At 37.1% G+C, this 144,179-nt stretch overlaps 1 protein-coding gene across 2 annotated transcripts; it reads left to right on the top strand.

Annotated features, from left to right (window-relative positions):
• Positions 1 to 25,356: 25,356 nt before the first annotated feature.
• RERG (RAS like estrogen regulated growth inhibitor) lies at positions 25,357 to 143,914 on the top strand. 2 transcript variants are annotated; one of them, XM_023226144.2, is made up of 5 exons: positions 25,357 to 25,578; positions 29,175 to 29,348; positions 130,315 to 130,371; positions 139,978 to 140,051; positions 142,191 to 143,914. In XM_023226144.2, the coding sequence occupies exons 2-5, from the start codon at positions 29,288 to 29,290 to the stop codon at positions 142,596 to 142,598; spliced, it is 600 nt and encodes a 199-aa protein (XP_023081912.1). In that variant the 5' UTR covers positions 25,357 to 25,578; positions 29,175 to 29,287; the 3' UTR covers positions 142,599 to 143,914. The 2 variants fall into 2 exon arrangements, with proteins under 2 accessions (XP_023081912.1, XP_023081914.1); XM_023226146.3 differs by lacking the exon at positions 130,315 to 130,371 and having other exon boundaries at positions 142,191 to 142,680.
• Positions 143,915 to 144,179: the final 265 nt, after the last annotated feature.

Below are 144,179 nucleotides of genomic sequence, written 5' to 3'. Positions count from 1 at the left end.
CACTCAAGATGCTTCCAAATTGGTTGGCAGGAATAGATCTACTGCCAAAAAACCCAAGGTGATGGGAAGCTGGTCATTCACCTACATCTCAGTTATTCCAGTGGAGAAGCTGTGAGTTCGGAGGAAAATTTTGCATGGTTGGTGCCAGGCAGACTGTGGGGAAAGGCATCATGGACATGGAAATTCTATCTGCTCAGAAGATTTTTATGTCTCTGAGGCCTCAGCAACCATCTTATCCTCATATTTGAGTTTTGGGATATCACAAATGATCATCTTGGCACTATGCATTTGCTTTTGGTTTTTTGTAAGATGAGGGGAGTGATGTCAGATTGCTTCTATGCCACCATTTTGGAACAGGAAGTCAGTATTTATACTTTTACTGTAATATATTTTTAAACACTTAACCTATTAAATAAAATACACTTTTTCTTAACTTGTAGAATTCCAGATACATTCTCCATTTTCTATGGTTTTGTTTTAGCAAACTATTTAACCGAGTGAAATATGTATAAGAACCCAATATTTCCCAATACTTCTTCATTTTGTTCTACTATCTCACAGATAGATAACATCTCTGGCGTATTTACTCCACATGGAAGAGAAAAATAACCTTGAACTAACATTGACACAAAGCCAAATGTGATTGAGGGAAAGGCAATCCTTCAGTTGATCCTTAACAAAATATTTTATTGTTGATAAATACTGAACCACAATAATCATACTGAGATAAACTCAACTGATATTGTTTATTTTTTAATTAGGAGAGTTTGGAACAGATTGCATTCAGAAAAATGTGTAATAACATCATTACATAAACATTTTTAATGTTCTTCTTAATACTTGCTTTTCCTAAAGCAAATTGATACATTAATCTCCCTAAACTTTTATTTTAAAGAAAGAGGTCTTATGTAAACTGTTAAATGTTTGACTCAAAAGAAGTGAACATTAAATTTTCTTGTAAATGCTAAGGAAATTTAGGCCGAAGTCAATAACATGGCGTGAAAAGTCATTGAAGATCATGACCCATTTTGGGTCACAAGACCATTTTCATTTAGGCACTATGATATTTGTTCATTTCATTTTAAACAATATTTCAAGCAATATCAAAATTGAAGAAAACTGTAGTGGTTGGCAGTATAGTGATGAGGAAATTGGCTGGGTAGGTGGGGAAATGAATAGGTGCATATAGTTGCATGGGGTGGGAAAAAGAACATCAGTGGGAGGGAGGGTAAATTATCATCGGCTCAGAGAACTAAAGTTGTGGAGTTGGGCGTTTATGTACTTATTTTTTTACTTACCACTTTTACAAGGAATCGTAGGCAGTTTACAGAGAATATGAAATATATTCGAGTGCAATAATACTTAAACTATTTGTGGTAAAGCACCAGCCTTTTCCCTTCCCTTCCCTCTCTTCTCTCCTCTCCTCTCCTTTGCTCTCCTCTTCTCTCCTCTCCTCTCCCCTCCCCTTCTCTCCTCTCCTCCCCTCCCCTTCTCTCCCCTCCCCTCCCTTCCTGTTCTCTCTCCTCCTCTCCTCTCCCCTCCCCTACCCTCTCATTCTTTCCTCCCCTCCTTTCTCCCCCTCTACCCGCTTTTCCTCCCTGCCTCTTCCCTTCCCTTTTTTCCGCTTCCTTTTCCCTTCCCCTCCCTTCCCTTTTCCCTCCCCTCCCCTCTCTTTCCCCTCCCCTCGCCTTCCCTTCCTATTCTCCTCTTCTCTCCTTTTCTTTTTCCCTCCTTCTCTCCTTCTTTCCTTCTCTTCCTTCTGCCCCTCTTCCCCCTTTTCTCCTTACTTTCCCACTTCATCACAGAATTCAACTTTTGACAAAACAGTAAGAATGGATTACTAGAAAATGAATTAGAAGAAAACACTCAAACCAGTCAATTTCTTTTTCAGCAAGATGAATACACCGATCACATACTTGGATGTCATGACAGTGCCAAATTGCTCTCAATTCTGTGTGCTTTCTCTGTTTATTCTTTCATGGACTGTGCTTTTAGTAGTACTGTCTTATTTAAACATGGATTCAAATAAAAGAAAGCAAAGCAACCAAACAAAAAGTCAGCCACAGATCCTGGAAAGCCATGACTTAGAATAGAAAATAGTCCTGCTCAATTTGCTCCAGTGCTTGGTCCTTGGCTCTGTTTGCATTGACATAAACCCCTGTGCTTTATCTGTTGTGGTAGTCACTATTTTTTGGTTTCTAAGTGATATAAATCTAACTAAACTGACAGAAGTTGAAATGTATTAGTTTACATACATTCTAGGAAGGACAGAGTTAGAACAAATTTCAGAGATCCTCGGGAACCTGGAAATGTGGTTATTACATAATCTTCATTTTCTTTTCCACATCATTTTTGAACAAGGCTTGGCGTTTATTCATGGAGGGGAGGCAGGTGCAAGAAAGGAGAGTTTTACAATTAAAGACTCGATTAGATGGGGACCTAATCTGAATCCTACCAGCCCCTGTGCAATAGTGTAAAGGTGTTGTCGGTTTTGGAGGATGACTTGTAGGCCTGTTGGTGACATGATGTTGAACAAAAAGTGCAGATGCCATAAAACTACAGCATGAGGCTGCCACGGCAAGGACTCAGCCAGAGACATTTCTGAATTTTACAAGGGGCAGCTAATGTCCAGGAGGGTGCTGCCACCTGTCCACTGCAGGTCAGGGACAATAAAGCTAGAGCAACAGTTCCCAAGCAAACAAGGGGAAGGCTACGGTCTTGCAAAGAAATCACAATGGATATCACTCTGTCACTCCGGCCTCTTCTGCTTCCCCAGATCTAGACAGGTCAGAGCCAATAAGAAACAGAGCCCTTCTGTTCAGGGCCACGTGAACTACAAGAGTCACCTGGGCAGAGCAGATGTGGAAAAGATCTGAAATGATAGGCCGGGAGCGGTGGCTCAAGCCTGTAATCCCAGCACTTTGGGAGGCCGAGATGGGCGCATCACGAGGTCAGGAGATCGAGACCATCCTGGCTAACATGGTGAAACCCCGTCTCTACTAAAAAAATACAAAAAACTAGCCGGGCGAGGTGACGGGCGCCTGTAGTCCCAGCTACTTGGGAGGCTGAGGCCGGAGAATGGCCTAAACCCGGGAGGCGGAGCTTTCAGTGAGCTGAGATCGGGCCACTACACTCCAGCCTGGGTGACAGAGCGAGACTCCGTCTCAAAAAAAAAAAAAAGATCTGAAATGGATACAGAGTTAAAGTGTTCAAGTAAACTGGTCTGTCTTAGAATCTGAATGAGACCAACTTGTGAGAACTGACTGAAAACTTAGGACATCAGGCTGAGATATTGCTCAGGAAGACATTCCCAGTGGGAAACAATGGCTTGGCAATAATTAGAAAAAGAAACCCCCTTATGTTTATACAAGTTGGAAGACCTTAATAAAATGGTTGCTTAATTAGTACTGTGTCTGCTATGTTAAAAGACTGAAAAAAAGGCTTAAAAGACTGAAAAAAAGGCAACCATAGATGTGGAGAGACCAGTTAGAGGACTTTCTGCTGTGTGGTTTGGGTGAAAGATGATTGTGCTCTGGATGAGAGCTAGAATAATGGCTATGGATAAATGTAGATGGATTTGCTGTGTATTTTGCAGAGAGAATAAACAGGACTTGTTAAAATACTAGACACATATGGTGGGTAGAGGGAGTAATCACTCTCTGTTTACTAGGCTGGGAGAGTGAGTGGGTGATAATGCCTTGTAAAGAGATGAGAAAGGCTGGAAGAAGGAAGAAGAATTGGATCATCATTGAAAGGGGCTGGAATCAAGTTTTGGACTTGCTAAGGTAGAGACGCCTACAAAGCATCTAAATATCGATATCAAGTGTTCAGTTACATATTTAATTTAGAGCTTGGAGGTTAAGTCTGCATGTGATATAAAATGGCAACCATTATTTGGAAGGACCTGTACACAGTAGGTTGCAAACAGAAAGCAGGTTTATATTTTCTCCAACTGGTCCTTTTAATTCCTTTCTGTTGAGTTGCTCTTTCCCTCCCCTTGAATGGCAAAATCGCATGGCTTTTAAGATAGTATCAGGCAACTTAAAAATCCACTGTAGTTTCCAAACTATAAAAATTCCAGATTCTCATCCAATTTGAAACTTTTCCTCTCCCCCAGGCTGTTTTGTATTTGGACTCTTGAGCCCCATAGTGGGACATGCCCTCATACTTCCAGTAGCTTATGATTGTTCTGAGCCTCTGCAGATTCCAAGGGGCTTGTAGGATAGAGGATAAATAACTGGTATGATTAAAATATGAAATTGGTGCCCTGTGGGCAGGGCAAAAATGATCAGCTAGTATACCCCTAGTCAATTCCCTGGCAGGAAACCTTCCTGAGCGGGACTATTTTCAAGGTAGTTCATAAGTCCATATCTGGCACCTGGAAAACATGTACTGTTGTCCTGAGTCTGTGAACTTGCAACACACCTCAACACAACCTTCTCTTCAAGTAAGTCTGGTACTATTTCCAGTGTTCTTCGAAACATGTGCGCTTTGGCCCCATGTGGTGGTTCACGTCTGCAATCCCAGCATTTTGGGAGGCCAAGGTGGAAGGATTGCTTGAATCCAGTTTATCACCATCTTGGGCAACATAGAGTGATCCTGTCTACACACACAAAAAATATTTTTAAAATAAACTAGCTGGGTGGGATGGCATATGTCTGTGGTCCCAGCTACTCAGAAGGTTGAGGTAGAAAGATTGCTTGAGCCCAGGAGGTTGACACTTCAGTGAGCCAAGATTGCACCACTGCCCTCCAGCCTGAGCAACAGCGTGAGACCTCATCTCAAAAAAAAAAAAAAAAAGTGTGTGCTAAACTCTAAATACTTCTCACAAACTCCAACTCACACGGTTGAAGGTGAGAGGGGAGTACCCCTCCCCTCCTTCATGGCTGTGTGGAACACATGGGGGAAAAAAATGGATAGCACAGTGACAATTCCTTTTAAAGAAATTCTTTTGAAAGTGGCTGCTTCAACCTCCTTTGGATCTGCTGCTTTCCTTCACAGATTCAGAAGGCAGGCAACAGACCAATGCTGGCGGTACCAGTTTTACAGTCCCTTAGCATGACCACCCCATCTGGTTTAGCATCTTCTCTAGGATGTAAGATACTTGCCTCATATTGTGTTGCCTTCAACGTTTGGGGCCTCTGCTCCAGACACAGGAAAGCTCACAGATATCATAGTGTTACATAAACCCAGAATTCATCTGCACAGAGATAGCATTTGAACTATAGGTCTGCCCAAGAACATTGAGGAAGAGAGAGAGAGAAGAAAAGGGATCTCATCTAAGGGATTCAAGGAACTCCGATATTTAGAGTTAAGGTACAGAAGGAACTTCACAAGGGAGTTTAGGAGAGATGAGGGGAAAAATACATGGTTGGTATCACAGCATTTTGAAAGGTAAAAGGCAAAGCAATATTGTGATAGGTTTTTTTTCTACCAGAGAAGAAGTTTGTTTCTGTTGCTGTTGACACTTGATAGATATAAGTCCATATGTTAACGTTGGAATGGGCTGTAACATTATGAGAAGATTGAAAGCATTGATGAACCAAAATATCAGCTGACTTTTAAAATACAAGTAAATTGCTTTTAATTCATTAAATCAGTAACAAAGTCTTACAGAAGAAAATTACCACATTTCAGTCTTCGAGTTTTGTGGGGCAAGGAGGAGAAGTGAAATTAAAAAGCAAAAAGGAAAACAAAAACAAAAGCAGAAAACGATTAAGAGGGCAGCCAGTATTCATTTTCACTCTGAGATCTAAATGTTAGAACATAATTGCTGGCTCTTCTATTTGGTTTTAAAAGTTGACATTTGAGCTGAGACAACCATTTCTAAGCTGAAGTAGAATTAAGCGTATTGTATACTGACATTTTTCACTGTCCAAATAGGCTTAAAATGAATAATCTTAGAAATGTTTGTTTGGCATCAGTGAATATATAAATGAATTAAGGAATGTGTGTAATATGTCCATATCTCAAACAACATGAAATATTTGAGAATGTACGAAAGGTCAAATTTATGTTTTTCATCCTGCATTTCAAGTAGAGCATCATATTCTAGTTAAGAAATATGGTATAACTTAGTCTAATATATCTTATGCCCTAAAATGTTTTCATTATAAATTTTGTTTTAACTTTGCAATTGTACAAATTATTTTAACTTCTAGTGGAGACAACTATTGTGTATACAGTTTTAAATAGAGATTTAACTATTATGATTAATGATCAATTTCTACATTTGTTTAGTTGCATTATGTTCCTTTAAAAAAATAAAGGCTTCGACATAAGACAAAAGTACTTGAGCAATACTTCGTGCATCACTAGAACAACAATTATTGTCTGTGAAGCCATTTTGGACCAAAAGACAGTTTTGGGCATTTTCTAAACTCTAGGGAAAAAAAAAGGTTGAACTTTGGAACCTAGGAATTTCGACTAAGGCATCAACACTGTTCTTGCAAGCAGTGGTAATTAGGGCTTTGCCAAGTAGGAACGGGGCTTTCTGCCACAAAGATATGCTTTCATGATAATATAAAGTGGTAATTATTTCCATTCAAGGCTATTTTTAAGTTTTTTCCACCTGCTTGCATGTTTATGAAAATCAGTTCTGGCCATGGTAAAGCTCGACCTAACTAGATAGCTGGCATAAACATCACTAATAATTTGGTCCGATAAACGTGAAGAGAAAAATGTGATTTCCATTTTCTTTCAAATCCTTAATTGTAGGAATTCACATTTGAAATGTTATTATCCTTTGTTCTCAAATCACTCATTCGCCAATCATATATCTTGGTTTATTTCTGCAGATTTCCTACATGTGTGCTGCATTGGGACCAGTCACGCAGAAAGACTGGCTAGACTTTCAGTCTCGGAAGAACACATCCAAGCATAAGTGGTAAATTTGAAGGGGACTTGGTTAATGCTAAGTCAACCTGGATAGTTTAATTGCCAGGAAATAGGGAGGTAAAACCGAGTCAAAGAGTTGCCTATTGACAATGGTACCAGGATCAACGACCCCTGAGATTTCCAGGAGCCAGTATAGTTTCACATCAACAGGAGTTAGGAATGGTATACTTGGAGGCTACGTGGTGCCAAAAGCGCAAAGGTGGGAAGTTCAGCGTTAAAGAGTTCTCTCCAGCCTGGAGAATGAGCAGCCGTTTCTAAAGGATTATGCTATCTTCTGATCAACTTTTGCCATTTGACTTAAAATTTTAAACTTGCATGAGTAATCGCATGCACACAATAAAATATCCAAAAGATTCAAACAGGTGCATAATGAAAGGGAAGTCCCTCTCCAAGCCCTCAGCTCTCTTCCCCAGAAGAAACCACTGTCCCAGCAGCTCTGAATCCCCCTTCCAGAGATATTCTCTGTGCCTGAGCACAGTGCGTGTGTAAAATTACAATTTTTTAATATACAAATTGTATCTTACTGGTTTGCTCTTTCTTTTCTATTTAACAGTGTGTCTTTGAGTTCATTTCTTATCCCCACATAAAAAGATCATTTATTCATTTGAAAGGCTTCTGCTACCTTTTTATCTGGTGGTTGGGGCTGTCAGTTTAATTCTATTTCATCTAACTCATTTCACTTAAAGAAACTTTACCTAACATTTAAATTAGATCATAAGTAGTAAGCATCTAAAACGTATCTGGTATGGATCAGGCTCTTCCCCTTCTATTTGTGTGATATTGAGGAAGTTACTCAGTTTTTCTAAGCCTCCATCTTCTCATGTATATAATGGGGATACTATTTGCCTGACTGACATGGCCAATATGACTGCTGTCTATCAAATGTGTGCTCTCTCTTTTACAGTAGAGAGTTATATCTGGGAAGAAATAGTACAGCTGGAGGCTCTATTTGCTGGTGCCCATTATGGTGTTAACATGTGACTAAGTTTTGCCGGTGGAAGATGAGAAGTAATGATATAGGTCAATTCAAGCCAAGGCAATTAAAACTGCAATTACACACTAAATTATATAATTGGGGTAAAGGGCAAATAAGACAAAATAAGGAAAACATTTAGGGCATAGTAATGCTAAGTAAGTGGTATCTATTATTAGGAGTATTATAATCCACAGTTGGCACTCCATATGAATAATCTTTAGTTTTTCCTGTATTAACTTTAATAAGAACACAATACTTGGTGACGTGCTTCAAGGTCAAATGCAAGTCACAATGCAGATTTTAATTGCAGAAATAAAAGAGCAAATTTACATTGCACACTTCGTAGCAAAGAACTTAGTAGCAATCTCCATTAGACCTTTTTTTCTCCCAAAGAGTAATTCTTCAGCTGCCAGCCTAAAGATTTTTTTTTTCTTGACGTTTCCTCCATAAATCTCTAAGTTATACTCTATTGTCCCAACAAATTTAGATTCCACTTAAAACTTAAATAATCTCACTTGAAGAGCTTCTGAGGTCAACTGGACTTGCCTTCCTTAAAAGGCAATTTGTCAATAAGCCATTGTTATTCAGCCTGATTTTTGATGGTCTCCATTCTTAGCTAATCATAATATCCAAATATTTACCCAACAATGTTAGGGCCTATACCTAGAAGGGGAGTTTTTCTAAGAAAAATATTCTCCCTCCCCACCGAATTTTCTTGGAATTTTAAATGAGTTTCTCATTTGATTCCTGGTTGCATTAAGGAAATGGACTGTATTAGGAGATTCTCTCCTCTTCCTGACTAAAGTAGCCCTAGAGAAGCCTATCAGCAAAGCCTTGAATTGCCTCATTGAAGATAGCATCTGCCCACTAAGCCACTTATTGGCCACAGCTATTTTTTTTAGAGTAACTCTGGCCTTTGCTTCTGTTTCGTCCATTCTTTATCCTCTTCAAAAAAATATAGCTTATGGACATTGCCCCTGCAGATGTTGAATTTGGTCTGAACAATGTACTCCTTCCTTTCCTGCCCTGGGAAATTCCTGTCTTTGTATTCTTGATGATGTTCACCTAAGTCTCTTCATTGAAATTCAGCCTCACAGTCTACCCATTTAAGTAAACCTCTGGAAGACATGATTTCTATTCCTGTCCCCTGAACAGCACTAACCCTCTTTATATATACTTAATGAGTCTTGGTTCTTTCAAAGGAGTTATCATCCAACTAACATCCGGTGTGGCTGAGTCTATCAGTCTGTTGCAGAAGAAAGATACCACACTAGACCTGAGAGTAACCGTGAGGCAAGTGTGGAAAACACTGACATTGTTTTATAATATTCATCCCTTGTTTAATAACTGTCCTCATCAATATACTGTAAATTATGCAGGGGATGAACTGTGTCTGAATACTTCAGATTCTTGAAGTATCCTCAGAATCTAGCACAGTACCTTGGGTATATTAGGGCCTCAGTAATGTCTGTTAAAGGAATAAGCAATATAGATAACCTGTAAGTGAAAGATTAAATGGTCAAATATATGTTTCTCAAAACAAAATCCATACTACATTTTAAAAAATCTAACTTGTACTTAATAATTATTACCCTTGTAAATTTAGACAAAATGCGCTTCAGCTCTCAGTGTCCTTTTCTCTAAAATGATGCGGTGAAAAGTAGAGTGAAAGAAATTAGCATATTACAAAAATGCTATCTCAGTGTTAGAGATTGTTGTTTTCATTCTTATTGACAGTAGGAAGCTGATAGATTAATTATTACACTCTAGGACATTAATCGCTTCCATTCATGTCTATTGCATTATGTGAGAAGTAACGTGTCTCAGAGACAACTTTGTGGGAGCTCATTGCCTAACTCATTGCCCCTGACTTGCTGGACACAGAGGAAAATCACATATTTCCATTCTTTATCTTTAAAATGAGAAAAATGCATGTCTGCTTCCCAGTTAGGTTACATATATCAAATCAAGTGCTCCTAATTTAGTGTTTATCAGTTTCTCCATCCTAAGATTTTCCTTGCCCAGTTTCCTCTGTAATTAAAAGAAACTGGCAATTATTTTAGTCTGATTTTAATCTATGTTTCAGAGTTTAAACCTGTTGTTTTTTATTAAAATGTAGAAACAAATAACTGTTAAAAAATTTATGGAATTAATCTAATGCAGGGGTAAAAATTCTGTTCTTGTTGTTAACAAATTCTTACTATTAAACTCCTAAATGAACTATTCCTTGAACCAAAAGTAACATAAGTATGTTGTCACAAAATATTAAAACCAAACTCCTGTAAAGCAGCCAGTGATTGGTTTCCATCCACATAGGGTAGACCTGAGGAAACTTCCGTCCTTTATTAAGTACCTATAAAGTGAGGGTCACTTCACTATAAAGTGGAGGTTTAGATACATAATAGGCAATGTTGCTGAGACCAGCTCAGTCGTGGAGACCCTAACCCAGCGGCGCTAGTGTAATTAAAGACACACACAGAAATATAGAGTGTGGAGTGGGAAATCAGGGGTCTCACAGCCTTCAGAGATGAGAGCCTTGAACAGAGATTTACCCACATATTTATTGACAATAAGCCAGTCATAAGATTTACTAAAAGTATTCCTTACGGGAAATAAAGGGATGGGCCGAAATAAAGGGATGGGCTCTGGCTAGTTTTCTGCAGCATGAACATGTCCTTAAGGCACAGATTGCTCATGCTATTGTTTGTGGTTTAGGAATGCCTTAAGTGGTTTTCTGCCTTGGGTGGGCCAGGTGTTCCTTGCCCTCATTCCAGTAAACCCACAATCTTCCAGCGTGGGCGTGGGCATCATGGCCATCATGAGCATGTCACGGTGCTCAAAGATTTTGTTTATGGCCAGTTTTGGGGCCAGTTTATGGCCAGATTTTGGGGCCTGTTCCCAACACAATGTCTTATAGGGAGTATCCAAATCTCAGACTCTTCTTTTCCTACCAAGGTTGCTAGAGAGTTGTACATCAGTAGAAAGCCTCCCTCACTGTAGCAAAAGAAGGGGCAATGGAAAACATCCCTCAAAACCACAGTGGGGCTGGGTGCAGTGACTCATGCCTGTAATCCCAGCACTTTGAGAGCCCAAGGCAGGCAGATCACTTGGGGCCAGGAGTTCTAGACCAGTCTGGCCAACAGACTGGTGAAACCCTGTCTCTACTAAAAATACAAAAATTAGCCAAGTGTGGTGGTGTGCACCTGTTGTCACAGCTACTCGAGAGGCTGAGGCAGGAGAATGACATGAACCCGGGAGTCAGAGCTTCCAGTGAGCTGAGATCGTGCCACTATACTCCAGCTTGGGTGACAGAGCAAGACTCTATCTCAAAAAGAAAAAAAAATTCACAGTAAACACTTTGTGGAAAGGAACACCTGGTCTCTTAAGACTAAAGGTAATTCCTAGTGGAATGCTTTAAGGTAATGGAGGTTGATGAAAGCTAAAACATCACGTGTGTTACTTGAAAGCTAGAGATCCAGGAGCACAGTTATGTGACAGCTGGAGACAGCAAGGTAGGCAGAACTCTGGACAGGAGCCAGAAGCACCAGAGTCCTTGACTCCAACATAGGGGAGCTGAAATGAATCAGTAAGAAAAAAACAAACAATCCCACCAAAAAGTGGGCTAATGACATGAATAGACAATTCTCAAAAGAAGATACACAAATGGCCAACAAACATAAGAAAAATGCTCAACATCACTGATGATCAGGAAAACGCAAATCAAAATCATAATGTAATGCCACCTTATTCCTGCAATTTGTTCCATAATTAAAAAATGTAAAAAAAAAAAAACAACAACAACAACAGTAGATGTTGATGTGGATGTGGTGAACAGGGAACACTTCACTGCTGGTGGGAATGTAAACTGCTACAGCCACTATGGAAAACAGTGTGGAGAGTCCCTAAAGAACTAAAAGTAGAACTACTGTTTGATCCAGCAATCCCAGTACTGGGTATCTACCCATAGGAAAATAAGTCATTATACAAAAAAGATACTTGCACACTCATATTTATAACAACACAATTCACAGCTGAAAAATCATGGAACCAACCCAAATGCTCATCAACTGAGTGGATAAAGCAACTGTGGTATATATATATACAATGGAATATTACTCAGCCATAAATAGGAATGAATTAACAGCATTTGCAGTGACCTGGGTGAGATTAGAGACTATTATTCTAAGTGAAGTAACTCAGGAATGGAAAACCAAACATAGTGTGTCCTCACTGATATGTGGAAGCTAAGCTATGAGGACGCAAAGGCTTAGAATGATACAATGGACTTTGGGGACTTGGAGGGAAGGGTGGAAGGGGGATGAGGGATAAAAGACCACAAATAGGGTGCAGTGTATACTGCTCAGGTGATAGGTGCACCAAAATCTCACAAATCACAACTAAAGAACTTACTCATGTAATCAAAGACCACCTGTACCTCAATAACTTATAGAAAAAATAAGAAGTTGGTAAGGGGAGAGTGAGTGGTCAGAAGCCAAGTGGGGCCTTTGAGTAAGTCTTATGGAAGGAAGGAACCTCGGTGATGGAACCTTGAAGAAGTGACCTAACTTCCTTGGGGACACACCTCAACAGAATTTAGAACTCTGGTAACTAGACACCCACATTCTAGGGATAGCTCCATATCCAGCCATTGGTGGGGATGCTCAAGGGAGCAAGATGTTCTCCTGCTGTATCTCAATTTGTCTATGTCCTTGTCTCGACAAAGGCCAAAGTGAGAATCTTTCCAAAGACTGCGGACATTAGCTGAACCCTCACCCTCAACGCCTCTGGTCATTTGGCAGAAGGCACCCACAGGTAACACAGGGCAGCCCAGGGGTAGGCCCTTCCAGGAAAGGCCTCAGCTGTGATCCAATCAGGGCTGTTCCATACCCCTCCCCATCACCACGTGTTTTAGGGAAGCAAGAGATGAGGGGCCCTCCCTGGACGGGAGCAGGTTGTCAGGGGTTGGGAGACAGGTGGGTCTGTCAGATTCATACTCTGGTCATGGCTGGCAGGATGGGAAAGGGAGGGTTGGGGACAAAGCTTTTCTTTTCACATGTTCATCCTGAGACTTCAATCTGTCATCTAGCTTGCTCTCTGACTGGAGATTCTCTGCAGATGCTCCTATGTGCCTGATCTTGGGAGGAAAGTTCTAATCTGGGTGACCGTCTGGGGAAACAGCAAGGCTGGTCATTGATGCCACATGGCCTGGCTTTTGGACACTCTCTTTTCAGAGTTCCATGCGACATATCAAGCGGGAGCTGTTGGATGGATTCACCTTCTCCATCTCCTTCAAAGAAGGGCAGGTGTACCATGCCACCAACCATGACCAGCAGTGCTCTAGGGTGAGAGTAGGCACCGAGTGGTCCCCAGAGACAGCCACCTGTCAGAAGATGGTGAACCCAGGACATATAAATGAATATGGAAACTCCCTGGGCTCTGTCCTAGGACTTTCCCAATTGAGTAACCCACTGTCCCCTCCCAAAGGAATCTGGCTGACATTATTCCCCAGTGGCAACCTGATTACATGCAAAATCCCTTTCACCTCCTTGTAGGAGGATCAGAGAAAACCCCATGAGTATCTCTGCATGTTGCCACAGTTTTGTTTTAACTTCCAACCCTAGATATCTCATATAGCATGCAGTTCCATGGCCCTGCTAGACGTCCTCCGAGACTCACAGTCCAACATTTACTGGGGAGGTTTTTACACAAAAGCAAGGGGGTTACACAAAAAAGGAGGTGAAGGTACTCCATGCATTTGTCTGTAAAGGGTCATCACACCGAACTCATCCCGCTAGCCCCATCAGGGAGGAGCCCCATGGGGAGGTGCCCTCACATGGCATCATACTATTCCTTAAGGGAAGTCATTTCCCATAGCAGGTCAGCCTCTCAATGCTGGTGGATACTGTCATGACAAGATTCCCTTTCCATGCAGCTGTTCTGCGGGGAGCATCCTATGTGTGTCCTAATAGGCTGGAATAGTTTTCCAGAGCTGCCATAATACAGCACACAGACTGAAGAGCTTGACCACAGAAGTTTAGTTTCTCACAATTTTGAAGGATAGAAGTCTAACATCAAGCTGTCGGTCTGGGGTGGTTTCTCTGAGCCCTCTCTTCTTAGCTTGGAGATGGCTGTCTTCTGTCTCTGTATTCAGAGGACCTTCTCTCGAGCTTTTTTGTGACCTAAACACCTTTCCTTATAAGACCTGTGGTCATATTAGATTAGGGTACACACCAATAAACTCACTTCACCTTAAAAAAGAAAAGAACCTATCTCACAGACACACAATTTAATAGAGGCAGAGTCTGGATTCCAACCTACGCTGTTCCTGACCTTATCCATGATGTTATTGCTCCAGTTAACATCTGGCAGGAATTAATTTATCAGACTGCTTCTGTCACCCAGCCAGAATCTAAGAGAATAAGACATCAGACAGGTTTATTTGATGGAGGTATAAAGGGAAGGAGGGAAAATGGAGATGTATAATACGGGTATGCTACAGAGAAAGTACAGACTCAGCTTAGAGCATGGTGGATTTGGGCATCTGGAAGTAAACAGAAAAGAGAATGGAATCCCTAGAATAGATCATTGTAAAATAGATTATTCATTTAGCTCCTATCAGTTTTTGCTTCTACTTGTCTCCTGGTCTCAGATTTTGACTTTGATAAACTTGCCTCTTCCTTTCTGCCCTTCTGCCATTTGACAGCTCCCTAAGCTTTCATATCTGCATATTTTAAACTTGGCTTGTCCTGTTGAGCCTGTGTAACCCAGTCCCTCCCAATGTTCTCTGGTTGGGGTGGCAGGTCAGCTAATATTAGGCAAATATTTCTATAGCTCTTTGTAGTGTGCTACAAGGGTAGATAGATGTGAGAGCTTCTTTTCAGGCATGCATTCTTCTTTTCTTCCATCAGCCAGGATCAACACACTTGAAAACCTCGAATTTTTCCTCTTCTGCTGTGCATTCACCACTCTATGTGATGCGCAACACGCACATTTTAAATGTTTTAAAAATTTTTAAATATAGTTTTGATGAGATCTGCTTAATTGATTTGCAAAATCTTAACAAGATGACTAGATGGGGTCTATCAAGGCTACATCTGAGGAGGTTCATTAACTGAAGACATTATGATAACAAAACTATAGAATCTGAGAATGGCTACATTATATTGTGGACTCAGGAATAATTATGTACATTTGCACGTGTTGCAGAGTAGTCTTTTGACGTCATTGTCCTTTGCTGTTCAATCCTGTTGAAGGATTAGTAAGAGCCCTAGAGGCAGCAGCTAAGACAACCATCTCTCTGCTTATTGGTTTCCAGATGTGTTTTCATACACAATCCAGATTCTGCTGATGTTCTTCTATTAGTCCTAGGTTATTATTTCATTCTCAGCTGTAACATTCCCTTCTTTTGTAGCAGTATTGAAAAAATCCTCAGTTCTTGTTTCAGTTAAAAGTTCACTTTAATTACAGATCTTTAAACTATTAACATAGAAAGGAAATTGCTTTCTTCCATTTTGGGAAACACCTAGATGCAGCTTTATATTTGTTTGTTTATTTTGCTCACCTCTGAAATTCTGAGCCATGGATACATTTAAAAAGTAAATTGTAAATTTTAGTTTTTGTGTTTCAATAAGCTCCAGCAACTCTATCCTTCAATACTATAATTCAGCTAAAGGTAAAGGGAAAAACATAAGGGCAAACCATATGCGCAATGGAGAAAAAGGCACTGATAGAAAGGCAACTGAAAAGTTGACTGCGCTGGAATCCAGCTTTTATAAAAGTGAGCCCCTGTGCAGCCAGCCCTGCAGGGACACTAATATGCAAAGGACCAGCATGATTGACAGTAGCGTGACTGTCATGCTCTGTCCCAGAGTTTGACATAAATGACAGCATCTTTTCATTGACTTCCATGCCTTTCTGTCATCATCCTTCATGAACAAGCTGGCTAAAATAACATTCACAGCCACCAGAGAAAAGTATATGAGGTATCATCTTGACAGTGATCATTTAAAAGATGTAACTGCAAAATCCAACCATTTTACATTTTTGCACTGATGATCTTGCTTCTGATGGACCAGTTTACCTTGACGAGCTTTTCCAACCATCTCTAGAATACATATATTCATTTTCCAGTTTATATACTTTTTAGTTTTAAAAATATGATATAATTTTTATTTTGCCAGCTAATGCAATACATGTATCTTCATTATAAGATAAGCTAAATAAAACAGACTAAAACATTACAGATAAGCCTAACACCCCCTTATCTACCCACACCAACCCCAGACACTTCTCCAAAGGGACTTTCATCTGTTAGCTTTCTATCCTTCATACATTTACTATGAAATCATGTATGTCTCCACATAAAAATTATGTAGACTTCTTTTTTCACATGAATGGCATCAGATTTTATGTATTGCCCCTTGTTTTGTGTTGGAGATATTTTATGTCAGTATATATGGATTTACCTCATTAAAATGATGAATAATATGTCTAATACAAAAATGTACTTTTAGATGGTTAAAAATTACATAAATGGTATTTGGTATATAGTTCCTTAGTACCATGACAACACAGTTGAAATCAGTGAGGTACATCTGTATATAGTGAAATGAAAAGATCTCTAAAGCATAGTGAATGAGAAAAAGAACAATTTGTACATTATGATTCAATATGTAAGAATTTTTTAAAATGCATATTTATGGGGGTGTATGTGTGTGTGTGTGTGTGAGTGAGTACACACACAAAGGAGGAAGAATATATCCTAAACTGTTAAAGTAGTTTGTTTTATTTGAGTGTTGGCTTTAGATTTTGGCATGCGTTTTCATCTTTATCAATGTCTTATTTGATGTATACTGGCAGCATTTTGGAAAGGCTTAGCTGGGGATAGCTAGCCAGATGAAATATTAAACCAGAAATTACTATGTATCTGTTTCATGCTCAATCATCCACAGATCATACATATTTTATTGTATTCATTTTATTCAACAACACTGAAAATGAATCAGGCTTTATCTCCATGCCAGCCACTATGTAAATAAGTAAAACTGTAATATTTTCCACCTTCTACAGTTTTCCCTGAGTTAGCTGCTTATTGGCATCAGTTGGTGGCTGTTATTAAACATCAGTATTTCTGTATCAACTGGATTCATTAAATGATGATTTCATTTAAGAAGAGTTTCTACTTTCAACCCTATATAAGAGACAGAATGGAGGGAAAACTATCCTAGCTCATGTGGCTTCTTGACCTTTTTTAACCATAGATGATAAGTTGGATTTTGTGAGGTTCAAAAAATGTTCCAGTTTGGAATTGTTTTTATTTATCATTAAGGTAAAGGTAGGAAGTACAAAACCATGTGGACTATCCTATATAAGTAAATGTAGTTTTTCACATTGACCCTGTGGTAAGCTAAATTTTGCTTTTATTATGTTATTCCGGGTCCCACAAATTGTCAGAACTTTGCAAATGTGTTGCTAATTCCCTGCGAGTTTATTAGGTAAAGATCCTCCGATAGCATCTGAGCAGCACTAACCTCCAATGGAATATATTATTCTATTTGAATTTATTAATTTCATCAAGATTATAACTTATATAACTATAATACTTATATAACTAGTGATAACTAAACTGCATTTACTGTTAGCAGATAGTCTCTCTCTCTTTCCCTTTTGCACAGTACTAACATGAAGACATATGCAACTAATCTTAGAACTGTTCTACTGTCCACTTAAAAGTCAGTAAAAGTGATAGCAATAAAAATTCAATAAGAAATCCAATTCTTTTAGGATAATCTAATCTTCAATAGTCTGGAAAAATAGTTTAAACAGAGATGAACTAATGAGAACTAAATTTGGTTCAGAGAGTATGGTTCAAAGATCTGCTAAGATACAGGCACTTACTGTCTTCTCCTTTTCCTCAACAAAGTGGGCTGTCATTCCAGCAATCCTGCCCACCATAGGGTATGACCAGATGAGCAGGAGGATTCAGAGTGAGAATCTGCAAAAGAGACACAGAATACTGAATACAGCTTACTTTTCTCTACACATACTCATTTCTAGTATTCCTGTTGTCGTGCTCAGAACAACACCAAATGAACTGAGAATGGGAAAGAAGAATGGAGGCAATCAACCTTGGCCAAGGCAAGGAAATATTACAAAGGGAGATGAACTTCGCTGCATTATAAAAGTAGTGAAGCATTATGATTCAGAACACAGGCTTTGGGCTAACTTTCACGTATGGAATGACATGGAACGAAGGTCGGTTGCAGAATTGGCCTTTCCCTTTGACTAATGTTTGCATGCAACATCTTTTTCCATTTTTTTTTCTTTTTACTTTCAGTCTATTTGCGCCTTTATATTTAATAAGTGATTTTTGTAAAAAGCATACAGTTGCATCAGTTTTAATCCAATCTGACATATTCTGTGTTTTAATTGGAGTGTTCAGTACATGTACATTGAATGTAATTTTTGGATAGTTGGATGTAAGTCTAGTATCTTCTTCTTTGTTGACAAATGTTTCCATCTGTTTGTTTCTTTATTTCTCCTTTCTTGCCTTCTTTTGTATTAATGGAATATTTACATTTTATTTTATCTTCTCTATTAGGTTTTTTTGGTTATACTTTGGGATACCTTTAGTGTTTTCCTAGAAATTGCAAGTGAATTCTTACATTATTAGTCTAAGTTAGTAATTTTGCCAAATCCCTCAATGTGTAAGAAATTTATAACAGCATAACTTAATTTATACCTCTTACTTTGTTTCCCACTGTCATATATTTAACCTCCAGAAATTATAAATCCACAAGACATTTTTATACTTGTGGTTTTCATTGGTTAATCTTCATTGATTTTTACCCATTTATTTACCCTATCAGGAGTTGCTGATACTACTACAATTTTTTGGTTTTTTTCATTGTTCTGCTAGCAACCAATAAACTATCTCAAATTTTGTCTGTGAATGACTTATTTCAACAAGTATAGAATTCTAGCTCAGCACTTTGAAGATGCCTTTTCCATTTGAAGATGTCCTAGGTTTTCCATAGCTTCTATTGAGAGGCTATAATCCATTTTTACTATATTTTTCCCTTAAAAACGGTGTGTCTTTTTTGTTTTTTTCTCTAGGTGTTTTTAGGATTTTCTCTGTATCTTGATGACCAGAAAGTTGACTGAAATGTATGTAGGTTTAGATTTCTTTTTATTTACCTTGCCTGGGGTTCGTGAAACATCTTGAATTGAGAGATTACTATCTTTCATTAGATTTGCAAAATTTTCAGCTATTATTTCTTCAACTATTTCTTTTATCTCATCCTTTCATTCTTCTCTTTCTAGAACTCCAATTACATGTATGTTATGACTTTTGATCATGTTCTACATTTTTCATTCTCTGTTTTCATCTTTCCATTGTCTATTTTTTCTGTGGTCCATTTTGGACATTTTCTAATGACAGATCTTTGAATTTACTAATTCTGTCTTCCAATCTTTCAATCTACTGTTAAACCCCTCAAATGCATTCTTAATTTTAAGTATTTATTTATAGTTCTAAAGTTTTTATTTGATCCTTTTCATAGTTTCTATTTCTCTGTGAAATACCCCCAAATGGATAAAAATATGATAAATACTTCATTTTTTTATCTGTTTTTGTCCATTATTTCCTCTATTGGTTTTAGCAAAATAATCCTAGCAATTTTGAAGTCTTCATCTAATTACTTCAATATATAGATCATCTATCATCTATTTTTATCTTTTGAGTATTGGTGAATTTTATGTGCTTCTTGCCTATCTGGAAATGTTTATTGTCTATGTTATGAACTAAATGTTTGTGTATCCTCAAAATGCTTATACTGAAGCCATACTCTTAGTGTGATTTTATTTGGAGATAGAACTTTTCCAAAAAGAATTGAGGTTAAATGAGGTCATAAGAGTGGTATCAGATCCAATAAGACCAATGTCCTTATAAAGAGAAACACTGGAAAGCTCTCTTTGTCTCTCCACACACTCAGACAGAGGAAGTCCTGTGAGCACATAAAGAGGGCCGCCTGCTGGCCAAAGAAGAGGCTTCATAATGAAACTTTCTTGGACTTCTTAACCTCCATACATGTAATAAATATACTTCTGTTGTGTAAGTTACCCATTCTGGGGTACTTTGTTATGGCAGCCTGAGCAGACTAATTCAGTAGGTTTGACATTGTAGATGATGGTTATACAGGCTCTGGATCCTGTTAACTTTTTCAAGAGTGTTGTATTTTGTTTCAGCAGGCTGTTAATTTGCTGGTGGATGAGATTGCTCCTGTAAAGGTCTCATTTCAGTCTTTGTTGTGGGGGGATGTCTTTCAGATCCACCCTTAGTTCTAGGTTACAGCTTTTCTGCCTAAGGCATTGTCCTCACTCCTACTTCACAAAGATTGCTGAATTCTGACTGGCTGAAACTCTGGTGCCTTCTCAGTACTCAGAGAACTCTGGAATTCAGATCTTGGGATTCAGGAGCTTTCAGACTTTAGGAAGCTGTTTTTTACCAGATGTCTCAGAGACTCACCACGCAATGTGCAGCCTTGAAATTAGCCAAGATCCTAGGGACATTTCCATTCAATTATCTGAGCTTCTCTCTCTGTGGCTGCTGCCCTTTCTGATAGCCTTCTGAACCTGGCTGCCTTAGTAGCTCTGAACCCTAACCTCTCACTGATGTTTGGGCTTCACTTTCATGGATATGGGCCCTTAAGATGACCCCACCAAGAAAATTTGTGTGCCTGTGGTGCTAAACTCTAGCACATTCCCTCTGTCAGATGTGCAGTCCTGCCTTGGTTGTTTGCCAATGCTTCCAAACAGCTATTTTGTATATTTTAGTTAGCCTTTATAGTTGTTCCCAGTAAACAGGAAAGTTCAATCTCAACTAAAATCAGTCTTGCCTTTGCCTAATATTTAACTAAATAAATGGTAACAGCAATAAAATGCCCATCCCAAAGTCAAAAGATAATCATTAGTAGCAAGGAAATAAGGAAAGGAGTATCATTTCTTGCCATGTAACTTCAAAATGAAATAAAGAAAATAAAAGATCATGATGTAGAAAGTCCTGGTTTTCCAGAAGCAGTACTGATGAGTGATCAAATCCTAAGTATTCTTTCTCACTAATTAAGAATATCTCCAAATTTGGAGTGAAATGAACTGAGCAACTACACTTTTCTGATGGGAGGAGAGGGCAGAGTGAGTAGTCATAGTGGAAATGGCTTGGGAGAGAGAGTAGAGGGCTCCAAGAATGAATGAAGAATGCCATCTCAGGCTTAAGGGAATCTTTCTGAAGCAGTATGTGATCCTGACTGCTGGCACTAAATCCTGAGACAGAGTCGTTAGTAAAACCTGAGAACAAAAGTACAGCATGTAACCTCTATCAGAGGCTGCACAGAGACTCAGAAGCCCTCTTCTCTTTCCTTTACCATCTTCTCATCTGGAGACAGTAGACAGAATACAATGCTCATCTTCAAACCATTGCTTTATAGAAAAAACAAACAGGCTTCAGATAAGGTAGGAATGAAGTCAAGCACAATTAACTGAATTTGTATCATAGCAAATATGAGTCCTGATCTTAAAATGAAACAAATAATAAATATAAAAACACTACGCAGAAAAAAAAAAAAAAAGGAGGGAAAGGCCATTGTAAGCAAAAGTAGGCTAATAACAAATTTAAAAACAACAAGAAAAGGAAGAAACAGGTATTCTCAATTATACAATACAGCACCTGCAAGACCTTCTTGAAAACCCTGCTTAATGAAGATATCAAGGGATGAATCAAAATAATCAATAATAGAAAAACCATGATAAAAGAATCAATTAAAGAAATTTATTCTATTTCAATATAGAACTAACTTTAAATAACTTTGGGAATGAGAGTTGTAAGTGGAATGTGAACGTTATAAATCTTGACAATGAACAAATAAAACCTATGTAAAAATATAGGAGAGAAGAAAATAAAAGACATAATAAAAGAGCTATTTTCTTCTTTTTAAATAGCAGTCAGTTGATATTGACTAAAACAAATATATGTTTAAGCATAATGAATTCAGATCTGGTTTTATGTAATAATTCAAACTGTAAAGGAATCTTTAGGGTGAATATCTCATGAAGTGAGTAAATATCTAAAGTTCAGCCACTTTTTAAAGTTCACTTTAATTTTGTTATCTTCTGCTTCATTAAGCGTACTTTTAAATGAAAAATAGCATCTACAGTATGATGACACTTAGCATATCTGTGCCATTTCACGTACCTGTTCATCACGATGTCTGTTTTCTACAATATCTGGAATGAAGATGGTCCCCGTATGTTAACAATGGTTATTATTTCTGGATAATGTGATTCTGGGAGTGATTGTCAAATCTTTGCATTTTTTCTTCTGTTTGAATTATTTATAACAAACATAATTAACAGCTACACACACACACGTCCGGAGCCGTGAGGCCCGGAAATTGCCGCGGCTTCTGTTGCTTAAGCTCCGCATCATCAGAGACAAGATGGCGTATTTCCGGGTTCTTCATTAACAACTTTTCCCGCGCGATGCCAAAACTTTTCCTGCGTGCGCCAACCTTTTTCGCGCCCACGAAGATATGCAGCCTACAGGGCAGGCGCAATTCCGTGCCCGGGGAAAAATACCAATTAATGGCGCATGCGCGATTGTAATTTGAGAAAACCCAGCCCCCCGTTACCGCCCTGGCCCAACCTCTTCCCCTGCCAGCCTATATAAGGCATTGCACTGCCACCATTAAGAGAGACTTGATCAGGCTATTTGTCCTGTCTCCATTTCTCGTGTTTTCTTGTCTCCTCCATTCCCACTCACTCTTTCAGGGTCCGTTCGACTGTCCTGCAGGTCCGGACACACACACACACACACACACAATTCCAGTTTCTACATGCTTTGTGGTTATACCAACTCTTCATCTACTTGTTTTGTGTTAGAGGTTTTAGCTGAAGCCTAAGGCCAGGCTAAGAGACTGGAATGTGACAAGGACTTCCCCTTTCCCCAGGAGAATTCTTGCCCAGCAGACATATATCATGGAACCATAAATACAAAGTGTCCACTGCCCTTCCTACTGATCCATGAGGCAGGCAGTACAAGAGAGGATGCTTCTTTCTGCTGCTTTCGAGACAACGGAAGCAGCCTACAGAATATAGGATACCTACAGAAAATATAACACAGTGGGTGTCAGGCTCCAAGATAGCTACTTCATCTCTCTTAGAGCAGTACATCAAGAACTGCAGGTGTGTGTGCAAACGCCTCCCTAGTTGAGGGAGGAGTGCTGTCGTATCGGGGCTAAGCAGGAAAATGGAGAGAATCAGGTTCCATAGGTAAGTTCCGAAAGAACTACTACAAATGGGACCTGTCTTGGGCCCGCTTCGAAAACTCTTTTTTTTTTTTTTTTTCTTTTCTTGAGACAGAGTCTGTCTTTGTCACCCAGGCTGGAGTGCAATGGTGCAATCTTGGCTTACTACAACCACCGCCTCTGGGGTTCAAGTGATTCTCCTGCCTCAGCCTCCGGAACAGCTCGGATTACAGGCTCCTTCTATCACGCCTGGCTAATTTTTATATTTTTAGTAGAGACAGGATTTCACCACATTGGCCAGGCTGGTTTCGAACTTCTGACCTCAGGTGATCTGCCCACCTCAGCCTCCCAAAGTGTTGGGATTACAGGCTCGTGCCACCATGCCTGGCTAATTTTTTGTATTTTTAGTAGAGACGATGTCTCTACCATGTTGGCCAGGCTGGTCAGTAACTCCTATTAAATAAGAGTGGCAAAGTGGGAATTCCAACTCAAGTCTCTGTAAATAGTATATTTATCGATATAGGGTCACAGATTTTTTTTAAATTAAATCTTGCCCTGAGTATAAGATTTAATGTGGGAAACAAGGTAACATGTAAAACCTGAACACCTTAATGCCACACAATTCCATGTAATTGGAATTCTGTAAGATTCTATATAATCAATCTAGGCAATTATTATCTCATCCTAGACTTCAAAGGTCTTCTGCATGCTAAGACACCAAAGTCTCTCTCTTTTCCAGGCCTCTTTCTTAAATGTCAGCCGCATACATTCAGTTTCTTACTGGATGGTGTATCCTAAATTCAGTATGTAAAAAAGCTCAAACATATCCTGTCACAACTTCTTCTTTATCTTAATTCCTTCAATTCAGTAGGTATTTTTAACTACCTACCATATGCCAGGCTGTAGGTATATACACTGTATGGATGATGCTGGGAATCCAGAGTCACACATGGTACATTCCTGGCTTCTGGGAGCTCACAGTTTAACGGAGAGGACTGAGGAGCAGAAATGAGTACGACACAAACACAATGATAAGATCACAGGGTCCTGTGAGATATAGAGGGAGGCATCTAATCCAGATGTGTGGGTGTGGAGGGAGGGATACATTAGGGATCAGGAAACTCATAAACCATACAGTGTCTGAGCTTTCTCAAAGAACTAGCAGGGCAACTTGTGCTCAGCTAAGGGAACTCCTCCTTTTGCCATAGATCTAGCTGTTCCATTCAGCCATTCACTCGTGGCTGCAGTGACTTTCCAGGTCAGCCTGGACTCTGGAAATTGCCCCCATGGTTACCTCCCTTCCCATTGATGACATTCTGCAGATCGTTCAGTTTGCCCTAGGCCCCTGTCTGTTCTATATAACACTGGTTTTCTGGAAGCCGCTTGGTAACTCGGTAAGAATACCCAGATTTGTAAGGGAAAAATAATAACGTAAGTGTTTCCTGCTCCTTTGCTCAGAAGTTTCAGTTTCTGGGAGATCATTTAACCTCTCTGAAGCTCACCTCCTCATCTGTGAAAGGCTGGTAATTATAATACTAGTTCTTACATGAAGAGAGGGTGTAAAAATCAAATCAGATGAGGGATATGAAAGCAGGTCCAGCACAGCTCGCATATTAATTGTCTTTATTACGGTCTGAGAATAATGGAGTATGACTCCAATGCAAATCCTATAAATGCTGATCTTGTGAGAAGGACGAGAAGCTTTTGGAACTTTCTCAAATATATGAGTAGAATTTCAATTGAATTCCGTGTTTGTTTTTCCTAGCATCTCTCAGTTTCCAATCCAGTCTGGATTTCATTCCAGCCATTTACTAACCTTGCATTACCTTCTCCTTCAGTTTCCTCTTGGTATCATGGAGAGATAATTAAAGATACTTCAAAGAGATATTGTGAGGATCACTTGAAGTAAGGAATAGAAAACACCACGTAGTGATGCTTTCTTAGGCAAGCTTTTAACCGAGGAAAGCTGCCCTTCGGTGAGAGCCTAGAGGCCTGGAAATGACCAATGAAAAAGGGAAGCCCGTCTTCGGTGCAGCAAGTTAAAGACCCAAGCTCGCAGGCCTGGGAGGCAGCGCGGCGGGAGGAGTCTACCCCTGAACCCAGTAGGGGGCGCCGAAGCGCCGCACTGCAGCATGCTGGCCGCGGAGCGCAGCGGCCTTGGCGCGGCTCAGCTCGCGTCCTGCCGCAGTCCCTCCGCCGCTAGTCGGAGCGAGCTAGAGTGAGGAGACCCCCGCCGGGCCAGTGGCACTTGCTTCTGCGGCTAGTCCCACCCACGACCGCAGCCCAGCAACTGGAAACGCAACCCGAAGCCGGGGCTGCGCAGCGTGGGAGGGCTTCGCGATCTTGGGGGACCCATTCCGAACTTGCAGAGGATCGTGGCTCTCCTGGCCTGGAGAGTGTGCACAGGTGAGTGTCACGCACGTGTCCAGGTGGCTCTTTCGGGACGACTTCCTGCAGACCCATTCCGAGCCCCTGAGCGCACTCGGCCTCTGAGTCAGTCCTCTTGGTCACCGGGTCCTCCTCCCAGGGTGGCTTTAGGGTTCGCTGAGAGGGAGACGTGAACACCGGCAGCCTGGCTTGACAGGGCTCTCCTAGCTGAGAAGAAAAATGCCCTTGTGACTTAAAGCTGCATTTTCTCCCTAGCCTGAAAGCAAGTGATTTGCAGTCCACAATGGGTTTGTTTATTATTGCGAGATACCTGTTGATTTCAGAGCAACATTAAATAGCCAAGGGGCTTATACAATTAATCCTGGTTTGCTGTGGGTACTGCGTAGTGATAAGAAGAGGGAGAATTCCTAGTAGTGAGACCAGGAAAACTTGATTTCAGAACCAGAGAAGGGGAGGCCAAAAAAGAAGAGAATCTCATTTCCAGGACTAGACTAGGGTCTTTGCTTCCCTAAATAGCTACAGTTGATTTTGATGAGCGCATGAAAACAGAAGTTCCAAGCATGATTACCTTATAAAGATGCTTGCTTGCCCCACCCCCAAGAGGAAGCAGAAAGCATGAACTTTGATAAATATAGCCTTGAGAATGATTTATTAGGAATGAAAACTTTCTTTAAATAAGTAAGTAAATAAGGTTACAGTGATCTAAATATCATAGGTCTAACAGAGTGTAAGCTCTTCGAAGGGAACTACTTTTATTTGTATGTGCATAGCTTAAGTGTGGAATAAATCAATGAATGCATCACTAATAATACAGGATTTGGAGGCTAGCGTTTTCCCTTTTTCCTTTAATTTATGTTTAGGAAAAAAAAAAACCCTACACCTTCAAACTAAATAGGTATGACTTTACCTCTAGGAGTGATAGGAGCTGAGATGTTTTTGTCCTAATAAAGCACCATCCACATAAAAAGTGAATGGCAAATTTCAGCCCTACTCAGAATATTCCAGCAGAACATTAGGACAAATGGATTTTCTTAGATCCACATATGGAAGCTCTCAGATTATGAATTATTGTGAACATCAGAAACTTGGCAACAGTTTACTTATTACAACAATTTACAAATTTATGTTTGTTTTCTATCTTGTCAAATGTAACTTTTCACATTTTCGTGTGAGAAATAAAATGTTGAAGAACTCATGTCAGTTTTGTGTCTTCCTTTAAGTGATTTTTCTAAACATAACACTAGGTTGACAATAACCAGCTGTATCTTTATTAGGTTATAAATGGAAGAAATAGCCCACACAATTTCTCTTTCTTAAGTGAAATTCCTATGCCTCTGAGGCCTTTTAGGAGTTACTAAAAAATGTGACTTGTCATTTTTTTTAAATCACATTTGATGGCTACTTTCATGAAATATTAATCAGAGAGATAATCACTTGCATTTTATATCCATGGATATTAACAGTTTTGCATGAAATTGAAAATTATTGTTTATACTAGCTCCAGACACTTGCATGTTCAGTGTTTCAAAGAAATACTTGCCGGTACCTCTTCTCGTTTATAATTTAAATAGTGAATATATCTCCATATATTATGTTTCTGTGATGAAGCACTAAACCTTGAAGACATAGGGGCCTTTTCTTAATGAATGCATCTAAAGTGACAAATAAGGAAATCTTTTTATCTTTAGCCAAAAATATAGAACTGGACAAATTGCAGATGTTTAAACTTCTGGTTTTTGTTATTAATGATTACTTAGACCCTTTTTCATTATTGAGGATGAAGAAAACAACAACTAATGTTAATCTTGATTTTTCCTTCCTTCAGAGGAAGCTCTGGCACTTTGAAAATCAGCAAATACAAAACCTTGTTAGGTACAGGATGATAGCTTAAATACGTAAGGAAGAAAACAAATTACATGTTAATGTCTTTGTAGAAATACTTTTTCAGAAGGGTTTCCACTTTTTTATTTCTCTCTCTTAAGAAGCTCTTTGTAAAAATTTATAGATGGAAAAAGTCTAGCAGGAACAGTTAACACATTTAGATAACATATTTGTGTTTAAAACGTCTTTCCAGACTTGAAAACTGAATGAATTATGAAGACTGATGTGATTAAGTTTAACACAGGTAAAAGTGCAGTGTTGTATTTAGGTTTAAGCCATTGATTGCAAAAGTTCAGAATGAGGGGGTCTGCAGTCCATGTAAAAGATGTGAGGCTTATTGTGATTGGCTGTGCTACAGTACAGCCATGGTGTGCAGATTAACCATAGTGAAAATCTCAGGGAATTTATACTGGGTCAGTTTGTCAGGTCATATCTCAAAGTGGAATGCAGTGGACACCACGTTTTTAAAGTGATTAAGATGTTGAGGAGGCAATGCACATGATGAAAAAGGGAGTAAAGGTCAAAAAAACATAAACGAGAGTGTACATTCCAGGAAGAACAAGTGGACAGGCTGGGCCTCAAGTTCCTAGAAAAAAGAAGCCTAGGATGGAGCAGTGTCCTACTAGATGCTAGGATCCTTGAACCGTTCTGAGTGAAATAAAAAGTTGACTTATTTTGAGTTATTTCATAGAGAAAAACCAGGACAAATGAGTAGAAGCCACAGGGAGACAGATTAGAGCTCAATATTAGAAAGATAGTTTCTCCTAATTGGAGAAATGAAGCAACTTTCAGAAGTAATGAGCCTACCTTTCATACCTGGAAGTGGTAAGTCAGGCATGGAATATGGAATGATTGTTATGTCCTAAGGAAAGATTCTTGCTAGAAGAATGGCTAGAAGATTCCTTCAGATGACCCCCACTCCAGCCCCCACCACCACCAAAGCTCTTTCCAAATTTACGTTTCCGTGGTCCTAAAGCACCAAACTAAATCAGATGTGCTTACTTTGTACGTAATGTTATTTCCCAAGTTTTAAGACAGCATTATAAACTAATTTACTTGAAGTCATCATAGAAAAGGAATAATAACTTGGAGCATGGCATTTATTGTTTGTGTACCAGGGCATGGTGCCCAGCAAAATATAAAAATATAATCTACATATTATATATTGATTCCTAGAACCTGTGTATCTGTATCTGTCACATGACTTCATCATGTGATCGAGAGTGAATTGAGATAAAATTTAACTTTGAGATGCAAAATTGAATTGTGTTGCATTGGAATTGACTAATATGAATGTATATTATTCAACCCAAAGAGACATGAAGAGGCCCAAAAGTGACTCTCTCCATTGCCCCACTGCATGTGTTTGTACACTGAATGTTTACAGATAGATGGTAAATGTGTGTATTCATATACTTTAAGTATTTACTTTCTATTACTACCAAGAATCAATACCTTCATTAAAAGATTTCTTGAGGAAGAACTTTAGAAATGCTATTGTGTGTGATAATGCATGTTTTAGTACCAACCAGATCAAAATCCAAGTCCTGAATCTACCATTTCTTAGTTAAATCATTTACAGTAAGTTACCGTAGACCTCTCACAGGATAGTGGTAAATATCAAACTAGAAAATGTTGATAAAGTGAATGGTGGCTGGCGTATACTAGATGCTTAATAAATATTAATTCATTTTTCCAGTCTCTTATGAGTTCCCAAATTTCTTTTGTTTAAGGATTGTGGACTCTTTCAAGATTTACAATGATATGGTGAATCCAAAGACTGGAACCGAAAATATTTGCTCAGTGTTTTAGTTTTAACAACAGAAATTGTCTACCAGCACCCATCATGGCTAAAAGTGCAGAGGTCAAACTGGCAATATTTGGGAGAGCAGGCGTAGGCAAGTCAGGTAAGATTTTCATTGTGGTGGTTGTAGTGTGTGTGTGTGGGTGAGTGTGTTTCTTTATTATCGTTTCTTGGGATTGGGCAGGTGGGTAGTTGGTATTTCTCCTATTCTCATTTGTTACTCTTTTAGATAAAGTCTCTTCATCTGGAACTTTTATTTTGTCTAATTGACTGTTATATATCCTTTTGCTTATTTATGTTGAAGTAGCTTTGCTGATAACATACAAGATAATGGAGATATCAGAGGTCTTGGCATTCTGATTTTTAACAACCTCCAAAGAAATCAGATCATGGAAATTATAAAATACATACTTGTGCTTTTCTCTATGTATGAGATCTTGAGGGACTGATTTTACATATCATTCATTTTTATATTCTCAGCAAACAGTCCAGTGTCAAGCATGTGTTAGGTGCTTTAAAAATGCTTAAGTGAATCTAGCTTTATCAGAAGCAGAATTGCATTATTGCCCAACACTCGAAAATCCTGAGGATTCCTGAAACTTTAGGAGTGCATGCCCTCAAGGAAGATAGCTATTGCGAATGCCTCTGCAGTGAATTTAAATTAGCAAGTTCTGGCTAACATCAGTAATTCAGAGACTTTGTTTCCCATCTGAGAAATCACTAGCAGACCTTTAAGATTAAGGGTGAAATGGTGGAAGTGAAAAATGTACCTAATGTCTAGTTTGAAAAATATATCTTCGATCTTACAATTAAAGAATTCCAAAGTCGAGGTTACTAAAATATTAGGGCAGCATGACCTTTCAGGGTAACCTCTTGCCTTAGTCTCTTACTGGAGGAAGGAACCATAATTAACTGTACACAGAGCTTTTGGTTCTCAGGGAAGGACTCAAACAGATATCTGGTAGGTGCATGTTTGCAGAGGGAAACCTGTTTGGAAATAAGCTGTATAATCCAATACATTAGGTAATCCACAAAATCTTAGACAAATACACATAATAGCTTTTTAATTCTGTGACCAACCTTTCTTTTGTAACCTGCTTCTGGTTTAATTTCAGCAGTAATCTTCCCTCTTCTAAGTCTTTGTCTCTTCTTTTTCTTTTAATTTTTTCAAGAGTACTCTTTCCTGCTACCACCCTTTTCTTCTGTTTGCTGTTTGCTCTTGCCTCTGGCAGAAACCACGCAAGGAAAATAGATAGTTGGCAAGGCTAAGAACCTGCCAGCCTTCACATGATTGAAGATAGTTAAACTCCTCCCTGTTAATCTCCTCAGTGTTTCCTAATGGCGTGAGAACCTAATTTCCGTAGCTGGTGGAAGGATCTGGAGAATGAGGAAATGATTCCTGTGAGTGGAGGATGGAGGGAAGGGAGTGTGGGAGAAGACGCGCACTGCCAGCAAGAGCTTGTCTAACTCCTTGTGAGTGCAGGGTCTAGGCTTGAGGCTGACCGTTTATTCCTTCATTCCAGACTTCCCATGGGCAATAAGGGAAGGAGATTTTAAAAAACCTTGTATCGTTTGTTGAGATAACCTACATGTGATTTAAGAAGTCAAACATAAAAAAACTCAGCTGAGAGAACCACGTAGCTGTACGTGTGTCCATCCGTTTCCCATCTTCATGATCTCGGAGCAAGCTGGGTGTCTCCTGTCAAGGCTTATGCATCAGCCTGAGCTGGGACACCTGTTTTCATTGCCTTTCTCCCACATGGTTTCAATTATTCCTCTCATTCTCACCTGACCATTTTTCCTTACGCATTTCTTTGTCCACTGCTTCATCTTTTTCTTTTCTTCAAGCTTATTGAATATGAGTTCTTCCCTTACTGTCTTACCTGTTTTTTTAATTCTCTCATTCATTGCTTAAAACATAGCCATCTTCTGTTATAACCACGCTCCTGAAATCGCTTTTGCTAACGTCACTACCAAACAATAACCAACACATCTAATGACCATTTTCCAGTTCTGATCTTCTTAGACTTCTTTCTATCATCACACCGATGCTTATTCTCTCCTGAAATTCCTTCCTTCCCAGGCTCCCATGACATCACACTCTTTGGCTTTGCTGCTGTCTCTCCATTGCTCCTAACTAGCTGTTCTCATGGGTTTGCTGTTCGTCTGCCCACTTCTCAAAGTTGAAGCTTCCAGGGTTCTAGATATCATCTTCTTGTGTCCTTACTCCATACACTGCCTCTAGAAGTGCGACTCACATCCAGAGCTGAAGATAACACCTGCACAGGGAGATCAGATTCTGCTGAACTTCATTTTATTTTATGTAACATGCACAGGTTGAAATTGCTCACTAAGTTTCTTTCCAACTCTAACAACATTCAAATCTTCTTTGGACTGTTTTCTCTATTTGCCTTAAATACATTCCACCATTTGTGTTTATTTTCATTTAGGTGAAAATGACAATGACAGACTGCATACCTTTAACAATTGCCTTTTTGTCTGTCATCTGTAAACAGACAGTGTTTTCCTATTTCAACATTAAATTATTTTTCTGAGACCTGTAACTGCACCTCACATTTTAAAAGTAGCACTTGTTTGATGCATGGGTGATAATTGTGAAGCCTTTTTCCACAGTTCAGTGAAAATGACCACAGACTACTTCATATCTACCAATTTCATTTTAAGACACTGGATCTCCCTCTGTCACTCAGGCTGGAGTGCAGTGGCATGATCATAGCTCTCTGCAGCCTCCAACTCCTGGACTCAAGGGATCCTCCCACCTCAGTCTCCCCAGTAAGTAGGACTACAAGTGTGTGCTACCACGCCTGGCTCATATGCAACCATTTTGAAAATAGACTACAACAATATTGAATTTATGTTGATTCTAATTCTTTGTGAATGTGGCTATTTGATGTCTCTGCCTCATCATTGTATCACGCATTTCTCTTTCTACTGCAGAGACTTTATCAATTTTATAGGTAACTTTTGCTTGTTTAAGTCTGCAAGAAATTATACCTGCTGGAATGTAATTCAGTAACTCTTCACTGAATTGTTTCAGAGGCTTCACGTCTTCCTTGTCCCCTCGACTTTGCTCACACTTAATACCAGTAGGAATTGAGGATAAACAAGACCTTATTGCCCATTTGCTAACAAGGAGTCGTATGGCTTGGAGTCAGGAGTGTGAGCTTTTGTTAGCCCTGTGAACTTGGCAACTTTGGCAAGTTACTTAACCTGTCAATTTCTTCAACTATGAAAAACATATAATAGCACCTCAGTTGTTACTAGGATTGAATGAGTTGTTACATGCAAGTGTTCCCGGCACATTGCAAATGCTCAAAATTAGCTTATATTATTATAATTTGTTAAGGTATGCTTTTTTAATTTGTAAGTTCCACAGTGAAAACATACAATTAAAGATATACTTACATTCAAGTGAGTATTTTGGTTTTCACTAAGTCAGACAGCTTATAAGGTAAAAACTCCATATCCCTGCTCAGCATACCCTGAACACACACACATACTTTCTCTCTTTTTCTCTTTCTTCAACCTAAAATCTGGTTAATGTCAACTATAGCTTGACTACAGATGATCATAACAATACTTCATATGGCTTATATTTAATCTTGTAAAAAGCCAGAAATATGTTAGTGTCACCAATAAATTAACACCTTTAAATGTGAAAGTGCTTCTGGTATGTGGCAGATGGCTTCCTAAGCCCAGGTGATAGATAGGCCCTCTGTATTTAAAACAGAATTTAACATTTACCAGAACTTTTTCATTGACAGTTTGACCACAGACATGTCAGCAGAGGCAAAATTTAATAAGGTACTAATTACTAAAGAGTACTGATAAAACATGTGAGGGATGCATGTATGTGCACTCACATGTGTGTAATATATAAGTATTTACATGGTCTGCTGTACTGGGGGAATTCTTGTTCCTTCTAATTGTATCTTGCAGTTCTGTCTTCAAGTGAGCTTGCTGGCATAGGGATAGTACGGTGAACTCTATGGGGACGCTGCAAAGTGTAGGGTCATGATTTCCCAGCCCTTTCTATCTTTTGTTGCCCCAGCCGGGTAAACATTTACTTTCATTGGCCAAGGGTGAAGCATTAATAATGTGGCGTGCAGGGCACAGATTTCCTTGCGTGCATCAGCCTATATTTTGACAAGTTCCAAGTAATTAAAGTGATAAGACTTGCCAATAAGCCTAGAATGCACACATTTTTATTTCAATGCTTCTTGTAGTTGTATTATTCAAATTCATAGTAAGTGTGGGAGGGGGCTGATAGAGAAACAACTGAAATTGTAAATTTAGTTTCACAGTTGACATTCTCATTTTAGAACTGAAATATTGTGTGCCACAGCTAACTATATTGCTTGAAAGGGCTAGTCTCAAAGTTAATTGAGTAATGCTATCCTGTAATTCAAAAGCCAATTGGTGCACTCATCCATGAAGGCTTAAGTTCATAGACTCAGATTGCTAGGCTATAAACTGGGTGCCAAAAACAAACAAGCTTGTGATATTTTTTTCTGTGGCACAAAGAGAAGTGATTTTTCGTCCTATTTTTTGTTCTTGCCTGCTTTATTCTCTGTCAATTATAAAAAGGTTTTTAAAAGCTTTTTTCATCTTATTTTTAAGTGGGACAGGGACTATTCTAATTTTAAATGTGACTTTTAAGATAACCACCAAAACCTGCTTTAAAATATATGTATACTTCAGACTGAGATATATTTATGAGATCTCATATATATAAAATAAAAAAAACAGAAACATCAGTCACATCTCGGATAGATCAATTTTCTTATGCTATAGAACTCCTTTTTGTGTTTTAGAACTTTTTCTCTACTGAAGTAGCTATATACCAATTTTTCGCCTTCTTCAGACTGAATGGCATAGTATGATGCTTTTTGAACATTGTTTTCAAAGTACTTCTAATAGGAGAAAGAAAGATCTAGGGGGTTTGGGATATGTAAGCATCTCAGAATCATGTAAGTATTTTGCATGTTTTATAGTTATATAAAATGTATGCAAAACTTACTATGAATTCCTAATATATCTGTTTGTTTAAACATAAAAACAATCTTCCCTAAAACTCAGTAACTAAAATGGACTTTTCAGAAAGATATAACAAGTTTATTCGTGGCTCTAATATCACATAGATTTCAGGTCCACTTGAGGACCACAGGTATAAGAAGTAGCCTTGGCTGTGCATACCACGTGAATGTGAACACAGACAACAACCCTGTATCTCAGTTTTTACCTCCTTGAGGACCCAACTAGCCATTAAACTTTTGGAGCATTATTTTCTAAGATTCTATATATTTTTCACCATCAATCACAGATTTTTGTTTTATTTTTAGTTGACAAATAGTAACCGTAAATATTTATGGGATATACTTTGATGTTTTGATACATACATGCATTATGGAATGATCAAAGCAGGTGAATTAGCATATCCATCTCCTCAATTGTCATTTCTTTGTGGTTAGAATATTTAAAATCCTCTCCGTTAGCAATTTTGAAGTGTACAGTACATTGTTATGAAGTAGGGTCACCATGCTGTGCAATAGATCACCAGAACTTCTTCCTCCTGTGTAACTGAAACTTTGTACCCTATGACCAATGCCCCCATTTGGCCCATTGATACCTCTCCCAGTGACGTTAACCACCATTCCACTCTCTGTGTCTATGAGTTCAACTTTATTTTAGATTCCACATATCAGTGAGATCATATGGTATTTGTTTCTCTGGGCCAGACTTATTTCACTTAGCATAATTTCCTCTGTGTTTATCCATATGGTTGGAAATTATAGAACTTTCTGCTTTGTTAAGGCTGAATAGCATTCCATAGTGTGTATGTGTGTGTGTATGAGTGTGTGTATATATATATATACACATATATATACACACATATCTATATAAATATAAAATGACATTTTAAAATCCATTCATCCATTAATGGGCATTAAGTTGTTTTCATATCTTGGCTGTTGTGAAAAATTCTGCAGTGAACATGGGAGTGTAGACATAAGATTATATAATCTTTATGGTAAATTTGCTAAAAACATTAATCAAGATAAGAAAAAGGGCAGATTATGCTTCCCTCTGCCCATGTGGATGCACAGCTTGCATGGCTCCTTAACACATGTGTGCATGTAAAGAAGCTTTTCCTAGTTGGTTTATGAAATTGAAAGATTACCGGAAATGAGGCCTATTGATTCCTTGCGTAGTCGGTGGTTAGAGGAATAATTGTTTTTTAAAGAATTGGACCAAAGGGAGGGAGGTGGTTTTGAGACAAGTTTGGGTGTGGTTAGAAAAAAGGAGCCTTTCTGTTGTCCTAAAATATAGTGCTCTGGTTACCTGTGGCTTTACAGCGTTTGTATCTTCCTTTACCTGCAAAGACAGAAAAGCAAAAAGAGGCAAACAGCCTAGATGAGTCCATTGTAATTTGTTTTTTCTACCCCAAGACCAATGAAGCCATGTTTTCAAACTGCAGGTGTATGCTCGTGTGTATGTATAAAAGGCAGACCTCTGTGCAATTTATAAGTCATTGCTGACCTTTCCTGTATGCCCAGGAAGAAAAAAGAGAAATGGTGCTTAAGATGGCATAGGAAAATAAAAGTAAACAAAAAACTAGAAAAAAATGAAAATTAATTGTTACTGGTAGGTGGCTAAGTACTTTGCAGGTTGACAATGACCATTTCTTAGTTAAGGCTTTTCTCTTAAGAAAAATATAATTGGGGGGAAAACAATACTGGAAAACAAAACAAAACAAAATCAAGAATTATTTTTCAAAGCCAAAAGGACGTATCTCTGTTCTTGCTTTTTTTATTGGAATATATTATTAAAATTGAATTGTCCTTTATTTTAAACTAATGGCTAATTTATTCATTGAAATGTTTCTGTAGTTAAATACCAGCTATCTATTAATTCCATTTTGATCTCGACTTGTTTTCTTGGCAACTTTAAAAGACTAACTTTAAGTGGAGGGAAGAAAATTTTAAATCATCCTTATAATTCCCCTTTTTATTTCTGGTATTTCTCCAAATTATGGGTTTGCGGAAATCAGCCAGATTTTCAAGGTGGTACTGGCCTTGAAGCCAAAATTCCAGTGCAAATGCATGTCTGTTGCTACAGCTGCCTTTGAAAATTGATGTGGTTTCAGAAAAACAGCCATAATTTCTTCCATCCCATGGAAAATGAGTTGCTATATTGTAAAGGCCAGGCAGTCTGAAATAGATAATTTCAGCATGAATAAACAAATATGTAAAGCTTATCCATACGTATGAGAGATACACGTGAGAGAGATCCTTGGCGAGATCACCCAGCTTGTTGGTGCTAGAGCCAAGTCTAGAATTCCAGTCTATGACTCAACACAAGGCTCTTGCAACTTTGCTATCAAAGGTTTTCATTTTGTATCATTCAGTTATTTTCCACATCTTCTCAGATATTTTATATTAGGAAATGAAATGACCATTAGAATTTTATCATACAAACTTTGTAAAACCTGATGGATCTTGTTTTTATAAAGAATTCACAGTAACCAATAGATAACCAATGCATGGCAAAGCCCTCTGGGAGTACCACGTGCGTTATTAACCAAAATAGCCAAAATTCTCAGCAACTTTTATATAAAAGAGCGTTCTCCTGCAATGCAGTATTCTATTTCTTTAGCCTCAGATCAAGTGTTAAAAAAAAAAAAAAAAAAAAAAAAAAACTGGTGAATCATCTTTTGCTAAAGAATGTGTTTCTCATTGTTATGTAAATAGCCTACATTACACTGTGTCCTGTCCTTACGATCTGATAGTAAAGAAGCACACAATTGACTGTAAAGATTGAGATTAAAACCTCATTTTAATTTCATCCTTATCTCCTTTTGTTCATCTGCCCAATGATGGATTCATTTGTTCTTTTTCAATTTTTACAGAATGCAGGTAAAATTTTTACAGAATGCATTTTACAAAATGAAATTATGGCATTGAAGGTATTTTGAAAAATTACAAGTCTGATACAAATGTGGGCTTAATACTAAGGTTCTGTTATTATTGATCTGCATTCATTTTTCCCCCTTATGTTTCTTAACATTTCTGTTTGGAGAAGCAGCATGGTGAACTCTTTGGCTGTCTGCTACTGAAGGCCAGATGAATACATTGAGTCCAGCAGTTGGCTCTTTGTGTTCCTCCATGGACTGCCCAACAGGGAGGAATGTGACAGCATATCCAGAGGTTGTAGTTTCAATGCCTTAGGAATTTTTGGTTTCAAATATGTCACATGAAGAGACATTGAGTTGATTTTTTTTTTTAAGTATCAGTATGTAAAGTGGGCAGTCAAAAAGGAGAGGAGGGTTTAGGACAATAACTTAGACTTATGCCTTATCGGATAAGGAAACATGGTGTGTTTATATAATGTTTTAATAATCAAATCTTATCGTTATATAAATTAAAACATTTTAATATTTTTGATAGATTTTTCAGTTAACATATATGTACATGTATGTGTATGTGTGTGTATTTATCTATTTCTCTACAGTCTTAAAATATATTTTTATCCATTCAGTTGTTCATTCAACAAGTATCTGTTAAGCACCAATTTTGTGTTCAAAAAGAGCTGGTCTGGTACCCGTGCATATTGTGCAGGATACATGTACCTTCCAAAAAGGCAAAGCAGTAGCTGTTTCTGTTCATTATACTTCTAGAGCCTCACACAGTATTTGACACATACTAGGACTTAATAAATAAATGAAAAATTTGAATTAGACTATGTCATCTAGTTTGGCACACGTGCTTTAAAATTGTATCAAGGGTCATATATTTTAAATAGCCTCCTTATTATGACCAAAGTGGTTTCCTTGCCTGAACTTGACTGTCTCCAGTGACAGGAATGCATCATGACCGGAAGTAGATCATTTGCACATCCGCCTTTGCACAACTGTATCAGTCAGGGTTCCCCAGGGAAACACAACCAATAGAATACACACACCCACTCACATTCATTCATTCAAAGGAATTGTCTCTTTTGATTGTGGCAGCTGGCAAGACTGAAATCTGTAAGGTTGGCAGGATGGAAACTCAGGCAGGAGATAATGTTGCAATCTTAAGGCAGGATTTCTTCTGCTCTAGGAAACCTCAGTTTTTTCGTTTAAGGCCTTCCAAGAATTGGGTGAGGCCCACCCATATTATCAGGGGTAGTCTCCTTTACTACTATCGGTCTACTGGTATTAACTACATAGACAAAACCCTTACATTAGTGTTTGATTGAATTCACGCATACAATTATTCCAACAGTTCTTCCTGTTTGTTGCTTTTCCTTCTTTGGAACCAAAGGTTTTTCTGTAGCTTGTAGGCATTGACTTTAACTTTATCCCCTCAGTGTCACGTAGAGCATGATAAATCCCTCTTCTTATGACAGCCCTTCACAAAATTGAATATAGCCAGCATGCCTTGACTCATGCCTGAGTCTCTTCTTCTATAGTCTAGCTACAAAGGGTCTCTTAGTTTACCCCTGTGACATCATCCTTTCTCTTTTGCTCTACAATACACTCCATGAAATGTGGACCTGAAATCGAAGACAGACATTTCAGATGTGGTGTACCCAGAACAGATCAGAGCATAACTGTGATTTTGCTTCTAGATCCTTTGTTTCTGCTGAGGCATCCTAAGGTCACTGTTGGTGTCAGGATGAGAGACAACATGATGTTGGCTCATGGGGAGTTTATTGCAAATGGAGACTGTTTTTTTGTTTGTTTGTTTGTTTTTAATGTATGTCATTGCTGAGCCAAACCTTCCCAAATCTGTACCTGAGCAATGTATGAAATGTATGTATGTTTCACCCAGGTATAGATGTTTATTTTCATCCTCTTAAGTATTATTTTGTTAGATTTAATCAATTATCCTGGTGCATCAGGAGCCTTTTGGATCCAGCATGTCTATTATCCCTCCCCACTTTCTATCATCTGGAAATGTTTGTTTTGGAACATTATAGACCCTTGTGACACTCTCATTGAATCATAGAATTTTCCACTTTGGTATTATTTAGCTCATTGAAACGATGAGAAATTCTAGTGAAATTATGTCACTTTTTGGATAACTTACAACTGGTTAACAAAAACATAGGTCTTTGGTTCTTGGTGTAAGCACATTAACACTATATCACATTACTTCTGTGGTCAGTAAATAACTTCTGTTTAGGAGATTTGCCATAACCAAGGTGAGCTGGGGAGAAGCCTCACAGTTATAATCTCCTGCTTAATATTATATTTTATGTCTCTTGTTTCTCTCTCCCATGCTTTTCTTAGGAATCAAGACACATTGCTACAGAAAGTGCATAACAATTATCAACCATTATTGGCCCAAATATCTATCCTATGCAGAAACTCATTTCCCAGGCATTTGTTCCAAGATATGTATGAATACTTTTGTACTAAAATGGCTGAATGCATGTGATTTAGCACTGCTGCTGCAAACCAAACCAGAGCTGAGTTTGGAAATGTATTTTTTTACTGGGTTATAACAGTTGATATCAAACTTTACCATGCCTCGGGATCACCAGCAGGGCTTGTTAAAATGTATGTTTCAGGACCCCACCTCCAGAGATTCTGATTCAGTAGGTCTGCACTGAGGCCAGAGAATTTGTATTTCTAACAAGTTCTTCAGTGACGCTGATGCTACTAGTCTGGGGCCCACACTTTGGGAATCATTGTGTTAAGTTTGCTGAGTACTCAATTTCCATTTGAGGCATGTGTTTTCAGCTTCAGAAAATCGTATCACTTTTTGTGAGCTGCACATTCAGTGCATTGAGTGCCAGGCCCTGTTGGGTGTATACTGACACTATAGTAATAAAACAAGGAGCTGTCTACCTTCATGGAGTTTACATTCTAGTGAGAGTAGACTACGTGAGTAAAAACATATTCTGTGGGCCAGAGCACATGGGAAACTTTCCTGCGGTTCCTTAAAACTAGAACTTTTTGTTTACATCATAGAAGGGTGAATTTTGTTTAAAAATAAAATGTAAGCCTCAACAATTGTGACAGGATGAACTTTGATTTTAAGATGATACTTTGTGCTATTTGGTAATAGTGGGAATGGATTGAGCTAGATTGCATGGTAAGTGTTTGGGGATTAAACATATAGTCTCTGTCCCTGTTACAAATTTTCTGCTGACACAAACTAAGTAGCCATATAGGAGTTGAACCCATAACCTTGAGCTTATTGACACCTTGCTCCATATAGTTACGTCTTAGATAAAACCAAATTAAAGTCAGATCGTTTTTCTTTCCCCAGTATTTGGAAAAATGATTTTGAATTGCTCTTTGATGGTGGCATTTATAAAACTTATGCAATGGTAAATAGAATGAACAGCAGTGTTGAGAAAAGTTCCTAAGTTTCCACTGTTTTAGGTACAAAGATAACATCTTTTCCTCAATGATGCATTTCCTGTTTTTTGAATCTTTAAAACATTTCTTTCTTGTTTTGTGCCATTGGACTAATTTAAGAGGTGAAGTCAGAAAGAAAAAGTACGAATAAAAAATGGTGACTATTTGTCTGAAAAGTAATTAAGTTATTTTTGCAGTAAGAACCCCATAAATTACAACTGAATCTAACAACTGAGCCAGCTTCCTAGTCATTTGGAAGCACATGTTGAGTTTGATGGTTTAATGGAAGACTCAACCGCACATGGTAGTATGAATAATAGTGAACTGTTCCAAAACCTGGGACTTTTTTTCCATTCAACTATTTCGTATCTTGAATCTACTTTTTAGCAGTGCTTCAAAAGGGGTAAAATCAAGAACACAGTACATTTGAATCTTCAGGTCCCAAAATGTAACCCACGATTTTTTATGTCTCTCACTTATCAGTTTATAAATATTTATTAAAATCCTACTGTGTTCCCAATTCTTCCACCCTTTCTTCAGTCCTCCCCCTATAAGCCCAATAAAATGCTAATATTTGTGGGAGAGGTTCAAAGAACTATGTAAAATTTTTCTTGTCCTCAGGGACCATAGTGTTTTCCTGAGTATGTATAACTTACAATTCAAAATCAGCCAGTGATAGTATGTGTTCAGCAGAATAAATGATTTTTACAACTTTTTATATTGAAATAATTTTACATAATTATACAGGGTTGCAAAAATAATAGAGAGTTCCTGTGTACCCTATACCTAATTCCCCTCAGTGATGATATCTGACGTGACCGCAATGCATTAGCAAAACAAGAAGATTGATGTAGATACGCAATTAAGCTACAGATTCTAGAATTACTGCTTTTTGACTCAATTCAGGCCCAAGGCCTATTTGAAAATACAACTAGGAAAGGATAGAGAAGGAGAAACTTTAATAAATGGTAGAGCTCATCATGAGTTTTTAAAAAGTGAAATTTGGTAAGCTATTTATTATCAGAAATGTACATCTTGTGTTATGTGCAACTTAGCTATTTAAATTGTATATAACCAAGTTTTAGCTATTTTGTTCTGGCCATAAATGCCATAGGAGTCAATAGGAAGAAGAAAAATCAATGAGAAATATTTGGGGAGGCCTTTAGGGAGGCAGTAAGTTGGAAATACTGTAAGTTCAGTGGGATTTTTATGAGAAGGAGTGGAAAAGCTTTTCCTCTTATTTATTGTATTTCAAAATTATATTATCTTCATAGCAATTCACATGTTATTAATGTTGGAATTAGAAGGAGAAAAAGACCAATGTCGTGAAACTTTTCCTCTATTTTGTCTCTAGGGGTTTTATAGTTCCAGGTTTTACATTTAAGTCTTTAATCCATTTTAGTTGATTTTTGTGTATGATATAAGATAGAGGTCCAGTTTCATCCTTTTGCACATGAATATTCAGTTTTCTCAACACCATTTGTTGCAGAGACTATCCTTTTTCTATTGTGTATTCTTGGTGCCTTTGTTGAAGATCATTTGACCGTATGTGTGGGTTTATTTCTGGGCTCTCTATTTTGTTCCATTGGTCTATGTGCCTGTTTTATGCCAATATGATACTGTTTTAATTACTATAGCATTATAATATAGTTTGAAATCAGGAAATGTGATGCCTCCAAGTTTGTTCTTACTTGAAATTGTGTTGGCTATTCTGGGTCTTTTATTGTTCCATATAAACTTTAGAATTATATTTTCTATTTCTGTAAGAAATAGAAACTTGTATTTTGGTGCGAATAGCAGTGAATATGTAGGTTTCTTTGTGTAGGATGAACATTTTAACATTATAAGTCTTCCAATTCATTAACACAAAATGTCTTTCTATTTATTTGTATCGTCTTTAATGTCTTTCATCAATGTATTATAGTTCTCAATTTATAAGTCTTCGCCTCCTTGGTTAAGTTTTTAAGTTTTCCCCAAGTTTTTTATTCTTTGATACTGTTTTAAATAGGATTGTTTCTTAATTTCTTTTTGAATAATTTGTTCAGTATATATGCAAGGGTTTTTTGTTTGTTGATTCTATAAATATTATTCTACAGCTTTACTGAATTCATTTATTAGTTCTAAGAGTGTTTTCAGTGGAGTCTTCAGGGTTTTCTATTTATAAGATCATGGATGCCTTTTATTCCTTTTTCTTGATTAATTACTCTGGCTAGGACTTCCAGTACTGTGTTGAATAGAAGTCATAAGCATGATCATCATTGTCTTGTTCCTAATTTTAGAAAAATAGCTTTGATTTTCAACATTGAGTATAATGTTAGCATTGGATTTGCCATATACAGTATTACATCGAGGCACATTCCTTCTATACCTAGTTTGTTGAGTGTTTAATGATTTCATGAATTTGCCACCAGAAGCACAGATGACAGAGCAAAAATAGACAAGTGGGACTACATCAAACTCAAAAGCTTCTTCAGCAAAGAAAACAATCAACAATGAAAAGGCAACCCAAAAATGGGAGAGAATATCTGCAAACCATATGTTTGATAAGGGGTTAATTTTAAAAATAGATAAGGCACTCCTACAACTTAACCTCAAAAACAAAAACAAAAGTCTCAATGAAAAAATTTAAAAATGAGAATAATGTTTAAATAGATATTTCTCCAAAGAAGACATAGATATGGCCAGCAGATATTTGAAAAGTTGCTCAACATCACTAATCATCATGGCAATGCAAATCAAAACTGCAATGAGATATCACCTCATAACTGTTAGAATGGCTATTATAAAAACAATAACAGCAACAGCAAAAAGACAAGAAGTATTGATGAGGATATGGAGAAATTAGAACCCTTGTATACTGTTGGTGAGAATAAAAAATGGTGCAACCACTATGGAAGACAGTATGGAGGTTCTTCAGAAATTTAAAATTAGAACTACAATATGATCCAGCAATTCCACTGCTGGATATATGCCCAAAAGAAGTGAAATCAGGGTCTCAAAGAGAAATCTATACTTCAATGTGCATTGCAACATTATTCAGAATAGCCAGGCTAAGGGAATGCTTCACATGTCCCCAGTGACATACAAATGAATAAAGAAAATGTGCAGTGGCTATGTATAATGAAACATTATTCATCCTTAAAAGGAATGAAATCCTACCATTTGCAACAACATGGATGGGCCTGGAAAACATTCTGCTAAGTGAAATAAGTCAGCAACTGAAGGACAAATACTTCATGATTCTACTTATATAAGGCAAATACAATAGCCAAACTTACAGAATCAGAAAATAGAATTGTGATTGGCAGGCATGACAGCAAGGGGAAAGAAGGAGTTGTTGTTCAATGTGCATAAAGTTACAGTTATTCATGATGAATAAGTTCCAGATATCTGCTTTACAACAAAGTGCCTTTAATTAACAATATGGTGTTGTGCATTTAAAAATTTGTTAAGAGGTTAGATCTCATGTCAAGTGTTCTTAACATACAACAGACATATAAAACAGACACAAAGGGGAAAGGAACACAAGGAAACTTTTGAAGGTGATGGATATTTTTATTACCCTTAATTGTGGTGATGGTATCATGGATATATGTATATGTCCAAACACATCAAATTATAAACATTAAATATATACAGTTTTTTCACCTATTAATTATATTCCAATGTTTAAAAGGACAACAAAGTAATGAAAGAAAGGGATAGGAACTAAATGATGATTAAGAAGGAAGAAGGACTTTTGAGATCTTACTGATTCTGTCATAGGAAAGGTCCTTTTAACACCTTATAGAGCTTACTCATTAGCCCTCACTTTCCTTCGTTGGCAGGACCATATGTTTGGAATAAGACAGACCATTTATTAACTGTGTGAGTGATCAGCTTCTTTAACTTTGGTGAACCCTAGTTTCCTCTGCTGTAACATGCTGATGAAAACAGCCATCTTATAGTAGGGCTTTTATGGACCCAAACCAAGTGAGATAAAACAATAGTAATAGTAATTAACAATCATAATAATTAGCAAATATTAATTATTAGCTAATTAGCTAATATTAATTAGCTAATGATATTAGCATATCATTTACCATAAGCCAACCATTGCCATGGTACTTCACACATATGAACTCATAAATTGATCAGAACTACTTTATGTATTCACCTTGTTCTTATAGATGAGAAGATTGAGGTCCAAAGTAAGTAAGTAAGTTGCCCACGATCTTACAGGCAGTGATGGGATTTCAGTTGAGCTACTATTCAACTCAGGCAATTTGGCTCCAGTGTCTGATTTGACTACAGTAGTCTAAAAATTTCTAACAAAATGCCAAGTATATTGTAGGCACTCAACGAATATTTTCTTCCCTTCTCCCTCCTTTGTCCTGTCTTCCATGTTACTTAGGAATACTCATTTAGATTAATCAGTATCCATGAAAAGTACTTAACCTGAACCATTGCTAGAAAAAAATGAAGAACCAGAATGGAGGAAACTGTGATTAAACTACTAAAATATCTTATGGCCTTACATTATATTGTTAGTCAACTCAGTTTTAAAAATAATATTTTTGTTCCAAATTCTGCCTATGATTTCATGTTAAAACCTCTTATTTGGCTTTCAGGACCCAGCAGTATGTGAAGGAAGTGTTAAGGGAGGAGGATGGAAATTGTAGAGGAAGATAGAAGAGCGTAATGTTTAATATGTAAAAAATGCGAAGCGTGTCAAATATCCTCAGTGGAAAGGGAGGGTACGTTAATAATTTGACCTGGCATAACCCCAGAAGCAAAACTCAGAAGCCTTTTAAAAACACAAGAGTACTAACATGTCAACATTAAGGAAAATATATAGTCAAGCCGGAATTTTTAAATGATGATATGTGTTCAAAATATTGGATTGCAGACATTTTCTTCATTATTCATTGCAATAGGAGGATGTTTTATTCTTCACTAAAATACAAGATGTTCTTGTGAACCAAATAACTGGAAGAATCAAGCCCCTACAAAGGGCAAAATGCCAGGAGGCTTCAAACATTTTGTGAGGGCAGATTGAGTAGAATTGGATCCCATCAGATAACTAGAGATCTTTTATCTGCTATGAATAATTCATGACTTCTAGGTCAATAAATATTGTTAAAAATGGTGATGCTTTTTATAAATGCAAGGGATCACTGTCACTTATGGTTGCTATGTTTTAATTCTGTAATTGATTATCCAGAATTACATGATGATGTTGCTTTTTGGATGACTGATTGGCACATGTAGCTTTGATGAAAAACTGGAAACTTTACTGTACAGTTTTCTCAGGCCATTTTTTCAGGCTCAGTAGAAAGGAAGTTTTGTTCACTACAAATTAAAAAATTCCTCAAGCCAAGCATCACTAAGAAAACATGAGCTCTTGTAAATGTGTCTTATTTAAAGTATGATGAAACAAGATTTTAAAAATTATCTTGAATTATGCAATGTAGTATTGCCATAGTTTTCAGTAAGTAAACATTTCTCTCTTGGTCATCTACAGAGTATTCATTATAGTCTCCCAAATACCTTTGTCTGTTCAGCCAAGTTTATTCTGTTTGTGCACTTTGTGTGGCATTACAATATTGTTCCCAGTAGTAATGTGTTTTATTTCTAACATGTATTGGTATGAATGGCCCAAAAATTACTGTAAAATAATTTTTTTTACAATGAAAGAGTTTCATTTTGTAGAGGAGCAAATGCAAACGTACTAAAAGAAAGGAATTGCCAAGAAATCTGAAATGTATTTTAATCTTAGAATGCTTTTTCTATAAAGGTGCATTGGTACAGGTAGAAATAAAAATAAACTTCTAAGGCACTAAAGACACTGCACTAACTGCTATATTAAATTACATAATTTTCAAATCCCCACTGCCATTTGATGAATGCGTATATATGAGTGAGTGTGTGTGTGTGTGTGTCTGTGTGTCTGTGTCTATATGTATGTTGGCTAAAACTACTGTCCTAGAAAATCAGAACCTAAACCATCTATGGATTTTGATGATTTTTAGACTTAAAACTTGGAAAATATTGAAATACCAAGGGGTTCAATATTCAGTCTTATGTTTAGCTTTTTCCTCCATTTGTGGTAAATACCAGTCTAGAATATAGGAATGTAAGGAAAACATGTGTCCATCTCCACCATAGACTCAGAGTTGGACCGAGAATAGGAAGATTGAAATGACATACAGTAGAAGTATGGCAACCTGTAGAAAACAAAAAACAAACAAAAAATAAAAGCCACTCATGGCCCTTTTGATAAAAATGCCTCAGAATGCCATAATCAAATGGAAACATTTGATAAAATGTGTAAACCCATAGAAACAATAGCAACTCAATTACTTCAGAACATTTACATTGAAGAAGAGTACCTCATGTTGCCACTTGGAGCTTCACCCATGCCTGATTTATACAAGGTAGATGATGAGATACGGGATTTTTGAGCTGATGAGATTTTGGACTTTGAGTAGACACTATTATGGGTTGAGAACATTGAGGACCTTGAGATGAATATATTTTGCATGTGAAACAGATGTGAATCCTTAGGGACCAGAGAGAAGACTGTGATAGGCAGAATAATGACCTCCAGAGATGTTCATGCTCTAATCTGTAGCACCTATAAATATGTTTCTTTACATGGCAAGAGGGCATTTGCAGATATGATTGAGGTAATGGGCCTTTAGACAGAGAAGTTACCCTAGATTATCGGATGAGCCCAACCTAATTGCATGATTCCCTAAAGGTGAAGAACCTTGCCAGGCTGAGGTCAGAGGCTGAAGTCAGGGGGAGATGTGACAAAGGAAGAATGATCACAGATATATAATGTTACTGGCTTTGAGGAGAGGGAAGGGGATCATTAGCCATGAAATGTAGGTGGCTTCTAGAAGGTGAAGGAGGCAGGAAAATGCCTCCAGAGCCTCCAGAGAGACCCTCATGACCTGTGTCATACTTCTAATCTACAGAACTCTACGATAGTAAATTTGATTGTTGTAGGCTACTAAGTTTGTGATAACTTGGATTCTTATACATAAAAATTGAATGTGGCTCCCAGAAGCCTTGATTTCATATGTATACTGAAATTACAACAAGAAGATACTGCTGAGTATCAACATATTCTATATCGAATGAAGTTTCTGAGCCTTTGCATACATATTCCCCCTCACTCTGAGGTTCAAAATAGCCTTTGGAAACTCAGGAATGGAGCCCTAATCAGATGGGAACACCAAATGGATGGAGATGACCAACATCCTGAAGAGTCATAGCTGGTTAATTTCTAAATTTAAAGGATCACATTGAGAGATCACTTGGGTTAGGCATGGCCTGAATGGAATTGAGTTCTGCACCCCTTTTGACCAAGAAGGGGGTGCATTGAGAGCTGTACACAAAACAGAGAAAGTCACTAACAGTAAATTGAACCATCTAGATTTATAAGTGAATGCCTCTTCACCAAGAGACAAGATAGGAAAAATGGAGAGGAAAGGAAATAGAGCCAGAGGTTGAGAACTTAAAAGAACCAATGCATCAAGTGTGGAGTGGCCAGGCCAGGCGATGTCCTTACAGACAAATCAGTTTGTGATTCTCAGGCATCTTTGCTTTCTATGAGTCCTGGATGACACAGTTATTCTGAGGGCAAGACCTACAGGAAGCAAAGCTGGTGACACAAGATGAAAGAGCCAGTCTCCTTGGGCAAAAAGGACTCAGCAACCAAGACAGGCTGAGCTGAATGGTGCTCCTGGGTAATACAGGCCCAGCCCGTCCTTTCTCTCTGCACTGCCCACCCCTGTGCACACACATACTGAAGACAGGTGGCTATAGACTACAGTTCTGCTTCCTTTCGTATAGTCAGGAATTTATAAAGTGCAAGGCTCACATTTCTAAAATGACTTAAATTAGGTTCTCATATTTTATTATCTAGGTTTAAAAGTCCATAAAGGCAAATAATAAAAATGGCTTACTTTATACAATATCAGGCACTCTATCGACTATTTTATTTGACCTATCTCCTTTAATAGCTCACCAACATGCAATGAATTAAATTCTGTTATTTTAGGTCCCCTCTTTTATTGATGAGGAAATTGAGGCTCACACAGGTTTAACAACTTGCCCAAAGCATATATCTACTAAGTGGCAGAGCCAGTACCTGAACTCATATGTTCTGGTGAACTCTGGCTCACTCCAAATGCCAGATCTTTTCAGTTTCTGGCCTTGCTCAGACTATTCCAATCAAGCATAGCTCAGTCTTAGGAATCCAGTAATATCAGGCCCAGGACACAAACATCTCCCAATTGTTTCACATTAAATTGTTTATGATTTATGAGATTCTTATTGATCTCCAAGAGAGACTGCATTTTATGGTGCCTGCTAACTACAATAGTTTTATAATCCAATAGCCCAACTTCTTGGATTCAAATCTTGGCTCCTCTGCTTCCTGGTTGCACTACAATCTAAGTTATAGAACACAGGCATTTTCGTGTGTTTGTCTGACATATTCTAGTTGCTCAGTAAATATTTGGAGAATAAAATACTGCTTCAGATTGTCATTGTAAGTATTAAGCAGAATAATTCATGAGAATGCTTGAGAACATTGCCTGACACCTAATAAATACTCAAAGTTAGCTGTCCTTATACATGAAATTAAAGCCCCAGGACCTGTGATTGAATAGACCTGTGGTCTCATGAGATGCTAACAATTAGGAGGTTTGGTTATTTTATGATTAGAATCCTCCCCTCATGTTCCTGGCCTTTCTCACTTCTCTTCTCATTCTCACCTAGGACTGTTTTGTTTCAGTGTCAGCAGTTAAGAAGGATTGCACAGCATTTGTAAAAATATAAACTGCTATGAATGCTCAAGAATAGCCTTCCCCCTCTAGTACAGCATAATTATGTACAAAATATCTACCTCAATGAATTACTGACAGTAATTGTGGAATCACCACTTCTAAAGTTCTTTAGAAATGATTTCTCATCCCAGAGAGGCAGTATGTGTTTCATTTTTAGTGTAAACTAAATGCTTACCAATCGCTGAAAGCTTTTCTCATTCATGTGTTTGAGTTGACCCTAAGCATATTTTTGGTGCAAGGCCTACAGTCTTGGGAGCTGAGGACCTGATTGACCTTTACACCAGGGCTTTGACCTTGAACACAGTTGTTAATATGAAGCCCTAGCTTGGAGTTGCATCTGTTCGAGAAATATTTCCTCAGGGGAAAAGAATGATTAAGACAAGGTGTCAATTTCTAGCATGTTTATGCCAGTCTTGTAATAAACTGACAGTGTTAATTATCTCAGTTCAGGAAGCTGAAGCCACAGTCATCTCTTCAGTCAGAGAACCTGTGCCTGGGTAAAATGAAATGATTTTTCTTTCTTTTTCCATAGATAAATGTAAGAGCTGCATCCGTACTATTAAACAGGGATGGGTAATGTGCTCACTCCTACATATCTATAGATATTAACTGACTGCTTTCTCATTTGACTTAACATGAATCCAGTTCAACAAATTGTTGACCAGATGGAGCTTACTCATGGAAACTTGAGGAGGAATAGAAATCCCTTTCTCAGATTTTAAATGGCCTGAAAGAGGGAGAGAAGTCATCGAATCATATTCTTTAGGCAGTCAAAGTTCCCACACCTAGCTTTGGGGTATCGTTTTGGATGGGGCACATACGCAAACCATTGAGCATTATGCTGGACACCTATGTCCCTTCCACATATGCTTGTCCATATGGCTTGAAAAACTTTCCCAAGACACACAAAACACAAAAGCAGCTGATGGATTGGCTTTTCACCTTCAGTTATTCATGCATTTGATTTAAGTCATAAATTGGAGATATTAATAGGGAGCAGGATGAGAACCAAAGCTGTGAGTCTTCCAGGAAGGTGGGTGGCATATTAGCAATGTAATTATTATTAGTGATGCAACTTCTAGGTATCTGCATGTCTCGGTTTGGTGCCATATGGCAGCAGTTACTGATTTCCTCCCATCCTTTGACTGCAGTTCAATGTGAGACAAATAGATGCTGATGGATTTGGGTAATTAACTAAATCAACAGAATACAACACACATGCATGCACGCACATGCACACACATACACACACACACACACACACAGCCAAGCTTGCTGTGCCTTAAGAAGATAAGTGGAAATTTTCCATGGGAAGTTATGGAACCAGAATACATAATTTTTCGTGGAATAGGGTGAAGGCCACCTACTTAGCAAGAGGAAAGTGAGTGGGCAAGAAAGACAAAGATTAACAATGGCCTCTCTGTTGCTCCAACTCTTCGTTCCCTAATCAGGCACCCTTGGCATTCTGAGCAGTGCCACTTGTGTGAGAGGTGGAAAGGGAAGGCAGGATGGTCTTATAGGGTTTGTATGTCATTCCATTTGTGACAGCTTGGGCTCATCCCAGTCATATTGGACCTTACCCAAGGCAGTATTCCTGGAGGCATTGTGGAAATCTCCTCCACTCTGCCATCATATCTCGGGGGCTATCTAGAATCTTCCCATGTCAGCATTATTTATTCATGACTATAATGATGTTCAGAAGGGCTTTATTCAGCCACTTTGCAAGCATTAATTTGTCAAGCTCTCTGGCTTTCTGGGTAGTAGGTTAAACCTTTCCACAAAGTGTTTGCTGGAAGGTAATATATATAGATATTTAGAAAACAAAACAAATGGAAAAATACTCTCAATATTTGATGGATATAAAGGACTGAATCCTTGGCATCAGTTACCATGTGCCATCTGGCAGCCTGGAAATTGGTCTTATAGAGATAGTGGATATGACGTGGTTGTGGAAATTGCACCTAGAGAACCCAGTGCCCCCTGTAAGATTTCCTCTGTGAATTTCATTAAGTTCTCAGTGGTCAGACACTTTCAGCCCAACATCCTGCAGCAACCAGAGGGTGAAAAATGAACACAGCAAGAGATCCTGCTGTTGTTAACCAATAAAGCAAAATAGAACTCCTTTCTTGGCATCTGAGAGCTGAACATCATGTTAAGCATTCTTGGAAGAGATGGGCTCCAAGATTTTAAGTGACACCAAGGCTCTATATACAGTGTATGACTCTGAGATGATGGAATGGCAGTAAGAGTGTGGCATTCATAATGGAGAGTTCACTGAACACCAAACTTTTTAGGGAGATCGGGCTCCTTCTTCCTCTTCTTCATTTTTTAAATTAAAAACATTCGGTCTAATAAAACTGATTTTCAAAAGCACATGTTCTGAGGGGAGAGTGTATACATTTTGAGAACCTAGGAGTGGCAGACAATATGTGAGAGAGTTCGAAGAGTGTTTCAAGGGACCATTCAGTGACTTCTGGATGATCATTCATGATTTTACTTAAATGTGTCTTGCCTTTGCTCCCTAACAGCAAGGCCTGGGATGTGCTGTTGAAGGAAACCAGTGTTTGTTATTTAGAGCCCAGCCTGAACCCTGCAAATGTATTTCATGCAAACATAGATGTCCCCCAGCTGCACGCACACTCTCTCCTTTTCACCTGTCGGCATATGATTTAGCATAATCCCCTAAAGGTTTTCAAAACAGGGAAATAATCTTAAATTCTTGCACAGAGTTTATGAGTCATTGTTTTGATTGTTCTTGTAAAGGTACTTACTTTTTTTTCCTGCTGTCAATATGAAATCTCACATTCAAATCCTTTTGGAGGGAGGGATGGGAAAGTAGAGAATAAAAAGAAGCAAGCCTCTTTTCACTGATTTGCTCCTTTCTATAGGATTAATAATAACCTGAATCATTTGCCTACCACTGAAAACTGAGGAACATAACACATCCAGGGGAAATGATAGCCAAAACGTTCTAAGGCTGATTTCTCTCATTTGCAATTATACTTGTACTTTCTCTTACTTAACAATATTTTTCCATCCAAACCGGACCCAGAGTGAAAATACCAGATGATCAGGAATATCTCCCAGCTCTAAGCATAGAACTCTTGCTCCTATATTATATGGTCATGTGTTCATTATTATATTATTATATTGTGGACCCATATGAGTTCCTCAAGCTGTCATTTTGAGTTTATCTTTCTTTGAGGGAACCAGAAGTGAGACAGAGAGTCCCAGTGTGGGCAGCATGGGATGAGTGTAGAGTTAAAGCCATCACAGTGTTCTGAGATGCAGATATAAATTCTCCAATGGAAGGCACATGGAGTTTTTGGAGAAGTGATTAGATTGAAGATTGGGGCATGGAATGAACATTAGTGTGGAACATCTTGTGGTGTCTGAAAGTAAGGAAGTGCTGAAAAATGAAAGGGTGGAGGCATGTCTACCAACCTCAAATAAAAACAGTTCCCCATGCCAGGAGTTATATAGTTTAAGCAAAATAAATAACAGCATAAAGCCAAAAATATTACTGAATATAACTCAAGGGATAAAATGGATATCCCTGAGGCTATACTGAAACAAATAACTGAATAAAGGCAGTAGAAACAGCAAGTCATCCTTAGAACACAATTCCAATTAATGAATTATAGAATGCATGAGTGGAATAGAATGTTAGAATACCAGAGGAATAATCACTAAAAGCAGCCATCAGTAGATTTAGTGGGTAGAAATTTAAGCAGAAACAGGATATTTGCATAGTCCCATAGTGTTTCCCCTTAAATAAATATTTATTCATTACAAAGAGAAAAGTGGAATTTATGGTGAAAAAAATCTGGCAGACACCATGTTAAGCAACACTGAAGGTTAGCATCATTAGGAATGAGACAGACTGACATGATTATATGATGCACTGAGAAGGGCACATCGCTTCTCTGGCATTATTTCCAATAATGTATATACTTATTATGGGTTAATATCAGACAAACCCCAAATCAATGACATTCTGCAGAATGGCTGGCCAGTACTCTTTAAAAGTGTTAAGGTCATGAAAGACAAGGAAAGACTGAGGAACTGTCACAGATTACAGAAGGCCAAGGAAACATGACAAGTAAATACAGTGTGGGGTGTTGAATCCTATACTAGAAAGATAAAAAAAAAAACAGCATTATTGGGGAAAAAAGTGATGAAATCCAGTTGAATCAGTTGTTTAGTTAATAGTATTGTACCAATATTAATTTCTTAGTTTTGATCATTGCATTTTGGTTAAGTGAAGTAATACATAATTCTCTGTTCTGTGCCATTTTCATAACTTTTATATGTCTAAAATTATCTCAAAGTAAAAGGTATTGCCTGGGCAATATTTAGGGTTTTTTAAAAATACATTTTAACCCTGTAGAAAAATAACTGTAAGCTGTTGTGTTAGGCTATTGTTGTATTGATATAAATACCTGAGACTGGGTAATTTATAAAGAGGTTTAATTGGCTCATGATTCTATAGGCTATACAAGAATTGTAGCAGCACCTGCTTCTGGGGAGACCTCAGGAAGCTTCCAATCATCGCAGAAGGCAGAGGGCAAGCAGGCACCTCACATAGCAGGAGCAGGAGCAAGAGAGAGACAGCGAAATGCCACACACTTTGAAACAGCCAGCTCTCATGAGAAGTCACCTACTATCGCGAGGCCAGCACCAAGGGGATGGTGCTAAACCATTCATGAGAAATCTGCCCCATGATCCAAACACCTCCCACCAGGCTCCACCTCTGATACTAGGGATTACAACTCAACATGAGATTTGGACGAGGACACAGATCTAAACTATATTAGGCGTCCAAGACAATGACAATGCAGTGCTCACCATAACACTTGGCATTTGTTCATTCAACAGCAGCTCAGCAGTCACTAGGTCAAGTCACTGTTAGCCTTAGGGATTGTGTGGCTGACAAGTCAGGCAGATCCTGATAAAGCAGTAAGTGCCAGGATAAGAGAAGTGCATGGATCTATGAGAACGTATAGAAGCAACACTGAATTTAGGCTTGTGAGGGTCAGAGGTCACAGAGCTGAAGATGAGTAGGAATGGGCCAAGTTGGAATTGACTGAGGAGAGAAGGGATAAATGATATGGATGTCTTTAGAGTGGAAGAAATAGCATAGCAGAAGTAGAGGCAAGAGAAAACAAGGAACCTTTGTAAAATGAAAAAGTTAACTTGACTGGATCATGGAGTTCAAGGGGAGGCTGGAGAGAGATGAAGCTGGAAAGGTAAGTAGAGTGCACATCATGTTAAGAAGTTTGTGATTTAACCTAAATATGATAGCAGTTAGTAAAGAGCTTGAATCAAGAGTGATGTTATTAAATTTATAATCTGGAAAAAAATTATCTGGCTTCCCTATGAGGAATAGATTATACTGGGAAGATGAGACCTTGATACTATTGTGAATGGCTTGGAGAGAAAGTGGACAGATTTCAGAGGTCTCAGAAAGGCATAATTAACAGAAGCTAATGCTTGATTGCATACAGATAATAAGGGAGAGAAAGGATTTACTGTTTAGAATGTTCAATTCTACATCTAGAATTAGTAAATCATTGTAGTCTACACATAAGTCCATGCTACCATGTATGGCAGCAGCCTGTGACTGCAATATGATTGTCTGAAGATCTATGATCCTTGTGTGGGTGTGACAGGCACCCCTGATGTGACCTCTAATGAGTCATGTCCTCACTCCTTGAGTGTGCATAGAATCCGTAACTGTCTTCTAACCTATAGGAAATAGCAAGGCTGATAGGATGCCACTTACATAATTAAAAGTTACATTCCATAAGACTGTCTTAGCAGACAAGTGAGAGAGACCTCCTTGCTGTCTTTGTAGAAGTAGCTGTCATGTTGTAGGAGGGCTATGTGGCAAGGAATTGTGGGTAACTGCTAGGAGCTGAGAGTGGTGCCAGCTGACAGCCAGCAAAATGGCAAAATGGTGAAACCTTAGTCTCACAACTTTGAGGAACTGAAGTCTACTGACAACCTGAGGAGGCTTGGAAGTAAATCTTTTCTAAGTCAAGCCTCTGATGAGGCTGCAATCCCAACTGAGACCTTGATTGTAGCCTGGCAAGATGCTGAGCAAAGGACTTCTGACCACAGAAACTATGGGATGACAAAGGGTTCTGTTCAGAGCCACTAAGCTTGTGGCAATTTGTTATGCAGCAACAGAAAATGAATATACTCACTCCAGATACTGAGTATACTCACTCCGGATACCGTGTTCTTCCTTCTTTTGTATTTCCCATCTTTGGCTCTGTCCATTATCAGGGTTTTAAACTGGGCTTTCTTCTTGTTTTTACCTATCATTTATGTTTTCACCTACTTAACCTGTATATTCTGAATGTTGAAAACTCTCTTTGGCTCTATCAGAACTGGGTTGACCTACAAATTAAGGAACATCTTTGCTCTCTTTGGTCAACCTAGAACTATGTTGTATGCTAAGCCATTACCAATGACATTTGCTTTCGGGTATCGGAGCACCCCAAGACATTCCCACTATTTACCAAACTTGTCCAACCTGTGGTCTGTGCACAGCATATAGCCCAGGACAGCTTTGAATGCAGCCCAGTACAAATTCGTAAACTTTCTTAAAATGTTATGAGATTCTTTTTTGATTTTTTAAAAGCTTATTAGCTATGACTAATGTTAGTGTATTTTATGTGTGGCCCAAGACAATTCTTCTTCCAATGTGGCCCAGGGAAGCCAAAAGATTGGACACCCCTGGAACCATGAGGACCTGTTGTAGACCCAAACTGACTTCCTGTGCTTTCTTATGCCCCTTACCACAGAAGCAGCAGGCCTAAGCTTCTTTAAGCCTTTAAGCTCTCCTCATCTACTTTAATTCTTATGGAATTGAACTCTCACACCTGTAATCTTATTCTTAAACTGGACTTCATATACCGTACCCTTCTCTCTTATCTTACTGTTACTGAGAAGTGTAACATTGTAAACTACTACCTAGAAATGGATAGAGAATTGTAAAAATGGCATATTTGGGAATGTGTAGAGTTTAAGAAATCATGCAGGTTTCTGAATGTCAAGCTCCTTGGTTTGTAACCTTGCTGACATAGGTGATAACCAGGAGGCCGTGGCCTTCTGCCTTTTCCATGAGTTTTCGAGAACAGATTCAGTAAGCCCTCCATTTCTTAGTCCTCATGTTTGGTTTAAGGTAATGCAAAGTCCTCTCCCAGAAGACCCTTCTTTCTAATCCTCTAGCTGTAAACCATCTATTCAGCAAATGTTTATTTACCACCTCCTATATGTAAGTCACTGTTTAAGGCTATGGGAATACGGCAATGAACAAAAGAGCTTTAAGAACGAAATTTGCCTTCTAAAGGGAAAGAGACATAATAAGAAAATTAATACTTCAATGCACAGTGTGTCAGTGATAGCTATAATGGTGAAAAATGATGAGACTAAAAATAATAAGAGTTGCAATTTTTAACAGAATAACCAGAATATTTCAGTGAGAGGATTGCATTTAAGCAAAGATCTGAAAGGAGTGAGAGAGTGAATCGTGTGGATATATGGACAAATAGTATTTTAGGCAAAGGAAACAGCAAGCGAAAGGGTCTATTTCTGCAAAAGGAAGGACAGTTTAGGTGGAGTAGAGTGGAATGGAAAAGAAGAAAGAGGTCAGGGAGATTACTGGGCAGGTGAAACTATGTAGCTTCTTGCAGGTCACTATGAAGACTTTGACTATTACTGGAATAAGATGAAAAACCATTGGAATATTTTAAGCAAAGAAATGACATGTGTCACATTTAACAGTCTATCATTTCTATGCTAAGAAAACAATATGGTGTGTGTTTACAGGAGAGAGGTTGAAAACAAGGGTAGGAACATAGAAACCAGTTAGGAAGCTACTGCAATAATCCAAGTGAGGCAGGGCAAACATAGAACGTTACCATCATTACACAGCTATATGCTGTGCACAGCATATAGCCCAGGACAGTTTTGAATGCAGCCTAGTGGACTCATGGGGATGAGAGACAATATGGGACACCTTGCGTTTTTTGGTGACTGATGAAGAAATCAAGAAATCTGATAGAAAGAACAAGTGATCTCTCACCTTACTCTGAGAGTGCATGGGCGTCTGAGGCATTCTCTTAACTACTGCCCATAGAGAACAGAAAGCTGTGGAAAGGACAGCTGATTTCATCCTTTCTCCAAGTAGCATATTTACTTATCTCTAAGGACTATAATTTCAGCTGAAAAACCTTTTAAGGAAGAGCAAATAATCTCATACTATTGAGCACCCATTACAGTCTAGATACAGTTTTAATATGTTATGGTATAAGCACACATCATGTCCACCTGTTATGTGCTGGATACACTTAATTTTTTAAAAAATTTTCATCTTTACATTAAATATGAGAAATGTATTATATCTTTATTTCTGGAGTTCATGAAAGATGAATGCCATGGCCAGGGCAGGAGTCAGAGTTGGAGCATGAAATAATCCACAAGATCATCGCTTTTTGTTGACATACTTGATGCTGCCTCCTCTTTGGGGATTTCTTCATGCATGACAATCCAAAGAGAATGTTAATAGATTAGAAAGCTTTGTGTGTTTGTGTAACTTTCTGAATATCTCTATAGAGACACTGTGACCTTCTCCAAGTAACAGTGGTTACCCAAGCTTGGGTCCCTGGACAAAGTGTTCTGTCTTGTCCTTTGTCAAAAACCTATTCTATTAGAGCATGTAAGATAAATATCTCTTCACCAAGGAGGCATTAAAGACAACCATGTGAGAAAAAAACAAAACAAAACAAAAAACAAAACTGCTGGAAATACATGAACATTGGATCGGTGGGCAAGGAACAGGAGTTATGGTCTTGGCTTTCTCGCTAATTAACCATGTGGCCTTGCAAACGTAGTAATTCATCTCTCTGGATATCTATTCCTCATCCGTAAGATACAAGTATTGCCTGTCTAGGACCCATTCTAGCTCTGGAACTCTATAACCCAGTTTGGTGTTCTCTATAATGTACTCTGGTGGGAAAACATTCTCCATGTCCTCATATGTTCAGTATTTATTTATTTCCTGATAATAAAAGGGAGAACAATATGTAGTCTCATAAAATTATAATAAAGTCTGTAATTCATCTAGTGTAACCCAAGAAAAGGTTCTTAGCCAGGTGCGGCGGTTCACACCTGTAATCCCAGCACTTTGGGAGGCCAAGGTGGGCAGATCATTTGAGGTCAGGAGTTCGAGACCAACCTGGCCAACATGGCAAAACCCTGTCTCTACTAAAATAGCTGGGTGTGGTGGCGGGTGCCTGTAATCCCAGCTACTCGGGAGGCTGAGGCAGGAGAATCACTTGAACGAGGCAGGAAGAGGTTGCAGTGAGCCAAGACTGTGCCATTGCACTCCAGCTTGGGCAACAAGAGCGAAACTTCATCTCAAAATAATAAAAAATAAATTCTCAGAGCATTTATTTTTGCTATTAAGAATAGCTAAATCGGCCGGGCGTGGTGGCTCAAGCCTGTAATCCCAGCACTTTGGGAGGCCGAGACGGGCGGATCATGAGGTCAGGAGATCGAGACCATCCTGGCTAACACGGTGAAACCCCGTCTCTACTAAAAAATACAAAAAACTAGCTGGGCGTGGTGGCGGGCGCCTGTAGTCCCAGCTACTCAGGAGGCTGAGGCAGGAGAATGGCGTGAACCTGGGAGGCGGAGCTTGCAGTGAGCTGAGATCCGGCCACTGCACTCCAGCCTGAGCGACAGAGCAAGACTCAGTCTCAAAAAAAAAAAAAAAAAAAAAAAAAAGAATAGCTAAATGACCAAGAAAATGTGGTAAATATGCATGGCCTTAATTCACATTTGTAGCTGACATTGTCAAACTTAAGACCCATCGGTGTTATGGCTGGTCACCGAATATAGTGTGAACAAGTAAGCAATTGTGCTAAGACCCCAGACTTAAGGAGTTTGCTGGCTTCCAGTCGAAGCACATTTAGTTTGTATTAATACAGTTAGACTTTGGATTTGCTAAGTACTGCATTTACTCTTCGGCACATTTTAAGCTTTACTTTGCAACAAGAGTAGTGTATTTTATTTATTAGCATTCAGCATTGTGTTTTATTCCTACTTGTTGCCTTGAGAGCTGGTTCTACCCCTCTGCTCTTAAAAGGTCAATTTTCAAAGTCTATTTCCTCCCACCATCTCCTCAAAGATTATGTTGATCATAACTTCCAGTTAAGATAGTTGCATAGTGAGTGAGATGAACTGGATGGTCTGATTATCTCTGTGGGGATCTTAATTGAAATCAAATTACCCCATGTTAATTTTTTTCTAATAAGAAGAAAAAGAGGAAAACAAGCCAAGCACCCAAGTTCTCCTCCATTTTCTGCTTAATAGTGAAGTTAACAAGAAGCTTTTCCTGAGTATTATTCATTGACTGGGATCATATTGGCTGTCCCCAGGGCCATTGACTCTTCCCAGCTGCTCCATTAATCTCTGGGAAATCCCCAGTGCTGCAACTGTCACTGTATAATTAAATGCTTTGTTATTTTCTGCGTGGTCCTGTACTTTGGCAGCTTATTTTCATTAAATAGCAAGGCCTGTTCTTTGTCATTTATCCCATATGGCTGTGAGGAAGTAGCCTCCATGTCTTTCTTGGTTTGATTCCTTCTTCTAAATTAATGTTTTCTCCTCCTCCTTTTTCTCTTCCTCCTTCTCTTCCTCCACCTTCTCTTCTTCTTCCTCCTCTTCTCTTCCTCTCCTCCTTGCTCTTCTTCTCTTCATCCTCATCTGTTTGACTCAAAGCCAGACTATCTAAATAATATATTAGATTGATATAAACTAATTTTTATCTTCATTTTAACACTCTTCTGAGTAGAGAAGATTTAAAACATTAGAATTAAATGTACATTTTTAATTTTTTTATATTTTTCCTACAAAGGTTAATCTTTGACTGGAGCACATGGCCCAGCAAACATCCAGACAAAATGAATTGCTATAAATGCTGAACAGGAAAAAAATAAGTAATTTCACTTCTTGATGTCATCATGCCACTGATTTTTATACAATCTAAAATATAATGCATTTTTGAATATAATTTATATAGCTATTTGAGTATCCTCTGAAATAATGTATATAAGAGAAAGCTTATCTATTCCTCTAAGATTTACTAAAACATTTTTCTAAGTCTTCTATGTTCAACTTTTTAATGGTCGTTGGTCATTGAAAACACAGTTTTCCAGGTTTTCTCAGTTCAATTTTTGATGTTATATTTTTCTAAAATATTGTCCATTTTTATATCTTAATATATGTTGGCATAATTTGCTTCATAGTATTCTCAATTGTATAAATATCTACTCTACCTGTAGTCATTCCTCAAATTCTTAAGTTTTTCTTCTGTTCTTTTTTCTAATCAGCCTTACTAGTGTTTTATCAAATTTATGTTTTGTATTAATTTTTTTTCTTTTCAACTTTTGTTTTTGTTTAGGGGGTACACGTGGAGGTTTGTTATATGGGTAAATTGCATGTCACTAAGGTTTGGTGTACAAATGGTCTCATCACCCAGGTAGTGAGCATAGTTTTTGACCCTTACCCTCCTCCTACCTTTCCCTCTCTAGTAGACCCTGGTGTCTAGGGCCATAACCTGATAATATGGGAAGGAGTTTAAAATAATTATTTTCCCCCAGAGAGCCCAACCTCAGAATTTTCCCTTAAAATACCCTATTGTTGCTAAAAAATGACACAATTACTTTCATAGAGGTTGGAGAATTTCTTGACACTAACTGAGGTGTCTTCACCTAGCGGGAGGTAGGGGTATTCCAGGAGATCCAGGGGAGTGAGCGATTCTCAGAGCAGATGGCCACTCTGCTCTGAATCACATTGCAGACTCCCTAAGGAGCTTCTCTGTGAGTTTCTGAGTCCCCTGTCCATGGATTCTCAGTTTTGGGGTGCACATTACAATTATGTGAGAGCTTTAAAAATCTTGATGTCTAGGCCACGGTTAAGAATATGTGAAAGAGGGTTGATATGAGATTGATATCACAGGAGCAAAGGAACTAAATATTTCGTATTCTATATTCTAGTTGTTGAAACATGGCAGAATTTGGGTCCAATTTATATGTATTCTGGCAATTGTGGCAATTAATCTAAGATTAAGTACTTCAGGGAGAATGAATATTATTTAATATAAACATAGCCATCAGAAAAAAAAATTGGGGGTCTGCACCTGTCCCTGAGATCTTGCCTGCGCAGGAATGAAGTGAATTCTGGCGGAACCATATTGAAGCTATTTATGCAGTTCTTAGTCTGCGTTTGACAAATCACTGGAGCTGTTTTTTTGTCACTTTCCGTTGGAGTGTTTTATTAGGTTAAGGGAAAATAAAATTACAGGAAAATAGAATGTCCTTCTCTATGCCTGCCCCCATTCTTTCTTGTGGTATTTCAAATTATGGAATCTATGAGAGACCTCCTAAGTACCTCAGTTCAGATTCTGAAAGGACTCCTAAAGGTTGACCTTCTTAAAACGTTAGAAATACAGGGAAAATCACATAATTTCCCACAAGCTGACTTGGCAATATTCATTTCTCACAATTCGTCTCTGACTGATTTTATGACACACCTTCTGTCATTATGATTTGCTGTGATCGGACGCTATTAAATTCATCACTTCAAACATACTGTGTTCGCAGGTTTACAGCCTGTAATAATGATCCAGATCTCAGTGAATTCCTGATAAATGAGACTCATCCTGATCACGTAGCATAAGTGGGGGGAAACTTTACTGGATTTAGAAATTTCAGACATTGTGGTTTATCACATATTCTCTAGGAAATTTTTCACTGGTTATATTTATTTATTTATTTATTTTCCTTAAGAAGCAAGCCAGTTTAGAAAAGCAGAATATATCCACTTGAATATAAAAAAAGCCCTTCTTCCTTGCAAGACTGCTCTCATCTGCAAAGGAATATTGAATATTTTCCCTCTTGTTTAAACCAGGTTCATTTGGATTTACTACCTGTCACTACTGTATTAATATATTATTCACATTATAAAAAATATAAAATGTAGACATTTTGGAAGAATGAGATTAAAATAACAAAAATAGAAGTTTGAATATTTTCTTCTTCTATATCTTTGGAGACTAGTGGTGTAAACGAGGAAATGGACATAAAGACATTAAGTATTTGATTTCTTCCCTTCTCTGATTTGTGTTCACCATCACATTCTGATTCATGAGTGTCACTGGGTTTGATGTGTCCTGGAGAGTGACAGCGATGTAGAATGAATTTCCATAAATTTGCATCACACGTTTTACTTTTAGAAAGATTATCTGGCTTCCTGCAAAACTTTGATGGGCCAACAGAGATATTAAGTGTTTATTTATAGGCTCCTCATTCTACTCTTTATGAAAGATGAAAAGATACGTAGTTCTGATAAGACTGGGGGCTACTCCCAGCTGGGTTCATGACAGGTTAACCCTGAAACAAGTAAGTTTAGGGTAAATCTGGAAGACCTTTGTTTTCCACACTTTTTATGGGCCTGTGTAAAAGCTGTGCTTTTTCTGGATTTGGGACAAAGTACAATAAAATTATTTTTCTAAAATGATATATGGAGATAATATATTTAAAGAAAATGCCCTAATACTTCCTAATATCTCAGAATGACAGATTGTAAAATAATATGTTGTAGACATAAAACTTTACATAACATGAGGGAAAATATTCGTCCTGGGTTAAAAATTGTACACCTGAACTAGAAGCTTCGATTGAATACTGCATTTCATGTCTCCATTGATTTTCTTTCACTAAAAATTGAGATAAATGCCTTTTTTATCTGAAAAAAAGAAATGCTTTTCTTTACTAATATATGTTTCAGGAAGATTACAAAGTTTTGAATTTATATACAAAATTATTTTAATTTTGCATTTACTTTTTAAAATTGAAACTAAATTGATTACTCAATTTCAATATTCTGGAGCTTTCTTGATTACAGATTATTATATGTTTGCCCACCTATCTTAGAGGTTTGTGTTAAAATTTAAATGATATAATGCATGGGAAGATATATTCTAAACCATTAAAGACAATATAATAATGAGTTATTATTATTACATCTCAAAGATTTATCACAATTTAGATCTTACATCCCCATATTTTCTACTCCAACTTTTTATAATATTTGCATAGAAATCTCTCATTAATACTTTCTTTTCTGTTTTTGTTTTTGTTTTTTGGACAAGTTCTCTGTTGCCCAGGCTGGAGCACAGTGGTGCAATCATGGCTGACTGCAGCCTCAAGCTCCTGGGCTTAATGGATTCTCTCACTTTTAGCCTTTCAGGAGCTGGGACCAATCACAAGCACACACCACCATGCCCAGCTAGTGTTTTAATTTTTTTTTTTTTTTTTGTAGAAACAAGGTCTACCTATTTTGCCCATGCTGGTTTCAAACTCCTGGCCTTAAGCCATCCAGCTGCCTCAGCCTCCCCAAGTGCTGGGATAATAGTCTTAAGCCACCATATGTGGCTTAATACCTTCTTAGTTAGATAATGTCTGTTAAGTATTTTGAGATCATCAGGGAGTAAAAATTATTATTGTTAAGTCAGAATGTAAAGATGAACAGTTTATATCACTTTATGTTGATGTCATTCTAGAATCAACATGAATATGTAGCAAGCATATGTTTTGCAATTTAACAATTGCTATTACATAACACTTGGCTCATCTTTTTTAGACTTATAGAAATTTTTAATTGTTTTAGATGAGAAAAAATAAGACCTGTACTTTATTTTTCTATTTTTTTATTTTTATTTTTGGTGATTCTGATAAGGTTTTTTTTCTTTTTTTTTTATTATTATTGTACTTTCAGTTCTAGGGTACATGTGCATAACGTGCAGGTTTGTTACATATGTGTACTGTGCCATGTTGATGTGCTGCACCCATCAACTCGTCGGCACCCATCAATTCATCATTTATATCAGGTATAACTCCCAATGCAATCACTCCCCTCTCCCCCCTCCCTATGATAGGCCCCGCTGTGTGATGTTCCCCTTCCCGAGTCCAAGTGATCTCCTTGTTCAGTTCCCACCTATGAGTGAGAACATGCGGTATTTGGTTTTCTGTTCTTGCGATAGTTTGCTGAGAATGACGGTTTCCAGCTGCATCCATGTCCCTACAAAGGACACAAACTCATCCTTTTTTATGGCTGCATAGTATTCCATGGTGTATATGTGCCACATTTTCTTAATCCAGTCTGTCACTGATGGACATTTGGGTTGATTCCAAGTCTTTGCTATTGTGAATAGTGCCGCAATAAACATACGTGTGCATGTGTCTTTATAGCAGCATGATTTATAATCCTTTGGGTATATACCCAGTAATGGGATGGCTGGGTCATATGGTACTTCTAGTTCTAGATCCTTGAGGAATCGCCATACTGTTTTCCATAATGGTTGAACTAGTTTACAGTCCCACCAACAGTGTAAAAGTGTTCCTATTTCTCCACATCCTCTCCAACACCTGTTGTTTCCTGACTTTTTAATGATTGCCATTCTAACTGGTGTGAGATGGTATCTCATTGTGGTTTTGATTTGCATTTCTCTGATGGCCAGTGATGATGAGCATTTTTTCATGCGTCTGTTGGCTGTATGAATGTCTTCTTTTGAGAAATGTCTGTTCATATCCTTTGCCACTTTTTGATGGGGTTGTTTGTTTTTTTCTTGTAAATTTGTTTGAGTTCTTTGTAGGTTCTGGATATTAGCCCTTTGTCTGATGAGCAGATTGCAAAAATTTTCTCCCATTCTGTAGGTTGTCTGTTCACTCTGATGGTAGTTTCTTTTGCTGTGCAGAAGCTCTTTAGTTTAGTTGGATTCCATTTGTCAATTTTGGCTTTTGTCGCCATTGCTTTTGGTGTTTTAGACATGAAGTCCTTGTCCATGCCTATGTCCTGAATGGTATTACCTAGGTTTTCTTCTAGGGCTTTTATGGTATTAGATCTAACATTTAAGTCTCTAATCCATCTTGAATTAATTTTCGTATAAGGAGTAAGGAAAGGATCCAGTTTTAGCTTTCTACTTATGGCTAGCCAATTTTCCCAGCACCATTTATTAAATAGGGAATCCTTTCCCCATTTCTTGTTTTTCTCAGGTTTGTCAAAGATCAGATGGCTGTAGATGTGTGGTATTATTTCTGAGGGCTCTGTTCTGTTCCATTGGTCTATATCTCTGTTTTGGTACCAGTACCACGCTGTTTTGGTTACTGTAGCCTTGTAGTATAGTTTGAAGTCAGGTAGTATGATGCCTCCAGCTTTGTCCTTTTGACTTAAGATTGTCTTGGCAATGCAGGCTCTTTTTTGGTTCCATATGAACTTTAGAGCAGTTTTTTCCAATTCTGTGAAGAAACTCATTGGTAGCTTGATGGGGATGGCATTGAATCTATCAATTACCTTGGACAGTATGGCCATTTTCACGATATTGATTCTTCCTATCCATGAGCATGGTATGTTCTTCCATTTGTTTGTGCCCTTGTTTATTTCACTGAGCCGTGGTTTATAGTTCTCCTTGAAGAGGTCCTTTACATCCCTTGTAAGTTGGATTCCTAGGTATTTTATTCTCTTTGAAGCAATTGTGAATGGAAGTTCATTCATGATTTCGCTCTCTGTTTGTCTGTTACTGGTGTATAAGAATGTTTGTGATTTTTGCACATTAATTTTGTATCCTGAGACTTTGCTGAAGTTGCTTATCAGCTTAAGGAGATTTTGGGCTGAGACAATGGGGTTTTCTAAATATACAATCATGTCATCTGCAAACAGGGACAATTTGACTTCTTCTTTTCCTAACTGAATACCCTTGATTTCTTTCTCTTGCCTGATTGCCCTAGCCAGAACTTCCAACACTATGTTGAATAGGAGTGGTGAGAGAGGGCATCCCTGTCTTGTGCCAGTTTTCAAAGGGAATTTTTCCACTTTTTGCCCATTCAGTATGATATTAGCTGTGGGTTTGTCATAAATAGCTCTTATTATTTTGAGGTACGTTCCATCAATACCGAATTTATTGAGCGTTTTTAGCATGAAGGGCTGTTGAATTTTGTCAAAAGCCTTTTCTGCATCTCTTGAGATAATCATGTGGTTCTTGTCTTTGGTTCTGTTATATGCTGGATTACGTTTATTGATTTGCGAATGTTGAACCAGCCTTGCATCCCAGGGATGAAGCCCACTTGATCATGGTGGATAAGCTTTTTGATGTGCTGCTGGATCCGGTTTGCCAGTATTTTATTGAGGATTTTTGCATCGATGTTCATCAGGGAGATTGGTCTAAAATTCTCTTTTTTTGTTGTGTCTCTGCCAGGCTTTGGTATCAGGATGATGTTGGCCTCATCAAATGAGTTAGGGAGGATTCCCTCTTTTTCTATTGATTGGAATAGTTTCAGAAGGAATGGTACCAGCTCCTCCTTGTACCTCTGGTAGAATTCAGTTGTGAATCCATCTGGCTCTGGACTTTTTTTGGTTGGTAGGCTATTAATTATTGCCTCAATTTCAGAGCCTGGTATTGGTCTATTCAGGGATTCAGCTTCTTCCTGGTTTAGTCTTGGGAGAGTGTAAGTGTCCAGGAAATTATCCATTTCTTCTAGATTTTCTAGTTTATTTGCATAGAGGTGTTTATAGTATTCTCTGATGGTAGTTTGTATTTCTGTGGGGTTGGTGGTGATATCCCCTTTATCATTTTTTATTGCATCTATTTGATTCTTCTCTCTTTTTTTCTTTATTAGTCTTGCTAGCGGTCTATCAATTTTGTTGATCTTTTCAAAAAACCAACTCCTGGATTCATTGATTTTTTGGAGGCTTTTTTGTGTCTATATCTCCTTCAGTTCTGCTCTGATCTTAGTTATTTCTTGCCTTCTGCTAGCTTTTGAATGTGTTTGCTCTTGCTTCTCTAGTTCTTTTAGTTGTGATGTTAGAGTGTCCATTTTAGATCTTTCCAGCTTTCTCTTGTGGGCATTTAGTGCTATAAATTTCCCTCTACACACTGCTTTAAATGTGTCCCAGAGATTCTGGTATGTTGTATCTTTGTTCTCATTGGTTTCAAAGAACATGTTTATTTCTGCCTTCATTTCGTTATGTACCCAGTAGTCATTCAGGAGCAAGTTATTCAGTTTCCGTGTAGTTGAGCAGTTTTGATTCAGTTTCTTAGTCCTGAGTTCTAGTTTGCATTGTGAAGACCTGTACTTTATAATGTGATAGTATGTCTTTGAGTCAATATTCAATTATTTTTAACCTTTGAAAGTCTTCCTAGCTAACAGTGGCCCCTTGGTCCCATTATGGCTAAGACCTGTGAGGAGGTATTTGGTGAGGATGGAGAGTTATTTTAGCAAGAATCCAGGAGATCTTTTAAAAGTTAATTAGAGGGCCGGGCGCGGTGGTTCACGCCTGTAATCCCAACATTTTAGGAGGCCGAGACAGGCGGATCACCGGAGGCCAGGAGTTTGAGACCAACCTGACCAACATGGAGAAACCCCGCCTCTACCAAAAATACAAAATTAGCCAGGCGTGGTGGCACATGCCTGTAATCCCAGCTACTTGGGAGGCTGAGGCAGGAGAATCGCTTGAACCCGGGAGGTGGAGGCACAGTGAACCAAGATCACGCCATTGCACTCCAGCGAAACTCCGTCTCAAAAAAAAAAAAAAAACACACACTTAATTCGTTTAGTATTACTTTCTTCTTCTTCTTCTGAGATACGATTGTCTCATGAACAGTGATTTAATTCTTCAAGGTCCGAGAGAGAGAAAATGACTGAATTTCCAAATGGCTCCTGCCAGTGGCCAGTGGTTGCAATGACATACTCCCAGAGTTTGCTCTATGAATAGCAAAGCCCTGCAGCCACCCTTTTGCAATGCCCTGCAGGTATTTTCCACTTGGTTCTATGTGTGACATCACTTCTCACTTTCTTTTCTCCACTCTTTACTCTCTCCTCATCAATATAAACGTCAACACCCCAGCAGACTTTAGTCGTTTGCTTTCTTCCTCTATAAATGGAGAGAAGATTCACCCAGACATAATAGTATCTCACATTTATTGAACTCCTATGATGTCCACAGATTATTCTAAACAATTTACATATAGTGATTAATTCTCATAGCAATCCTATGAAATAACCAACATTATCTCCACTTACAGACGGAGAAATGGAGGAGAGGGAGGTTAAGCATGATATCCAAGGTTACGTAACTAGTAAGTGGCAGGGCCAGGGTTTGAAACTTAGCAGCCCAGACTGCCAACACTGTCGTCTTACAATATCTCGTTTCTCACATTTTAAGTCTGCAAAGCCCAGCCATTAGCAATCTTGATGAATGGGGTATTTGTGAACACAAACAAAGAAAGAAATCCCATGCCAGTTTCTGAATTAGATATGGAATTTCATAAAAGTGCTCTAGCTTAATATTTCACATATTGTTTGGATTAGTAAGATTTTTCAAGATGAAGAAGACTAGCTTGCTGGCTGTTGGATTTCTGGGTTAAATCCACATGACTCAGTCATTATCAGTCTCTCCAAGGGCCTCCACTATCCAGGGCTGGTTGAGGACTTTCTTTGGACTGCTGCAATGTTGTATGCTGTGCTTACTCCAAATGAAACCAGAGTCTCAGCCCCAGAAGGTGAACCAAAAACAGAGTTTTAAAGCTATCAATGTCTGTGTTTGGTTTCTTAGTGGCTAAAATGACATTTCCATGGCGAGGGGAGGGGGGTGGGAAACAACTGGAAAAATGAATATCTGGATGCAATAGAATTGCTGCTATTAATCATTTGTACATGTGAGAAGAATTGAATCTGAGGGCATATGATATATCTTCACAACTCATGGGGATGCCAAGCTAGAAGCCACCTGGCTGTGTGGTCTTAATCCCCAGTATGGAGCAAGAGCATTCAAAAAATTCTGCTTCCTACTTACAAAGCTGGGAGATACAGACCCATGGAGTCAGGAGTGAGGCTTTTAGCCTATAAGTGGGGCAGACAGATCCACTTCAGAGATCTCTTTATCGGTAGTGCACGGGACAAATCAGCATTCAGGATCACATAGTTTCTAGCAGATAAAAGGGCTCTACTTCATCCCTATTGACTTCAGCCAGTGCACTTCCATCTCAAAGTCTACGCCTCCAGTTAGAGGGTGCTGTGGATGATGTATTAGATCTGCCTCATGGACTTGGGGTTTTGCTTTTGATCATTCTTGGCTATAGTACCCAGAGCTACTGCTTGCTGGAAGCTTGGCTGTGGGGCCTGTACGGAGAAATAGGGCTCGTTTTCATGTCAGAGCCATCCCAGAGCCATTTCAACTCAGGACCCCAGCTCTCCCCACCTCTCCAAGATGAGAAGGAAACTGTCCACTGGATTGTGGACAGTTCTGGGAGACCGAATGACCCAAGACAGGGACTCCCAGGTACATAGTGGATATGGCTTGTTAGCTCACTTCAGCGTGGAAATAGGGCTACATTTTTATTTTTTATTTTGTAATTCTGATCTTTGCTCGCTACATATGTCAGCCCTTTGCAGTAAAATTCCAAGGCCTTGCTTATGGAGTCATATTCTTCTCTGTTTAAATGGACACTATTCTATTGCATTCCTTGGTTTTCCTGGTTTAAAAAAGTTAAATTTCTAACTAGGAATGCTCTTGTTCCATGTTTTTTTTCTTTCATTTTCCTCCATCAAGTTTCTTCCAAATAGGTTCATAGGTGTGAATTTTATATCTCTTCTTCGTCCTTCTTCTGAAAACTACTAAACTTGTTGTAATGCTTTTCGTTACAACTTTGGCCTGGCCCCTGACCCGGATGATCTGGGACCCAGCTTGTGATATCCTGTAATATGTGCTTCATGCAAAGTCCAGCTGTGATCTTTTGAAGCGCCCACTGTGCAGTATACAAGCTGTGATAATGAATGACTATAACTAGAGCTGCCCACACTATATCCCTCAGTGTCTCCTTTTTCTTTCTCTGTTGATTGGTAATTTTCTCCATGAAAAGCAGTGAATCACTCTGTTGTGGCTTTCGGGGATGGCAATTGGAATACAAAAACCCGTAGGCATTTTCTCACATCTCTTAATGTCTTTATATTTTTAGATGTCACATGGCAGTAAGCAAATGTTGCCTAACAATTTTGGGGGGAAAGATACAACCTAAACATGGAAGATAATACAATCAGGGGCATAAGCCAGATACTTTAGAAAGCTTTGGTGGAAATTCACAAAATTTATACACTTGATTGCAGCACTGTGGGGTGGGAGATTGCTTTCCAGAAGGTACAGATCTTTTATCCTGGACTTGAACAGTGATTGATGGCAACAACCTTAATGCAGTTCTGCACTTCAATTTAGAAAGAGACAAGCAGTGCAGAGCCCTGGGTTTCAGACTTTCTCCAAACTGCACTGGCTTTTGACATCCTTTGGTTTTGAACTGCTTTTGAGATTGCAAAAAGTGACTCTGATAACATAAGGAAAGAAAAACACATTTGTCTTCAGAAGGAATTATGTGAAGTAAAAGACAATAGAGAGATTTAGTTTCCTCCTCAGATAGCTGAGAAGTAGCCACTCTTACCAGCACCTTCGCTACACACATATACACACATTGCTACTACCCATTTCTCTCCCTTACCCTCAAAACACACATTCTCTCTTGCGCTTCTCCTTCCCTTCCCTTCTTTCTTTAATTTCTGTATACCTGATGCCTGAAATCTTTAACTGGGGCATGGGGAAACAATCTTGTTCTAAGCAGCAGAACAGCTGGAGAAAGTAATAGGTTAGGATTTCAATACAAAGTATTGACAATTAAGAAACTTTTACTTTAAATGCTCACTTCCTACAACAGATAAAACAGTTGATGTAATTTTTAACACAGTTGTAACTACAGAAAATAAAATAATTTTATATTGATGGAGTAATCTCTTCAGGAAAACGTTTTTTCACATCTCTAATGAGATGGTCCTTTTATTGAATCTCCATATACATTGAGAAACTTGGAGGTTGTTGCTGTGCAATGAGTGTCTTAGAGGTTCGTAGGAGTCAAACTCTCCTTTCAATGCAGTCATTTAATTTATATTTATGATTTGGTTCTGCCAACAGGTTTTATTATCCATATTTTACAAATGAGGAAATTGAGACTCAGTATATTTTAGTACATGTAAGTAACTTGCATAAGTTCTCACAGTTAGTAAGAGATAAACCTGAAACTCAAATCTAGGCCACTCTGAATGCAAAGAATCTTCTCTCACCAAATAAAATAAGTCTATAAAATTAAGGAAGAAAACCAAATGGATATTATCTTGGACTTCTCCCTAGATAGTGTACTGATTATTTCTGATACCTTTTGCATAGTATAGATCAAGCTCATTCATTAGTGCCAAGGTTCCATATTCATATTTTTAACAGAGGCTCAGAGACATATATAATAATGAATATTGTAGAAAAACTCAATGCTGCCATTTTAAGTGAGAGTGAAGAGGTCACGTGTTTTACTTAGAAGAACGGTTGAAATGAATAAGAAGAATATAGTTAGCCATTCTGTAGAGAGCTTAGAGCTATTCTTGAAGTTATTCCATTATAGAATCAAGTTGTTAATGTATATTCACAATGAAAGAATTGCAAAGTATGCCTCCATTATAGCACATAGCTTTCTACTTTCTTACTCCCCTTTAGCAATAAAACTCCTATCTGTTCCATCAGTCATCCAGGGAAGGGTTTCAATCTATTTGAGAAAGAAGCTAAAAAGTAGAGATCTAGGGATTATAAAATTTAAATATGTAAATGTATGCCTCCAGCTCCCCGTTTCTGTGTGCTCTGTACCTCTGGTTAACACTACAAATAGAAAAGTATAGTATCCTTGTTATAAATGGCAACAATTATTTAGTAAGTCATACAGGTTAAAAAAAAAAGGAGAGGGAACCAGAGATATATCAATTTTAGTTTTTCATGTTTTATCTTGTCTCTTTATTCCTCATGTTCTTCTTAGACTCTGTCAAAACAATGCTTTGGTCTTTGCTGTAGATTTTTAGGTGGAGCCTAAATGTTTTGTAAGATAGAAGTCTGATAACAAGTGTTCCTTTAAACTGACAGTTTAGTTGTCTTCAGTTTTAAAATGTACTTGGATGATTTCTGCTGCTTTTCATGCTCAAATGTGGAGCTACTGAATTTATCAGAGAGACTTTGAGGTATTCTATTAAGCAATGGCATGAATTTCAGATGAACATCATAAATAACATGGCTAAATTATAGTGGGAAAATTGCTCTGTATGAATTGTAAAATTTTTTTTTTCTTTGAGGCAGAGTCTCATTCTGTCACCCAGACTGGAGTGCAATGGTGCGATCTCAGCTCACTGCAACCTCTACCTCCTGGGTTCAAGAGATATTCCTGCCTCAGCCTCCCATGGAGCTGGCACTACAGGCATGTACCACCACATTCAGTGAATTTTTGTAATTTTAGTAGAGACGGGGTTTTGCCATGTTGGTCAGGCTGGTCTCGAACTCTTGACCTCAGGTGACCTGACCGCCTTGGCCTCCCAAAGTGCTCAGATTACAGGTGTGAGCCACAGTGCTCGGCCATAAATTGTACAATTTTTAAGAAAGTAGAACTTACCATGCTAAAATATGGTCTTAAATTTATTTGAATGTTGACAAAGGATTATGCATACTGCATATCACTTAGATATAGATGAACTGAGTGAGGACATCTTCAATAAAATCAGTGATTTTCATGCCTTATGATAATATTTTAATAAGATGCCAGAAAGGTTTAATGGCCAAATAAGTGTATTTTCTCTTTTTGTATTCTTGATATTTAAAATATTTAAAAGGGTGTATGTGTGTGGCTAGTTAACAGGAAAGAATGAGCTCTTTTACCAAATGATCAAATATCAGAAAGATACTTGAAAGTAATGCATTTCACAGTGGAAGAAGAAATCTTTTGTTAATCTACTTTAAATAAATTTTATAACATAGTTTTAAAGAATAACAAAATAAAATACCAAGTAAATTTGTATGCTTTGGTATTTTGCTAGTCCTCTGGGTATTTTCAGATCTCACTGAACCCAAGTCCCCAAACTCCAGAAGATAAAAAACAACCTATTCAGCATTTATCTTACAATTTCTATTATCTTGTGTCTTGCTTCAAGTTGATTTGAATCTGGTTAGGTTTAAATACTCAGTCAAGTGTGTTCACTAACAAACAACAACAATAAAAACATAAAACCCTTAACAGGGGAAATGTGAAAGCCCTCCTATGGCCTGCAAAGATCTGATTACATAAAAAATAATATGTCTGGCTCTGGGTACCACATGTTAAGAAAAGCAAAACCAAATTAAGGGGAATAAAAAGGAGAGTTACTTGGGAGATTCAGCCCTCTATGAGGAAATACGTGATACGAAGAAGGTGCTGAAAGAAACTAGGAAACTGTAGGCTTCTGTCACACTCTGTAAATTAATATTGAATTTTGAACTACAATGTGCAATTGCCTAAATAAAATAGTTGAAAATAAAGATGAAGAATCATTTATAATGTATGAAAATCTTCAATTAAACTTTGTTTTCCTTTAACAGTAATATTAGTTAGAAACTTCTGGAATGGCAGAATGAGGACCTCTATAACTTGCCCCGCCGTAAAAACCATGAAAACACTGGCACACTAAGCCATGAAAACACAAATAACATTTTAGACTTCTAGAAATTAACAAAGTCTTGTAACAATCTGAAAAGTGCTTATTCAGGAAAAACTGCTAAACCTCATTAAGAATTGCAGAGTTTGTGGTACTTTAACTTGATCTGCTATTATCACTTTTTCCCCAGCTCTGCAGTAGCCTGGAAAATCAGCAGCCTCACAATCATAGTAGCTATAAGAAACCACAGCCATGCAGCCACTGGAGGGGCAAATGGGGTTTGTAACTCCACAGAATGTTCTATCTGCAGAGCACTGTCACTGTTTGACCTATATCATAGCCTCTGGAAAAGCCCACTCAAAAGGAGCAGTTGTTATTTGATCTTATTCACAACACATGTTAAAGGAAAAGCCCTATCCCCAGGGAATTTTTCAAAAACAGTTAGTGGTAATTACTTAACATGAGAGATAAACAAGAGCTTGGCCAGAAACTTAAAAAGTAGATAAGGGAAATGAGATGTCCCTGGGGCTTTTCAAAAGCTCGAAGATATTCCTGGGGATCTATATGGCTGCACTTACATGCAAGATTGTGTGTATGCCCAGGAGAGATCTGGAAAAGGTTAGATTGTGTGTATGCCCAGGAATGACCTGGAAAAAGCCCAGGAAATGTTAAGAGACCCAGTCTCTAACCTTTGGCTGATCTTGAAGCCCTGTGCAAGCAGGAAATGAAGTCTAGGATAGAGTTTGTAAACTGGCTGCCTGAACATGGAAAGCATGCCCCAACACACACACACACACACACACACACACACACACACACACACACACAGCCTGAGAGTAAAGGTTAAAAGATTTAATTTTTGGAAGCATTTAAGAAATCTCTGACCAAGCATTAGCTGATTAACAAGGTAACTGTACAGAGCTGTGGTTACACATTATGAAGAATATAGACTTTACAGGATTAGCTTAGGAAAGTTACAAAACAAACAAACAACAACAAATACAACAAAATGATAGCAACCACACACACACACACACGCACGCACACACACACAACTTGGTTGGGAGGGGTTGATCTGATTTCCAGAGTTGCCACATTATATTATTTAAAACATCCAATTTTCAACAAAAAAGTTATGAGACACATAAAAAAGCAAGAAAGAATTATCCATTCACAGGAAAATAGGACTCAATGGAAACTGTCCTTGAGGGATCCCAAATCTTAGAGTTATTAGACAAAGATTTTAAATCAGCTTTTATAAATGTGTTTAAAGAACTAATAGAAAAGTATGACAACAATATATCACCGAACAGAGAATATCAATAAAGAGATAAAATTATTAAAAAAAAATAGAAATTCTGGTATTGAAAAGTATTATAGCTAAAATGAAAAATGCACCAGAGGGGCCCAAGAGCAGATTTTAGCTGACAGGAGGAAAAAAATGATGAACTTTAATGTCGATCAATTGATATTATCCATTGTGAGAAACAGAAAGGAAAAATAAACAGAGCTTCAGAGATCTGTGAGACCATCAAGTATACGAATGTGTATGTGTAATTGGAATGTGAGAATAGAGGAAAGAAAGAAGCAGAATGACTACTTGAAAAAATTATGGCCTAAAGCTGCCTAAGTTTGATTAAATATATATGTGTGTGTGTGTGTGTGTATATATATATGAGCTCAACAAACTCCAAGTAGAATAAATTCAAGGACATTCATACCTATACATTATTATAGTCAAATTTTCAACAGACAAAGAATATTAAAAGCAACAAGGGAGAATGATCTGTCATGTGTAAAGAATCTTCATTAAGATTAATAATTAGCTTCTCGTCAGAAACTACATTGGCCAGAAGGCAGTGGATGACATATCTATTTTTTTTCTCCTCAAATTCCTTTTTACTGGGGCTGATGTATCTAAAGTGCTGAAAGAAAAAGACTATAATAGAAGAATTTCACATCCAGCAAAACTATGTCAAAAATGAAGGAAAAATTAAACACTACCAGACAAACAGAAACAGAGAATTTGTCTCTATCAAGACTACCTTACAAAACGTATTAAAAGGAATCTGTCATACGGAATTGAAAGGACAATAGGGAGTGCTTGACTCCATGTGAATAAATAAAGAGCACTAGTAAAGGTAACTGCATAGATAAATATAAAAGGCAGAATAAAAGTATTTTTAAATAAAAGGTATCCATATTACAAAGGAAAAAGTAAAACAACTATTTGCAGACAACATCATCATAAAAGGTATCCATATTACAAAGGAAAAAGTAAAACAACTATTTGCAGACAACATCATCATGTATATAGAAAATATTCAGGAATTCAATTAAAAATTGTAAATGAGTTTATCAGGGTTTCAAGATGCAAGATATTTACAAAACTCTATTATATTTCTATATACTAACAATGAAAAATTAAAAATGAAATTAAGAAAACAATTTTATTAACAATAGCATAAAAAGAATAAAATACTTAGGTATAAATTTAACAATGTCATACTTGTACAATGAAAAGTATAAAAAATTACTGAAATAAATTTTAAAGGACTGAAATAAGGGAAAAGCCCATATTTATTTATGAATTGGAGGAATTAATATTGTTAAGATGAAAAGATGGGAGTATTCCCCAAATTAATCTACAGATTCATTGCAATCCCTATAAAAATTTTTTTATCTGGAATTTTTGCTGAAATTCACAAGCTGATCTTAAAATTTATATGGAAATGCAATGGACCCAGAATAGGTAAACAATCTTGAAAAAGAGGAACAAACTTGAACACTCATATTCCCTGATTTCAAAACTCATTATAAAAGCTACATTAATCAAAACAGTATGGTACTGGCACAATGATAGGTATATAGATCAACAGAATAGAATTCACAGCCCAGAAATAAACCCATATATTTATGAAGAATTGATCCTTGACAGAGGTACCAACATGATTTAGTAGAGAAAGAATAGTACTTCCAACAAATGGTTCTGGAATAACTGCATGCAAAAGAATGAAGTTGGACCTGTACCTCACACAATCTGCAAAATTCAACTCAAAATGGATCATAGACCTAAAAATAAGAGCTACAATGATAAATTCTTAGAATAAAACCTAAGAGCGTTTGTGACTTTGGGTTAGGCAGTGGTTTTTATAGATATAACACAAAAAGCATAAGTGACAAAAGAAAAAAATTGATAAATTGAACTTTATGAAAATTGGAAACTTTTTATGCATTAAAGGACATTATCAAAGGAAGTAAAAGAAAATCTCACTGAATGGAAGAAAACACATTCAAATCAAATATATGAGAAGGGATTTGTAGCCAGAAGTTATGAAGAACCCTCACACTCATAATAAAAAGATGAATAACCCAATTAAAAATGGACAAGGGATTTGAATAGATATTTATCCACAGAAGATATACAATGAACAATAAGCACATAAAAAGATGTTCATATTGATTAGCCATTAGGGAAATGCAAGTCAAAACCACGATGTGATACCACCTGCACCCACTAGGATAGTTTTAGTTAAAAATAGTAACAAACATTGGCAAGGATGTGGTAAATTGCGACTCTCAAATACTGTTAATAGGAATGTAAAATAGTGTAGCTATTTTGGAAGACAGTTTGGCAGCTCCTAAACATATAAAACATGGAGTTACCAGATGACCAAGCAATTCTGCTTCTAGATATATATCCAATAGAAAGAAAAAATTTGCGTACATAAAATCTTGTGCATTTAAGTTTCTAAGAGAATTATTCATAATAGCCCAAAATAAAAACAACTCAAATGTCCATAAATGAATATATGGATAAAAAATAGCAATATTCATATAATGGAATATCATTCAGTATAAAAAGAAATACATACTCAAACATGCTATTACATGGATGAATCTTTAAAATATTATGCTAAGTGAAACAAATCAGTCATAAAAGACCACATATTGTATGATGCCATTTTAATGAAATGTCCAGCATAAGCAAATCTATAGACACAGAAAGACTAAGTTACCTAGGGCTGGGGATGGATGGGCGTAGAGGGAGAACTGACTGCTAATGCATATGGGTTTTCTTTTTGGTGATGAAAATATTCTAAAATCAGACTGTGTTGATGGTTGTACAACTCTGCAAATATACTAAAAACATTGAATTGTACACTTAAATGGCTGAATTTCTTGATATGTTAATTATATCTCTTTAATAAAGCTCTTTTTAAAAAGCTGTATGTAGCTTTAAAGAACAGGTAAAAATGTTAGGTCTTACACATGTTTAAATTATTTCAAGAAAGTCAGAGAACTACACATAAGCTTATTAATTATTAGTATGATTCCTGTTATTAATATGTTTAACCAGTAACCTCTATTATTTTAGGGAGCATGTAGTCAGAGTGTATGTCAATGTTCTTTTCCTTGGAAATACATCACTTATGAAATATTCTTTTGCATGAGCTCTGGGAAATGGAATGTTTTAATTTTATTGAAATTTTAAGACCTTTTCGGGTTAACTTAAAACCCATTTAAAAATAATTCATTAACAATACAAAAAATAAGAAGAGAAAATTGTTTTTTAGGTATGTTGCTCAGATATTTACTTTGACTCATGACTTCTAATCACAGTTGTACTAAAGCATGCTTTTATTGTGCTCTGGCCCCACTCAGAAACCTTTGGAGGCTCCTCTCCTCCCACCTCCTCAGCTGGGTATTCAGGATATCCTACACTCTATCTGCAATCCACAGTCCAGCCTTATCTGCTGTTCTTTCATAAACCTTGTAAATCATCCAAACTATTTGGTCCCCGAACTCACCTTGTGTTAATTAAGTCATTTATTCAATTAGTCATTCAGTTAAAATATTTGTTCAAAGTCTACTAATCGTACTGTAAATTCAAGGTACTGACATGTGGGGGAAAAAATCAGAAGACCACAAGATGGAGTAAAAATTAATGCTATTAATCAACTCATGCTTGTGCAGTAGGAAGGTCCAACACCAGCTCTGACCACCAGTTTTGATTACGACCTCCTAAACGGGTGGATGCACCCATCCCACAGCACGTGGGCACATCCTGAAGGAAGACAGTGGCATCGCGTTGCAGTGATCCTTGTAAGCCAGACAGAGACCTGAAAATTGTCATTCATGTTACTACAGTGATAAACACAATAAATGCACCAATTAAATTCTCCCTATTGGTAAATCAAAGAGAACAATAACCTATGTAGATACCTGGGATTTTCTAAAGCTCCCTTGAATTGTCTGCAGAGCTTTATTTATGCACACAGTCATGTAGTAGAAGAGGAAGTATTAGCAGTTGGTTTTATATTAACTGTGATTTTCATTTCCTCTGGTTTTTAGGAAAGTGATTTAGATTTTTAAAAGTGGTTGTTTAGGGTGATTTTACCTTTTGCGAACTTAAGTTGGAAGGAGATAGCGTATATGCAAGAGCTCTGGCATCTTCTGTGAAAACTGGAAATGCCATCTCTGCTCAGTGTGCCTTCACACTGCAGAATTCTGCAGCCTTCCTCAAGCTCGGCTGCCCATTGCATGTTCTGCAAAATATGTTCGTTCAGAACCAAAGTCTGGATCCAAAAGGTAAACAGAGTCTATTCTCCAGACCAACATAGTAATACTCAGAGATTGGAAGCCACTGGCCTCTGCATGTTTGCAAAATGCAGTTACTAGCAGTAACCCTGAAGATCACAACTCCAGAAAATGTGTTTTTAAAGAAATAATTTCTTTCTATTTTTTAAAAAAGAAAATACTCTATTTTTAGGACAGTTTTAGGTTCAGGGCTAAACTGAGCAGAAAGTAGAGAGTTCCCATATGCCCTCTGTCCCCCCACTCCCTGCGCCCTACACACAGCCAGACTACCCCACATCTGCCTCCTGTACCACAGTGGTAAATTTCTTACAGTTAATTATGAACCTACATTGCACATCATTATCACCCAAGTCCATAGTGTACATTTGGGTTCACTCTTCTAATATTTGTTTTAAAATAATTCAAAGCATTTGTTTTATTTAAATAAAGTTGCACTTTTATTTTAAAATAGTCTTAAGTTTGATTCACTTTGGAGTTGAATTCATTTATGAGTGCCATTTCTATATATGTATTTCCCACTTACTTTGAATCTGGCGGGTTTTATAACAATTAGAAATACAAAATACCTTGTAAGCTAGGTCTCATCATGTGGTCTTCCCAAACTCATGCATTGTTGATCCCTGATTTTACACACACACACACACACACACACACACACACACACATTTTTAGCAGATGACGTGTGCCCTTCTTATTTCATTGCTTGTGTGGTGTTTGGCTTCTGTTAATGTGTCCCCACATTGTGGTCTCCCTAAAGAGTGTGGGTTAATCATTAAGAGTCGAAGTTTAGTACTGGCCAAGAATTGGTGTCACATGAATGCCTGGCTAGAAACTTATAAAAATAAATTTCTATACACATCTGAGAGGGAATCCCTTGTATTAGGGTTCTCTAGGGAAACAGAACCAATAAGATACATACCTACATGTCAATAGATTTATTATGAGGAACTGGCTCATAGGATGACAGAGCCTGAACAGTTCCACAGATCCACTGATCGGATTTTGCAGACCTGCTGTCTGCAAACTGGAGGCCCAGGAAAGGTCCACAGATGCTGTAGATTCCAGTCTGTGTCTGAGGCCTGAGAACCCAAAGTGCCAAGAGGAGGAGAAGATCAATGTTTAGCTCAAGCAGTCAGGCAGAAGGGACAAATTCTCCCTTCCTCCTTCTTGACTTCTGGTCCGGGCCTCAAAGGATTAGATGATACCCAACTGCATTGGTCAGGGCAATCTTGACTCAGTCTGTCAATTCAAATGCCAATTTCTCTGGAAACAGCCTCACAGACACACCCAAACTAATGTTTAGATAAACATCTGGGCATCCTGTGATCCAGTTAAGTTAATGCATAAAATTAACCATCACTCCCCTGCATAGTTAGAAGGAACACTACCAATCTGTTTTTATAGGTTGGCTCTTATAGAACTTACTATTTAAACTTCATCTCTTCAATCTTGAAGGTTTAAGTTTGCGCTTATCATTCATTTCACTGGCAAACCAATGAGAACTTGTTTTATTTTCTGACCTTGGGATTCCCTTAGTTTGCAACCTTTCATCCCCAGAGTCATTAAAATAGAAAAACAAAAACAAACAAACAAACAAACCAAAAACAAAAAAAAACAAAAAAATCTTTAGTGTATCAGCAGACCATACCCTTGAGTTGCCTATCTACCTACTTGTTTAAATCTGGTTTTCCAGAAGAAAAGGTTCTGCTCCTCACTGTTTACTTGAGAAGACAATAAGAATCTGAATCTTTGTTTCCTCATCTGCAAATTGAGGGAAATAATATTAACTGCACAGGGTTATAAAGGTTGAGAGACATCATGTGCTTGAAAATGACTTTATTACCTTTACAGTGACAGAGAAATGTTAGCATTATCACAGAGAGTTGATGTGGAGTTGTCATCATTTCTCGTCAGTCTTCAAATAGGAACCAGCAGCACACATTTGAGAAACTGCTTGCTGGGAGCAGGAGTGAAACCTGCAGACACAGGCCAGGGCAAACTAACAATCCATCACAGAGAATACACTGTACCCATAGCATGACACCAGGAAGAAGGAGATCTTGACTCTTTTAAGACTTATGAGTTTCCAAAGTGCTCTCACTTGCGTTATCTCATTTTGATTTTAATCATCAAAACAACCCTCTGAAGTAGTCCAGGCACAGGTTATTGGCCCCATTTCAAAATTGAAAACCTCTGGGGAGTCAAAAGGTTTCCTCAAGGTCCTGGAACCAGTAAGCATTTGAGCTGGAATGGAAATTGAGTCTTTAGACTCAGTGCAGAACTCTCTCGCTGTTGTGTTGCTCTCCTGCTAATAAGGCAGACCTCAATGAAGAGGCTAAATGGTGCTTATACTTCACCTCATATTTGTGGGGAGTGATTAAAACTATAGGGGACCACATCCAAATCATTAATGCTGAACTTGAAAACAGCACATAAATCTCAGGAAATGCAATCTTCTTTGGAAAGTAGGGAATTGTACACATTTTTATGATGACAGAATGTCCTATTAAAACAGAGCCTTGGACATTTGAGTGTCACAACAAAAAGGTGAAAAGCTTAATTGGTTAATTAGATGAGAGGCAATCATAAGCCAGACTTGCAGGCATAATGAAAGGAAAAACTGAGGTGTACAGTTAACATTACCTTCTCTCAGGGCCATAGTTCCCAATTATTATTCAGCTTTCAAAGGGCAATTTGTGACTCTGTGTCGCCAATCTGAAAGCTTTTTGCCTCAATTTGAGCAAAGAACCAATTAAAACCGTTCACTTTTAATAGCCAGAGATGGGAAAAATGACTAATCCAAAAAAGTATGATTTTTTTTTTGTCTTTATTAGAAATGTTAAACAGGGAAGTCTATGCAAAACAAGGAATGCTTTATTTGGATGTAATTTATATAACTAGATTATCTATTTTTAAAGTTAACACCCACTACTACTATCTTTTTTAAAGTATCTCCATTCCAGCTTCCGTCAAAAACAGCTCACAAAACTGCCTGTCTTTTTGGCATATATAAAGGGTCAATTTAGATACCAAAATATATGATGGTTTCTCCCAAACATTGCTTCTCAACACGTGGTCCTAAGAGCAGCAGCATCAGCATCACCTTGGAAATGCAGTTTCTCATGCCCCACCCTAGACCGACTGAATCAAAAACCCTGGCCTAGGGCCCAGCAATCTGGGTGTTAACAAGTCCCTCCCCAGGTGATTCTGCTGATGCTGAACTTTGAGAGTCCCTTGTCCAGAAGAGGCAGGCATTGACTTAGAGCTGGGGTGGAGTTTTTCCGAGGCAGAACCTAAATCCTCTTTAAATTCACTACAGAACAAAGAGGAAGGGCCAGTCTAGAGCCTGGACTTCTCTCAGGGCAACCCAGCAGAGAGTCACATTCAACCCAGGCCAAGTCTAGTGTCTGGGACATTCTGGTTTGCTCAGGCCTCCAGGCAGGCTTAATTGGGAATGTCAAGTCAGATTAGCCCTCAATAATTTTTATACATGTCCTATACTTGGTAAGAAAATGTACCCTCTACACCAAGGCTTGCCTATGCATCGTCTCCTTAATAAGGCCTGCCTTGCTTGTAAGACATATTTTCATTGATGTTTTGACCTTAGAACATGAGAAAGCACATGAATATATAGCGAAACTGAATCTTAGGGTCAAGAAGGTTCTTAAAAGTGATCTAGTCCAGCCCTTTGTCAGGCAGTATAGTGGTTGACTACAACATTCTGAATAACAACAACAATGAATGCAACAACAATAATAAATACTTTCAAAGCACCACATCTTACCATAAAGTCATTTCATATATGCTGACATGAATTTCAAATAATGTATACGTTACGGAAGGTAAGCAGTCATAGTGGCATCACCCTACCACCACCACCACCACCACCACCATCATCACCACCACCACCACCACCATCACTACCATCCCCATCATCATCATCATCATCATCATCATCATCATCATCATCAATATTCACGAGACTGAAGCTCAGAGTGCCTTGATGACTTGTCCAGAGTCCCAAAGTTAAAAAGGAGACACTGAAATTCACATTTTCCCATTGCTTTTGTGTAACACCTTCATAGGATTAAGGAATTTGATTAAATTAGATTAATTGTATGAATATTATGTTCTAGTTCTAAAAAATCTTGCAAGCCCATGAGGATGGGCTATTTATTTTCAATACCTTTCAATCTAGAAGAAACCCTGGGCTTACTGTCTAGGCCTCCTTGCTACTCTGCCCTTGGCAGCCACATCCTGGCCAAGGCAGACAGCAGGGCTATCTCATGCTTTTAAGAAGTTGATAACAATAAAAATATCTTTGGAATTTCTTCTCAAATTAGAAATGAAGGTTCTCATGGAGTTAAGTCCTTTACCCTGTGCATATAGAAATGAGTGTTTTGAATTATCTCCAGTAGTGGTAATGATTTACATAACCTGCACAACCTCTCCCAGTCTCTTGTACTAGTCATCTACACCTAGGAAATGGTCAGGGGAGCTCACAGTCATGAAGCCAATTGTGATCCAAGCACATCCGTGGTTAGCCCATCTTCCATCTCTAAAAGGTTGACAGGGAGAGTTGGGGAGGATCAGATCCTAAGATTGGCAGGTTTCAGAGTTAAGAGTGAGACCCTTAGTTGATCTCAGAAAGTATTTAACTTTCAGGGAATTTAAAAATGTGCCATACTTGGAGTGTTACAGTTATTAATATGATTGTTTAACCTCTGGCTCTCCCTGGTACCTACTGCAGGGCACCATGACTCCCTTTTAAAACTTCATTCTGCTAACCTGCTAGGCTCATCTGGGGAGGATTGTTAGTTAAGGCTTTTCCAGTCCCTACATGCTATAAATGAAGGTAAATTGCACATGGTGAGTCTTAACACCACCCATACCACCTAAACAACTTACCCAAGGGTAGGCAGTACATGAAATGAAGGAGTTGAGAATCCCACATCACCCATTTGTGAGTTCCCTTAGGGAAGCGTAAAGTGTATATTTTCTGGAAGTACAATTTATTATGTTGTTTGAAAATGTTACTCTGAGCAACAGATGTTATTTTTGGAGCCAGAGCAACTTTATTTTAGTTAAAAAAAAAAAGTCTTGGCAGAAGTTAAAAGATTGTTGGCTAGAATAAGTGTTTGGTACATGAGTTCCAATCTAGTTTCCTTAGTTGTACGGAGACAGTTTACATGCAGAGGCAGAAATCCATAATTTGCTATCTTTGAGTGGTCACCACTCAAAGACATGCTGCTATGACTAATGCAGCCAGGGCTTAGCAGGAGTCCTTCCCTTAACCTTCAGCTTTAAAGTGCCACACAGACAAGGAACATGACTGAGAATCTGATTGTGTCCTCAGAATCAATTTGGGTTTTGGTACATTTTGTTCCTATTCTTCATGTAGCTCTGAGTCTGCTCTAGAGAAGCTGTTTGAGGCCTCCAAGAGAGAGCACAACCTTTAGTGCCAAGAGGATTATTGACAATTTTGCTCTTACATTAGAATGGCACCCTGGCTTAATGAAGAGAATGCTCCACTGGAAAACTTCAATAACACCCTTTTGGATTCTCTCCAGGTGCAAAAGGTCAAGTTCCCAAAGGAAATTTTGTTTCAACTATCTTATTCTCATACACCTTTGACTATTTTGTGCTAGTTTAACACCTTTTGTGGGTGGCAAATTACTGAGGGAGAGATAAAGAAGGAAAATTCAATGTGACTGCTTAGTGGACCATGGGTAATCCAAGCCCAGGAAACTAAACAGTGGTTCTGTTGGCCCCCTAAGACAAAGTCTACAGCTCAGGGTATGGCAACTCATAGAAAATTCTGCCGTTGACTATATCAAGGAGGTCCAATGGGTGGGTGGAAACATAGAGCCTGGAGAAACTTGCTAGTGGTGATACAGAACATCTAATAGGTGGCTGCACTGAGGCACCAGATGATTAATCCTTTTTGGATCAATATCCTAGCCCAAAGTTGGGGGTGCAGACCTTGTTCATGTCCCTTGGAAGAGGGAATTAATGAGCTTCAGAGGCTGTCAAAGTCTCAAAAGAAGATAGTAGATTCAGAAAAGGCTCATGTGGTAAACTGGACATTAGCTTTATGAATGTCCAAATACTTTGATTGTTTAGAAGTCTAAAGTTTGGTGAATAGGCAATGAGTTTTGAGCTTACTTCAGAAGCTCTAGAAAGGAGGATGGATGAATCCAGGTTCCACAAATGGTAACGGAGACCCTATGTAAAACTTGCTTCGGTCAGGACTGGCTTAGAGATCAGTGAGTCTTCTGGAGTCAGACTTTATTAACTGTGCCCTGTGCTGGTCAATTAACTGAGTAACCTCATCCATTCTTGCTCTTTCCCTGCTTTTTTTGCTCTCTTTTCAACAGAACTGCATTTTTTGTCTCTCTTCTCCTCTTCATTCCTAGTACGTTTGGCCAATGTGAGGTAGTAGCAGAAGACTGCAATATGGGAAGGAAAACCCACAATTTCTCTCTCTCTCTCTCTGTCTCTCTGTCTCTCTCCCCCCCCCTCTTCCCCTCCCTCTCTTTCTCTTCCACACCCCTTCCTGCAGTGTCTCCTGTGATGTTTCCATTCTTGTGGAGTAGTTGGGTCCCATCTAGAATTCTAATTACCTTAGGAAAGCTCCTCCTTCAATGATCCTCTCCCCCACTAGGCTGTCTTCACTGACTCCAGCTGCTTCTGGATGGCTCCAGATTCTGGGCTCTGGTTATCTATTTCCTCCTGTTGTTTCATCACCTGTAGTTGTGGTTACAGTTTTCTGCTGTTGCCTTCCATCTCCTAACTGGCTTCTCAGGCTTTTCGTCATTTTGGATAATAATTTCCCTCTATTAAATGCCATCAGTTTGAAAGACCTATAGTGGTTTCTGTTTTCCTGGCTAGGCCCTGTGGTAGACTCCCATTGAGCAGATCTGGAATTGCAGCAGAGACCATCTGACTATTAAATTACTTTCTTTCCTCTATTCCACATGTATGTCTTATCCCCTACTGGAAACACCTTCCCTGTGTAACCCAATTCTTCTTATTCATGTCGAACCTTAGTTCTTTTGGGTCATTGTTCCTTTGCTTTCAAATCTGTATATTCATTGGAAAATTAACAAGGGCAATGTTTGAAATATGATCCAGGAGAAATGACTCTATGAGTCACAACATGATGTTATCAACTTAAATTTTCATCTCTTCTTCTTCCCTGCTCCCTAAGTCATCCAATTTTTCTAGTACATTATTTCTTTCTCTTTTTTCAATATCAGGCCACCTGGCAGGGATAACGTCTGCTTGGCTTTTGTGTAGTGCTTCTGGCATTGTTGGCTCGCTGCAAAAGAAAGAGCTATAATCTCCACCTACATTCTGTGATGTTTCAACAAAAGGTTGAAACTAGGGATCCTCGTTAACACAACCAGGGGCTCAAGGGCAAGTAATACTCTTATTGCTTCAGCAAAGATCATAAAAATTCTTAGCAAAAATCTAGGCTTAACATGAACATCCCCATAAAAGCTATTGCTAATGGGAAGAATGGAAACTCTTCACAATATAAACGTATGTTATAGGACTCTAAGGTCTAGAGCAATATTGTAAGGAGGTCTAGGTTCCATTTTTCACAGTGGCAGGAATTAGCTGTGTGATGATAGGCAAGTTTATCTTTCTGAGATAATTTTCACATTTGTGAAATAAGGGAACTGGACCAGGTCATCTTTAAGAACGCAGAAACATAAAGCTGAAACCACATCGTAAATTTATTTGGTTGTGTTTTTAAAAAATTCTTCATGCCTTATTTTCCTTCCTTGAGAACAAAAGATCTCTTCATGTATACAGAAGAAAAGCTTCTCTGCTGTCTTTTCTCACTTCAGTACTCCCATCCATAGTATTACCATTTATGTTTTTGACCAATGAATGTATGATGCTTATGTATAATGGGACATGTATGATAATTAGGGATCTTAATCATTCCTTCATCATAAAAGCAATGCTATAGGACCTATCTCTAAGAATGAGAGAAAACTCTAATGGGGTTCTTAATTATGGATTTTAAGCCTGTATAGTTAATATTTATGTGCCCAAGCTCTCCCCAACCCTCTTAGCTGGAGGATTTATCTGATATATTGTAAGATTTGATCTCCTGATTTCTTTTTCTATTCTGACTGACCCAAACCATACTTTGTCCTGGCGGCAGTCCTTGGCCAGGGCTGTGCCTGGGCCTTGGTTCACTCAGTGTATAACCAGAGTAGCCTACCACTTCAGCAATGAGATTTGGGTCCTTTAGCCCTCAAACATTCCTCTTCCCATTGCTTTGCTCTTGTTCTGTGTAAGTATCTTGAAATTCATAAGAGATTCATTTTGATTAAGGTAGTAGTCTCATTTTTCAAGTCTTTCTTTAGACAACACTTCCTCAGAGAAACTTTCCATTCCTACCACTAGTCTAAGTTAGAGTATATTTCTACAATGCTCTCGAATCTCCTTACCCAAGGGTACAGGTACTGAAGATACTGGGTTTAAATTTTGCCTCCGCCTCTTGGTAACTGTATGAAAAGTATTTAAGCTTCACAAGACTTAATTTTTAAACCTGTGAAATGGGAATAATAACAGAATATACTTCGTATGTTTTGGGAAGAGGATTTTTAATGCAGAATACTTAGAACAGTGCTTGGCACATGGTAAATGGTCAATAATATGGTTTGTTGTTGTTATTATTAGTAGTATTGTTAGTATTAGTAGTATTGTTAGTATTGATTCTTTAATTATATATCCTTACCACCAGATAGTAACCTGCATGAAGGCAGAGACCATAGGTCTTGTGTGTGGTTCAAATCCAGGCTCCTAAGATAGGGTCTGATTCAGAATAGGTGCTTGATAAACAATCAATCAAGTGAATGACTGAGTCTCCAAAATCACTTTCTAAAATGCATGTGCTTCCGCGAGAATTAATTGAGTACATCAGCTATTCATGGTGAGTGAAGGGGATCTGGCTGGTTCCTGAACAGGCAAAATGTTAATGGGAAGAAGGAGGAAGGGTGGTCCAGAGTGTTTGGTGAACAGGTCTGTGCACCATACAAGGGGCTTTCAGGAAATAGTTTATTATTCCTGAGACAGGAGAGGACCTAAGGAGAAGATTAACATTCTCCAAAGAATACACTTGTTGACTGATGTTTTCCTTGGGTTGGTCCATACATAGAGATTATATTGTGTGACAGACACAGTGGCATACTTTATTTGTACTAGATAGAGCTCAACACTAAGTGATGCCCCTGTTTCTTTCTTTTTTTCTTTTTCTTTTTCTTTTTTTCTTTTTTCCTGAGATGGAGCCTCACTCTGCCTCCCAGGCAGCAGTACAATGGCACTCTCTCGGCTTACTACAGCCTCCACCTCCTGGGTTCAAGCAATTCCCCTTCCTCAGCCTCCCGGGTAGCTGTGACTACAAGCACGCGCCGCCACACCCGGGTAATTTTTGTATTTTTAGTGGAGATGGGGTTTCACCGTATTGGCCAGGATGGTCTTGATCTCCTAACCTGGTGATCTGCCTGCCTTGGCCTCCCAAAGTGCTGGGATTACAGGTGTGAGCCACCGTGCCCAGCCGATGCCCCTGTTTCTGAGTATTATTCCCTAAGGCTTTAATGCTTGCTGAGCAACCCCTGATATATTTTTCCAATTCAGTTCTTACATTTCCACCTCCACTATGCTGCCATCCAAGCTGTGGGGATGCATTGATTCTTGACTTCCAGCATTCTATGTAACGCCTTGAACAAAGCATGATCATAATTAATATAATTATTTTTCATATGCAAAGTATTTTATTGTGGCAGCATCTCTTTTGATCACTAAAATTACCCTGTGGGATAAATAATGTAAATATTACTGTCATTTCTATTTTAGACATGAAGAAATTGAGACTGAAAAGTTAACAAATCTAAGGCTACACTCCAAATTCTGCATACCTTCTGCTGTGTGATTTTTTTCTTGTTTCCTTTATAGATGGAGCCCTTAACAAAAGTTTTGAAAAACGCTTAGCAAAAGTTTTCTTAAAAGCCCTGTTTCAGCTGCACCTGAGATGCCTTGCCCCTGCTGCATTCCCTGCGTGCCTTATTTCAGCTGGTCAAGCGGCCAGTACCCACGCCTGGTTACCATGCTGCCCAGCGAGGGTCACAGTGCTTTGTACTTAGAATTCATGAAATACACCATCTAACACTACTCTTTTCAGTACAATATCAAGAGAAGGATTCAAAACAAAAAATGACCAAAATGTGTGCATATATATACGCACACATATAGACATGTACAAATAAAAACTGCTCAACTGTGGAGAACTGTACTTAACTATTATAATGAAACAGATTTGCTGTTTTATACAAGTAGAAATTTGGTATAGATACTAAATGGTTGTGTTCATTTTTCCCTCTATTTTCCAAAATGTATGATCATCTCTACTGCTCTCTTCCTTCTTATATTGACAATGGAATATCAAAATTTTCTCAATTGTCTTAGGACAAGATGCATTAAATCTCACCCTTTTCCATTGTTTGGAAGATAAATTTGGTTGGAATTTTTTGTTGTTGTTTGTTTTGTTTCCATTAAGATTTTTTAAATTGTATCAATAAATGTATATGTGTCCAAATCAAAAACTTCTATTTAAAAACTAAAAATCCTGGTAAGCCAAATATGAAGTTTAAAATATATAGTTAAATCAATAATAATTCTCCCTTCTGTAAAAGAAAAGAATCATCTTTATGTAAGAACTAAAATATATTTCTGTACTAGTAAGGCAAAAAAATAAGGCAAAAGCATGAAGTACTATTGTGGTTTTACACCACAAATGGTGGGGACTTGTCAAGAGGGCACAAGAGCCAGCTGGAAAGGGCTCTCACTGGCTTTACTTTGTCTCAGTAAGACAAAGTAAATAATGTCAGTAATGGATCACAATCCATTGAACAAAAAAAAGAATACATAGGTCCCTGTTGATATAAACAGTAAGTGTATAAAAAAATCAGTGGGGAGAAAGACAAGTTATTTCTTACAATAGAATATCAACCAATAAAGGTAGAAGAAATGACAAGTTTGAAAACTATCGTTCGGAAATTATCGAAATAATTGATTCAGGTAGGAGTCACCAGTGGAGGCCGAAACATTATAATGAGTGAAAGTGTGGTGAGGATCAGGATATTTACACAGTTTCAAACTATCTTTCACAAATTGCTTATTAATTACCAGATAGAAAAATAATAACTTTACAGTGGAAAATTCTAAAAAAAATGCCACCTTAATAAAATAAAGTTCATGTCACCGATGATGGGATAGGCCAACAACATATGCCTCCTGATATGAAGCACTAAGAAGGACACACATCACTCTAGCATTTTTGCTCCAAAATACCTAATCTGAATCTAATTATGAGGAAGTATTAGACAATTGAGGGACATTTTAGTCTGTCTCTCTTCAAAAACTGTGCACTCTTCAAAATTCCTTATACTCTCCAAAAATGGCAAAGTTGAAATATCCTTAAAAAAAAAAAAAATACTGAGACGCCAGGCACAGTGGTTCACACTTGTAATCCCAGCACTTTGGGAGGCTGAGGTAGGAGGATCACTTGAGCCCAGGCATTTGATCCCAGCCTGGGCAACACAGTGAGACCCCATCTCTTTAAAAAATGCAAAAATTAGCCAGGTGTGGTGGTGTGTGCCTGTAATCCTAGCTTCTTGGGAAGCTGAGGTGGGAAGATCACATGAGCCCAGGAGGTCGAGGTTGCAGTGAGCCAAGATCACAACACTGTGTTCCAGCCTGGATGACAGAGCGAGATTCCAACTCAAAAAAAAAAAACAACAACAACAACAACAACAAAACAAAACCAAAAACAAAACAAAACAAAAACTGAGGAACTATTCCAATTTAAAAGGGTTTAAAGAGTTGTAACAACTAAATGCTATGTTCAGTCCTACATTAGATCCTGGACCAAGGAGAGGAAAGTGACTAGAAAGGACATTATTGGAACAATTGAAGAAATTTAAATATAGACTGTGGATTAGATAATGTTATTGCATCATGTTAAATTTTCTGATGTTGATAACTATATTTTTGTTATCTTACAAAATATATTTATTATGAGGTATAGATATTGAAACACTTAACGGTAAGGAGGCAAAATGTCTCTAACTTATTCTCAGGTGGTGCAGAAAAATGTGAATATGTGTGTGTATATGTATTTATTTATACTATATATATGTATAGAGAGAAGAGAGAGTGAATGATAAAACAAATGGGAAAAATGTATAAACAGTTTGTGGATCTGGATAAACAGAACATGAGAGTTATGTAATCTTTCCTCATAGCTTTTTTCTACATTTGAAAATATATACAAAAGAGTGACAAAAAAAATATTGAAAAGCAAAATTTTCTCATCAGTAAAGGCAGCCATTTACATTTCACTGTGATGGAAAAGAAAAGCCTGGCTTATTCAAATAAGCAGCCAAAGCTCTTATTTCCTAGTCATCAGTTATCTTTGTGTGCTTTGAAGTTAGGGTTATCTTTCATGTTTGTATTGTTTTTATTTGTTTGTATCTGTAAGTATAATGTGGGAACCAAAAGGAGTAAAAATGGGACACTCTGGTAAGTTATCGCTACCACTTTAGGGGACAGGAAGCAACTGACAAGCTTTAACACCACATTTTCATGGTCGTTTCCCAAGAGTGGCCATAAATTACATCCTTCAAGTCAGTCCCAACTAGTGGGAATTCATATGAAAAATTACTTGCTAGTTCTCAAGCTTCTTGCATGTCCCTCTTGACATTCTGTCATAGGAAAACTGGGGGTGGATGGATTGTAAAATATTTCTCAACATTACAAAACATTTTAAAGATGATACCAGACCTACACTCATATCTGCTGATTACAAATAATTCTAAGCTATTCTGGTATGCCCTGAGCATCTGTCTTATATGCAAAATAAGTGGCCTCTTCTGTTTTCTCCTGTCTTCTGGAACTGTCTGTCTCTTTTCAAAAACTGTCTATTCTTCAAGTTTCATTCCTACAATGCAGAATGAAAAACAGAGGCCATCTACTAAAGTGGAAAATCTAGAGCAACTCCAAGAAAAGAGGCTGAAAGAAAACACAGGCTGAGAGATGTTTGACAGACTTGAAGATAGTTTCCATTTTCCCATTTTGCAACAAGGGCAATGGCTCCTCTAACAACAAAGCCTGAGTTAGCATTTTATCATGTATTACCTCATTTAATCCCCTCAGTATCTCTATGAGATAGGCACTATGTTTATCCCTATTTTGTAGCTCAGATATAGGTTTAGAGGTTTAGAGAAGTAAATAACTTGTCAAATGTGAGTAGTACGGTTGAGATTTGCATGAGTAGTAGGGTTGAGATGTGCACGAAAATGTGCCTGACTTCAGGGTCTGACTAAGCTTAAACTGCCTTGCTTTATTGATTATATTGATCACTCTACTTCTTTCTCCTGAGAACTCGCAAAGCAATGATAATACCATTCGGCTCTTGCACAATTTGTTGTACATTCTTGTTTAGAAAGAAAATACTAACAACTATTAGAGATTTTCTGAACCTAGAGATTTCATTAACAAGCATTCCTCAAGTCTACAGGTCAAATGTTTTGATACTCACAGTGTTACTTCTTGTGAAAATTTTGAAGTGATTTCTGTATCATCAGAGAGATAGAGATTAAATTGACACTATTTTAAAAGTTGGTAATTATACAATTGCATGAAAGCTGATGTGGTATTTATGGTAAACTTCCGTAGCAGGATGGGTAAGCCTCCATGGCAGGGTTCTTAACCTGAACTCCAGATCCAGCAAAGGGTCCACAGGTAGATTTCAGGGGGTCTGTGGACTTGTATGGGAAAACATTTCATCTTCATTTCCACGCACCCTTAAATGGCATTTGGCACTGCCTTCCATGGTAAATGTAGAAACAATTCTACAGTGTAGCCATACCTGTGACTTTGTCCCTAATAGAAATGATGGATATTTCCATTCGTATCAGTTGTTGCTGATATCTCAAAATGTTATTTTTAGTCATCATTAATGTGAAATCATAATTAATAAGCTCAACACCAGATTATACTGAACATATTAATAAAGAATATAATTACTATCACCTATTTATTTTTAAAAATGTTTTTGTAACAGTATATCAATATTTCTAAATATTTTTATAGAGATATTTCAACCTAGTTGATTTTATTTGTAATGACATATATTTTATATATATTTAAAAGTATTATTATGAGAAATAGTTCACAGGCTATGCACAAATGGTTCACAGCACAAAAAAAGTGTAGGATCCAGTTCTAGAATATAAACTTCATTGTAGCCCTAGTGGAGAATACCCTCGCTTAACAACTAGCTGCTTTCAGAGTCCCCTGGGGGCCCTGCAGTGACCCCAGGAGTAGAGATAGGCTGTAAATGCTAGAACAAGAGAATTGTCAGGTACTACCAAGCAGCCCTACCCAGCCTTCCCAATTAGAAGAGAGGAGTCCCCCAATCCCACCCACTTTCAGGTCCTAGTTTCTGCCCAACCACATTATCTGTTCTTCTTACTCAATTTTAATGAAAGCAGCTCTTCTGGCAACAACTTCATTGCGACCCCAGTGCTCTGGGGAGCTGGGCCTGTGTCAGCAGGCCACAGGGGTGGATGAGAGCCAAGACTTTTGTGATTGCCTCCACCCTCACTTTCCTGTGGAAACACAGCTCAGAAGGACTATGCTGGAGGGTTGATCAGCTTAGTTATATATTTGCTTTGCGGAAACCTTAAGTTGTCCTTTTAAGTGTCATTTTCTCTCATTTCATTTTTTTAATCCTTTATTTTCCAACAGACTGGTTCTGGTCACACCTACCCAGGTGGCACCAGGTGTGTGCATGTTTTTCCGAAAGTTACAATGCAGTATAGACACTGGAAAATGAAGATGAAAAAACACAGTGGTATTAGATTACTTCATATACTTCAACACTATGCCTGCTTTTTCCCTTCATTTTTAATTGCCTGTTTTATATTCATTATTTAGTTTTTTTTCCAGTCTGAATATCTCTTAGCTGAGTTTCTTATCCCAATTAATCATTTTATACATACCCTGGTTTCTTTTCCAAGTCTCTTTGTAAAGCAAGAATCAATGTGAGGTGTCAGTGTCTAAAGCCTTCACACTTAGCAGCTTAACATTTTAAAAACTGAAAATACATAATACTACAATTTCATTTAAATTAACTATTCTAAAGCTCCTCCATCAAATATTAGGAAAGACCCTTTTGAAGTTTCATGTATTTTAAAAATTCTAGTTATCAAAATTCTGTTTGCATAATAGTCTTTAAGTTGCTGTCTCACCTAAATAAGACACAGAGGCAATCTTTATGAATATGATTGCTGAGTGAGACTGAGACGGATTTCAGCCTACATTGATTGTCCTATTTGGCTGGAGACCAATGCGCTGCCACATAATGTACGCACCAGAAGACTGGCTATGTTCTTTGGCTATCAGTGGATGTCGATGGTTGCTGCTTGTAATTGCAGTGTTTTTCCCATTCTGCAAATTTCTCATTAATCGGGTTACTTTAGCTATTTGGCCAAATATTCCTCAAAGAAAATGAAATACAATCAATCCCTGATTCTTTTTCTGATTATTGGAGACACTGCTCTCCTTCAAAAGGAACAATAATCAAAGTAGAATTTATATTTGGCTTCATAATGCCATATGTGAGTTTTTCCACCAGATTTGCCCTCTTAATTGCTTTGGTCTGGCAAACTTTAAAAGGAACTTGCCTTATGTGGACGGCAGTATGAGGTTGTCCAGAACCAAACCGGGTGGTTGGGCAATCTGAACAAAGCTTCTGTGCTCTATTGATTGCCAGGGAGACTCGGGGGCTAAATGGCAAGCCAAAAGACAAGAATTCAGAATATATAACTGTACTAGTTTGCTAGCACTGCCTTAACAAAGTACCACAAGCTCGGGGGCTTAAACAACAGAAATTTACTGCCTGATGGTTCTGGAAGCTAGAACTCCAAAATCAAGGTGTCAGAAGGATTGGTTCCTTCCAAAGTCTATAAGGGAGAATCTGTTCGCTGCCTCTCTCCTAGCTTCTGGTAACCTCAGGCCATCCTTGGCTTGCAGATGGTGTTCTCCTTATGTTTCCATATCATCTGTGTGTGTGTGTCTGTCTCTGTGTCCAGATTTCCCCATTTCATAAGAACATAGTCATATTTAATTACTTAGGACTTACCCCAGTGAAATCATCTTAGCTTGATCATCAACAAAGATCTTCTTTTTAAATAAGGTCACGTTCACAGGTACTAAGATTAGGGTTTCAATGTCCTTTAAGGAGACACAATTCAACCCATAACACTATCTATCTTGAAAAATCACTAGAGAGGATGATTTAGCCATTGGTAAGGTCGATGCAAATCATATAATTTCCCTTCAGTCAATGCATTTATTCTAGGTGCCATATTTAGATGATAGGCTGCCAAAAGTAATGCACCGTGAATATTCTTGTTCTGTATATTATAAAAGTTATTCAGTTATTCCTGCATTTTCCAGGAACTGTGTTTTTCTATTTCCTTGTGAACCTCAATGGTATTTTTCTGAATCTTACTGTTTTCCTTCTATTTATAAATACTAGACTCTCCCACTTTAAGCAAATGTCTAAAGATTGGGGTAAAATATCTCTTTTGTGAGCAAAGTGCATGTCTGGGGCCCTGTTATTTGAGAAATTTAAGATCATCCATTTCAAACATTCAAAGCCTATACTGATGGTTCATATTTTTCACTATCTGGAACAGTAACCTTCACAGTGGTTAGTAGCATTCTCTAAAAGTCACAGATAATTGTTATCACATTTAAAATCAAGCACCCATCACAACTCCCCCATTCTTTCTTTTAGGAAAACCTACAGAAACCTTGGATGACCTTAAGACTCTATGGAAAGGCTGGAAAAACACTGACACAGAAAACAAATGTGTAACAAGTCACATTTTTTCCATTACTTAAGGGAAATTGTGGTCCTAATTTTTTTCTTAATCTCTCTGCTAAGTCTAAATATGTGACTCACCCAACTACCTCATTCTTAGACCATAAATATTAGGAGTGATGATTTATAAGGGGGTCATGTTCATGTGTGGTAAGTAAATACTTGTCTGCACATATTAATTTAACAAGAAAATGGCATTTTCCTAAGTAGCATAACATCAGAAACAGTAGAGAATTTAATATAAGTAAAAAGTAGTGTTATTTTTGAAGAAAATTATTATGAAGAAAGAAATTCATTTTTTTCAATGAGTAATATAATATTAGGCTTTAATACCTAAGAACATGCAAGCTAGATCTGGTTCCAATCCAAAAAAGTTCTATGAAACTTCAAATACTATGTGAAGGCTAACTTTTAAAAATATATTTCTTCAGAGCAAATTTCTATTCCTAGTCCATGGGAAGCCACAGGGAGGTGCTCCAGCTGGACTGGTTTCCTCAATTCGAGTCATCCTTGTCCAGTTTCCTTCTTAGGGCACTGCTACATGAAAACCTGATGTGTTTGTGTTCTTGCAGCAAACTTCTACTGTGTCCTATCTTGGCTCAGGCAGGACAAAATGAGGCTCTCCATCTCTAGGAGGTGGCTTGCTTCAGAGCCTTCTCTGTCCAAAACAAGAGTTTTTCCACTTTGTTTCTCTCTAGGCTTTTGAAATTAGAGGGGAAACACTATGGATAATAGCTTCAGAAAATATGAAAAGCCCACCTATTACAGCAGATGGGACTGAAGTATCGGTCCACATCTAAGGCAGGTGAACTGGTGCATTTGAAGCATTCCAAGTCAGTAGGACAGCCAGAAATATGAAACGAAAGGCGCTAGTTTTCCTTAGCAATGAAATTTTGACTCCTATGACTTTGCTAATGCTGTGTTCTGCTTTCCTTTCTGCCTCTTCTATTTGTACAACCTTCTGCGCCTTCCTCAGATGGCTTTCCAAAACATCTGTGGGTAATATTCCCTTCAGTGAACAGCAATGGTACTTAACAGTGCAAAACGAAACAGCATCTACCTTCTGCAATTTATAGTTCCCGAGTTATTTCATGTGCCTTGTGGTTATCTCAGAAGCCCTTTATTAATCTCCCAACTGTAGGCAAGAAGGTGGTCTTGTCATCATGGTAATAACTTCAGTACTTAGCACATGGAACACAGCATTTCTTGTAAAATATTTTTACAATCAAATGGTTGCAGCAATTTTAAAAGAGTCATAACAGTAAAGGTAGCATGCAGTTCATGAATTCCTTCATCAGGAGGAAAAGACTGACCTGATTTATAAAGGCAAAGGAAACATAATAAAAGTGGAATTCTGTTAAGCTAACCATATTAGCTGTCTTTGCCTAGAGTTAGGGGGTGTCCAATGTTTCCCAAGAAAACTTTGTATATTCTGGCAGTGCCCTCTGGTGGATGATTTACAATGATCCACTACCACTCAGTTCCTGGACATTACATTTCACCTGAAAGATTTCTACCTTTTGTCACCACTTAGCATTTCCCAACACCGCCCCCGCCCCCCTCCATCTCAGGATGAATAGTGTTTTCTTTCAAAGTTTCTTGAATATCTACATCTACCATCTACAACAAACGCCACCGGATTGTGGTTTGTAAGGAATATCTAAGGTGAATTCTAGCAAAGTGAGTATCAGTTTCTACCATTTATTACTTTCAAAGTCATTAAATTGCTAATATGGGTGCAATTTGGCTCTTGCGTGGAAATGCTTGGCTTGGGTGTGTTTATGTAAATGGTTCAAAGCTGTGGACTGTGTATATGGCAAGCTGCTTCCACGAAACAAAGGAGAAATAAGCATGTTTTCCATTTAGAAGACATGTGGTTCTTATTGCCTTACCGAGATTGGTTTTTGTTTTGCTTTGTTTTATTTTCAAAGTCAGTTTTCCACTATAAAATTAATGTGTTCATTATAGAAAATGTAGAAAATACAGAGGAAAAAAATCACCCATAGTCACAACAAAACCCAGATTGATTGTGGACGTAGCCTACGGAGGTAGAATGCTTCCCTGGGGTAGATTTTAGAAGCAGGCTCTAGTGGACCAAAGGGGAGCATGGCATTAACCTTCCACAAGCTGTTTTCTCTATTTATAAAATACAATAACAATATTGCATATATTATGTACTTTCATTTTCTGTCTCAAATTCGGTATGGAGATTGCATAATAATAATAGCAGCCATTTATTCAGCACAGAATTTCAAAGCCTAAACCTAGAGTTACCTTTTGCCTCCTGGAGAACAGCAGTTCAGCCCACACTCAATTCTTCCCTATAACCTCCCACATCTCTGCCAAGATTTATTCTTGTAATAGTAATAACTGCTGTTTAACAGGTCCTTATTACACATGAGAATGCAGTGATTAATATGCAGCCTGTTTGAATTTCAATTCTGGCTTTTCCACCTAGTAGGTGAGAGATCTTGGATGAGTAATTAAAGTCTCTGCTTCCGTTTCCTTTATTGTAAAATAAACGCCCTGCCCCACAAGGGCTTTTGGAGAAAATTAAGTCCCTAGAACAGAGCTGGGAACATGGGAAGGACTCTATAAATGTTAGTTATCATTATTAACATATTGATATATTAGTCATCATACTAAGTTCATTATTATGCCATTTACTCCTCATAACAATCCTATGAGTTAGATATTCTTTATCCCTGTTTCAGGTAATGAAAATAAAACAGAGAGCTCCAATGACTTGCCCAAATCACATGGCAAGTTACAATGTTGAGCCTAGATATGAGCCTACATTTGATGGTCTGTAAAGTTTGAGCTCTCCATCTTGTTTTGGCTCTGATAGGTTAGCTATTATTTTGCTTGTTTGTTTAATTTGTATTGAAGGATAAAATATATTTAATATATAAAAATGCATAGATCCTAAGTTTAAACCTGTGTAAATATTCCCAAATGAAAAACGCCTGAGATACCATCACCGCATCTTTACCAGATCCCAAAAAATCTCCTTGTGCCTGCATCCAAAAGTGGCTACTAAGCTCCCTTCTAATATCATAGGTGTGTTCCAAAAGTGAGCAGTCTTGGCCTGCTATCTACTCTCCCTCCCCCTTCTTTCCCCCAGTAGCCTTCAAGGGGTTTCATAGAGCAAAGCTGCATAGTAGGAGAACCACTGTCTATACCCTGGATATGCAAATGCATTCATCTCAGTAAGTTGTAACTCTCAGGAAGGAAGGATTCTAAGGCCGTAGAGCACAAAGGAAAGTATGCCATGATCAATTAGTAATGTCTGTCATGGGCACGAAATGAGGATGGTGGAGGTCTGTAGGCTGGTCCTAGACACCATTTATGAACAGAAACAACTTTTCTTGAAAGTATTTTATTTTCTATCATTTCTAAATCCAGTGTCCGTGTGAATTGGCATGTTGGCATAATCAAGCTGTTGGCTATTTAGTACAAATAGGCTAAATATTAACCTAGGAATCACCTAGGTGCCTGTAACTTTCTGCATTTGTCCAGTAGATCTTTTGGGAGAAATTACTGGAAGTAGAATTCCTTTCATTAAGGTCTCCACCCTCTTCTATAGAAGTAGCACTCTGCCCCTCCAGTATGCAACACAGGTCACATTCTGCCATGAGCTAGTGTTATTAGTGAACATCTTTCTCCCCATCAGAACTGCAAAGCCCTTGAGTGCTAATTCTGTCTTGTGCTTTCATGTATCATCCACCTCCCCTCCCACCAGTGCCTAGCACTGCTGTTTTCTTTGTTCATAGTAGGTGTGGATACATTTTTTTGGCTTTAAATATAAAGATACATTTTACTATTAATATTTTAAGATATGTTAAGAATTAAGTATCAGAATCCAGTCTATATAAGGGAAGCCTGAGATGAAGTAATAAAAAAGATGAAAATGTTCTTGATTTTTCAGGAAGAACAAATAAGCAAATAAACACAGCCCTGTTTTTCTCAGTCACTGTTGGATATTGAACATTAAGAGTTAAAGGACTACAAATGAATTTAATGAAACTGTTGCCCAAATGATTGATGTTCATGTACAGACCAAAATTTCAGTGCTAAATAGACATGTTAATAATGATGCTGCAATATACGAGTATTTAAAAATCTCTAAATTCCTGGGTAATTAGTAGTTGTAATAAAAGTGACTTTTTCTCATTCACTTCATGACTCCTCAATGTCTCTGCACTTGCTTGGCATCAGTGGCTTATTTAACAAGTCACTGCACACAACTTGTATTCCTTAATTATTAATACACTTAGATTATTCCTTACAAAGTTTCCTATGCTTACATGGACGGAAATATATTCCCAGTGTCTTAGGTTTGATTCTTGCAACACTTAGCTCCATGTTCTTTCAGAAACAGGAGGCTCACTGTAGCTGACCAGCACAGGCATAGTCCTTCATTTGCTGTTTGTTTTCTAGATCATTTCCCACCCTCATCCCGGCCCCATTTCTACCTTCTTTATTCACACCTTCTTGTTTTATTCCAATTAACATTTCCAGTCTTCCTTTTGAAAATCCCAGAAGTCCCCATAATGGCCAGTCTGCCTAGCCTTCTGGGTGTCTTCTGACTTTATTACCTATAGTTCACTTGTAATTTGTTTTGTTTTGAATCCACCTATATATAGCCTCGTCTTTTGGAAAACATCTCTCTCTGGCTTTTTTCTCTCAGTTCACATTATCTAAGAATATATTCCACTCACTCCCTGGGCTATAAGGATGTAATTATACTGATCAGAAAGACTCCCTGGCTTTGGTTTGCAGAATATGACTTTACACAAATATTATAAATCAAAATGATTAAAATCTAGGTCTGCAAATGAACATCATTTCAACTTCTGCAGTGTTTTCTTGTGTCTAACCACTCTGTAAGTGGAGATCCCAGATTTGGACACGCTTCCATGTTATTCTGGGAGAATCTGATATATGTTTTATGTGTTTCCTGTACACAGGTTAATATTATCCACTGAGACTCATAGATGTGCTGTCCAATTCCTGAGACTTATTTTTGATTGTATAGAAATAGTAGAAGGATTCCTTTCCATTTTAAATGAACCTACATTTGATGGTCTGTAAAGTTTGAGCTAAATGAACATACATTTTCCCAAGTAGAAAACAATTCCATGGTCTCTCTCTTTTTGGTTCAACATCTAAATACATGAATTTCTTACAATTTACCTCTTAGTTTGTTCAGCTCTGATCCTTAGTTGAACATTCTGGGGTAATAGTGTGTTTGCTTTTGAATGTTCCTAAACAAGTCGTCACGTTTTGAAACAGGTGTTCTAGATTAGTGGGCATAATTTCAGATACATATTCTCTATGTATATGTATTTTAAAACAAAGTTTCAATTTCCCTGCCCTCACTATTCTTGAAAATAAATATACATATGTAGAACTACAGTTAGGAAGTGATTCCACTTTTTCTCCATCTTTATTCAGACTGTTTTGTACTGAATTAACTAAAAATTGTTCCCCCAAATAAATACCCATCTCGTTTGGCTTGTAAAGACAGTTTTAGTGAAACACTGTTACAAAATGCTTTTTTTGCTGAAAGCAAATTTTACAATAGAAATGATGTCCATTTGCAAATCTAGATTTTAATCATTTAGATTTCTAACATTAATGTAAGGTCATATAATTCTGCAAACCAAGACCAGGGATTCTTTCTTGTCACCAGTGTAATTATAAGTTTCATCCAATGTTTACTAGGGGATGGTGAATTCATTTTGCTAAAATGAGATCTGGCGTGAACCTTTACTCCAGGCTTAACTGAAATAAACATAGCCTTAATGTGTGTTTTTTTTTTTTTTTTTTTTTTTTGGCTTCACTAAATTAGATTTAGAAGCTGGACACAATTAAAAGCTTTAGAATGTCAAAAAGAAGGTGTGTTTGAAGGAGATGTAGGCTTTTCTTTTAAGAATATTTGAATAAAACCTAAATAAAAATGAAACCAAAGAGAGGGGTTGTTAATGTAATATTTCCAAGTTGATTTACTTAAGGCTAATCTGCATATGTTTGTACTGCTCTCCAATCCAACGCAAAGGCCAAATCACTGAAAGTAAACAGGACTCGGGAAGCTGCCTGCTCAGGAATTCAAAGCCTAGCCTTCATTCTGCTCTTAACTCGCAGCTGTCAGTTTAGATGGGTCCCATGCCCTGTGCCTGGGAGAGAGTGATCCACTTTACATGCCTATGGTTCTAACGCAAATGAAAAGAGTCATGTTGCACCTTACACAATGGTACACTAAATTGAATAGCCTGACATTTCAAGTTGACAGTCCCAGATTTGATTTCCAACAGGGCAGCATGACTAGCTGTGAGAGCACAGGTTAGCTACTCAAGCCATGTAAACTTCAGTTACCTCATCTGTGAAAAGGAAATAAAATACGGACCTTACTTTGCAAGGATATTGTATGGAAAGAATGTATAGAGTGACTATGTAATTTATCATGCAAATCAGAAGTTTTGAGAGTGAAAAGGGCATTATTAAAAATTATACTGGAGTGATACCTGTAAAATATGGCTATCCCAGGCCAACCAGGAATATAATATAAAATAACATAATACAGTATTACTATAAATTATTACATTAAATGTAAAATATATATCATGTTTACCATAAGATAAGGAGCCTGGCATATTGTAGCAGTTGGTTTCAGTTCCTTCATTTTTTATTTTGAAGCATTTAAAGTCTATTTAACACTTTTGTGTATTATGGCATTATGGCATTTGATAATCACAGCAGTCTTGTGAGGCATTTCATTTTATCAATAAGTGTTAAGACTCAAAAAGCATTACTACTTTTCTTGAGATTCTAAAGAGAGTAACAGAGCTAGGAGAAATCTAGTTTTATCTTTCCAAGCATAGTATTTTGTTTTTCCTTGTACCACAGATTTCTCCCAAAGGGCTTGTAAACACATTGTCTATGCAATTATGGGTTCATGTGTCTGGTGCAAATTTCTCAATCAACCACTGTAGGCATGGAAAGCAACTGTAACTTTATTTTTTTCTTAAAACGAGCTAATTTCTATCTTAACTTTTATTCTGTGTTCTGACCTGAAACTTGAAATTGTCCATTTTATGTGAATTCAGCTTAAAACTTCAGATTTCTCTTAGTGGGTATATGGCCAATTCAGCCACCATGGGGTTCTGCTGTTGCTTCTTTACTCCCTGGTGTGAGATCTGTAAGATACAAGGGCTTACGCCAAGCGCTGGAAGGCCTTCCTCATTTGGTCAGGCACAGCTGCCCCTCCGTGCTGCCATCCACTGAAGCACCTGAGCACACCTGCTGTTGAAATCCCCTTGTCAGATTGCAGCACGTGAACAGGTCCCGTGACTCTGATGGCGCACCTGCGGCACTCTCGGAGCCAGGGAGCTAGCATCGGACACACCCCGGGCCCCATTTGCAGAGTGGCTCTGCGACCCCGTTTGAGATCCATCTGCCTGGCCATCCCGTGAGTGGTCCTTGTTCCTCCTTATCAAAGGGGATTTGGTGAGATCTCTCATGGCCCTGACAGGCTGTGAAGAAGAGGTTCGCCTTGTTCAAACTCCTTCAGAGTTAACCAGGAATTGCTCTGTCTCTTTCTTCTTCTTTAATCTCAGTCACTGGCTCAGCCCAAGAGGGAGGGGGTATAAATCCACATCAAAATTTCTCTCCCTTGCTTTTCTAACTCTCCTCTCCTTTTTAGTCCAGGAAGGACCTTTCTCAGGCCTCTGAGAAAGGGGTTGTTTGGGAACTGGGGGAGCAGAGGGTTCTTGTTAGACTCTAATTGTTAATGCCAAGACATTTGTCTGTTAAAATGTAGGAATGACGATGTGTGGTTTCTATGTGCATCTGTGCTCTGGTTTACCTTCCCTGTGGGGAGAGGAGATCAAGATCTAACAGAAAGAGAAGGAATGGAAAAAAGAAAAGGAAATTTTTCTGTTAAAAAACACTTAAGTAAATGCTTCACCACATTATTGCTCCCACTCACTTTACAACTTTCTGTCATTTTGTTCTAGTTCTGTTTCTCACAGCGTTGTGCATTTAAACCATATTTGGTACACTACTAAATAGTAGCTGGATATGTCATTAGATTTGTGTGATTCACAATGTTATCTTCAGACCAAATGATGACGGATAAATGTTTATAATGGGCCTGTCTCCATGAATTGTATGTGATTCAGAACCATTTGATAATAGCTTGAAAGCCTAGATTGACTCTCCGCATTGCCACCCCTCCCTATTCTGTTAAGCCCACTCCATCCACGCTGCCATCCACACCACTCGGCCAACAATTTCACACTGCCAAATCCAGTTCCCAGTTCTCATCGTATTTACTTGCAACATTTGAAATAAGTGATCAATCCCGTTTTCCACGAAAAACCTTCTTTGCACAATTTCCAGGGTTCTAAACTTTCCTGGTTTTCCTCCTACTTCCCCTTTCCAATCTCCTTCCCTCGTTTTTACCTCATCAGCCCAACTGTTTAAAGTGCCTCAGAGTTCAGGGTACTCCTACGTCTATGCTGTCTTCAAGTGAACTCATCCAATCTTGTGGCTTTAAATAGCACCTTTATACTGACAAATTTGCAAATTTGTGCCTCTTTCCTGAATTTCTGCCCTCAACTCCAGACTCTTGCACTCCATGGTCACTTAGCATCTCCATTGCATGTTTAAAAGATATTACCAAGTTATCTTACACAAAACTGGCTTTTGATCCCTACTCTCCAACCTGCTTTTCCTGTAGTCTTTCTTTATTTCAGGAAATGGAACTTCATCCTTCCAGTTTCTTGGCCCACAAACCTTGGAGTCATCCTTCACTCCTCTTTTCCTCTCATACTCCACACCCTTCTTCACCTCCCCACTTACCTCCTCTTCTTCCACTTGCCCTGCTTTGTGCTCGCCATTCCAGCCACACTGGCAACCTCTTGTTCCTTAAACAGGCCAAGTGCATGTCTGCCTCAGAACGTCTACAATTGTCCTTCCTTCTGCCTGGAACATTCTATCACCAGATACTGGATGGCTCATTTAAATCATTTGCTTTGGGTCTCTGCCTAGATGACATCTTGTTGGTGAAGGCTTCCTTGATCACCCTCCTTAAAATAATATACCAGTCGAACCCCTCCAACTCCTCTTTCTTCTTTCTGCTTTACTTTTCTTCATAGCACTTACCACCATATAACATACTATTTATTTATTTGGTTTTTGTTTTAATATGTTTTCCTCTACTAAAATCTAAAGACTTTGAAGCTTAAGGGAAGGGATTTCATCTGTTTACATGTCTAGGATCTATAGGAGCCTACCACATTGTAGCTGCTCAATGAATATTGAATAAAATGAACGAACTCGGGGCCAGTACAGTTACTCAGCCACCAGCTCATTGCCATGCACATAGTAGGGTATTAATAAATATTTGTTTCATGAATGAATACAATGGCTTAAATCTATGAGCAGTTGTCTTGAACTCTAAAACTCACAGAAAATAATATATATGTATTATTACATATGTATGTATATATAATATATACATCTAAGTGTATAATATATACATATGTGTATTATATATACATATATGGGTGTATATACATATATGTTTTTACTTTATATTATCCACAGTTTTTGTCTTTGTTCTGAGGTTTTCTAGGGAAAATCTCATTAATTACTATAGAATTTTCTAGTGTTCTTAAGCAAAAGCCTGGCACCTGTACAGGGTGGATGTGTTTGGTAATACTTACTAACACTAACCTATTACATTAACATACACACCAGCCCCCACCCTCCAGCAGAGCTTCAGACAGCGTGTATGAAAGATCACTAAACCAAATCCTTTGGACTTGAAAGAAGGGTTCTGGGAAGTCACTTTTATTCTTTTTGTCTCCAAATGTACTCCTCCCTGTGGTGCAATTTGCTTTTCTACCTCACACTGTGAAGAAATGGGTTTGAAACAGCTAGAAGAAAGCTAACTAAGTTGTGTGCTTTTGTCAGTATATGTATCAAGACTTGTGCCAGTTATTTCAAAATGAGAATGTAACAGATGATGATAGTTTCAGAAAGTGAGTATAAAGAAACTTCAGGGGTTTTCTTTAGGTGGTTTAACTACCTAAAATATCTTATGAGGGAGACTAGCTTTACATTTTTATTTCTTCTTTCCTACCCCCTCTCTCTCTTCTCTTTCTTGAGACCCAAAGTATTATTATCCAGAGAAATGCTAGAAAAAACAAAAGCAAAATAAAGAAGAGGCCAACTGATAAATCGCCACCAAACGGTCCAAAATCGATGCTTAAATTACAGTGCATGAGTCATATCAACCATATAGCTATATTAGGATCATGTGTATAATAAATAAGCACAACAATGCTTTGATGAGCTTTTAAAATTAGTTTATTTCCAAACAAAGAGAACAAAATAGATGAGGTACAAAGTGAAATTTTCTTATAAAATACTCCAGTGTGCTACATGGAAACATTGGTCTGTGTTCATGTTTGTATAGCTGTTAGATTTTGGTTTTGTCTGACAATTTACTAAGAAATTTACTCTTAGTGTTGCTAGCAAGAGAATATTCCTGTGGCATTTGTGTTGAAAAGAATATAAGATTGGCAAATTGAATCTGAAGTGGAATCTTCTAATTTGAATAAGGTAATGACTCTTGGATTATTAAGGCTAAAAGATAATATATGTAAATATTTGAGTCTGTGAAATAACTTTTAACACATTTATTAATGGAGAATAATCTATATTTTGTGATTAAATATAAATGTATTAATCAGATATGTATTCTTGCATATTCTTTAAAGTTAAGCGAATATGAGTAACTTGAAAAAGTTAGAAACAAACCAAGTAAAACTAATAGAAGAATGTTAAATGCTTATCAATTGAGTTCTATTTCTAGACCTACAGTGTCAATGATGGTAAGATAAATTCCTCTTTGTATTGCACACTTTAAAAATGCTGAAATATATATAACACATGGCTGAGCCCAAATAAATGTGAAAAAATATTGAAGAGGCAAGAATAATAGCTGAATAAGCGAGTTCTAGAACCTTACTAGAACAGTAAGCTGGAACAGACTTCTAATTTCAGCCTCGAAGTGCAATGAGCTCTTAAGTCATCACTTCCATTCTTAGAAAAAGCTAAACAAGCTGAATAACAATCACTTTTCTTAGACCAGTCAGAATACTAAAATTCCCAGGGAATTCATCATACCTGGAAATCTGGAAAAAGACAGACAAATACGGAAAATCATAGCCAAGATTGATTCACCTGAACAGAAGCTGATGGGACTGTGAAATGTTCTCTAATACTAAAAATAGGCAACATTGAAGAACAGATGGGTAATATAAGCAAAAGATAGAAACTTTAAAAAAATCAAAAGGATATTATGCTAGAAATAAGAAATCAACGAAACTAACAGGAAGAATGTGTTTCATGGGCTCATCACTAGCTTGGACACAGCTGAGGAAGGAATTGGTGAGCTTTAAGGTATGCCAATAGGTAAAACCGCATCTCTACTAAAAAGACAAAAGTTAGCCGAGCGTGGTGGCGGGCACCTGTAGTCCCAGCTACTCAGGAGGCTGAGGCAGGAGAACAGCTTGAACTCGGGAGGTGGAGGTTGCAGTGAGCCAAGATCGCTCCACTGCACTGCAGCCTGGGCAACAGAGCGAGAATCCATCACAGAATAGAATAGAATAGAATAGAATAGAATAGAATAGAATAGAATAGAATAGAATAGAATAGAATAGAATAGATAATAGGAATTTCCCAAAATAAAATGTGAGGGGAAAAAAGAATGAAAAATATAAAAATGAACACTCCCCACACTGGGTATCTAAGAACTGTAGGATAGTGTCAAAAGATGTACACATAGTTGAAATACCATAAAAAGAAGAAAGAGAAAGGAGCACAATAAATATTTGAAATAATAACTTACAGTATTCCAAAACTAATGACAACTACCAAATCACACGTCCAAAAGCTCAGATAACAACAAGTAGAGTAAATACCAAAACAGCTACACATACACATAGGAAAATCATATAAAACTCAAAAAAAAAAAAAAAGACTAAAAACATATTGAAAGAAGTTGGTGTTGGGGGAAGATCTTTCCTATAGAGAAGCAAGTATAAGAATGATACAGTGGACTCATCAGAACCCAAGCAAGAAGATAGTGGAGTGAAATATTTTAAGTTCTGAAAGAAAAAAAAAATACCTAGAATTATGTATCCAGTGAATTATCCTTTAAAAGTAAAGGCAAAATGAAGATTTTTCTCAGGCAAACAAAAACTGACAATTCACCGGTAGCAGAGCTGCCCTACAAGAAATGTTAAAAAAAATTCTTCATGGAGAAAAAACATTACATAGGTCAGAAACTCAGATTTACATTAAAAAGGGGAAAACAATAGAGAAAGAATAAATAAGGTAAAATAAAATCTTTTGTGTTTCTTATTTTTAAAATGATGTAATAATAACTTATTCAAATGATAATAGGAATGATGTATTGGGTGATTATAGCATATGGTAAGGAAGATGAAAGGCAGTAATGTATGAGATGAGAGAGAAGAGTTGGGAACATTCTGTTATAAAATAACTTGCACTACTTAAGTATATACTAATTATATACTTAGTGGTATATATTAAGTATACTTGAAAGTAGACTTAGTTGTAAATGTATATTACAAACTCTAGGACAAACTAAATTTTTAAAAAGTATAATTGATATGCTAAGAGATGTCCAAAAATGGATTTATATGCAATGCTTAATTGAAACCATAGAAGTCAGAATAAGGAGAAGAAGAAAATAAAGAAATAATGAGTAATTGAAACAAATAGAAAACAGAAACATGGTAGATATTAATTTAGCTATGACAATAATTACTTCAAAGGTAAATGGTCTCCACACACTAATTAAAAGAGATTGTCAGGGTGAATTAAAAACATGTTGTCTACAACAAACAAACACCACAGTTTAAATCTAAAGACACAGGTTAAAACTAAAGGGATTGAGAAAGATATACCATGCTAAGATGAATCAAAAGAAAGGTGTACTAGTTGAATTAATTTCAGACAAGCAGAATTTGGAACAGGAAAATTATCAGGGATAAAGAGGATATTATAGTCTCACAGTTTGTATCCCCCTGACTAAATTTATATGTTTAAATTCTAACTCCCAAGATGATAGTATTAGAAGATAAGGCCTTTGGGAGGTGATCAGGCTTTTCCCTCATGGTTGGGATTAGTGTCCTTATAAAAGAGACCTCAGAAGCTAGCTAGTCCCTCCCACCATGTGAGGGCACAGCGAGAAGGCTGCGAAACAAGAAATAGGCCTTCACCAGAGAACTGATCTGCTGTTGCCTTGATCTTAGACTTCTCAGCCTTCAGAGCTGTTGGAAATAAATGTTTGTTGTTCATAAACCACCCAGTTTGTAGTATTTTGCTGTAGCAGCCTGAATAGATTAAAACAGAGGGTCATTGCATAATGATAAAAGAGTTCGTTCTCCAAGAAGGCATAACATTTTTAACATGCACTTAACAGCAGAGCATCAAAATATTTGAGGTGAACTGCAAGGAGAAATAGACAAACCCACTATTATGATTGGAGAATACATCACCTTGCTTTCAATAACTGAAAGACCAAGGAGGCAGGAAAAAACCAGGAAGGATATAGTTGACCTGAAAATCACTATCAGTCAACTTGACCTGATTGACATTTATAGAATATTTCATCCAACCACATCAAAATACGTACTATTTTCAAATTCACATGAAATATTCAACAAGATAGACCACATTCTAGGCCATAAAACATACCTCAACACCTTTAAAATAATATAAATTATATGAAGTATGTTATCAGACAATAATGAAATTAAACTAGAAATCAAGCTAGATAGTTGGAAAATCCCCCAATACTTAGAGATTAAACAAAACACTTCCAAATAACACACGAGGTAAATAAGATTCAAGAGAAATTTATAAAATATTTTGAAGCCAATGGAAGTAAAAATAGAGTTTATCAAAATTATGATAGACAGTGACAGCAGTGTTTAGAGAGACATTTATAGCATTGGAAGCATTTGTTTAAAAAGAATAACAATGTAAAATTAATGATTTAGGCTTTCAATTTAGGAAACTAGAGAAAGAACAGTTAAATCTAAAGCAAGCAAAAGAAAAACAAAAATTAAAAAATAGGGCAGAAATCAGTGAAATTGAAAAGAGGAAATCAATAAAGTCAACAAAAACAGAAGCTGGTTCTTTGCAGAGATCAATACAGTTGATAAATCTCTAGTTAGGCTAACCAAGAAGAGAGAAGATACAACTTAATACCAGAAATGAAAAGGGAGTAATTACTGCTGGCAATTGACATTAGAAGTTTAATAGAGGAATAATATGAATAACTTTATGGCCACGAATTTAAAAATGAAGTGAATTGGACCAATTCTTTGAAAGGCACAAATTTTCGAAACTCAGTGACCCAAAAAAGCCTATATTTATTGAAGAAATAGAAACTGAATCAATAATTAATAACATTCTATTTCAGTTAGTTTGAATTATAAACTGTATAGCTTAAAAAATAAACATTGATTTCTCATACCTCTTGAGGCTAGGGAGTCAAGATCAAGGTGCTGGCTGATTTGGTATCTGGTGAGGGCCCTCTTCCTGGTTTCCAGGTAGCTGTCTTTTCACTAACCCCCAAATGGTAGAAAAAGAGTAAGAGAACTCTCAGGAATGTCTTTTATAAGGGTATTAATCCCAATCATGAGGGTTCCTTGATCTGTTGTCTCCCAAAGACTTCACCTACTGGTGGTTAGGATTTTCATATATTAGTTTTAGAGGGACACAAACATTCAGTTCATAACACTTTTTTAAAAAGAAAGCAGACAGAAGTTCCATTAGTGAATTCTACCAAACATTTAAGAAAGATGTAAAACAATTTTCTACAGAAATAGAAGCAGTGAACATTTTCTATAAGGCCGGCATTAGCCTAGCAGCAGAACCAGATGAAGATAGTATACTTGAGGGGTAAGAAATTGGATTTTTCCCCTATTAAGGTCATAAACAAGGCAAGGATATCCCCTCTTAACACTTCTATACAACATTTCACCAGAAGACCTAACTAGTGTAATAAGACAGGAAAAGGAAATAAAGATATGCAGATTGGGAAGGAAGAAATGCAACTGTCTTTGTTCACAAATGATATGATTTTCTATGTAGAAAATTCCCCCAAATTAGCACAAAACCCCTGGAATTAATAATTATATCAAATAACAGTATACAAGGTTAATATATAAAAGTTAATTGCTTTTCTATATACTAGCAATGAACAGATGGAATTTGAAATTAAAAACACATTATCATTTAACACAGCACAAGGAAAATTAAATGCTTACACATAAATCTAACAAAATATATACCAGATCTATGTGAGAAACATTATAAAACTCTGATCTAATAAAGAAGATCTAAATAAATGGAGAGGTATTCCATGTTCACAGATTGGAAGACTCAATATTGTTAAGATGCCAGTTCTTCCGAACTTAACCTATAGATTCAATCCAACTCAAGTAAAATCCCAGCAACTGATTTTGTAGATATCAACAATCTGTTTCTAAAATTTATATGGAAAGGTGAAAAAAACCTAGAGTAGCCAACACAATATTAAAGAGGAAGAATGAGTTCCATCACTAACACTACCAGACTTCAAGGCTTATTTATAAGGCTGTAGGACAGCATGGTATTCATGAAAGAATAGACATATAGTTCAATGAAACAGAATAAAGAGCTCAGAGATAGACCTGCACAAATAAAGTCAACTGATATTTTACCAAGGAGCAAAGGCAAGTAAATGTAGAAAGAATAGCTTTTTAAAAACAAATTGGTGCTGTAAAAAGCAAGTGCAAAAAAAAAAAAAAAAAAAAAAAAAAATGAAGTCTAGACACAGGTGAACACATTTCACAAAAATTAATCAAAATAGATCATATACCTAAATGTAAAATTCAAAACTGTAAAGTTTCTAGATGATAATATAGGAGAAAATCTAGATAAATTTCAGTTTCATGAAGACCTTTTAGAAGCGACATCAAAAAAAGATCTATGAAAATAAAAAAAAATTGATAATTAGACTTCATTAAAATTTGAAACTTCTGGTGTGTTAAGGACACTGTTAATAGAACGAAAAGATGAGCCACAGAGTTAGAAAGTTATTCGCAAAGCAAATAACACGTATGTGCAAAAGGACTTATGTCCTAAATATACAAAGAAGTATTAACAATAAGAAAAAAATAACCTAATTTAAAAATGGGTAGAGTATGCCAAAGTCTCTACTGGAAAAAGTAGACAATATGCAAAAACTCATGGTTAATGTATATAGAAATTCTAAGAAAGACCTCTAAAGAAATGCTAGGTATTAAAATGTCTATAACAGAAATAATGCCTTTAAATGCCTTTTTCCTCAGTCTCTTTGCTAATGAGTCTGGGCACGGCCAAAGGAAGAAAATCCCTGAGCTCAAGGATATGTCAGTAGAAACTGGTAAAACTGAAAAGCAAAGAGAAAAGACACTGAAAAATATAGAACAGAATATCCAAGGACTGTGGTACAACTGTGGTACAAATGTACTTTATTTTCCATGCAACATACGTGGAGAGGCAATACCAGAAGGAGAGGAAAAAGAAAATAATAGAAGTATTTAAAAAAATAATGACTGAGAATTTCCCCCAAATTAATGTCAGACACCAGACCACACATCCAAGAAGCACAGAGAATACAAGCAGGATAAATGCCAAAGAATGACAGCCAAGTATATAATATTAAAACTTCTCCTCAGAAATTATGCAAGCAAGAAGAGAGCGAAATAAAATATCTGAAGCATTTTGACAAAAAAAAAAAAAATCCACCGATCTAGAATTCTATACCCTGAAAAATTATTCTTCAAAAGTGAAGGATAAATTAAGACTTTCTTGGACAACAAAAATTGAAGGAATTTGCTGCCAATAAACCTGCCTTGAAAAAAAAATGATACTATACATTCTTCAGAGAAGGGAAATGATATAGCTCAGAAACTGGATTGTACCTAAAGAAAGGAAGAGCATTACAGAAAAAGGTAATTTTAAAGGTAAAATTAAAACTTTAGTTTTTCTTACTCTTAATTTATCTAACAAATAACAGTTTGTCAATGTAGTAAAGGAAACAATGTATTTGTAATAGCTCATGTATAAATTGAATGAATGACAACAGAGATATGATGGACCGGAGGGAGGAATTAGGATTATTTTATTGTTATAAGGTATTACTCTACCCATAAAGTGGTGTAGTGTTATTTGAAAGTGGACTTGGATTAATTGTAAATTTATATCTTTTGCAAACTCCAAGGCAAGTACTAAATGAAGTAAAAAAAGAAGTAAAATTGATATAATAGAAAAGGAGAGAATATAGAATCAAATAAAACACTTAGTTAAAACCAGAAAAGATAGAAAAAAAGTAAAAGACAAAAAATAGAAACAAAGAAGAAAGGCAACGAATAGAAAACATAACAAATATGATATATATTAATTTCATATATCAGTAATCATTTTAAACATCATTGATCTAAATACATCAATTAAAAGAGATTGTCAGAGTGCATCCAATATAAAATATATTTTAATATAAAGACATATATAGATTAAAAGTAAAGGGATAGAGAAAGAAATATGATAATGCCAATAAAAAGAAAACTGGAATAACTATATTAATACCAGACAGAACAAACTTCAGAGAAAGGAAAATTATAATGGATTGAAAGGAACATTACATGATGATAAAAGAGTTAATTCTCCAAGAAGTCATAATAATATTTAATATATATATGGGCCTCAAAACAGAGCATCAAAATGTGTGAGGTAAAACCTGATGGAACTTTAGGGAGAAATAGATTAATCTACCATTATAGCTGGGGACTTCAACACCTTGCTATCAGAAATGGACAGATCCATCAGGTAGCAAATCAGTAAGGACACAGTTCAACTCAGTAGCACCATAAATAAACTGCATATAATTGACATCTATAGACTACTTCATCCAATGACAGCAAATACACATTTTTTCTTCTTCAGCTAACAGAGAACATTCATAAAATAGACCACATTCTAGGTCATAAAAAACACCTCAAAAAATTTAATAGAATATAAATCATACAAAGAATGTTCTCAGACCACAATGGAATTAAGCTAGAAATTAACAACAGAAAAATTGTTGGAAAGATCCCAACATACTTGAAGACTCAACAACACACTTCTAAATAACATATGGGTGAAAGAAGAAATCTTGAGAAATTTAAAATAATTTGAACTAAATGAAAGTAAAAATACAACTTATCAAAATTTGTGTCATACAGCAAAAGCAGTGACTAAAGAAAAATTTGTAGCATTGAATTCATGTATTAAAAAGGAATAAAGATCTAAAATCAATAACATAAGCTTCCACCTTAGGAAACTAGAAATAGAAGAGTGAATTAAACACAAAATAAACAGAAGATAAGAAATAATAACAACTAGAGCAGAAATCAATGTAATTAAAAATAGAAAATCTATAGAAAAATTAACAAAACTAAAAATTAATTCTTTGAAAAGAGCAATAAAATTGACAAGCCTCTAGCCAGCCAAGAAAAAGAAGATACAAATTACTGATGGCAGAAATGAGAAAGGGGATAGATATCACGACAGAGTTCATGGACATTAAAGGATAATAAAGGAATACTATATGGACAAATATTTCAGCCCACAAATTTTATAACCTAGATGAAATAAACAAATTCCTTGAAAGACACAATCTACAAAACTCACACAAGAAGAAAGAGACAACCAGAACAGGCACATACCTATTAAAGAAGTTAAATCAATAATCAATAACCTCCCAAAACAGAAAGTTCCATGCCCAGATGGGTTCACTGGTGAGTTCTATCAGACATTTAAGCAAAAAATCATAGCAATTCTCTATAATTTCTTCCAAAAAATAGAAGCAAAGAGAATATGTCCTAACTCATTCTATGAGGCCAGTATTATCCTAATCCCCAAAGCAGGCAAAGGTATTAAGGGAAAAGGAAACTATAGACCAATATCACACATGAACATAAATGCAAAAATCTTCAACAAAATATTCACACGTTGAATCCAACAATGAATAAAAAGGTGTATATGCCATGACCAAGTGGAATTTATTCCAAATAAAGGGTCAATAAATTTTGACATTCAAAAATTAATTAATGAAATGTATCAAATCAAGGCTAAAGAATGAAAAATCACATGATCATACCAGCTGATACAGAAAAAGCATTTGACAAAATCTAACACCCATTAATGATAAAAACTTTCAGCAAACTAGGAATAGAGGAGAACTTTCTCAACTTGATAAGGAACATTTTTCAAAAAAATCATAGCTAACATTACATTTAATGGTGAGAAACCAAGTACTTTCTCTCTAAGATCAGTAAGAAAGCAAGAATGACTCCTTTGACCAGTCCTTTTTGACATCATAATGCTGTCCTAGCTGGTGGAATAAGAGAAAAAAGGAAAATACAAATTGGGAGGGAAAATATAACTGTCTTTGTTCACAAATTATGTAATCATCTATGTAGAAAATGTAAAAAGAATAGACAAAAAACTCCCAGATCAGATAAGCAATTATGGAAAGAGTACAGGATACAGGTCAATCACTTTCCCATATACCAGCAATGAGCAAGTGGAAAAAATGTTGAAACTTAAAACACTCTACCGTTTATGTTATCACAAGATGAAGTATTTAGCCACAAATCTAACAAAAATATGTGCAAGACCTCTATGGGGAAAACTGCAAAATTCTGATAAGAGAAATTAGAGAAAAACTAAGTAAGTGGTGAAATATTTCATGTTCATGTATAAAACAAATCAGTATTGTCAAGATGTCAGTTCCTCCCAATTTGGTGTACAGATTCAATGCAATTGAAATCAAAATTTCAGCAAATTGTATTGTGGATATCAACAAATTGATTCTAGAGTTTATATGGAGGCTGAGCACCGTGACTCATACCTATAATCCCAGCACTTTGGGAAACTGAGGCGGGCAGATCACTTGAGGTCAGGAGTCCATCTCTACCAAAAATACAAAAATTAGGGCATGGTGGCACATGCTTGTAATCCCAGCTACTTGGGAGGCTGAGGCAGGAGGATCACTTGAACCTGGGAGGTGGAGGATGCATTGAGCCGAGATCACACCACTGCACTCCAGCCTGGGCAGCAGAGCGAGACTCCATCTCAAAAAATATATATTAAAATGAAAATTTTTTAAAAAGTTTATATGGAAAGGCCAAAGATTCAGAATAGGTAACACGATATTAAATGAGAAGGACATTCGAGGACTGACTTCAAGTTTTATAAAGCTACAGTAATCAGAAGACTGTATCATATTGGTGAAAAAATAGATAAATAGATCAATGGAACTGAATAGAGACATCAGAAATAGACCCACACAAATAATGTCAACTTTGCTAAAGAAGCAAGGACAACAGAATGGAGAAAATACAGTCTTTTAACCAAATGATGTTGGAAAAACTGGATATCCACATGCGGAAAAAAAAAAAAAAAAAAGGAAGAAGAAATAAACCTGGATATAGACATTACACCAATCACAAAAATTAACTCAAAATGAGACACAGACCTTCATGTAAATTGTAAAACTATGAAACTCCTGGAAGGTAACATAGGAGAAAATCTTTGTGACCTTGGGTATGGTGATGACTTATTTATACAACACAAAGGCATGATGCATGAAAGAAATAATTTCTAAACAGATCATTAAAATTAAGAACCTCTCTGTGAGAAAACACTGTCTAGAGAATCATAAGACAAGCCACAGACTGGGAGAAAATATTGGCTGAAGACATAATTGATAAAGGACTGTGATCTTAAATATGCAAAGAACTTCTAAAACTCAACAGTGAAATCAACTCAACTAAAATAATGGATAAAACATCTGAAAAGACATCTCATCATAAAAGATATACATATATCAAATAAACATATGGAAAGATTATCAACATCGTGTATCATTTAGGAACTGCAAATGAAAACAACAGTGAGATACAACTATGCACCTATTAGATTGTGCAAAATCGAAAACACTGACAACAGCAAATGCTGGTGAGGATGTGGAGCAAAAAAAACCTCTCAGTCATTGATGGTGGAGATCAAAACGGGTGTAGCTACTTTGGAAGACAGTTTGACAGTTTCTTACTAAAAGCTAAAGGTACTCTTGCTACATGATTCAGGAATCAAATTCCTTGATGTTTACCCAAATAGTCTGAAAATGTATATCCCTGCAAAAACCTGCCCATGGATATTTGTAGAACTTTTATTCATAATTGCCAAATCTTGGAAGCAACGAAGATATTCTTCAGTAAATGAATGGATCAATAAACTGTGGTACATCAGACAATGGAATGTTATTCAGCACTAAACAGAAAGGAGCTATCAAGCCATGAAAAAACATGGAGGAAACTTAAATGCATATTACTAAGTGAAAGAAGACAATCTGAAAAGGCTTCATACTACATGATCCAACTATATGGCATTCTGGAAAAGGCAGCACTATGGAGACAGTAAAAAGATCAGAGGTTGTTAAGATTTAGGGGAAAGAGAGGGATGAATAGGCAGAACACAGAGAACTTTTAGATAGTGAAACTATTCTGTATGATACTATAATAGTAGTTACATGTCATTATTTATATATATATATATATACACACACACATCAAAACCCGCAGAATATACAACCCTAAGAGTAAACCATAGTAAAAACTATAGACTTTTAGTAATAATAATGTATCAATGTAGATTCATCAACTATATAAAAAAAAGTTATCACACTAGTATGGGATATGAATAATGGGGGAGGCTGTGTGTGGTGGGGAGAGGGCAGGTAGGACAGGGAGTATATGGAAACTCTGTGTGCTTTCTGCTCAATTTTGCTGTGAACCTAAAATTGCTCTAAAAAATCAAGTCTCATTTATAAAATATGGGCAAAAGATCTAACAGACACCCCATCAAAGAAGATATACGGATAGCAAATAATCACATGAAAATATTCCCAATATCATGTGTAATTAGAGAATTACGAGTTAAAACAACAAGATACCAATACACCTATTAGAATGGCTAAAATCCAAAGCCAACAACCTGACAAAGCGATATTCTAATGCTGAGAAGGATGTAGAACAACAGGAGCTCTCATTCGTTGCTGGTGGGAATGCAAAATGGTACAGCCAGTTTTAAAAGAGTTTGGCAGTTTCTTACAAAGCTAAACAAAGTCTTACCATAATCCAGCCATCATGCATCTAAATATTTGCCCAACTGACTTGATGACTTATGTCTACACAGTTACCTGCATGCACGTCTTTACTGCCAAAACATAATTGCCAAAAACTGGAAGCAACCAAGATGTTCTTCATTTACTTACTGGGTAAGCAAACTGTGGTATATCCATACAATAGAATATTCAGCAACGAAAGGAAATAAGTGATCAATCCAGGCAATGGCATGGATGAACCTTAAATGTGCATTGCAAAGTAAAAGAAGCCAGTCTGAATAGGTCACATACTGTTTATTTCCAATTATTATTAGACACATTTACTAATGGTGGGAGTGAAAGGGAAACCTTTCAGTGCTACTTTCTTTCCCTTTGTCGTACTGGAAATGACTCCTAACTAGGCCTTTTGTCTCCATGACTACCTTCATCCTCCTAGTTCATCTTGGCATTGAAACAGCAGTGACCTTTATAAAACAAAAATATGTTCATGTCATATTTTGGTTTATAATACGTTAATGGCTTCCCAGCATCCTAAACATAATTGGAAATTTCTTAGGCTGGCTTATAAGCTTTTCATAATTGGGGTGCTTTTCCAGCTCAAACACCCATAATTCCTTCTATTCACACCCTTATTTCACCAGGCCCTGGTTCTCCATATGTTTAAGGCTTCCTGTCTAATTATGGGGTATAAAGGTAGTCATGGGATGGTGTTTGGGCTGCAAATGGAGACACCCTACTGTTAGAGGTTTTCCCCCTGGACTAGAATCCATAGGCACAGCCTATTTAGGAACTGCAAATGAACCATATGTGTCCATATGGACAGGAACCCAGATCAGTCTAAAGAAAAGGACATGATGAAGAGAGTAACTTGTAAGATCCTTGGATCTGTATAAGGAGGTCATCCAATGAGGATTATGCCAGATACTCCTCTGCTTCTCTGGGATACTTAGTCACTCTGAGTCACTTTTATGTCCACATTAAAGTCCAAATGTTTTCAGTTGTCAATTTCTTATGTGCCCTAGTAACATAAGTGTAGGGAAAAAATTTAGGCATTAACATCATATGTATTTCTTTTTCCAAGAAAAAGTAAAAATTAAAAATCTCAATTTTATATCCAAATTCCTTGACAACTTAACAAAATGCTTAATACTTTACAAGTAATTGTGTTTAAACATGATGGTTTGGAATGAAATATAAGTTATTAAATTGAAAACACTGCCTTGGGAAATTTAGTAATTTATTTATTAACCATCACTTTTTAAATTAACATAAATAAAAATTTTCAACTTATATAAAATTGGTTTGAAATCTTGGACACAAAACCCTTTTGATTTATTAACCTTCAAGACACAAACAAAAAGATAAAACCAAATCAGTTGATTACCTATTCCAAATTTATTTTGTCTTGTTTTTACTTTCAATTTAAATTATTCAAGAAAATATTATTATTTAATCGTACAGGTTAATTTTCTATAGAAAATTAACATTTTTCTTGATTTTGCATTATTTTTTAAGCATTCCAATATCTCTACTGCTTTTCAAACATGTTAGGAATTAAAAGCAATGATTCTGCCATTTTTGCCCTCATCATGTGTCAGCCTAAAACCAAATTACCAGGACCAGATTAACCTTTACCTTACTATTTCCAAGTTTAAAAAATAAAAGTCAATTTTCAGAACTTGAGGTGCACTGAAGCTAGACTCCCAGGCTAGATTTTCAAAAACAAAAGTGTTTCCCTAATAATTCTTGGAGATTGCAACCACTTAGCCTTAAGAAATGATTTATACAGAGAACTGATGTGTTCTCAGTGATATTTTTGTGAGAATGCAAGAGTAGTCAAAATTTTCAGGCTTAAGCAAACACAGTAATTTAAAAGCAATCCCTAGACCCCCATCTGGAACTAATTTACTTCTCATTTTAACTTCTGGCATTATAAAGCATGCATTTTATATAGCATTCATTTTAAATTTCCATTAAATTGCTCAATTTTATTTTTATAAAGCCAAATGGTTGTTTTTTTCAATGTCAATTTATTTTGACCTTCACAGGGAATAGAAAAAGGGGACAGGTGAAATAAGGGGTAAAGGAGAGGGTTCCTTCAGAAACAATCACTCTATGAAGAGATATTTGTCCCCTGGCTTGATCTGTTAACTTTTTTAGTTTGGCTAAAACATCTGAGGAGTTTAGGTGGAGGAGAACATAAAAAGCAAGAGATGCCACCTGAGATGAATCTGAAAATAGAATTCTAAGTTAAGTCGTCTTCTACTTAAACTACCTGGACCACGTTAACCATGCCCACTGCATGCCACCACCCACCAGAAGGTGGCACTCTGGCAAGGATGACTCCCTCCAGCTTCAGGCTTTGATGTCCACTGCTTATGGGACAGTGCCTAGCACAGTACCTGGGGCATGATAAACATTCAATAATTGTGTATGTATGATAAATAGGCAGATGAATGGCAGGATAAAGGATGGATGAATGGATGGATGGTAATTCTCTACATGATGTTTTCATTAATGTCTTATGTTCAACATGTTCAAGTCCAACATCATTTTTAATTTGTTTCCCCATTATATTCTCAAAGAATAATGCTACCCCCAGACTTTCATTTCATATGGAGTCTTTGCACTAATCCCTCTCCCTCATTGTCCACCTCTAATCAATGAACAGTCCCCAAGATGACCAGATCAAATCGAGCCATTCTCCTACTCAGAACCTCTGTATGCTAAAAAACTTCAGAGTAAAATCCAAGCTCCTTAATGTGACATAGGAGCTCCTTCATAGTCTGGGCTCTAAAGAATGTCACAACCTGACCCCCCCACCAATATAGCTCCCCCCACATGCCACTCTTCCCACCCTGAACCACATGTGATTCCTAACTGAACTAGCTCTCTTGTGTCTTGGGACTTTCTCTCTGCTTGAAATGCTCTTCCTAAAATAGTGAGCTTCAATCTTCTAAGACTCAGCTTATGGTTTAGCTTTAATATAAAGTCATTTCTGATATTGTGCCTAGGCATCCTCTCGGTCTTGCTTTCTTTGGTGCTTTGCACAGTGGTCAATAAATATTTATTGGCGAAATGAAAGTGTGTGAAAGTCACAGATGTGGAGAAAGAGAAATAGATTTGATAGGAGATCAAAATGGATAAGCATTTGAAAATTATTGCATTCAATTATCAGCAAATGTATCTGAAATCTAGTTTTTGTGTACACATCTTTGCTCTGAGCCCCTTTTTTTTTTTAAAGATCTAAGATTTCAAATCACACAATTTTCTGAGTTTTTTTTTTTTTTTCATCTTATTTCCAATCCAACTGATTTCCATTGCCTTCCAGAACAGCTCCTCACTTCAGAAATAGTTTTTCATCTCCTTTGACTAAGGGCTCCAGTATTCCAAACTGGCATAATCTTGGTCTCAGCCATCACCAACAGCTGTGCAAGTGAAGCTTCAACTAGCTGCCATGGTCCCCAGGTGGCTTTCTAGGCCAGGACTCACTCGGTGCTGGGATCTCATGCTTCACACCTCCATCTGAGGCACAAAGACCCATGTTTCTTGGAGGAGACCAGAACAGTCACAGAAAAGAGAGGAAGGACTGCTGTAAAAAAGAACATGCACTTGAGGGTTGGTGATAGAAGACAGACCCAGGAACAAGGTATGAAGAACCAAAAGTGTTGGCCCCAGGGGACAAGGAATTGGAAAATTCGATTTGGAGACTTGATTTGACAGGAGGTTGCTCGAGGTGCAGGTGAGGGAGGGAAGAAGAAGGAGCTGAATTGCATCTTATTTAGGGAGCCCCACTGCGTTGTTGTCTTTAAGCTGGAAGACAAGCCATCATAAGGCTGATACACCATGCACATTACTCCTATTTTATCTACTAAAGTTTTTCTGGAAAACACAAGTTTGCTCTCCGTGAGGCACTCAAGTGAATCCAGCTCACCTCAGTCTGGCCTCCCTTTTACCCAGTCCTTGCAATAAGAATAGGCGTCATAACAGGACTTCAATTGGATAATATTCAAAATTACCCACATATCTTTATATTTTTCCTGGGACATGCAAAGGTGCAAACTTTGAACTTTATGAATAGAAAGTTTTCAGCTTTATGAATAGAAACTGTATCTTATTTTCTTTGCTGACTTCCTCACTGCCTAAAATGGTTCCTGGTATGCTAATTTTTATTGTTAATGACTGAGGAAACTCATAAAAAAAATTTGCTTTTCGCATACTGCTTCATCGCCTACATCTTCAGATACTTGTTTTCCTCATCTGCAGCATTCTTAAAGATGTTTTCAAGAGAAAAACAAAATTCTTATTTATCTGAAAGTTTTCTTCTTGCTTCTCAAAATTCATATTCTCTTTCTGTGTTGCCATGGTTTCTGGTCATGGATATTTTCTCCACTAAGGAAGAATAAATCTAATCACGAACAAAATATTCCCTTTTCAAAGCATGCTTCTCCATAAGATGTATGCTCACATTAAAAAAAATCAAGCATGTAGAATTATATCATATACATAGAAATATTAAAATATAGTGGGAAGTATTGTATATTGGAAAAACTATGGGTTTTAAGGTAAACAAAGTTGGGTTCATATCAGTTTTATCACTTAAACGCTTTGTACATTAGACAATTTATTCACTTTTCCGGTTAGGTTTCTTATACGTAAAGTGGGAACATTAATTTCTACTTTTAAGAGTTTTTATGAAAATTAAATAAGCATATAGTTAGTATTTAATATATACTTAAGCCCCCTTTTGATATTTAACCTTCAAGAAATCCCAGTAGTGTTTTTATTTAAGATATAGCTAAAACTTACCTAATGGCATTTTCTAAAAGCATATACACTTTAATCCAACAACTACATGATTAATAAATGGATACTTAGTTCTACAAAATTAATTCATTCAATAAGAAACTATCTCCGCAAATCTAGGATAGAGTCTTCTCTGTTTTTGTGAGTCACACTCATTTTTACTTCTCTGAAGCCTTTTGACCACTTAAGGGTTTGTGTTAAATTTAGGGCTGATAGTGGCGTGAGGTCAGGGGTAGCAGTTCCTCCCTGGCCTAGGAGAGTAAGAGGGCTGGGTCTTGCCTTTCTTAATCAGGTGTGCAACGTAGGTTGACCAGATGGACATCTGACCAGAGAAGTGGTCAATATATTTTCAAAAAATGAAAGTCCCACTTTAAAGAACATGTCTTCAAGTAACAAAAACATACTAGAGTACAGAGCCAAGCACAGTAGCAATAGTGAGCCACACAGCTTAAAGAAGTGTTCATTGTTTTCTCATTCAGTTCTCAAATACCTATTGGGCACATATGTATCAAGTGCCATGCCAACCATGGGACATAATGAGCAAGGCTTAATCTGACTTCAGATCATTCACCATTTCTAAGACATATAAGAATATAAATAAATGTTTACAAAGTATTTCATGCCACACGTGAGTGATGAATGGCTTGGGAAGGCCAGGGAGACTTTAAAGAGGAGGGGATGCTTCATTAGATACCACAGGTAGAAATGCTATCTGGATATGAGTTAGTACATTTTAAATATGTGTTTCTGTTCCCTTTTCTTTGACTTAATTCCAGTCTGGGTTACCTGCTTAAAATACTGACAAGCCATTAGTTTATTTGGGCTTTTAAGGGCGCTAAGCTAAACTAACATCAGCTTGTAAGTATTTATGGAACATTCCAAATATGTAATGATCCCTGCACTATATTTAAAATAATAGCAATAAACCCTGTAAGAAATGTACAGTCAAGTAAATTAAGATGGTGAAGCAAAATGGTATCATGAGGATAATTATGTTGTGTGTGTGTTAGCACACCATGTTTGTTAGAATTAAGGGAATAGTGTTGGTGCTCCACACCGAGGCAATAAAAGAGGATAATAAATGTTCAGAAGTTTATGTCTAAAATATCAGATTTTAATAAACATTTCTGGTTTCATTTTCACCAGGGTTTCTAGTCTTTTCTTTTATAACAAAAGAAGATTGAGACTAGATTATGCATTTTTTTCAAATGGAAGAATGTTTGTATGTGTAAAAATCTATATATATGTATAAGGCATATACAACATTCTCCATGGAATTTTTCAGATTAAGGGTTTAGACAATAGAGGAATACCCTGGTAAGACTCTTAAGCTCCCTGGTAGCAAAGCCCTCATCTGTAAAAAGAGAATGTAGATCCTGAGGCCAGGAAAGAGTAAGCCCACATTGTAGGAAGAAATGTAAACAATTTGAGCTTCAGTTTCTTCATCAGTATACATACATCGTATTCATGTCCATGTCCATATATTCCATACTATAAGGAAGTGAAGAGTAAAGATACATGTGTAAATATTTACCATAATGCCTAACCTAATAGAGCACACGCTAACTGAAGATGAATAATAATAACACTACTGCATTACTTTTAAACTTTTTCCATTGTAATTTTTATAGTATTATTTAAATTGAGGTCATGCTTAATGAAATGAGAAAACAGTTCCCACATTGCATCAAATCCTCTCATTCTTCTCTCTTCCATTATTTTTTAAACACTTGCTTTATTTATTATGACATTTTAACTGTAGATCATAAAAATCAAACTGAAAACAATTTAGTGTTGATTTTACAACCCTTGTGGACTTGGTAATGTATATCATTGCCTCCTGGTTTTTGCTGGTCAAGATAAGGTCAAGTGGTTATACTGTAAGTACTATAATGAAATGAAAATGGAAGAGAAATGAAGAGAGCTACTCTATCTCCTGGAGGCATCCCAACTTTGAAAAGTTTCATACTTAGGATACTATGTAAGTTTATTATAATTTATTCATGTAGTTTTTAAGCTTTAACATTTCTAACTTTTTGATTATAAATCAACATGGGAAAAATAATTCAGATAACAAGTGGTAAATATACATATCACAACCTATAATGGACTAAAGTTGTGCTAGTATTATCCGCATTTGCCTTCTCTTTATATAACACAAATTTTTGTTTTTCAAAAATATTTGAAACTCTTTGTGACGGAATTGTCCCAAAGTTAGCAAACTCCTGTAGAAATCCCTTAAAAAGTATTTTAAAGTTACCTGATTCTACAACTTAAAAGTATGTATTTTTTGTGAAGGCACTACAGGTTACAAATGAAAATGATATAAATCACTTAATATACATCCATAGTAAGTTTTCATTATTATATGAATGTCGTACTGTTGTAGAGTGTATATTAAATCAAGAGTCTTTATGGGGTGTGTTAACAGGATCATAGACAAAATTCAAAAGGTATTCATGATGTGAAGGTGATGAATAGTATTCCTTGAAGCACTTTTAATTGGAGCAGAAATTCTTTTCCTAACCTAAAAAAATTCTGTCCTGGCCATTTTAAACTCTTTTAGTTATATTTTTTCCAATGCAATCAACTCACCACAGTCCCATAAATACATAATACTTTTTCCAGCTGGAAAAAAAGTTTTCCAATATTTTTCCATAATAAATACTTATTGTGGTATGCTACAGAGTGTTGGGGGTGGATTTGTTATATGGCCATAGCTCTATGCCTGGAGACCTATGGAAAAGAACAATCGCAATTGCGTAGGAGGTTACATATGCTTAAGTATCTTTTAAAAAATGGCATTATATACATTGTCAATCAAGTTACTTCCTGAATTCTATAAAGAAAAGTAATGACATATTTTTCAAGTATGATACTGAAAGGTAACTTTTGAAAGTCTTGCCTGAATCTCTCTTGAATATGACTCTTAAACAAGGAATACCATGTGTGTTAGTTTACATTTACCTTGAAGAGTTGATTTCTTGCTGAAGCTGATTTACTGTACAGATCATACCTAATTCATTTTCATTTTAAAATATTATTCTGACACTAAATCTGGCATTTCTGATGCCTGCTTCTTCTTGATAATGTTGTCAGGAATTATTTCGAGGAAACAGCATAGATTGGTTAATTTTTAGAAATAACATGACTGTTTTAATGTAATGGATTTACCTTTAGCTCTTACTTATATATGGAATAGCATGCCACTGAATGATTATATTAAGTGGCTTTTTAAAATATTTTATTGGATTAAATTTTTCTTACCAAATTTTCCATTTTGTTAGAAACCAACTTTCATTAATAATCATAAAATTCATAGTACCAGTAATACTAAAATGGAACCACAGATGATGAAGAATTAGCCAAGTAGGTTGTAAATTAGGCAAAAGGAGGAAAACAGTCTTCCCTACATTAGCCATTGGACATGTTTGGCTTGTTTAATGGAAAGGTATGGGTTGTCAAGGTAATGGGAAGAAAATAAAATATTTCAGAAGGCAGAGACTCAACAGTAACTACTAATCAAATATGTCAAACCTTAAAACTTCTGGAGCAACAAGGCCTTAAATCAGAATTCCAGTAGCAGTAAAAATCAGTACCACCATTTTACTTCCAAAGACAAACTTTGCTCAAGATAGTCGGGATGGAGAGGGCAGGGAGTCAAAAGGAAATTAGATCAATCTTTATAGTACCTATTTTCATTAATTATAGTTAAATTAGATTATTAATTTATTAATAATTTATAAATTTATTAAAATCTAATAAATTTTAATATCTATTGTATAAACAATAAATTATTTAACTGGGATTAAATTTTATTAAATTTAATAAATTATATATTTTAAATATATATTTATTATTTAAATGTAATAAGTTATACAACTGTTGTGAATATATTGATATAGAATAGTCAATATATATAACTTTTTTGAGTTTTTGAACATTCGTATACATATATATGGTCAAAAACTCTAGCAATCTAGAACTGTTTTGCCCCATCCACTCTACAGCTTCAGAAAGTATTGCTGCATAACTGCACAGGCACTAACCAAGGTTCTTAACTGAGATGCAGGTATTTACAAATGATTCAATTATATTTGAAAGCCGATGGAGTGTCTAATACATTTTTTTTTTTTTTTTTTTTTTTTGAGACGGAGTCTTGCTCTGTCGCCCGGGCTGGAGTGCAGTGGCCAGATCTCAGCTCACTGCAAGCTCCGCCTCTGGGGTTCATGCCATTCTCCTGCCTCAGCCTCCCGAGTAGCTGGGACTACAGGCACCCGCCACCTCGCCCGGCTAGTTTTTTGTATTTTTAGTAGAGACGGGGTTTCACCGTGTAGACCAGGATGGTCTCGAACTCCTGACCTCGTGATCCGCCCGTCTCGGCCTCCCAAAGTGCTGGGATTACAGGCTTGAGCCACCGCGCCCGGCTGTCTAATACATTTTTTAAAGATTTTGAGAAATGATTCAAATTTAAATGGTTTTGGAATTGAAGAACTGTAAACTTCATTTACGTAAAAAATAAAACTCATTTTTTCATGATGGCAGATAATTAAGTTTTCTAGGTTGCAGCCTTTAGTGTTAAAACTACATAGTCTGGCCGGGCGCGGTGGCTCATGCCTGTAATCCCAGCACTTTAGAAGGCCGAGGCACGCAGTTCACGAGGTCAGGAGATTGAGACCACCCTGGCCAACATGGTGAAACCCCGTCTCTACTAAAAATACAAAAATTAGCTGGGTGTGGTGGCATGTGCCTGTAATCCCAGCTACTTGGGAGGCTGAGGCAGGAGAATTGCTTGAACCCGGAAGGGTGGAGATTGCAGTGAGCTGAGATTGCGCCACTGCACTCCAGCCTGGCCAACAGAGGGAGATACCGTCTCAAAAAAAAAAAAAAAAACACTACCTAGTGTAACAAAAGATGGAACTCTTTAAATCATGCGAGCTGTTGAGTGTTTATTAACGTTGCTAATTGTAAAAAAGAAAAAATATGTTTACTGCTTACTGCATCCTGTATGTAAAAATAAAAGTTTCAGTCTCAAGAGAGTGAACAGTGACAGACTCTGAAGACTGCAGATAAAACCACAAGTACAGTCACTGTGGGAAGTATTACGGGGTCAGTGGCCTTGCTACTTTAGGCACTGCAAATATTTTGGCTCAAATTCAGCCTCACACTCTGTAATTACAAAGAACATTGGTACTTTCCGTCTCCAGCCTCCCGTCATGAAGCCACGTTGTCCTCTGTTTTGCGAAGTCCTCGTGCAGTTTACACTGCCATCTCTCATATAAAACTTTACAGGAGGAAGGTTATACCTCTGTTGTTGCTAAAAGTGAGAATAGGCAAAGACTGACAGTGACCTTCCACTAACTAGTTTTATTTCTTCAAGGAGTATCTTTTGACTGCTACATTAAGGGCATTTCAGTAAAAATAAAAATACACATTATAATGGGTATTTTAAAACTGTAAAATATGATAGACAATGAATCTTTCATTAAGGTCAGTGGGATCCGAGGGAGACCATCAGGGGTCTATGGAGGGCTCATGAGCCTGCTAAATTACATGCCAAATGTGTGTATGTATATTTTTTCAGGAAAAGGATCCAATGCTTTCATTCCATTTTTTAAGTGCCTGTGACATCCGCTCCAATTTTTTTTTTAATTTAAAACCACTGTTTTCAACTATACTACAAGTGTAAGAAAATGTTTGGCATATGTCTCATCAATATATAAGGACAATAGAGTCCATATATTTCAGTGCTTTTCTCCAGCCCATCTTCCAGTTAAATATTATCCAGATGGCCTAGGACTTAAATTTGGTTTGGTACAATGGATAAGTTACAGACTTCCTGGATTCAAATCCTTACCAGGCCACTAACTAACTAGATAAGCTTAATTAAATGAGTTAACCCCTCAGCACCTCAGTTTCCTGATCTGAAAAATGGGAATTATCATAGTACCTGCCTCATAAAGATGAAGTGAGGATTGAGGAGATCATGAAAGCAAACTGCGTAGTGTAGTTCCAGAACCTGATTCTGACTGTATTCCATTAGTGTTACTTTTGATGAGTTTTCACAGATCTCTAATAAAGAGCCTTAATTTTGAATATCTACTTTTTAAAAATGCAAATGATCTGCTAGTGATCTTTCATTACACTAAAAATTATCACATTTGAAACTTGCCTTTGCCAATCCTTATCAGTATTCAAACTTCGGATACCTGTATTGTGACCTTTTATACCTGAATTCATCATTTTGCTAAAAATTTTATATATGAGCATTTTCACATTATACGTTTGTTTGTTTTGTTTTTAACCTTGTGACTAAAGCAACAAATCTAATTGTTGACTAATGCACAATAAACCCATTCAAACATGACAATGGTTTTTAGGCCATAATATGAAATTGGAAAATTACTTGAATAAACATAAAGAATTTATTCGGTTTACATAGCAAGGAAATATAAAACATTTATAGGGTTGTGTGGAGCATTTCGCTTTCTTTAAAAATATAGGTGCGCTAAGCAAATTAACAAATTATTTTTTGAAATGTTGCTCTTTTCTTCCACAGCTCTTGTAGTGAGATTTCTGACCAAACGATTCATCTGGGAATATGATCCCACCCTCGGTAGGTCAAATTTTGTTTCCTTCTCTTCTTCAATAAAAATTTATGGCCCCAGAGAAAGAATAATATTTTCTGTTGCAACATTTTTAAGCTCCTTTTAGCTGATTTGGAAGTGCTTTTCAAATCATGCAAAGAAGCCCTCTATGAGGCTAGATGTGTGTTTCATGCTGTCTGTGCTTAGAATCCTGCAGGATTTTAATGCATAGATGAAGAAGTTAGGTCAAACCTCAGCCACAAAGAAAGGAAGTAGGTACAACACGCTGTTGTCACATCAGGAAAATGCAGCATCATTCGAATGGGAGAAAGAGGATAAAATGGACATGAGAAATTTGGTGCGTAATAGAATGGCATCCTGAGAAGAGTAACAGAAAAATAAAACTACTGAATATGGATTTTAGGGAAAAATAAAATATGTTTCTCTCTTTTCTTCTCTGCAATACATGTGACTAAAGTCTGCTGCAGAGAGAGAAGGAGAGAAGAAGAAGCAAAATATGATGTCTGTGGATCTTAAAAGTAGCAATAATGTTGATGTATAAAATGTAGGCAAACACTCTACCTGGGTTTTTTTTTTTTTTTTATTTCTTTGTTTTGTTTTATTTTTGTCACTCCAAGATTTTCAGTTTAAAAGGGAGCAAGGCTTCTTTCATTGTTTTTATTCATTCATTCTACAAATATTTATCAAGCGCCTCCAGTGTGTCAAAGTGTTCTGGGTGCTAAGGATAAATCAGTATACAGCAAGAGAAGGCCTTGGCTTTTTTGAGTGCACAGTCTAGGAAAGAGAGAAGACTCAATAAACAAACAAATACATGTGAGATAGCGATGAGGACTGTGAAGGAAGACAATAAGGAAGGGAATATAGAATGATCTTATAGTTTAGTTAGTATTTGACTAATATTTCTGAAATTTATTTTAGTAAGAAGTACAAAGTGAAAACCCAACGTTTTTGTCCAAATCTTTGACCAGTTTTCCTCCTACTATTTATTAAATACTCTCTACCTTTCTCCACTACTTCCAATGCAATCTTTTCATGTGTTGAGTTGTTTACACCAGGACACCATTCTAGATTTGCTTTTCACACCAAACAGAAGAAGCACACTTTTTCATTAATTCTATGCTGTACAGAACATTTTGATACTTTGTAAAGAACGTCTTTCCTTATTACTTTTTTACAAAATTATTTTGACTACTCTGTTCAGTTGATTTTTCCAGATCAAGTTTAGAAACTCTGTAATAATATGACATGATTTTGATTGGAATTGTACTAGAACTATAAATTACTTTGAGAAGATTCACATATTTATGTTATTCCACCTTTTAATCTAGGAGAATAGCATGTTTCTACCTTTATTATTTATTATTCTGTTTTTGCTTTTAAATAGGTCAGAGTTTTCACATCCAAATTTTTCAACATATTTTTAAATGTAGCCACACTAATTTTAAGATGATATATTTGGATCTAAAAATGCACCCGATTCAAAAAAATATATTCTTTATTATTTCACCCACCAAAGTGAATACTTATTCTGCTCTTATATTTTTATTACTTAAATAGGATTTACAGAGATTATCTGAGAATCTTAATGATTTATGGGAGTTTAGTTTTAAAAATACAAATTTTTTTTTATTGCTGTATCCATATATCTCAATGAAAGATGAAGCTTAGAAAAAACGATCTCATAAAATGAACTTTCCCTGAATGTGTTCCGGTACCTAATCTTATTATTCTTAATTAGTCTTAGTTCGAACCATTTTCCCTTCTGTTTTATTCATTCTGAAAAACAACTGCTATTGATAGTAATCTGCCTGCATCAGTTATGTATAGTGCAGGCTTCCTTCAGTAAGAATAAGGAAACTTTACCGAGTGACCTTGTACGGTACTTCTCAAAGAGGATGGCAGCTGCTAAGCAACAAGCACTGCCTCATCAGCCTTCAGGAGTGATGGATACATGACTCACTCCCTGGTGAGGGCTTCATTCATTCTCTCACACTGGAGGCTGGATTTGTGTGTCTATAGGCGTGTGTGCAAGAGGTCACTTTTGTTCCAGCAGAAAGGGGTTCTCAATCCATTTGATTCAAGGGAAATTAGCATTTCCTGAGTTTACCTTCATACTACCTTGGGGAAGATAGGATTCTTTGTTGAATACATGGCTACTGCATTAGTCCATTCTCATAATGCTATAAAGAAATACCTGAGACTGAGTAGTTTACAAAGAAAAGAGGTTTAATTGGCTCATGGCTCTGCAGGCTGTGCAGGAAGCATGGCAGCATTTCCTTCTGGGGAGGCTTCAGGGAGCTTTTACTCACGGCAGAAGGGAAAGTGGGAGCAGGCATCTTACATGGCAGGACCATGACTGAGGGTGGGGGGGCATGCCACACACTTTAAAACAACCAGATCTCACTAGAACTCACTACTGTGATGACAGCACCACGAGGGATGGTGTTAAACCATGAGAAACCAGCTCATGATCCAATCTCCTCCCACCAGGCCCCACCTCCAACATTGGGGATAACAAATGAACATGAGATTTGGGTGGAGACACAGGTCCAAACCATATCAGCTACTTTAAAAGTTTCAAAACCACCACCAGAAGAGATAACTACATTAAAAAGCCAAGTGGCTTATATACAAGAAGCAGTCTTGAATTCTGAAGTCAGTGCTTTGCTGTGAAACATGGGGCAGTTTATTTCAACCTGGAACAGAGTTGTTACTCCACGAGAAGCTGAAGACTGTGAACATCGTTCTACATATTAACACAATTAGAATATTTACTGCTTTGAAATACTTCAATGAAGAAAATGCTTACTACTATAATAGCAAGTGACTCCTAAACTTTTCGGTTTCAGACCTAGTGTTTTTTTATTTGATTTTTATGGAGAAAGCCTATCCTAATAATTCAATCAGGGGTGCAGGCAAGGGAAAGAAAGACGGGGGAACTAAACCTCCACTTGTACTTGCACTTCAGAAAAGAAAGAAATTGCTTTAACATCTGAGTGTTTTGAAGGATATAATGTAAAAAAAAAATCAGTTCTTTACATTGAACAATTTTAGCTTTATTTTAATTTTCCTTATTATACTGTGGATCAGTGAAATCTTTGTGGGTGGCCAGCACACCAGCACACGGATGTCTATGGACCACATTTGAAAACCACCACTGAAGCTCATAAGATGTGGGAGTTGGACCATCTAACCATGAAAAACCCCTGATGGTGGTGGCAGCAATGATCTGATTGTAGAACAACAGGATCCATGTTCTGAATGGATCCCAACCAAGAACTGAATCCCTACCTCCAAGAGACATATTACCCTCTAAGCATGCTGGTCACTGCAGAGAATACAGATAGAGACTTAGAATGTGTGTGCCTGTGACTGTGTGTGTGTGTGTGTGTGTGTGTGTGTGTGTGTGTGTGTGATGGAGGCATTTGGAGAGGAAGAGAGAGACTGTATTTCAGCCTCTATCATTACTGTGACTGGTACATTGAAGGCACTGTGTTTGAATCAGCTTAGAAAAGGCTCAGATAGAAGTGAGGATGGGCATCAGGCGACATTAGACCCACTTGTTCCTTGGTTCTGTGATTGGTTCTTCTTGCCTGCCTTACAACTCCTGCTGCTTGGAATGGTTCATACGAAAATAGATACACCCAGAACAAATTATCTTAACCAGATTCTAAAGCAGAAGTGCTTAGCCAACTCATAGAATTATTTAATTATTTAATATTGGCACTGCAAGGAACTTGGAGATTGTCTTTTGACAAATAAGGAAACAGGTACAAAGAAGTAAATTTAATCAAAATTACATGTCCAGTTGTGGTTAGACTAGGAATAGAACTCAACTCAGTACAATTTCCATTCTGGCATAAATCAACATGACTAACTGCTGTTGTTACTGTGCTGGCTAAGTGTCCATACTAACGTGTTGAAATTTGCAAAAACAAAAGCTAAATCAGTAAAAAGATTAACCACATGCAACATCCCTTTGAGCATCAACTCCTCTTAGAGTACATAAAATATACTTCTAGTTATTAAACTACTAGTGAGTGCAGATTTTAAAGTATACATCTCTCATTTACAGTGAAATTCAAGTGTAACTTTTAATGCCTCATTCCATTTTGAAACGCATATTTTTCTTACAGTATACAATATTTTGGTTCATTTGGAACTATCTCCTAAATAATCATCCCCCCACCCTTCACAAAAAAGACTCGATTTATTATTTTTGTTTAGTATGAACAATATCAAAAGAATATCCACCAAACAAATACATACACATTTTCTTTTATGTGTTAAGATGCATAGCGGAGTCTAATTTCAAAAACTACTTAGTACATTTTTTTAGAGTTAACTCTGGAAGAGTTAGCACATAGACACATTGCCTTTTGGGGCAATACTTCCATTGTTTTACACATAGAGAAAGTGGGCTTCTAATGAGAGAGAGAAGCTTAAAGAAAAATTTCTTAAAATGGTATGAAACCAGTATTCAGCTTAGACAAAATCACTGCTACCACCCGCTGCTATGTCTGGGGCAGACATTCTCTCATATCCTGCATTTTATCCTTTTTGTTTCAGTTAACGAATAACCAAAGAATCACACAACTTCATATAATTTTTATTATATTCCATTTCCCCCCTACTGTGGCATTCTGTGTTTGAAATTCATATCCTATTTATCATGGAAGCAACAGAGAAAAATGTCCCTGTCTCTCAGACAACTTTTAGTGCAAAGAGATGGAATAGAGCCCAGAACTCTGTTTTCCAGTCTCTGGGGCTGATGCCAGTCTTTCTAAAAGGGAAGTCAGTACAAAGGACACTAAAGAACAGCAGAGGGAGAAGCCAAAGGGCATGGCTCACCCCGTCTGGGCTGCCCTTCCTCACGCTGGGGCACTGAAGATGCAAAAAGAAAATCATTGAGAGAACACTTGGAGACAAGTGGCTGCTCTAAATAGTATTTTAGAGCATTAAATCATACAAAAAACTATAATCTCCCATTTAACATAAAAGAGTAGGGGGGACGGAATATTCTGAAATTGTGAATCACTATGATACGCCATGGATGGATTACATATTCTAGGAGAATGACAATAACGTAAAATACACTTATTAAAATATTGAACATAATCTAGTTTTAAAATGTTACTTTTTGGAAAATACTTGAGCAATGTGCCATGCCTGTGGGCAGTGATCACTACACAGTGCTGATGGAAGTAGAAGGCAAGGATATGGCTGGCGAAGCTGCATTCTACAGTTTGTATTTTGGACAGATTATATTTACAGTAAAGTAAGAGAAAACAGTGGTCGAAAAAGGACTACAAAATAGTGGATGAAATGAAAGTCAGAAACATGAGGTAGATAGAAAAAATAATTACAAAACCACTGGCTTACAGGCTACCCCCATGGGAGCAGAAACTTCTGAGTTTATTGGGTTGGTTGGTTGGTTAATGATTTGGGTAGTTTGGGTACAAAGAATTGAGTTAATAATTATGTTAATCATACTACTCTTTTTCATGGTGTTATGCTATTATTAGTGTATGGGAGGCCTTATATTATTCTACTTTCTTTTCCCCTTCATCCCTTATTTTGACACCCACTGCCCTCCTCTTTCCCTTAAGTGCAGAGTCTAATGTGTTTGAAACTAAGCATGATATTTAAAAGCCGGAACTCCAAAGCTGATCTTCCCTGACTCAAATCTCACCTCTACCATTTATTATCAGTGTGACTTTGGGCAAGTTATTTAATTTTGTTACGGCTCAGCTTCTTCTCTTGTAAAATGGAGCTGATAGCAATATATACTTCATTGGATATTTGTGAGGATTAATGAGTTAACATAAGTAAAGTGTTTAGAACAGTTGTTCAAATAGAAGCAGTATGTGCTAGCTATTATATGTTTACTTAGGGAAAATAGTGTTCTGTATATAGATTTTTTAAATTCATATAAATTTTATATATTTATATATATATACACTTCTAATCATTAGAACCAAATCTGATATTTTTAAGATCCATGCATTTTTCTCTATTTACTTCTAGTTTTCTACATGGTATTCTTTACTATGCCACATTTAACTAATCTCCCCAATGATAAACACCTAAGTTGTCTCCAATGTGAGCTACTGCTAATGTCACTAGGGAAAACATACCTTTAAATCGGTGGTTCTCAAACTTTAGCATGCACCGTAATCACCTGGGACTTGTTAGAACACGGATTGCCCATAGGTCTGGGGTGGAGCCTGAGAATTTGCATTTCTAACAAGTTCCTAGGTGAGCTGGATGTTACTGGTTCAGGCACTACGCTTAGAGGCCCAGTGCTGTAAGAACCTGGACCGGGTTTTTTCTAGTACATGTACCTGAGAGCGAGATTGCTGAATCATAAGGTATGCCCACATCAAATTCTAGTGAATTGCTTTTCAAAATGATGTACCAGTCTACACTGTCATTGCCGGTGTGGAGAAGCTGCCTGTAACCTAGTCAGGCATTATATTACCTAGTTTTATAATTTTTGCCAATCTTTTTGTCATAAAATCATTTTATAAGCTTCTCTCTGGTAAGTAAGCAGGTAAAATATCATTTGATACGTATTTTCACTAATTGGGCATCCCCCTCTGTGAATTTCTTCTTTGTATACTTTGGCCGTATTTCTTTCCTGTTCACTTATCTTTTTAATTTCTAAAATTTCTTTCATACCTTAGATATTAATCAACTTTGTGCTTATGATATTACAAATATGTTCTCCAGTCTTTAGCCTATTTAATATTGCACAAAATTCTTAATTTTAATGTAGTCAACCCATTTATTTTTTGTCTCTCTTTTTTTTTTTTTTTTTTTTTTTTTGTCTGTGCATGAGCTTTTATATTTTCTTACTTTTAATTTTTTTAACTTTAGGTTTCACTCTTCAAATCTAGGTAAGTTTAGATCTCTAATTCATCCAGATTTACTTTTAACATATGCCCTAGAAGCCCAACTTTATTTTGTGCATTTAGTGGCCAATTCTTTCTTATTGGTTCTAATCCGAATGCTACTCTTTGAACCATTTATTATTTCCCTAAGGGACTTGTGTTGCTACCTCAGTCATATACTAAGTTCCTATATAAATATGAGTCTATTGTTAAGGCCTTGGTAAATTTGTGCATTCTGATATTAGTACCACACTGTTTGGAGTAATGTTATATAGTATTATATAATTTTAAATAAATTTCTTGAGCTTCTCAAAAAGTCCACCTGGACATTTCATTTGAATTGCATTAAATTCTAGATTAATTTTGGGAAAAACTGACATGTTTTTAAAATGTTGTTTCTCCATTTTCCTAGGATTTTCTTATTTATTCAAGTCTTTATTTTCTGTTATAAAGTTCTAAAATTTTCTATTCTAGAAATTTTTTGTTTTTGTTTTTGGAAGGTTTTGAAGGGTTTTGTATGTTTTTATTACTTCCTAAATATTATTTATTTTACTACTATTGGGAGTAGCTTCCTGTTTTCTCTCACCTCTCGTGCATGGCTTTTGCTGATACAGAAGAATGCTAGTGATACTGTATTTTTATCCCAGAATTTATGAGCTTGAAATTATTGCTTATAAACTTCATATTGTTTTGTTTTTATTTCAGCAGAACGTACACTTTCCTCTTTTTATGCTAAATTTTAATTGCATTGTCTTTCTTAATTTAATGGCAGTATTGTCAGATCTTTACAGCTCTGCCCTCTTTTTATATCTTTTCAAATACCATGCTTTGGTTTTGATTTCTTTTTCATGATGTTTTTTATTTTCTTTTCTTATATTGTCTTGAATGTATTCTGTTTCTTCTCTTCTAATTCATTGAGTTGACTTTTTCTAGATTTTTAAGAGTTATATCATCTTCTGGAATCAGACAAGAACATTAGTTCACACATACTTGTTTCTGGCCTTTTCCCCCATCTTCACCCTAATATACTGATAGAATCATCTAGAATTCTAATGCCGGATTGATTTTGATGTAGTTTTATTGTTTTCATGGACGTCTTGAATTCAGTCTCACTGGCAAAAAGTTCTACATCGATCTGAGTCGTATCTTTTTGTAGGTGATGTGCTTTATTCCCTAAATCCCTTAAGACATTTTTTGTCATTGATATCCTTAAATTTTGTTGTAATAGGTTTAAATATGGAAATTTTTCCTCATGTGTCCTGCTAGTTCCTTTAATCTTAAATCTTCCATTGTTCTCTCACGTAGGGAAATTCTCAGCCGTTACAACCTCAATAATTTCCACTCCTCTATGTATTTTATTATCTCCTTTGAAGCTCATTTTATAAAGGATACTAAGATTTCTTGTTCTATTATCCATACCTCTTATTAAATTTTACTTTTACATGTTCCTTTGTTTTACTTACTTAACACTTACTGACACTGCTGAGAGAGTTCCTCAACCTGACTCTCATCAGGTCAGTCATTCATTCGGTTCTTTATTTCTATTATTCTAGTTTTCATACAGAGAAGCACCAGTTGGCACTTATTTTTGACCTGTGGTTTCCATTTTATGTGATGAGAGGCATACTCAGGGCCACCCAGTCTTCTTGCACCTGCTAACTTCTCCTTCCCCTCACATAGCTTGGTGACCACTCTGCTGTTGATCCAGCAGCCTCCAGCTGGTACTGAGCATCTGCCATTTTTCTGCTTTGAAGAGGCAGCATGAGCAAGAGGACTCCATATAGTTCCACCTCCCCTCCATGCTTCCCAACCCTCCTCTACTTTGGATTACTGTTCCTCACCAATCTGGGGTCTGACCACATTTACTACCCCTAGAGTTTCTTATAGTTTTACATCATTTGGCAAGAACCGTTCACCTCCTGGTAATATCTGTTACATTTCCAGAGTTGAGGTTTGAAAGGAAATTGGTAGCTTCTGTTGGTATGTTATCTTGTTAGAAACAGCAGTTTCCAGAAACTAGATTTTTAGAAGCACCAAGGCATTTTGTGAAAATCACCTTCTCTGTTTACACTATGGAGGTCTCATTATAGAAGGAAAAGAGCACCAGGGAGCTGTCTTTTCAGAAAAATAAAATGGAAGTTTCAGAGGAAAGGATAGGGCCAGGCACGGTGGCTGAGGCCTGTAATCCCAGCACTTTGGGAGGCCAAGGTGGGAGGATCACTTGAGGACAGGAGTTCAAGACCAGCCTGGCCAACATGGTGAAACCTCGTCTCCACTAAAGATACAAAAATTAACTAGGGGTTGCAGCAGGCACCTGTAATCCCAGCTACTTGGGAGGCTGAGACTAGAGAATCGCTTGAAACCTGGGTTTCAGTGAACTGATATCACACTACCGCACTCCAGCCTGTGCAACAGAGCTAGGCCCTGTCAAAAAAAAAAAAAAAAAAAAAAGAGGAAAGGATAGGGTAGCAAAGATGCAAAGAGATTATCCTATTCTATACTCTGAAAGTTGGCGGCACCCATGTTAGAACTTGGTATGCCCGGGAGCTAAGTATGAAGATTCTACATTTTTGCACATCCATCCTCTCCTTCCTAGACTACACAGTTCCTTATGCTGTAAAATCAGGAATGCTTTTCCCATGCCCGTTTTCAGTTTTAAGGATCAAATTAAATCCTGCATGTATTTACCTTTTTGCCTTTTTTATTTGCTCATTCCCTTAGAATCAACCTACCGACACCAAGCAACCATTGATGATGAAGTTGTTTCCATGGAGATACTAGACACTGCTGGTCAGGTGAATAAAGAGTTCAGCTAAAATATTTTTCTGGATCAAATAAAACTGAGAAATCTATGCTATAAACAAAAATAAGGCACTTTTCTTCAACTAAATTTTGCATGCCTAAAACCTTTTTCTCTAATTAACTAGTCATTTTATATATTAACGTATTTGTAAATATCTGTATATGCATCCTTATGTAAACTGCCCAGTGTTTCAAGAGGGTTTTGAACATACTATAATATTCACATATCATCTAGGTTAGACTCACTCACCTATATTTTGTGGCATACCAAGATATTAATAAGTTTTCATGGTCAAATGTGTTTTGAAATGCTCAAATGAAGTTAAACAGGTGTCTTTACTGAAAGAATTCTCGAAACCTCTAACATGCGTATGTGTGAGTCTTTAAGAAAGAGATTTAGTATATTGTATTCTAAACTTACATGATGTCATGTAACTTTGTTTCAGAATTCTTTATTTTAGGTGTCTTTCTTGTAGTATTTGGTATTAGGTCAGTCACTTCTAAGATTACAAAAGGGTTCATAGGTAGGTTTAGTTTTCAGGTATAGAAATGGTCACTGGCAGGGCACAGTGGCTCCCACCTGTAATCCCAGCACTTTGGGAGGCCGAGGCAGGAGGATCATGAGGTCAGGAGATCGAGACCATCCTGGCTAACACAGTGAAATCCCATCTCTACTAAAAACACAAAAATTTAGCCAGGCGTGGTGGCAGGCACCTGTAGTCCCAGCTACTCAGGAGGCTGAGGCAGGAGAATGGCGTGAACCCAGGAGGCAAAGCTTGCAGTGAGCCCAGATCGCGCCACTGCATTCCAGCCTGGGCAGCTGAGTGAGACTCCATCTCAAAAAAAAAAAAAAAAAAAAAAAAAAAGAAATGGCCACTGGAATGACAGAAAGCTGAAGTTTTCCATGGTACTTTATCAATGACCTGTGACACCCAAAAGGACTTGAATCAAAGTGTTTAAACCAAGAAATGTTCTCAAAATGAATTACCCACTTTTCCATCTCATCACCACCTACTTATTCTCTGACCTTCACAGAGCACTGATTCTGAAGAGAGGCAGCAGGGAAGTGCATGGCTCCAGAAGTCATTTGAACCTGGGAAAGCAATGCTTTTTCAAATCATACATACCACTTTCCTATGAAGGAGTGATAACCCACTTTGAGAATCAGTTCTATAATAGAGTTTCTGTCATTGGTACTACATGACATTCTGGGGGCTCTGAAATAGGAAAAGAAAAAAAGCCAAATCCTTTAGCATAGAGTTGGATTCTCTAAATAGTTTGTCACAGTTTTACTGGAATCTAATTGTCTATAATCTGAAGAAAGAGAAAATTAAAACAAACAACAAACCAAAAAAGTAATAAACAAACCAAAATGGCATCTTGCTAAATTTTGACTCTAACTATGATAGTTAAAAGGTGGGATAGGGGCTACTTGTCTGTTAAAAAATTGCTAATTCCTGGCCAGGCGCGGTGGCTCAAGCCTGTAATCCCAGCACTTTGGGAGGCCGAGATGCGTGGATCACGAGGTCAGGAGATCAAGACCATCCTGGCTAACACAGTGAAACCCCGTCTCTACTAAAAAATACCAAAAAAAAAAAAAAAAAAAAACTAGCCGGGTGAGGTGGCGGGCACCTGTAGTCCCAGCTACTCGGGAAACTGAGGCAGAAGAATGGCATAAACCCGGGAGATGGAGCTTGCAGTGAGCTGAAATTCGGCCACTGCACTCCAGCCTGGGCAACAGAGCAAGACTCCGTCTCAAAAAAAAAAAAAAAAAAAGTTGCTAATTCCTTAATTGTGATGAAAAGTCTCAAAAGTGATGCACTTAACTAAGATTATAATTTCTTTTTAGTTCTTATGATTACAGATTTAATGATATGGCAAGAAAAAAATAAAAGCAAAAAGATAAAATCTGTTGAATTAGAAAATATTCAGTTCCCTGAAATATGTTGAGATGAATAAGTAATGACTATATTTAAAACTTATTCAGAACGTTTATACAATTAGAGTACCACGACATTTTAATGACTTTGGATATAAAGAATAGTAATTAAGGGATTACTGTCAGCATTACCAGCACCCATCTATTTTGATTATTTCCAGGTCTCTTGACAGCCATTTTTCTTTGCCAACAGGAAGATACCATTCAGAGGGAAGGACACATGCGATGGGGGGAAGGCTTTGTGCTGGTCTACGACATTACTGACCGAGGAAGTTTTGAGGAAGTGCTGCCACTTAAGAACATCCTAGATGAGATCAAAAAGCCCAAAAATGTGACTCTCGTCTTGGTTGGAAACAAAGCTGACTTGGACCACTCCAGGCAGGTTAGCACAGAAGAAGGAGAGAAGCTGGCCACAGAGTTGGCTTGTGCTTTTTACGAGTGTTCTGCCTGCACTGGAGAAGGGAACATCACAGAGATATTCTATGAGTTGTGTCGAGAGGTGCGTCGCCGGAGGATGGTGCAGGGCAAGACGAGGCGACGCAGCTCCACCACGCACGTCAAGCAAGCCATTAACAAGATGCTCACCAAAATCAGTAGTTAGGCAGCCCAGCTGAGGTGGACCACATAATTGGAAACACTCTTCCCCTGCTGTTCCCCTTTCAAAAATAAAATGAAATATTGCATTCTTTGTTTTGATTCTGGGAAATGTCTGGGCTTCCCATTGTTCCCAGCCTCCCGTAGGTTGGGAAGTTTTAGGGTGTTTTATGCAATTTCAGTGCTAACAACTTCTTCCTTTCCTGCTTGAATAAAGATACACTCTAATGGCATTTGAACATGTAATCACCAGAGATTCTGAAATGACTGGTTTATATTAAGCTATTTTTAGGCATCTTCACCTTGCTTAAGTAGGTTGAAGTTTTTTCAAAGGCATTTAAAAATTCAATTTCTTGTCAGATACTACAAATAATTGTCTTAAAAGTCTAAGATAGCAGAAAATACAGGAAAAACACAGGAGAAGAAGCTGAGCTATTGGAACAGGAAATAGAACTCTAGTTTCTGTCTGAAGTGAAGATTTTCTGAATTATCTAATATCATCTAGGTTTTCTTTAACATTTTATTTTGTTCTTAAGTTCAAGCATCTTCTCACTAATGTTTTTCACTATAACAGAGAATTCGTTTCAATTTGAGTTGGTTCTCTCAATGATCTATTGATCATAACACCCTAATTCTCCTTCCGTGGCTCAAACAGTATTTTCGCTATAACAAAGGCAGCAGGAAATTCAGACCCTGCTGGGCCTTTTTTCATTAAGTCAGGGTGATGTAAAAACATTGGAAATCTTTTCACCAAACCCTGACTTTATCGAATGCTAGTAGAAGATGTAGAATTAGAGACATCTTATTTGTTTATCACCTTAGCAGAAAAACCATAGTCCAAAAAACAAGAAAATTAAGAATGGAGCTTAACTATGCCTCCATTGGGAAGTCTAGGCTTTGAGTCAGGTACAGTAAGAAAAATTAGCCTCTGATTCATTAAGTCTGCCACATAACTTATTTTGATATTTTGGATACATTAACTCACTTAGGAAAAATCAGCAAACAATGGGTGATTAAAGTTCATTACAGCTGAATAAATGTGTCTAAAACAGATTCTTGTATTCTGAAAGCAGAGTCTACAACTGATAAAACTTTCTGATTCTTTTATCCGCCATTATGCCCCTATACACCAAGATTTGGGTACTTTATTTTAGTAGAAAATATATATCTTTTACATATGTATGTATTTATAAGTGCATAGATATATGTATAAAAATTTGTAAGAGTTGGAGGCATTAATTCACCAATGCATTTGGATAACTTGGTGTAACTGACTTTATTTTATGTGACTATAATAAAAAGCATAATTTTCTCATTCTGTCATATTTGGGTAATCTTTCTTGTGATAACATGAAACAAGTATAATTTGAAGGGAGACACGAGGAGACAACTGAATTGCAAAATTGACAAATCATATAGATGTAGAATTAGAGACATCTTATTAGTTTATCACCTTAGCAGAAAAACCATAGTCCAAAAAAAAAAAAGAAAATTAAGAATGGAGCTTAACCATGCCTCCATTGGGAAGTCTAGGCTTTGAGTCAGGTACAGTAAGAAAAATTAACAGCTCCTGTTGGTTAGCTCCTGT

The sequence above is a fragment of the Piliocolobus tephrosceles genome, chromosome 10 (assembly GCF_002776525.5).
Source record: "Piliocolobus tephrosceles isolate RC106 chromosome 10, ASM277652v3, whole genome shotgun sequence".
Taxonomy (NCBI): domain Eukaryota; kingdom Metazoa; phylum Chordata; class Mammalia; order Primates; family Cercopithecidae; genus Piliocolobus; species Piliocolobus tephrosceles.
Note: the sequence above shows the minus strand (reverse complement) of the source record. Positions and strands in the feature narration are given on the sequence as shown.

Coding starts and splice junctions, on each gene's coding strand:
- RERG (XM_023226144.2), top strand. CDS start 29,288: ATGGCTAAAAGTGCAGAGGTCAAACTGGCAATATTTGGGAGAGCAGGC. Junction 29,349..130,314: donor AGCAGGCGTAGGCAAGTCAG/GTAAGATTTTCA, acceptor TTTCTTCCACAG/CTCTTGTAGTGAGATTTCTG. Junction 140,052..142,190: donor TACTAGACACTGCTGGTCAG/GTGAATAAAGAG, acceptor CTTTGCCAACAG/GAAGATACCATTCAGAGGGA.